This window comes from Uranotaenia lowii, chromosome 1, assembly GCF_029784155.1.
Source record: "Uranotaenia lowii strain MFRU-FL chromosome 1, ASM2978415v1, whole genome shotgun sequence".
Lineage (NCBI taxonomy): Eukaryota > Metazoa > Arthropoda > Insecta > Diptera > Culicidae > Uranotaenia > Uranotaenia lowii.
The window spans coordinates 191,734,162-191,878,340 of NC_073691.1; the positions used below are offsets into that span (position 1 = coordinate 191,734,162).

At 35.4% G+C, this 144,179-nt stretch overlaps 1 protein-coding gene across 1 annotated transcript; it reads right to left on the minus strand.

The window, feature by feature from the left end:
• Positions 1-28,500: 28,500 nt before the first annotated feature.
• Positions 28,501-117,785, minus strand: LOC129739486 (mushroom body large-type Kenyon cell-specific protein 1-like). The gene is made up of 2 exons (XM_055730958.1): positions 115,395-117,785; positions 28,501-30,091 (listed from the first exon to the last, which is right to left on the minus strand). The coding sequence occupies exon 1, from the start codon at positions 117,598-117,600 to the stop codon at positions 115,498-115,500; it is 2,103 nt and encodes a 700-aa protein (XP_055586933.1). The 5' UTR covers positions 117,601-117,785; the 3' UTR covers positions 28,501-30,091; positions 115,395-115,497.
• Positions 117,786-144,179: the final 26,394 nt, after the last annotated feature.

Genomic DNA, 144,179 nt, shown 5'->3' on the forward strand with positions numbered 1-144,179 from the left:
GGATGCCCTTTCGCCGCAAGCCACACGAATCGAAGAAAAAAAAAAAAAAAAAAAAAAAAATGAAATTGATGGTTCATGAACTCAACAAAACATTCATTCATTCAGGTTCGAGCGAAGTGTTCCGAACGAAAGCAAAAGTTTCCATTTCGCGATCAAATGTTATGCAGGCAGGCAGACGCTTGGGATGGTTTTGGCTTCCATCGCCATTCGAAAAAAGAAGGTTTGAACAACAAGTACAATGCACCCCCTTAACCATCGTCATCGCCATCATCATCAACGAAGCTAGATCATGATCGTGTAACAAGGATGGTTACATTTTGCTGCAGTGTGCTGCAATGGGTTTCTCAATGATTCATTTTCCCATCCAAGGGTTGTTGTGCTGCGTCAAATGTGCGGTAATTGAACCGTTTCTCAATCGACCGAGGGAATAAAAAAATAGAAAAATAAAAATACCAGCTCACAGTTCGTGATGCGTCTTTTTTAGCCTTCCGAACGTATGGTTATGTAGTCAAATTGTCTATCTTTCTCGAATAACGAGTGCATCTCACAGAAGGTGTCACAGCAGCTCTTCGAATCTGTTGTTCCCTATGGGTCTCTTCCGAGGGATCGATGCCATTTTGACTGAAAAGGGTACCAACGAAATGGCAAATATTGGCGGCCCAATCACGACCCGAAAGGATCGATCCCATTTCGATGGTGCGGGGGTGGCGCTACTCTTAGGCCAGCATGAATCCTCTACCTACATAATGTGGCACCGCAAGTCACGAACTTTACCGAAAGCAAGCCCTCTGAATGGTAACAACATCAACAACAATAGAGATTGTGTTGCGACAGTCGGTTTGAATGGATCGGTAATGGACCAAATGAGAAGCGTCGTCGCTGAATTGAAAGGTTCGAATCCCTTTCGGAATGTGATGGATCGCTGCCGCATTACGAGCGCAAAACAATTGGCGACGCTTGAAACAGGGTTGCATTGATGAATACCAGCAGAGGATTTGGGTTTCGGGGTAAAATGGTACAAACAGGATGTGGGTTCGAATCCCGCCAAGGGTCATAGATTTTTTTTGTTTCTAATATTTAAAAAATAATCCATTGAGCTTCGAATCGACCCTGTTATCGATCTGCGCCAGATCGCAGACGTGAGACTTTTTTTCTCATTTGCTACTAGTTGCAGCAATCGAACCTGAATGAATCCTTCAGCATTCTCTAGAGAGGCTTTTAAGCGATTCCGCCAACCGGAGAAGACAGCCAACGTACGACGGTGATCATCAATAACAAGTCCGCTGCTCTCGATCCGATGGAAAGGTCCGACTGGATCTGGACCGGTCGTCACCTTCATAGACTTACATAGCTCAATGGTTTCACTTTCGCTTTCTGGTATAGACTAAGACCGACGACCGATAAGAAAACTTCTACGGTACAGTTTTTTTTTCTGGATGTTCGAAGATCCGGCCGTCGTCGTCGGCTGAGTCATTGTATGGATGGATCGCGGTGGCGGACGTAACTCGTTTGCGTGAGCCCTGCCAATTTATTAGGTATCTTGCAGCTGGCGTAAAACTCGAACGGAGCTCCTTGCAAGTGGAATTCAGTCCATCTTGGGGGACTACCGGGGATTGATGGACGGCGAGATTCGCTTTGCTCCGTGTTTCATCTTCATGCTGCAGGGCCTCACCCATTACATCTCTAGTGTACTTTCACTCTCGTTTTTCCCGACTGCAGCCGGCTAGTTAGAAAATTTACACCCAGAATTTCCAATGACAAAAATTACAAAAATGACAAAAACGGTAAAAATAAAAAAAATGCCAGAAATGAAAAAAATTACAAAAATGACAAAAATGCCAGTAATGACAAAAATTACAAAAATGACAAAGTTAACGAAATTGAGAAAATTTCATTACTTTTTAATTATTGTAAATTTTTCAGTTATATTAATTTTGTAATATTGATCAATTTAGTTAATTTTGATAACTTTATCAATTCAGTAGTTTTGCAATTTTGTTACTTTTGTCAATTTGGTAAATTTCGAGCCTTCTATGGACTCGAAGATCCAAAAAGTTCCTCATATAGACTTTTTTTAGACATATCCGCCTTTCATGAATATGAAATGTAAACGAACATCACAAAAGGGCATATAATCTGAATCAAAACAATCGAAAGATTCCTTTTAATTCAACAACGGTAAATGAAAAGTTCATATACCAGTATTTCGATAGCAACTTACTACCTTCTTCAGTGAACGTTTTCGATTGATGAATGTGTATCGTTTCCCTCCCTTATATTGTCCGGGTTAGGTAAGCTACTACTAGGTAGCAAAAACCTCCGAATGCTCGGCAGTTGGTGCCGTTGTCTGTTTTTTGGGTCTACCTACCCTATTCTGGGTGTTTTCTGGTAGTGCTAAATTATTTTCTACCCGTTTTGTCAGGTAAATTATTGTATTTCTTTTAACCTAAGAATTTGAACAACCAAGTGTGCCCTGGTCCGGTGTCTCCGTTTAAGAGATGAACTGATTTTTCATTGAAGATTTCAATGCTTTCAGCAACATCCAATTTAAGCGAATTACTATTCAAAGACCGGATCAGCGAGACATTTCCTCGATCGATAGAGTGACCAGATTCACACATGTGTAAAGCTACTGCAGATCTAGGATTCTGTGAAGGAAGATTTTTCTTCTTTGAGTCAGATCTATCATATAATCAATAAATCATTTTTTCTGAGTTGAAGTTGTAATATAAATTAAACATTTCAACAATTTCCAAGCAACTTTCTTGAAATTTTACAAAGACCAATTCAAAATGATCTGTACTAGGCTGTAAATGATCAATTTACAGTCTGTACTAACCATTTTACTAAAATTAAACAATATTTTATTTTGCATGGGTTTCACGAATTTTTTTTTATGATTATTAAAGAACAATTCATTTATGATGCATGTGTCTAAGAAGCTCATAAGATTATCATCAAGAAATGAGTAGTAAGCAGCTTAACAAAAGAAGCGATTTTACAATTACTCCGAATGGTAGTAAAAAAATATTTTATCTATCTTGATATTCAATGGCACATTATTATTTCTGTAATATTCTTTTTTCTATTTTGAATTCTATAAATCTTCTAGAAGCGCTCGTAATAGAATAAGTGACTTTATTAAATAGGCTGGTATGAATCATATATTACTTTTTGGTGCAACGATCATGTTTTCTTCTTCAGAAATTTCCCACTGGAAATTTCAAACATCAAGCGAATCGAGATAACATTTGAAAAAGATTTGTTAGCCGGCGCAAATAAAAACGGCGCAATTTTTTTTTTCTTTCAAATGCATAAAAAATCATTAAAATGTCTTTTTTGAATGAAATAAAAAAGTTGGACCGCAAGGATAGAAGCTACAAACCCCCGCTTCCATTTGAAAGAACAAATTTTGGTATTACTTTATTACATTTTATTTGGTTGATAAATGCTTTTCACATGTGTTCGATTCCATCCGGTTGCATAAGCTGGGATGCCATGCGTTTTCATTGGAATGGTGTTTTCGTTGGTTTTAAACTTTATCTTTTATTTTATTTATTTAATGTCTTTGATATAAACCATACAGACATATCTTAAACTAAACATGAATTATGTTCTAAGACTACGAATATTATTTCTAAACACTTCTTTGGATTGATTAACATTAAAAACGTTAGACACTTCATTAAAAACACGACAACAATTATGCATAGGGTGATTTTGGGCAAAAACTGTGCGACTAGATGGAATCCATAAAAAGTTCTGTTGACGAAGACGTCTCGCTGGAGCATGAATGTGGATGCTTTGTAGCAGTAGAGGACAGTCAATATTGTTCATCAACAAATCAAATACAAACATTCTTTGGATGTTTATTCGTCTGTATCGCAGGGTCTCAAGACTTATTAGATTGCATCTTTCGGCATACGGTGGCAATCGAACGGCATCATTCCACGGCAGTCTACGGAGTGCAAATCGTAGGAACTTCTTTTGTACCCTTTCTAGTCTTTCAGTGTGTACTGTTTGATGCGGCGTCCAAACTACCACGGCGTATTCCAGAACGCTGCGCACCAAGGCGCAGTAAACCGCTTTAAGACAATATATGTACATCCTCAAACTCAACAGTGTTTCTACGTATAAAGCCAAGAATGGCAAAGGCTTTTGCGGTTGTGGCGGCTATGTGTTCTGAAAAACTTAGTTTCTGATCAAAAATAACTCCGAGATCTTTAATCGAGACTGCTCGTTCCATTTCTGCTGTGTCCATTTTGTAGGCAAAAAGAAGTGGAATTCTAGCTCTGCAGAAAGTTATACATCGGCATTTACTGGCATTAGCTTCCATCCCATGAGACTTGCACCAGTCCAAAAGTGTCGAGATGTCGGCTTGAAGTGCTGCACGGTCCACTGGTGATTCGATTTTCCGGTAAATCTTAAGGTCATCTGCGTACATCAATTTAGAGGATTGCAGTAAACAAGCAATATCGTTAACAAAAAGGATAAAGATTAGTGGTCCTATGTGGCTGCCCTGGGGAACACCGGAAGGGACGTCAAATGGCTGAGATCTGATTCCTCGTAGATTCACAAATGCTCGTCGGTTTGTCAAGTAGAAGTAGAGCCATTTTGTAGACCATGACGGAAAGCCGTAGCGTTCTATTTTCCTGATGGCGATTTCATGTGGAACTTTATCAAATGCTTTTGAGAAATCTATGTAAATGGCATCTACTTGTTGCTTTTTGCTGATAGCTGTATGAAGTGTGGCAGAGTAGCTCATCAGATTCGAGACCGTTGACCTTTTTTTCATGAAACCATGTTGGTGTTCGGTAATTATTGGTTTAGCAGCGTTGTAAAGCCTCTCGTAGATAATTGACTCAAACACCTTTGACAAGCAACAGAGAATCGAAATAGGTCTGTAGTTCTCCACGCTATGACTGTTTCCCGATTTGTGTATTGGTGTTATAGCGGCCGTCTTCCAAATGCTAGGGAAAATACCTTCGTTAAGTGACCGATTAAAGATGATTTGCAGTGGTTCGGCAAGTGATTCCGCAATGCCCAGTATAAGACACGGCGGAATGCCATCTGGGCCTGGTCCTTTCGACGGATCGATAGTTTTCAGAGCTGTCAAAACTTCATGCTGGGTTAGAAGCGGCTGAGGAAGGTTGATGTCAAATGCAGGCAATGTTTCGAAGTTTTCGTTGGTAGCAGGTGGTATTTGTGTTGAATAAACGCTCTTAAAAAAATCTGCCAAAAGGTTTGCAGACTCACAGGCAGTTTCGGAGGAGCGCCCGTCAAACGATACTCGCGATGGAAAGCTGCTGGTACGACGTCTAGACTTGATAAATTTTCAGAATTCAGAAGGATTGCTTTTCACTTCCCTCTCCATATCATTGACGTATCTCCGGAAAAAAGTGCTGCGTAACGCTGAGTAATCAGCTTCCGTTGATGCTAGATCGGCTTTGTTTGCTGCAGTTTTATTCAAGAAGTATCGTTTGCGTATCTTGCGTAGTCTGTTTCTTAAACGACGAAGGTCGGCGTTCCACCAAGGTTGCTTGTACGACTGATGTTGGAAAGGGCGTTTCTTTGGAGTGTAAAGCGCAACTATTCTTAGCAACTGTTCGTAGAATATCGAGACAGCTTCATCGGGATAAAGGCTGCCAATAAGCTGTGACCAATCTATGGATGCTAGTGCTTCTATTACGAGGCGAAAATTACATCTTCTGAAATCGAGGTCGAGATGATATTCGTGTTCGATTACAGCATTTTCTTCTAAGCAATCGAGTAAAACAACATGCGATTGGTGATGGCGGCCAGTTGGCAAGAATAAATGCAATAAATCTGTTTCCTAACTCAACCATTTGTTTGGAAGATTAAGAAATTATTTTTTTAATTTATATTAAAAATTTACATAGTTACCTAAGAATTTCAACTTCGTTTTTAAGGTTGCCGCTACAAGTAGAAGCATAGCTCGAATGCTATAAATAAAATCATGAATTTTTTTTCTACAAAATTGACAAAACACTTCGGGCTATTAGGCCCAGTAGATCCTGAAAATTACAATGCTGAATTTTGGTGTTTCCCAGCTTAGTTGTCTTTGCGGTACTAAATGTGTTAATATTTATAATGAAGAAATATGAAGCTATTCAGATTTTGATAATTTTGTTTCTAGTTTGTTGCGATGTCCAGGAAATTAGAAATGTTTGTTCTGGCAAGCACATTAAGTCATTGGGGGGTTTTTTTTTGAAGAATTTTTAACTTGGGCATTTTTAATGTTTGAAATGATGAAATTGCAAAAACTTTGCATCAACGTTTTTAACAGATTCAAAAGAACTTTACTGTAAGAAATACAATTTCATAAGTTGCATGTCTTTAATCGTCTGAATACGAGCGAGGCTTAGCACTCCAGAATAACATATTTCAGTACTAAGTGTGGTCATAAATACCTTTTGCTCATCCTGTAAAACTTTCATTAACCTAAGACAAAAATATGATAATCAAATTCTTACATAGTCATGATAATACATTCTTCAGAAAGATGTTTTAAAATGAAAACTTTTAATCACAATCAACGTTTACATTGTTTAACTGGTATTATTGAAAAAGGTTGTGGTAGGTTCAGTTTCTTCTGAACTGAAAAACTTGTTTTAGTTCTGACTATTATTTTCAGGAAATTGCGAATGTTATCTCTTAGTCCTCCATCAGAAGCATCCGTCTTTCATCGGAAATATCTGGCAACTCTGAATTCAAAAAAGTAGTTTTTTGCTTGTGACTATTAGGCTGTGGTAACGTCAACATTCAAGGCATTTATTTTTGTGATGCTTACCATGAGATTAATGAATATCACACTGAGATTCAAAAAGAAAAAATCTCACTCGATAAAATCTCAATCTCATGAGATTTTGCAACCTTGGTCCAGAGTAATTTAAAATCCCAAATTTTTTAACAGCCGATTGTGACCATCCACCAAGCTTATTTAGTTAACTCGTCCATTCATTTATTGTTTGATTTAAAATAGTTTCTTTTTCGTTCAGTAGTTCCGTTCTATTTCATCCGGAATTTGATTTTTTTATTATGCTTTTATATATATTCAAGGGATTCTGCAAGTATTCTGGAGAAAATCTTGACCTATCATCAATTGGAAACAAGAATATTTTCTTCAATAAATAGAAAAATATTAACATCGCTAGAACATGCTCAAACAACGCTTAACTGAACCCAATTGTTATTTTGATGCTTAGATAAGCATGGTCTTACCTGACTTGCCCGAATATCTGACACAAAATTTAGGAAAAAGCCTGAATTTTGCAAAGATTTATCCACCTTATTTCCAGAAATAAGCTAAAAAACTTTAATGGAGTAATTATAATTTTTTTTGCGTTTAAAAACGATTCTTTTTTTTAGCAAATTTAATCTAAATAATCATGAACAGTTTTTCGAAGCCTTAAATATGATTTAAAATCTGCTGATGTGTTTTGATATAAAAATATATTTTCAAGTGTATTCTTTTTCATTTTTATTGAATAAACGATTTAAAAATGATTTTTTCCAGTGTAAGTCAGTGTGATACCTATTTAATTTTTACAGCCTTATCGGTGAATGTCATGTTCTTTAAGTAAGAACATTTCTAGTATAGGAAATCATTAATGAATAAAAGAAGATAAGAAAAAAATGAAAGGAGTTGGAAATGATCGAGGAGAGATTTTATAAGAAGCGTTTTCTTTAAGCACGGACCAACTATTTTGAAGTGATAGAATCGGAGAAGGTTGAGTCTACCACAAAAGTTTTTTTAGGAAAAAGCGGTACATTTTGAGGAACAAGCTGAACGGCGGGACATTTTCTAAAAAAGCGAGACTAGTTCCACTTTTGCGGGACGGATGGCAACCCTAGAATAAGGTGTTTAATATTGTCCAATTTGTATAATTTTTATCGCTTAAGCCAAAAGTTAAAAATGTGTATGAATATTGCCTCCGCTTTGGTAGGTTAATGCTGTTTTTTTTTAAGTTTTATGCGATGATGTTATAATGTATATGAAACGTATAACAAAGTTTGTTGAGAAATATAGCTAAAAAAAATTTTGCTGGGTTCCTACGTAACCTTCCTCTTGTTTATGTACCCTATTAATGTTCGCTTCGTCTACTCAATAGAGCATCCCATCCGACGGGTTCGACAAACACATCTAGTGAAGGATGACCAGGAAGACGAAAACCTGAAGTAGCAACCGAAACCATCACCGAACCAGAAAAGCGATTCCAAAAGAGATTCCCCCTTCTACAAACATATAAAAATCAAGTGGATACACTCGTCAAAAAGAAATTTCTTAAGTAAAATGCCTTAACCCTTCATTTCATGATTTTTTATTTTCCCTTAAAAATCATCACACATCATACATCAAGAAAAAAATTAAAATAAAATACGATTTTTCACTTTATTCATACATTAACTGTTGCAAATTTGTTACTTTATGAAACGAAGGGTTAAACAAAATTATGATTATAAAAAAAAATCGACATCGTAGCGCTGCAGGAGGTATGTTGGAAGAGCTCCACGGTACGTGCGTTCCGAGATGGTTTTAAAATCTACCAGCGATGGAGAAGTATTCCTCTAGCTGTGGATAAATTTGTCTATCCTATACAATGTTTTCAATACAAAGTAATGATTTTCCGAAAAGATCACAACCATTTCCCACGCTCGCAAATTTCTCACGATTCCTAATCAGCTAGGAAAAAAAACGGCGGTCTAATCCTTGCCGAAATTCGCCCTTGCGCAATCGCAAAAAGGGCCCTGTTTTCAAGCGTTGTTGCCTTGTGGATGCGCAGACAACAGACCAAGGAAAAGGGAAAAAAGTGCATTCATTCGTTCATAGTTCGTCAAATTTTCGGCTCCCTAAAGGCGATGGGAAAGAATAACATACATTTTTTGGCAGTCAAAAATTGCATCCCCCGGCGCAGATTTGCGAACCGGGAAAAAGGTCCCTCCCTATCACGGAAGCAATTCTTCCGAACTGTTAAGGGTTAAGAAAACAATTAAACCGCTAATGGTGTTTTATTTTCGCCTTTTTATAAGGTTTGTTTTTTGTATAGGTCTTGTGAAGTAAAACTAAGCGAACAGTACACAAAATGTTACTTTGTAATGAAAAAAGAGCGTTCAGACCTGATGTAGAAAATTTATGAGAGCTAATAGAGACGGTTTACAATGGACGAAAAAGTGTTTAAACCACGAAGAAATACAATATCTTCCCACCAACACGAACAAAATCGATTAAAGCGTGTGGTGGCAGAAATGACAAAAATAACTCAAATTACAAAAAGACAAAAATGGCAAGAATGGCAAAAATGATAAAAATAACAAGAATGACGAAAAAAAATTAAAAAGACAAAAATGATAAAAATGGTAAAAATGACAGAAATGACAAAAATGGCAAAAATGATAAATAAAAAATAAAAAATGACAAAATGATAAAAATTACAAGGATAACAAAAAATCATAAAAAACAAAAATCTCAAAAATCACAAAATTGACAAAAAATTATAAAATTGACAAGGATGACAAAACTGACAAAATGATAAGAATGGTAAAAATGACAAAATGGCAAAAAATTATACAAATGACACAAATGACAAAAAAAATAAAACCTTTAAAAATGACAAGAATGACAAAAAAAATACAAAAATGATAAAAATGACAAAATGACAAAAATTACAAAAATAACAAAAAAAGGCAATAATGACAAGAATGACAAAAATGGTAAAAATGACAAAATGATAAAAATGACACAAACGACAAAAATGACAAAAAAATATAAAACTGATGAATGACAACAATCCCAAGAATTACAAAAAATAAAACAATGATCAAAAAGACTAAAAAAGACTAAAGAATGACAAAAATGATAAAAATGAAAAAAAATGAGAAAAATATCAACAATGACAAAAATGACAGAATAGACAAAAATGACAAAAATTCTTTGAAAATTACAAAAGTTTTAAAATGCTAATGTTTTCATTTTTTTTTATTTCTTTTCGATTCAAAACTCTGCAACCCCACTCTGTGTACAACACATGTTCTAACTTAAGTCAAAAATGTGACAAAAATTACGGGTGAAAAAAAGTCGCCGAATTTTGAGAGCCGTTTTTATTCTTTGTTTATTTTTTTTAAAAGTTCTAACCTTTCCACGTTTTGAATGAAAATGATTCGCGAATTTTTTTTCTTCTCATGTTTGGCTTACTCCATGCGGACACGACACTTTGACGACACGGAGTGCATGATTACATCTGGGCAAACAATTATCATAATCAGTGAGCCAGTGAGATTCGTCAGCCACTGCCACCAGTGCTGGAAAAGTCGTCGGAAGGGGCCGCCTTTTTCCAGTTCCCTGGGGTGTGATTATTAGCAACATAAGATGCTGCCTCGGTTGCTGTCGTTGAAGATCTTGATGAGCTTCTTCGACCCCCCCTCCTCTGGCCGGAGGATTATGTTTCCGGATTTAGAGTTTCTTTTTGTCTCTGCGTGGAAGGGTCTAAACTCGAGAAGCCATCGAAAAAAAATGAATGAATGAATGAATGAAAGAAGATACGAGTCGTTTCGTCAGAAAAATACATGACAAGCGTGGCGTGTCAGAGGTAAATCAGGTTTAGAGTCACATCAATTAAATTGCCAATTGTTCCGCTGGATGGTGATGGGTCTTCTTCTAGTGGTGCCTGGCAGTTAGAAGGTAGTGTGAATTTGTCCATTCAAATTTTGCTTTCATAGATCCATAGAAGGTGAAAATGGTTCTGGAAATCACGCTAACTTGTAAACTACTAGTTAATTTGCTAAGTAATGTAAAGGCAATCTGAACTTTAAATCTGCACTCTGACCTCAGAAAACTGATTTCTTAATAAGATATGTTTAGGACCATTTGATCACCGCTGGATGTTATTTTTCGGGGATTCATTTGTTGGTTTTGTTCTATGATGTTTTTAAAAAATTCGCTAGTTTTATGTTTCAGTTTATTTTCTATTCGAACATCCTCAGAAAAAAGCAATTTTATCGCCTGCTAGGGTCGTCTCTCTGTTCTAAAAAAAACCTAAAACTAGCGAATTTAATGAAAACATCGCTTAACAAAAATCAACAAAAGAAAAGAAATATGATATGTGTACGTACAGTACACATATTTAAATTGGAAATGTAGACTTGATTTTTAATCTGAACAGTCGTTGACTTATTGTATCTTACGCCCCTCTAGTGAAAGAGTTCGGATTTGTGTTTAACACTTGTCCGTCTCTGAAATTTTTACCCGTTACAGTCCCTGGAGTTAAAAATTTTACACTGCTGGCTAAAACCAATACATCTGTCTTGTTTCTCAACCCATGTTTAGAAAATCTATAGTTTTGGAAACCTCGTAATGTAACTGAAATATGATTTTCAGACATTATTTATCTACAACACTCCAGTTTTCTGTTATTCAAAGTTTAAGAAAAAATCCGAACAAAACATGCTTCGGAAAAAAACTGTAAATCAGCTATGGAATGTTCGTAAAAAAAATTCAATCATTGTATAAAAAAGCTTAAGTTAGAAGCTATCCCAAGTAACAATTTAAGCTATATTATGGTCAGCAAAATTTCGTTTGGACTATAGCATTAATCTTCATAAAAAGATAAAGCGCATTCTATAACATCACCTGGACTCTAATAAAGCCAAAATCAGGCTATTTGGCCCTATCCTAGAAACGTCATCATGACCAATCATTGTTGGTTATCAATGTTGGTCACCAAAGCTTTAAAAAAGCTATTATTAAACATGCTAGCAATTTTTGTTTTTTCGACTCTGTGAGCTCTCGGAGTTTTTTTTTTATTTTTTCCAGCAACCACAATGGTTGATGAATGATAATTGCATTATTGAGATATGATCTGGTAAAATTAATAGCCAAAACACCAATGTTTTAACCATATACTGCCAGTCAAGATTTTAGGTAAACTGTGTATGAAATAGTATCTTAAAATAAATGCGCCTCGTCAAATCTGATGGTCAGTCATGATGGAATCAATGGAAAATAGGCCTGAAAAAATATTTTCAAATGCTTGCATTGTGAATCCATCAACATGGCGTCATTTTGTGCCCTTCGGTTTTGCAACCAATGTGGCGTTAATCAATTCAATGCTTGATAGCTTTCCCGATCAGGAGAGCATATCAAAAAAAGAACTTAAACATATCTTAACGAGATATTGATATCTTATTCAGTTAGAATATTGTTCTCATAAATTTAGACTCTAAGTTTCTTAAATCTTGGTTATATCTTATTTTGATTGGCATTCTTGAATAGGATTGAACCCGATCAGAAGAGCATATCAAAATAATAACTCAAACATATTTCAACGAGATATTTATATCTTTTTCAGTAAGAATTTTATTTTCATAATTTTCGACTCTAAGTTTCTTGAATCTGGATAATATCTCATTTTGATTGACATTCTTGAATATATTTTTCCATGAAACACGGACATCAAAATCAACGGCCCAAACCGTACTTTAAAGAGTTTCGCTCAACAGATTCATAAAATTGAATCCAATACTCGGGAAACCAAAAATAGAGCATGGTTTGAGCAAATAATGTGGTTTATTGACATTCCACTAGAAATTTTTCTCGAAGCATTCATATCTTGATAAGTTATAATTTTGATAGGTTTTGATCTGCCCAATATCAAACTATGCTATCTGAACGAGATATAATCCTGATAGGAGCATATCAAAAACTGATATAATTTAGATATGATTGTATAGATTTTTTGATATAATTTGAGATATTTTAACATCCAACGAGTACTGAATTATAACTCATTTAGATAGAAAAAATTAGTATCAAAATATCTCATCTGGATATAAATTTGTTTTTCCCTTCTGATCGGGTTTCTATGGTCAGAAAATGGCTTATTAGCTTTATTATGGTTTAATGGTGACCCCAATAAAAGCTACGATTTGACGTTTCTCTCGCAAGCCAACCAATTACACGCTTAGGATCAGTTCCTCATTTCTGAGTTGTTAATCATTAGTACAGTAAATGAGGACAGACTTTTTGAATGAAAAGGGATTGGTTGTGAATGACCCGTGGAATAAATCATGAGTTGAAATCAAATTTCGTTGTCTGACGCCATCTTGAAATCCAAGATGGCGGCTTCCGCTGAACTTTGAAATGCTGTTAGTCACTGAAAATCGAATGAAAGGCCCACAATATTGGTATTGGGTGAAAGAGCTTAACAAGAAGAAGTTGAATTTTGCTATCGGACGTCAACTTGAAATCCAAGATAGCGGCTTGGAATGCTGTTAATCACTGAAAATCGCATGAAACTCCCACAATATGGGAATAAATTGAATAGGATCAACGAGTAGAATACAAATTTCGCTATCAGGCGTCATCATGAAATCCAATTTTGCGGCTTCCACTGAACATTAAAATGATTGAAATCACTGAAAGTCACTTGAAATTCCTACAATATGGTCATTGGGTAAAATGGCTTAATCAGTTTAATCTCCATGAAATCCAAGATTGCGACTTTCGGTGAACCTTAAAATGCTGTAAATAACTAAAAATCGAATGTAACCCCTACAATATGGGCTAACCTAGAAGAAGTAAAATTTCGCTATCAGGTGCATCTCGAAATCCAAGATGGCGGCTCTCACTGATCTTTTAAATGCTGTAAATCAGTGAAAATCGCATGGAACTCCCACAATATAGGCATTGGGTGAAAGATTGTTGTCAAAATCGAACGATTTTTTTCCCAACTTTGTTTTTACTTAGTACTACATTTTTTATCATGTTTTTGATGCATTTAGCACTTTTCGTGTTTCGTTGATAGTTTTTGTTTTATTGCCAGATGTGCTATTTACGTTATTATATTATGTCTATCATGCTATTATGTCTAAATTGTATTCGTCCTATTCTAGCGAAAACTTAAAGGTAATGTATTTTCTGTTACTTGTTCGATTTCGGCACATGTGCCAAAATCGGATGTTGCCAAAATCGAATGTTGCCAAAACGATCGGGGTCTGTAATGTGGTTGTTTTATGCGATTTTTAGTCACTTACAGCATTTCAGAGTAAAGCGAAAAGAGAAATTCGACTACTACTCGTTTAGCCCTTTCACCCGATACCATACGATTTTAAGTCATTTACAACATTTTAAAGTTCAGCGGAAACCGCCATCTTGAATTTGGATGGTGTCAAATAACGAAATCCGACATTTACTGGTTCATCACTTTCAACTTATACCCATATTGTAGGGGTTTGAGGCGATTCAGTCATTTGCAGTAATTTCAAGCTGAGTGGTAGCCGCCATCTTGGAATTTAAGATGGCGACGGACAAAGAAATTCGACTTCTACTCTTTTATTACTTTCACCTAATAAGAATATTAAGAATGTTTCATGATATTTTCAGTAATTTACAGCTTTGAAAATAAAAGCGGAAGCCGCCATCTTGTATTAATGATTGCGTCAAGCTAAAAATTTTGTTCCTCCTATTTGAACCCTTCCACTCAATACTCATATTGCAAAGTTATTCATTGCACTTCCGCTAATTCTAAGTTTTAATAGATTTTTATATTTTTTTTTAATTTTAACTCAAAATCAACACACAGGATTTATCAAAAATGTGTAAAACTATCTACACTGCTACATCTGCTATCTAATCTGAGCGTGTCCTGTTTTGACATCTTGATCGAGAACTGTCACTAAGTTTTATGGCGGTTTAAAAATCAGGCACTGAGTGCTATTATGGAACATGCAAAAGAAAGCTTGGAGCAAACTTCTAAGTTTGTGTTTTATTATAGTTTAAACATAGCATTTCTAACTATTTCTTAATAAAGAAAACAATACGTTTAATGAAAGATTTATGAGCGTTTTCAAAACTATCTGAAAACAGATGGTCGATTCAAGAATTTAAGCATTTTGCATGACCATAATATAATTAAACCGGCATAAAACGAGCTGCACAAAAAAGCCATAATAAAACCATAATAAAACATCCAAATGCTAGTTAGCTTGATCTGTGTTACTTGGGATACGTTGCACATAAGGATGTGTGTATATTTTTCAAATTGTTTATATTACATTTGAGTTTCCTAAACTACAAACTTTGTAAAAATCGTTGGAGAAGCAAGATAGATTTAGCGGTTTTAAGCGAGGAGTGTCAAATTGACCCTCAAAGTCTTATTAGAGAGTTTTTTCTTGGGCTTTCAGGGTTCGTCTATAAAAAAGGATTTCAAGAATTCATTAAGGATCCCCGAAGAAATTTCGTTATTTGGATGCACCTGAATAAAGTTACCAGCTTCCAAACTTCCAATAGTGTCATATTGACACTCAAGAGCGAATAAAGGTTAATAAAATCGAAGATGTCAGCAAATTGGTTAAGAACTCTGTTTTGTGGGTAGGCACTGAAAATACTCGACTTCTTCTCGCTTTTTCCCGAGGGGTTTCAAATCCTGACTTTTTCTCGCATATATCCTAGGTGGTCCATATGAGAAAATAAGAATCAGCGATTCCATGGTACAAGCAAATGTTTAGATTGCTTCTCGAATTTTTCACTTAATATTTATTTTCATTTTCGTTTAAGTCTTCTATTATTTCAACTGTCGGTTCTCATATCGACGAATTCGAGTGAGGAATAAAATGATGAAATGGAAAATGCACCGTCAATTATTGGCTGGACCCACAGCTCGAGTTGCCCTCGGGCAACGTGTAGAAGGTTTTAACAAACGAGTTTGGTTTGCAAATTTATGCATAGTTTCGTTTAGGTTCCACACGACTTCATAAGATAGCACTGGCAGCAGAACCTGATTTGAGCACCGACCGGCTTATGTATAGTTACGAATATGTTACCACCACCTGCTGTTTGTTCTGACTAGAGAATAGTATGTACATAGTCGGAATGTTGAATTTTCCCACACCCCCTCACACATACTGACTGTTGTTGGTGGTGCCACAACATATTGGTTGTCCTTCTCCGGTTCGTCAAGAACGCACTCGCGCTTTTTTTTTCTGTGGCTGATCAGCATAACTGAAATGCGAAACCATACGCGTCGCGTATTAATGCGGTCTCCCGCGTATGTACGCGTATGTAGCTATACGCATTTGAACAATTCGCGTAGGCCAATTGTCGATCGACGGGGCGCTGCTGCTGCGAAAACCGCATTGCAGAGCCCAGAGAGTTCATTGAATCGTACTCGGCGAGTTACCCGATTTGGACCTGAGCCCGTCACCTGATGCGTACCTGCTCCGATCGAGCTGGGCGCGAGACTCCAGCGCTAACGGCAACAGGTGTGACAGCATCGGCGGCCACTTTCACTCTTGTACTTTCTCGGGGAGTCGGGGTGTTCCAAACACGGAAATTGGCTGGCAATATTGGCTGACGTCCACAGACCGGATCCCGCGGATCGATCGCGTAAATCTCTCGCGCCAATCGGAGCACTCTCCGGGCTAACCGGAATGTTGAGTAAGCTTATGGACCGGGCAAACCGGTAAGCCAAGATCGTTGCAACCGGATCGCGGAGAAATATATAACCATGGCAATTTCGTTTTCCCTCCGGTTGCGGCGACGCGATCAGCATTGGTTGTTGTGTTACACGACAAATTAAACCCCTCTTAATTGGTTGTTTCTTACTTTTGAGACAGAAAACGGGCGCACGGCGGCGTCTCTCGGGAGCTTAAAAAGCTGCCCAGACGGTATACAATTGGCGGAGCTTCCAGACCCTCTCTAGTCTCCCGGGGTATCCGGAATGGTAATTGAGATGTGCAACGGTCTAATTATTTCATTTAGATAGCACACGACAATGGCATTTTATCGGATAAATAGTCGCATCAACTGACAGGATTTAAATTGGGACTGGAATCAGAACCTAACCAGTTAAAAAAAAATCCAGCTTTGAGGCTCAGTCGCGTCTTAGGGTCTTATTCGGCGACTCACTTGACGTGGCTCGTCAAATTTTACTTCGTTTTCTTCAATACTGTGAGTGTTTCAGGTCAGAAACTAGAAATTTCTTGCCTTGAATAAACGCTTACAAATGTCTGGGATAAGAGGAGGCTAGTTGATGAGTCAAATCGCGTGACTTTCAACACGAGAGCTATGTTTTCCGATTTTGAAGAATTTGAAGGGGGTCGTCGATACAAACGATAAACTGCTTTTGTGACAGTGTTGTCTCAGAAATACGGATTGATGTGAAAACTAACGCAGAGTTCTGACAATGACCGGTCGTCCTCACAAACATCCAATGTGTTCGCAATATTTCTGTTAACATAAAGAAATTTTTCGTTTTCTAAATTTAGGCCAGCCATGATCAGAAAATGAGGCCGTCCATAAAAAACGATTATTTTGTAGATACTTCTTTGATATTATCGTCAAAATGAAGGTGATCGATGTGAAATTTGTGAGTTTTATAACTCGAATTTTAAATTTTGTACTGGAAAAAATAACACTTTTTTGTATACAAACCGTTCACTGAAACTGTAATGAATCTATAAAGTATGGCCGCTTTGGATCCACAAAAATTCCACTACTGCTACCGATGGAAAGAAATTTGAAAGAAATGGGAAAGGGTTTAAGGACAGCCTCTCGAGTTAACGATCATTGATTCTAAGGGTGGCGGTTTCAAAGGAGCCGAAACATTGATTTTTTTGTTATATAAACAGCAACTTTTTCATATTTGAACATGTATTACTTCTTCCAAGTTGCAGAAATGGTGTTCATTTGGTACCATCTTTCTGAAATAAAATAAGTGAAACCCTTTCACGATAACCTTATTTCAAGACAGAATTTTTTAGATTCAAAACGTTAGCGTTATTAAGCGAATTTTAAAGTTGTGATCCCAAATTAAGCTCAGAATCGCCAAAAAACGCTTCTAAAAGTCAAAGAATGCATTTTAAAGTTGTGATCCTATATTAAGCTTAGAATCGCCAAAAAACACATTTTAAAGTGGTGATCCCAAATCAAGCTTAGAATCGCCAAAAAAAGCTTCTAAAGGCCAGAAAACGCATTTTAAAGTTCTGATCCAAAATTAAGCTCACAATCGCCAAAAAACGCTTCTGAAGACCAGAAAATGCATTTTAAGGTTGTGATCCCGAATTAAGCTCAGAATTGCCAAAACACGCTTCTAAAGGCCAGAAAACACATTTTAAAGTTGCGATTCTAAACTAAGCACAGTATCACTAAAACGCATCTTAAGGCCAGAGAACGCATTTTATGGTTGTGATCCTATATTAAGCTCCGAATCGCTTAAGAACGCATCTAAAGGCCAGAAAACGCATTTTAAAGTTTTGATCCCAAATAAAGCTCAGAACCGCTAAAAACGCTTCTAAAGGCCAGAAAACGCACTTAAAACATGTGATCCCAAATTAAGCTTAGAATCGCCAAAACAACGCTCCTAAAGGCCAGAAAACACATTTTAAAGTTGTAATCCAAAATTAAGCTCAAAATCGTCAAAAAAACGCTTCTAAAGGCCAGAAAACACATTTTAAAGTTGCGATCCCAAATTAAGCTCGAAATCGCCCGATATTTACAATAAATATTATCATAATATCAATGTCGTTTCAAACAGCTAATTTTTTTCTGATTTTGATCAGTTCACGTTGTCTTTTTTAAACGATTTCAACGCAAAAGATTTGGCATCTCTGAAAACTTGCCACATTAAAGATGAGAATCTCCCTTATCTTACGCACTTGCGCGGACAAGAAACACATTTTTCAATCAAATTTCTTTAAAAAAAATTTAAAAAAAATTAGAATTCGACAATTTAAAATTTAAATAAATGGGGTAAAAAAGATCATTACGATAAACAACGAAAATTGACTAGAAAAAACAGAAGATGCATTTTTTTTGTAAAAGCTACATTTTTAACAGTGATGTCAGATGCTTCGAGCAAATTTTAAATGTTTTTTTTATATTTCTTTTCAAAATTTGAACATTTTTGTCATAAATTAGGTTAAAAAAAGTTTCCGTCTACATTGTCTGAAAAAACATATATTTTCAAAAATGACATTTTTAAGAGTGTGGCCAAATACTTCTAGCTAATTTTTATAGCTAATTTTTTCCCAATTTGAAAATTTTTGTTATTAATCAGGTTAAAAATCATTTCCGTCAACTTTTCTTTAAACAACTTTTTGTAAAAGCTACATTTTTAACAGTGATGCCATTTTTTTCATAAATTTGGTTAAAAATCATGTCCGTCCACATTTTTTAAAAAAAAGTGTATGCATATGTAAAAATGACATTTATAACAGTGTAGCCAGATACTTCTAGCAAATTTTTATGGCTTATTTTGAAAATATTTCCCAATTTGAATATTTGTGTTATAAATCAGGTTAAAAAACATTTCCGTCAAATTTTCTTTAAACAATCTTTTTGTAAAAGCTACATATTTGACAGTGATGCCAGATGCTTCGAGTTAGTTTTTAATGTTTTTTTTTTAATTTCTTTCCAAAATTTGAAAATTTTTGTCATAAATTAGGTTAAAAAACATTTCCGTCCACATTTTCTTAAAAAATATATATTTGTAAAAATGACATTTTTAACAGTGTGGCCAGATAGAAGTATCAAATTTTTATAGCGTATTTTGAAATTAATTCCCAATTTGAACATTTTTGTAAAAAATCAGGTTAAAAATCATTTCCGTCAAATTTTCTTTGAAAAATCTTTTTGTAAAAGCTACATTTTTAACAGTGATGCCAGATGCTTCGTGCTAATTTTTATTGTTTTTTTTTATTTCTTTCCTAAATTTGAACATTTTTGTCATAAATTAGGTTAAAAAACATTTCCGTCAAAATTTTCTGAAAATAATATATGTTTGTAAAAATGACATTTTTAACCGTGTGGCCAGATACTTCTAGCAAATTTTCATAGCTTATATTGAATATTCTTTTCCCAATTTGAACATTTTTGTCATATATCAATTTAAAAATCATTTTCGTCAATTTTTTTTTAAAATATATATTTTTAAAATTAAGTTTTTGACTGTGATTCTATTCTGGATACATATAGCAACTTTTTATTGTTTATTTTGAAATTTCATTCAAAATTTGTACATTTTAGTCATATATTAGATTAAAACCATTTCCGTCAAAATTTTATAAAAAAAAAATTCAATTAGTTCATGACAAAAAAGACACAGTCAGTTACACGAATTTAGTTTTAAATGGTTTAGAGAAAAAAAACGAGACATGCATTTGTATTGAAAACAGAATGTAGTTATGAGTTCAGAGAAGGAAGTTACAGCTTCCTTCATTTTTAACAGTGTTGAGAAATTCTCCAAAGTTTTTATTGTTTATTTAGAATTTTTTTCCAAGTTTAAACATTTTTGTCATAAATCAGGTCAAAAATCATTTCGGTCAAATTTTCTTTAAACAATCTTTTTGTAAAAGCTACATTTTTAACAGTGATGCCAAATGCTTCGAGCAAATTTGTAATGTTTTTTTTTTTTTAATTTCTTTCCTAAATTTGAACATTTTTTTCATTAATTTGGTTAAAAATCATTTCCGTCCACATTTTCTGAAAAAATATATATTTGTAAAAATGACATTTTTAACAATGTGGCCAGATACTTCCAGCAAATTTCTATAGCTTATTTTGAATTTTTTTCCCAGTTTGAACATTTTTGTCATAAATCAGGTCAAAAATTATTTCCGTCAAGTTTTCTTTAAACAATCTATTTGTAAAAGCTACATTTTGCCAGTGATGAAAGAAGCTTCAAGCTAATTTTTAATGTTTTTTTTTAAATTTATTTTCAAAATTTGAACATTTTTATCATAAATTAGGTTTAAAATCATTTCCGACCACATTTTCTTAAAAAAAAATTATATTTGTAAAAATGGCATTATTAAATGTGTGGCCAGATACTTCTAGCAAATTTATATAGCTTAATTTGAATTTTTTCCCCAATTCGAATATTTTTGTCATAAATCAGGTTAAAAATCATTTCCGTTAAATCTTCTTCAAAAAATCTTTTTATAAAAGCTACAATTTTAACAGTGATGCCAGATGCTTCGAGCACATTTTTATTGTTTTTTGAAATTTCTTTCCAAAATTTGAACATTTTTGTCATAAATTAAGTTAAAAATCATTTCCGTCCACATTTTCTGAAAAAATATATATTTTTGAAAATGGCATTTTTAACAGTGTTGCGAGATACTTCAAGCAAATGTTTATTGTTTATTTTGATTTTTTTCCCAATTTGAACATTTTTTGTCATAAATCAGGTAAACAATTATTTTCGTCAAAATTTTCAAAAAAATATATATTTGTAAAAATAAATTTTTAACAGTGATGCCGGATACCTGTATATAGCAACTTTTAATTGTTTATTTTAATTTTTCATTCCAAATTTGTACATTTTTTTCATACATCAGGTTAAAAACTTTTCTGTCAAAATTTTATTTAAAAAAAAATCAATATGTTCATGACAAAAAAGACATTATCAGTTACATGGATTTTATTTTAAATGGGTCAGCAAAAAAAAAAGAAAACGAAAAAACTTGTGATCTTTCTAATCTATCTTAAAACACTCCTTATGAATAATTAACAACAAAAGCACAACAAAACTATTCCAAGTAGAATACGAAGGCACATTTGACTGAGTAAGAATTTCTTCCCCATGCATGAAAAAATGGATTTTTTTGAATAATTGTGTAACAAAACTAAGACAGATTAAAAAGTTGTGTAAAATTACTATGGAAGCTAATAAAAAAAGCTTACTTGCAAAAAAATTGTGACTCTGCAAGTGACCTTCCGGCAGTTAAACGGAACATTCAAAATGGCAGACAAAAACCTGCGTGTAAAAATGCGCAATGATTTTGACATAGCTCTTTTCTACCCTTAATAACTTTCTTGGCGTCACTTAAAAAAAGACATTAATACACCGTCATAGTCGATTTAGGCTTCACAGACTGAATAAATGACGTGGACAACTTAAGATTAACATTTAACACCCAGTACCGAGATGGGAATCGAACCCATGCTTACAGTCTTCATTGGAAATGTGTTAAATTACGTCTAGATTAAGAGTTAAAACTTAAAGCCAAAAAAAAGGGGATTTTGCAGTTTAGTTAAATGATCAAGGTTCGTTGAGCCCGTTTGTTGCCGATACGTTTGTTGCTTATGCATTTCAACTTTCCTACTTTCTCAAATTCAAACGCTGAAATCTAGATAAAATTAGAAACACATCGAGTTGGAATACTACACCTTACCATTTCGGACCTTAAGATTGGGTTTTTATGAAAATGTTACCTGAAAGAAGGAGAAAAAACTTACAGATTAACAATTTGCTTACCGTTTTGGGAAATACATGAGATTGATTACGCAGGAGTATGAAATTCAGCATTCGGTTGTGATCGTTTTTCGAGGTAGAAATTTAAATCCTGAATTCGAGATTATTTATCTCAACGTAATAACTCCACCGCCTCAAACAATCTTCAATCATAATAAAATTTGTTCCCCACGTAATTCAGACAACTTTGTTATCTCGCCGTTGGTGTCTTCATTTTTTTTCTCATAAAGTTCCACCCCGTAAATTGAGCACAAAATAGTTGTTGCCAGCTTGTGGTTCCAACAAATCATGGGGTCATTGTCATCGTTCGAATCGTTTTTTTTTCTCACTCTACTGAGCAGAAAAAAATGGCAAATAAATCCGACCGCAGATAAGAGCTGACCACCACCCCTCAACGGATTAGCATTGAATTGCGTTTCATTAGGACCGGACGGCTTCTGTCACCTGGTCGTTTGTATTATCTCTTTTTCTTCTGTTAATAGTAGATAAGTTTTTTTTATCAGCAAATTCCAATGGGGCGCGTGCGAAATTTCAGACCTCCTTTTCCTCGCCTCGCCCGTTTCACCGTCTAAATCAATCTACTCCAAGGTTGGTGAATCCGATACCACAAAACTGCAACCGCGAAGAGAGTGAAAGACCCCAGACACCGGATGATGATCGCAAATTGAAATAGTGTATGTTTTTTTTTGTTAATTCACTGTTGGGCAACCCAAGGTTCAACAAACCAACTGGATAAGATCAACAACGAAAAAACAGAGAAAAAAAATATGTGTGAGAAATTAATTATGTTCCCTTTTCATCACACGCATTCATTCGCGCGCGCTTTTTTTTTCTCCCATCTCAGCCAGATGGTGTAAAGATGGCGGCGGCATCGGCCTCTGAGTATCAAATTAACATAGAATTCAATTATCACCTTTGGAGTGTAAATATGGTGGCTGGCTACTACTGTATAGTAGAAAAAGATTGCCCGATGATGCTGCGCTGGTCGAATCATGAAAACGAAACAAAAGAAGAAAAATGCTCCCTCCCCCCTCTTTTGATTGAATGAAATAGAAAGTGGTGTTAAGGTTGGAGTGTTTTTTGGTGTTGTTTTTCAGATGAAATAGAAATGCGAATTGAAAATGGAATTGAGAACATTCTTGTTGTTTTACCCTCCAATGAGGTTTGGAATTTTTTTTCTATTATTCTTTAAATCCTCCCACTTTTCAATCCATTATTCTCTCAATCTCTTATTTGCTTGATAACTTTATTCTCTAACCTCTGAATCTTTTATTCTCTTTCTCTCTCAATCTGTTATTCTCTATATTTGAAACTCTATCAATTTCTTCTTCTCTCAATCTCAGACTCTCTCCATCTCTTATTCGTTGACTCTCTCAATTTGTTATTCTATAAATCTCTTAATCCTACAATTTTTCACTGTCTAAATCTCAACTCGCATTCTCTGACTATCTCACGCTTTTAATTATTAATCTCTCAATCTATAACCCTTTCTCAATTTTAACTACCGCAATCTCTTACTTTTTAATCTCTTTTTTAAATAATCTCTTACTCTCTCAACTCACTACTCTCACAATTTTTTTACTTTCTCACACCCAGTGATGTCAACCTTCTGGATCTTTTAGATTTTTTGACTTCAGCCAGACATTTTTTAAGATTTCCAGACTTTAGGAGGACTTTGGTCTTAAATTATTTTACAAATGTATGAAAATTTTGGTGAAATATGGCAGGAAATATTAGAATTTAAAAATTGAGAATTCAGAAGTGTTTGAAAGCTATTAATAATGGGAATGGTTCGAAAATTATATGTAAAATTGTAAAATTGAGAATTAGGCAGAGCAAGTATTTATAGTCCCAGGCACTGATAGTGACAGAAACATATTTAGTAATCCTATGTTTCTGTCACCATCGGTTAGAAACGTTTAGAAACAAATAATGAAATCTGGCGACCAATAAAAAAAGGTCACCACCTTTAAAAGTTCACTATCCAGACTTTTCCAGACATTTTTTTCAAAATCTTTCAAACTTTTTAGAAAAAAAAGTTGACAACCCAATTCCTTCTATTATTCTTCTTATTTCTCAGTTTCTTAATTTTTCACATTCTCAATCTCTTACTCTCTCAATCGTTCAATCTTTTAATCGGGGTTGCCAAATCGCTGAAAAACTCTTCTAAAGGCCAGAAAACGTATAGAATGCCTGATTCCAAATTAAGCTTAGAATCGCCAAAAAAAAACGATTCTAAAGGCCAGAAAACGCATTCTAAAGTTGTGATTCCAAATAAAGCTCAGAATCGCTAAAAAACGCTCCTAAAGGCTAGAAAATGCATTTTGAAGTTGTGATCCCAAATTAAGCTCAGACATTTTTTCAAAATCTTCCAAATTTTTAAGAAAAAAAAGTTGACAACCCAATTTCTTTTATCAATCTTCTTATCTGTCAGTTTCTTACTTTTTCACTTTCTCAATCTCTTACTCTCTCAATGTTTTAATCTTTCAATCAGGGTTGCCAAATTTTTTTTTTCAAAAATCAAGGACTGGGCAAATAAAATCAGGCTACATTATAGTAACGGTAATTTCGCTCAAAGATATGACCTTTTCTGTTCGCCGCCGCTCCACATTTTCACTTCATCAATGGAACCTAATCCAGTTCCTTACTACCAATTTTTCATCACATTCGCAAAAATCAGCCATATTTTCAAAAATCCAGGGCTTATCAGGTTGAGCCTCGAAAAATCAGGCAAATCTTGAAAAATCAGGCACATTGGCATCTCGGCTTTCAATATCTAACTCTTTTAAGAGTAATACAAACCTCTCTTAATCGTTTGCTCTCTCATCCTCTAACTTTCTCAATCTACTGCTCTCTAAACTCTTACATTCTCAGTATCACATTCTATCAATAAGGTAGCCTTTCTTAATCTAAGGTTACCAGATTTTTTTCCGGCACGTATTCAAACCGGGCTAATCCGGGCTATTTTGAAAAAAATAAATCTGGCAAAATTCCAAAATTTTCTACCCAAAAACCGGGGGATATCCGGGCAAATTTGAGCGAACCCAAAAATTATCCAATAAAAATCAAGAAGAAAACACTTGAAACATTTTTTTTAATGATCAAAACACCTCAGCAGATTTTGAACCGTACTTTAGGCATTTTGATAAAACTTGCTCAAAAACTTTGCTTTTTTGGAAGCAAAAATCAAAAGAATTAAAATTAATTAATAAATTAATTGTTTCATTTTGCAAAAAAAGTGAAAGAATGCGAAAAAAATATGGGTTTTTTTAGAAAATCTGGACAAGCCGGAATGGACCTTTCGAAAATTTTGTATTAAATATCAGGGGAAGTCCGGGTAAAGCCGGGAAATTTAGCAAGCTTTTCTGAGCCTCTTATTCTCGCAATCTCCTACTCTCTAAACATTCTACTCTCTCAAACTCTTACTAGATAGATAACTTATTATCTTAATCATTTTCATGCTCAATCTCCAACTCTCTCAATCTATTATTCTCTCAATTTTAGACTCTATCATTCTCTTATTCAATGAATCTCTTCCTCCTTGACACTCTCAATAACTTATTTCATGTATCTCTCTGAATCTATCTATATTTTATTGTCTCATTCTTTTACTTTTGTTCTCTCGGTCTCTTACTCTCTTTAACTTAACCTCTGACCAGGGTTGCCAATATTTTTTTCTTCAAAATTCAGAGACATGAGAAAAAAAAATCAGGACGTTAAACCATAACGGAAATTTCGGTCGAAGTGGGACCTTTTTTTTTTGTTTGGTCGTCTCTCGACATTTTGACCTCCACCAATGTCTTTAATGCAGTTCCGTACTACTCATTTTCTCATATTCATAAAAATCAGGGAAAATCTGGCTTATTTTCAAAAATTTGGGAAATCGAACGCTTATTAGGTTGGGCTTCAAAAAATCAGGCAAATCCTGAAAAATCACGCACATTGACAACCTTGCCTTTGACTATCTCTAACTAAGCTGTCAATTTCTTACTCACTCCTTCATTCCTTTCTCAATTTCAAACTCTTTCAATTTCATATTATCCTTTTTTTTATTTTTTCGGGATTTTCATCCCTTAGGATGATTTATCCCTGAGTGGTTATATACTCTTAATCTTTGACTCTCTCAATCCCTTACTCATTGACTCAATTTTTAAATCCACAAATTTCTTGATCTCTCAATATTTTACTGTCGCAATCTCATATCAATTTCTTCATCTCTCACTGCCTTAACTCCTTGCTCTCTTAGCATCTAACTTTTTCACACTCTTAACACGCTCATTTTGGAAGTTCTACTAGCCGGGCCCAAAGAAACTCTCTGAGCGAAAAAATAAAAGGGGAGAACTCCAAGATTTGCAACGTGTGATTAAACTGAGCAGCTAACTTGAGTACACCCGTCGCCCGAATCTGGGTCCCATGGCGATGAAAGTGTCAATCCTGACAATCTAACGCTGTCAATTTCTTAGTCACTCAATCTCCTGATCTCACAACATTCTACTCGCTCAATTTCTTACTTTATTAATCTCTTGCCTTCTCAATTTCTTACTTTTCCAATTGCACATATTTCGAATATCTTACTCTTTTGATTCTTTACTCTCTCACACATCAAATCTCTTACTAACGCATTCTGTTTATTGCTCTTTTAAATTTTTACCCTCTTTTTTTTGAATTTCCAAAAAAATTTTTGTCGCAATCTGTTAGAAGAGCTAGAGAAAGCAGGGTTACAGAAAAAAGTGTTAAATATGAAAAGAGAATTAAACATAATCTTTCTTGTTGCTAAGAATCCTTTTTACTCCCAAACTGTACGTTTACTCTCACACTTTTTACTCTCTTACTCTCTTGCGTACTTGTTTTTTTTTTGCATCCCTGACTTTCTTACTGTTTGGAATCTTCTTCTTTAGGATAAACTTCTACTTGACCATAAACCCTGCAAGTTGTTTGCACTGTTACTCATACGATAGAATAATGAAACGTTTCGTGGCTTACAAACCTATGACGAAGCACCTTTGAAGATCGCCATAAATAATTTCAGACACAATCGTACATTCTATTCTCGCTACTTTGTCGCAAACAATCTATCCGGGGAACCATACGTATGTTAAAAATTAGTTCCTTCCTAAAAGGAAATTTATTAATGTCAAACGTCTGACTCATAGTAAAACTACAAACAAAACAATGTCCATAAACAGAGTGAGACGCGCCGCATCTCACACTGAAGACGTTTTTGGACTGTCCCAATACCCCACACTCACTTAATCTTCTTCCGAATGTATGCAAATTCGGAAGACTTCGGAAGGCCGGATTGCCTCACACATTCGATTATGGAGCTTTTAGGTGTTTTTTTTTCTGTTAAAAATTGTGAGGGTTTTTTTTTTTGTTCGGAAGCATCAAAAGCCCATTTTACTTCCCCCGAGCTCTCATATGTGGGTGAATGCGGTCACCAATTTTAAATGGATTACCTACTGAAGACGACAAAAAAAACGCAAAACCGAAAACAGCTGAACTTGATAAACCGGTTGAGCGACGACGACGGCGACAACTGAGTGCGAATTTCATTGCCAACTTGGTCGTTTGCATACATTTTCGGGGGGCCACCGAAAACTGATCGAATAAATGTGGCTTCAAGCCCAAAAAAAAAATTGTGGTTGGCCGGCCCGATTTACCTGATTTGAAACTTGATTTCATTAACTTTTTGATCATAATTTTAAAAACTAACAACCAATACAACTCATCTCTCATTTCTTTTCTTATCTCTCATGACTTATCTCTTTTCTCTAAAATCAATTTTGTCATTTCCTTTTTAAATTGCATCTCTCATCTTTCGTTTTCCATCCCTCTTCTCTCAATTTTCATTTCTACCTCCTATGTTTATCCTTCCTTCTTTTTCTCTCTTCTCTCTTCTCTCTAATAATGTCTAATCTTTCTTTTCTCTTCTCTTTTCGCACTTTTATCTTCTCTCTTCTTTCTTCTCTCCTCTCTCTTCTCTCTCATCTCCTCTCTTGTCCTCTCTTTTCTTCTTTCTCTCTTCTCTCTTTCCTCTTGTCCCACTTTATTCATCTCTCATCTCTCATCTCCTGTATCTAATTTAGAGAAGTAGGTATGAAATACAATTACAAACGGGAGAAAAAAAACACTCGTTGGAAATCTTCCGGACTCTTTCTAGAACCGAACGGCATTCTTTCAAATTCCTAATTTAGAAAAAAAATGGAAACAAGATTTTTTATTAACATCTCTCCATCAGATTTTCCGTGTGTATTTCTTTTTGCAACAAGTTTACAACTTCGTTTGTTCGATACATGGGTAGGTAATATTTCAAAGGTGCACCCCACCCACCCCTGCTCTGCTTTGCAAATGCCACTTAAAAGGGAGTAAGTAGTTAAAAAAAAATCGGTAGCAGGAGGGGCGTAACAATATTGGTGGTAGTGTTGGTGCTTAAATAGGTGCCGGGGATTTGTTGAATAAAATATCTCTGTTGGCCTTTGAAAACAGGGAATCGACCCCGATTAAGGCATAATTCATACAAAATACGATACAAGAAACAGAGGGAAAAAACAAAAACTAAACGTCTATATATAAACTATATATGATTATTTATGACAGGTGTACGGTTTGCTTCTTGGTAGTGTTTTGCGCGTATTTTGTTTACGGTAAGTGTTTTTTTTTTCTAATCGGATCTTATTCTAGAACAAACGGTTTCGTTTGTTTTGATAACGTAATCGGAACAGTTCGTGTAGTAGCTATAAGTGAAGAATATAAAAAGACATATATGCTCGTATATATAGAAAGAAAAAAAAACTTGGAAACATAAGATTGAACATTACATACAACAAGGCAAAAATATTGAGAAAAATGAACGACGCATGATTAAAACAATGATGATACCCTAGCTTAATAGTTTGTGATAAATATAATTGAATGAGAGAAGGAAAAAAGAAATGGGATAACTTGTTTCTCACTAGTCGGTTTGTTTGTTTATCTCTACGGAAAACTCTACAGATCTCGACGACCGTCCCTAAACCATTTTCGGTATTTAAAACAATACTTGAATCTTCGTTTGCAATATCTAAAGTCTAAGCTACTGAAGGGCTCTGATTAGACGGCAGGTGTTCGGAGGAAAGAATCGCGACCAGAACTGGCTTCTGTTGGCATCCTAACGGTTCCATTTTGTCTGAGGGTATGGAAGGGAACAACTTTTAATTTAAATTAATTTAAAAAAAAATCACAGAAACAGATTATCTCTTATATGGCAGGATAGATGAGATGGGCAGAACATTAAAACCACATTTAGCAGGAACCTGATAAGACGCGATTTCATCACGCAGTGCCGGATTCTTCCCTCCGAAATGTACGAGGCGTTTCCCTATCTCGTTGTTGGTCCCTTTATAGAACGGTTCTGTGCTATCGTGTGTATAAAACTAGCCGGTCCGTCGTTAATAATTATTAAAAAAAAAACATTACAACTAAAGCTAGAAAAGATCGAGCGCCTGCGTTTATTACTTTTGCTTCTTTTTTTCTGCTCATTCTATACAACGTTTTTCATCATTCTTCATTTATAATTACAATTCCCAGGCTGCCCCGAGACGGAAGCTAACCGGACATTTTATCATACAAAATTAATGAACAAAATGAAAAATCAAGTAACAACAACACACGCACGCATCATCCTGCTGTTGATGGTGCCGGTGATGATGTTCGAATTTCGTTGACGACTACGACGAAGACGATTCCTCGATTTTGGCGCCGGGCAGGATCGGAGATGAACTTCAAACGGAATCGCAGCGTTGTTGTTTTCCTCTCAGCTGATTCGGCTGATTTTGTCTTCGATCCTGGTTGAGGAAAAGAATGAGGAGAAAGGGCAATGTAAGACAACGAACGCCGCCCTGAGGGGTTTGTTTCCCCTCCGCTCGATAACATGAAAACCGCGGGTGACACTTTTAAGTTATTTTGACAGCGGCTTACCAGCAGATAACGATTTGTAGTTGTGTGTGTAGAAACTTAAAACATATTTTTGTTTTCGTAACATTTTTTTCTAAACATAGAGTTGTTCAGAGATAATCAATAATCAAATGGGTTACATAAGTATGTGACTATTAAAAAGACAACCTGTCAGCCAGAATAGCTGTCAGACTGACTAGAAGACTGCCAAAATGACACAATCACCGACAGACAGACTAAAAATTTTACAAACTGACTGACAACCTGACAGACAAACTAACTGACAGACTGACTGACAGACTGACTGACAGACTGACTGTCAGACTGACTGACAGACTGACTGACAGGCTGACTGATAGACTGACTGACAGACTGATTGACAGACTGATTGACAGACTGACTGACAGACTGACTGACAGACTGACAGACAGACTGACAGACAGACTGACTGACAGACTGACTGACAGACTGACTGACAGACTGACTGACAGACTGACTGACAGACTGACTGACAGACTGACTGACAGACTGACTGACAGACTGACTGACAGACTGACTGACAGACTGACTGACAGACTGACTGACAGACTGACTGACAGACTGACTGACAGACTGACTGACAGACTGACTGACAGACTGACTGACAGACTGACTGACAGACTGACTGACAGACTGACTGACAGACTGACTGACAGACTGACTGACAGACTGACTGACAGACTGACTGACAGACTGACTGACAGACTGACTGACAGACTGACTGACAGACTGACTGACAGACTGACTGACAGACTGACTGACAGACTGACTGACAGACTGACTGACAGACTGACTGACAGACTGACTGACAGACTGACTGACAGACTGACTGACAGACTGACTGACGGACTGACAGTCTGACTGATAGACTGACTGACAGACTGACTGACAGACTGACTGACAGACTGACTGACAGACTGACTGACAGACTGACTGACAGACAGACTGACAGACTGACTGACAGACTGACTGACAGACTGACTGACAGACTGACTGACAGACTGACTGACAGACTGACTGACAGACTGACGGACAGACTGACTGACAGACTGACTGACAGACTGACTGACAGACTGACTGACAGACTGACTGACAGACTGACTGACAGACTGACTGACAGACTGACTGACAGACTGACTGACAGACTGACTGACAGACTGACTGACAGACTGACTGACAGACTGACTGACAGACTGACTGACAGACTGACTGACAGACTGACTGACAGACTGACTGACAGACTGACTGACAGACTGACTGACAGACTGACTGACAGACTGACTGACAGACTGACTGACAGACTGACTGACAGACTGACTGACAGACTGACTGACAGACTGACTGACAGACTGACTGACAGACTGACTGACAGACTGACTGACAGACTGACTGACAGACTGACTGACAGACTGACTGACAGACTGACTGACAGACTGACTGACAGACTGACTGACAGACTGACTGACAGACTGACTGACAGACTGACTGACAGACTGACTGACAGACTGACTGACAGACTGACTGACAGACTGACTGACAGACTGACTGACAGACTGACTGACAGACTGACTGACAGACTGACTGACAGACTGACTGACAGACTGACTGACAGACGTACTGACAGACTGACTGACAGACTGACTGACAGACTGACTGACAGACTGACTGACAGACTGACTGACAGACTGACTGACAGACTGACTGACAGACTGACTGACAGACTGACTGACAGACTGACTGACAGACTAACTGACAGACTGACTGACAGACTGACTGACAGACTGACTGACAGACTGACTGACAGACTGACTGACAGACTGACAGACTGACTGACAGACTGACTGACAGACTGACTGACAGACTGACTGACTGACAGACTGACTGACAGACTGACTGACAGACTGACTGACAGACTGACTGACAGACTGACTGACAGATTAACTGTCAGACTTACAAACTGACTGAAAAACTTAAAAACTGACTGACTGATTGGCAGACTGACTACCAGATTGACAGACTGACTGACAGAGTGGCTGACTGACTGATTGACTGACTGACTGATAAACTGACTGACAGACTGACTGACAAATTGACGGACAGATTTGCTGCCAGACTGAATGACTGACAGACTGATTGGCGAATCGGCAGACAAACTGGCTGAAATATTGAACGACAAACTGACTGACAGTGTGACTAATTGACTGATATTGTGAAATGGAAGAAAAAATAACTGTAAATCTTTTTTTTCAGAATTACTGAAAGTCGTTATAGATACACGCTTCAGAATTTTTTTTAATCAATCAAGCATTTTAGATAATGAACTCTTTTCTCGACAAAAAAATGGACTGAACCATAAAATGATTTCTTCAATTCCCTTGGACCACCCACATCGATCTCATAAACCACGTGAATTGCAAGAAGATGTAATCTGGCTTCTGAATTGCCTAGAAGTTTGACGAGCACGTTTCTTGATCCTCAAGATTTAACCTGCTGAAACCAGCAGGTGAATGCGAACTTACCACAACCATGATCATCATCATCATAATAACATCAAGGATGCGTCGGATATTTTTCTATCTTTTTACAACGTTTCGAACCCAAACAACTTAACTCCATCATCAGAGAATACTAAGGAAGAAGCTCGAGGGGGCGCCGAACAGATCTGTGTCACAAGATTTGGCACTGTTTGGTTGTTTTGGCTTGATTATAAGTTTTTGCTGCCCTCAACTGCTTCTCGCTCAGTCCGAGGAAGCGAAGTTCGTTGGAGGCGAAACGTTTTTTTTTGCCGCTTCAATGAGTTTGTTCGTTAATGTTTGCGCTAAGTCATCGATTTCTTGTTGTTTTTTATTTTATTTTTGCCGAAGATATTTCTCACATGTCAGCCAGCGCGTGAGGGCTTCTGCGGATTGATGAGTAAATTTTGAAAGCGCTCGGCTGGAAAGTGGGACATTCCAATTTAGGATTTGAAATCGATATTTTTGGCTATTTTTTTGGCATGAAGAAGGGACGAACAACGGTTTCAAACAAACATGTAAAATTTGATTCATTTTTTTTGTGGTTTTTTAAAACTCAAGTTTGGGCACAGCATTCAAATTCACTAAAACAATTTTTTATTTCGTCATCCGTGGAGAAACGTCATAATTCACCTCTAGCTTTAATACGGAAGCCTTCGAACGTCTCCCAAGCTGGTGCGGCAATTAAGAGCAGCAATCGCTTAATTTACTGCCGCACGGCATCACACATGCCCAGAAGAAGTATGGCAAGGAAAGCAAAATCACGAACTGAAGCAGCCTAAAAAATATTAGTTATGGTCCCGTAGATAACAACGATCAGGAACCGCCGCCCAGGGAAAGCAATGGAATTTTTCTTAAAATGTATAGTTTTTTCTGTTGTTTTCCCTGCTTAGGCGATCGAAGCGGCGCGAAATGGAAACCGTATCATCAGCAGTAGCAGCCCCAGCTCTCGACTCTTTTTCGTGCTCTGATGAGCATCAACACCTTAGAAATGGTAAACAATGTTTCTGTTTTTAATTTTTTCCCCTTTAGTTTCTTCATGCTTTCCTACTATAAATTGAGCCAATGATGAGCTTACAGAGGATCATAGTAGATCACTCGTTAAAGGAGGTACACTGTTGGTTGCAAAAAAATGTTACGAATAAATGTTTACCAATGTTTACACTTTTTTTAAAGATTGCCTCGTGATATTTCTCTATTAATGACAACTGACTGACAGTCTAACTGAAAAACTGACAGCCAAACTGATTGACAGATTGATTAACAAACTGCTTGACAAACTTGCTGAGAAACTAGCTGTCAAATTGACAAACAGACTGCCTGCCAGTCTGACTAACTGGCTGACAGTCTGATTGACTGACAGACTGATAGTCTGTCTGACTGACTGACAATGTGACTGACTGACAGACTCACAAATTGACAAACAGACTGTCTCACAGACTGACAGACTGACTGACAGACAGACTGACAGACAGACTGACAGACAGACTGACAGACAGACTGACAGACAGACTGACAGACAGACTGACAGACTGACTGACAGACAGACTGACAGACAGACTGACAGACAGACTGACAGACAGACTGACAGACAGACTGACAGACAGACTGACAGACAGACAGACTGACAGACAGACTGACAGACAGACTGACAGACAGACTGACAGACAGACTGACAGACAGACTGACAGACAGACTGACAGACAGACTGACAGACAGACTGACAGACAGACTGACAGACAGACTGACAGACAGACTGACAGACAGACTGACAGACAGACTGACAGACAGACTGACAGACAGACTGACAGACAGACTGACAGACAGACTGACAGACAGACTGACAGACAGACTGACAGACAGACTGACAGACAGACTGACAGACAGACTGACAGACAGACTGACAGACAGACTGACAGACAGACTGACAGACAGACTGACAGACAGACTGACAGACAGACTGACAGACAGACTGACAGACAGACTGACAGACAGACTGACAGACAGACTGACAGACAGACTGACAGACAGATTGACAGACAGACTGACAGACAGACTGACAGACAGACTGACAGACAGACTGACAGACAGACTGACAGACAGACTGACAGACAGACTGACAGACAGACTGACAGACAGACTGACAGACAGACTGACAGACAGACTGACAGACAGACTGACAGACAGACTGACAGACAGACTGACAGACAGACTGACAGACAGACTGACAGACAGACTGACAGACAGACTGACAGACAGACTGACAGACAGACTGACAGACAGACTGACAGACAGACTGACAGACAGACTGACAGACAGACTGACAGACAGACTGACAGACAGACTGACAGACAGACTGACAGACAGACTGACAGACAGACTGACAGACAGACTGACAGACAGACTGACAGACAGACTGACAGACAGACTGACAGACAGACTGACAGACAGACTGACAGACAGATTGACAGACAGACTGACAGACAGACTGACAGACAGACTGACAGACAGACTGACAGACAGACTGACAGACTGACTGACAGACTGACAGACAGACTGACAGACAGACTGATAGACAGACTGATAGACAGACTGACAGACTGACTGACAGACAGACTGACAGACTGACTGACAGACTGACTGACAGACAAACTGACAGACAGACTGACAGACAGACTGACAGACAGACTGACAGACAGACTGACAGACAGACTGACAGACAGACTGACAGACAGACTGACAGACAGATTGACAGACAGACTGACAGACAGACTGACAGACTGACAGACTGACTGACTGACAGACAGACTGACAGACAGACTGACAGACAGACTGACAGACAGACTGACAGACAGACTGACAGACAGACTGACAGACAGACTGACAGACAGACTGACAGAGAGACTGACAGAGAGACTGACAGAAAGACTGACTGACAGACTGACTAACAGACTGACTGACAGACTGACTGACAGACTGACTGACAGACTGACTGACAGACTGACTGACAGACTGACTGACAGACTGACTGACAGACTGACTGACAGACTGACTGACAGACTGACTGACAGACTTACTGACAGACTGACTGACAGACTGACTGACAGACTGACAGACTGACTGACAGACTGACTGACAGACTGACTGACAGACTGACTGACAGACTGACTGACAGACTGACTGACAGACTGACTGACAGACTGACTGACAGACTGACTGACAGACTGACTGACTGACAGACTGACTGACAGACTGACTGATAGGCTGGCTGACAAACTGACTGACTGATAGACTGACTGGTTGACTGACTGACTGTCTGTCTGTCAGTTAGTTTGTCAATCTGCCTGTCAGTTAGTTTGTCAATCTGTCTGTCAGTCAGGCTATCAGCCATTTTTCAGTCGGTCAGTCTGTCAATAAGTCAGTCAGTCAGTCTGTCAATCAGGCAGGCAGTCTGTCTGTCAGTCTGTCTTACTGACAGACTGATTGACTAACAAATGACAGACAGACTTATTAACAAACTAACTGACAGACTGTTTTACAGGCAGACTGACTGATAAATTGACTGACTGACTGACTGACTGACAGACAGACGGACTGACTAACGGACCCAGTTGAACTGAAACTTGACAGAATCATAGACAGACAGTTTTACAAACTAACCGACACATTGACTAATAGAATGAGTGACAGACTAAATGACTGACTGACAGATGGAGTGAAAGACTGACTGACAGCCTTGCAGATAGACTGATTGACAGACTAACCGATAGCCTGTCTAAAAGAATTACTGAAAAAAATAGCAGATTGAGCTATGGTAGCGTTCGAAATTGATGGGGTTACACAATTTATTTTATTTTTTTATGGTCAAATCTTATGAAGGTGTCGTTCTTTCAATTTCACGCATCATTGAAATTTTGCTAGTGAGTATGACGTCCACAAAATTACTGTACGGATTGTGTAACAGAATTCGAAGCCGTCCAAAGCAAGTCATTTGTTGCGTAAACAAGTGCGTAATAGTTTAGATTCAAGTAGCAGTCCCCCCGAAAAAAAGACAGGCGTATTTTGTTAAATTTCCCAACAATCGAATCGATTTCGTCTCAAATTATAGCAACGGACAGACAGTCGTACAACAATAATTACAACGACCGATCATCAATCGGACACGATCAATCGATCGATTGATCAATGGTTCGTTCGGTGGTCCGGTCCGTTTCGATCAATAGAGAGAAAGGTGAGTTAATGATCGGCTTACAATGTTGCGTCGCTCCTAGACTACGGGATGATGTCTCCAGCATTACGTGCCAACTACCGTGTTGAGAAATATTATGATGATGAAGTGGAGATCGCGTCCAGCATCCTCTCGGTTGGAGGAAATCGCGATCGATGGCGAACGCAATTATCGGGAGTCTCTCACTCTGAGGTTTTTTTTCGCGACATTCGCGACTGCTTTTCATATTTTTTTTCTTTGATTCGCCATGAGTTACGTTCGATTGAATATCGTGTCGAATCGTGTCTTTCGTGCACGGTGGAAGAAAATGATCGCGAAAAGAAGCTCCGAAGAACGAGGTTATGTAACATCCTCACTTGAGATTTTTCTTTCAACATCTTTTCGGTGATGCCAGTGTGGGATGTGATGTCGAGTTTTTACGACTTCTTGTTTCTTTCTCGAGTAACAGAAACCGGAGGTGTATGTGAAAAGTGATTGTCTGTCTGGTTCGGTGAGAGGCTTCGTCGTGACCTCCCAGAATTCTGAGCTGTGGGCTCTTTTTGGCCAAGTTAATTGACGAGTAGCTGAACCCTAATGAGAGGTATGATCATCGAGTAATGATCGATGTATGCTGCTTTTAGCGGAGACGCTTTTGCGCTTTTCAACTTTTAATGAAGGTATTGAACACGCAACTAATTATGCCCTCTGTGCGATCAACCGTCCGCATTTTTTGAGCCTACATTTAGCACATTGTAATCGAAATTGAACTACATAGGTTGTACTCTAATACGAATGCATTTCGTAACCGTCAATCGATGGAATGGTTTCAAAAAATCATAATTGTGTAAAGTTTCTGAGTAACAGGGTTAAATCTATCAATCACTTTACGATCCAGCATCGTTCATCAATAGCCTCCGGGGCCAACAGTTTCGATTTTATCGATGCATAAGCCGTTCGCTGGTAGACTTTAGCCGAACTCTCTAGCTCCAGTTTAAATCACTTTGCCGAATTTGCCGACTTTCGCCACCAGCATCGAAGCCAATTAGTTATACCACTCTGTACTATGGCTTGTTGCATTCATTGCGTGTGCGCGCAACGAGATTTAAGATCATTATTTAGGAAATTGAAAGTTTAAATCTTTAACCCCATTGCTGCCGAGCCCTCGAAAAAGCAGTTTTATTTCTGTTGATTTTTCTCCGGAGGTTCTTTTTTTACCAATCCAACTGGGCATTAACCACAAATAATCAACTTTTACTTGCTTTTCTTTTCGAATAAAAAACGGTAACGATTAGCTTCTCGTTTTTATTATTCGTTTCCAGCGACTTTTCGGTCCAGGGCGGGGCCCGATCTATAAAAATTTATAGTGTTTCAAGACCTACAAATCGGTGGCAGGCAGGCAGCGGCCCGTCGTCGTTTAGATTTGTTTGTGGAAATGCAAACAGTTGGGATCCGATTTGTGTATAGTAGGTAATCATCATCTGATCGGCCACTTTGTGGCTGCGGCAAACTTTGGTGGTTTGGTGAATAGTGGATCGAATCGATTAAGATTTCTTCGAATCTTTTCGTTGGTACGAAATTGTTTCGTGTTTTATGGAATCTCACCGATTGAAAAGTGCAGAATTGCGTGTTTGTTTTGCTCCTTTTCGATTTCGAAACGGCCAAACTTTCGATCAACTAGGTTGATTTGCTCGTCTATCATCTAAATAATTTTCACTTTTATTGTTTCATTAGCGACCAGGACTTTTATTTTCGTTTAGCCTTTGTGGTCTTGAACGTTGATGGTGATCAGAAGAAGTTGAAGTCAACCTGGAGAACCATCGGCCTTAGGACTTATTGCCTGGGACTTTGAAGACTGGGAAAAAGATAACCTTGGCCTTAAAATTTGACCTAAGGATCATTGAATGATCCTCGTCGCTAACTCTCGACCATCCATCTTAAAACGCTTAGCCTTGCACAAAGAGCTTATTGGAGGTATATGTGTCGACTTTGTAGGTTAAAGAATTCATTGATCTATCTTTTATTCCTTTCACGTTTCTTTACCTTGAGCCCTTGGACCTCCAAACACCTAACCTTTGCCTAATATTTTTCATGGTTAAGGCCATCGACCTGAAGAAATTCGGCCACGTAACCCTCGATTTAAAGACTCTATACCAGCAGAATTTCATCCTGAAGAACCTTGACCTGAAGGTTTTCGGCAGAAAGACCGCTGAACTCTCGGCTGAAGGACCTTCCATCGGTCGAAAGACTCGGCCTAGATTCTTGTCCAGAAGACACTCAAAAGAGCCTCGCCCTATAACCTCGGCCTTGAGTGGTCGACCCAAAGATCCTCGATCGAAAGACCCTCAACATAAAAGACATCGGCCTGGAGACACTTAATCTAAAAAAAAACCCTCAATCTTAGGGCGTTTGAGTTGAAGACTCTCGAATCAAGAACCTTGAGCCTGAAGATGCTCGATCATTTTAGGGATCCATTGATTTGAATATCTGTTATATATTTCACACTCCGTTGTCTGCAGACCCATTGTAACGAGTATATATACACAAGATAATCTTTAGATCAAACAACAGAATAATAAAATAGATTAAACAAACATTCGTAAACATTGAAAGAACGAATCTAGACAACCGGAATAAAATTGACTTAAAATAAGTCTAAAATTAATAAATTATAGCGAAATCCAATTATTGTTCTACAAAGTGCCACCCTAACTCCATATCCATCAGTAACTTTGATGATTATAAAGATACTCGCGCGCATTTGAATGTATTCGATCAACCGACACATTTCCTGAGTAGAAAGCATGGCTTAAGAGGCATCTTCCAGAAGACCACCAGCTGCAAAATTGCTGTGTGCCAGGTGAATGACCTCTTTCGGGAGTCCTTTATATACTTAGGTTTGGGAGAGAAAAGGGTTGGTCTTCGAATTAGGGTTTGGAAGGGGAAGACGAGGTCCCTTCGTAAATACATGGAAAAGGGAAACATTTGTTAAACGGCCCGATCAGACTTTCGGATCGGGTAGTTCCGGTACGAAGTGGAACTAGCTTCAAGTGAGCTGATAACTGATGCGACCACCCAATTGACTTACTTCTGAAGATCAGTTGGGATAAGATCGCTTACGATAAGGCTAGGAAAGTGAAGAAGATTAGCGCGTAACAACTTGAGTTGCGTACTCCAAGATTTAAGACGCCCACGCAAGCCTTCACAAAGAGCCTTCGGCATCGACTGCACCCTGCACGACTGCACCACGGTCGGAACATCGTACCCGGGTTGTCTACGCTTCCGGGCCGAATCCGGCAACGCTGGCCAGCGAAACTTACTACCATTCGACCAAATTAATCCGCCGGCTCGTAAGCTCTGCCGGCGTGCTATCCTATAGTCGGGGAATCCGGAGGGAGGTATTGGCCGAGCGACGAAGTGATTTCATCGTCGAGCAGCGACAGAGCCACCTGCATGTTGCAGTAACACCATCGTGAACCATCGACCAGCGCATCGCTAGGAAGTCTCGACAGCAGTTGTCGCAGGTAGAATCAAAAATGGGGGAGTAGATATTCCCAAAACCCCCATCTGAAATTAGCGACAAACGTGAGTACTCGAATATGGCCAACTTTCTATACTAGTGATTGTTCATGTACATGACATTTGGTACGGCACGCAACTATAGCCGCTTATGTTGCATTGATGAACATTTATCCGTTACATTAATCGGGCGGACAATTTATTATTTCTTGGACTGGCGAGCCGCAAAGTAGCCGATTCCATCCCCCACATGGGGAATCCAGTGAATGTGGGAAACCCGATAAAACCGATCTATCCGGATATTGACAAACGACCAAGCTGCCCATCGCATGCGCTAGCGGTTAGAATTTAAAACACGCATGGAAATGTACACCAACAGCAGTGGAGCACAATAAAACTATGTTATCGTTGTAAGCAATCCCGTCATTATGAATGCTAATCGAGCTGATAGATAGTACCGGGTTGATGACATAATTGGGGCATCTGGGAAAGGGGTTGCAGGTAATCGTTGTGTATTTTGGTTCCGATTTACTGTGGAGGTCGGCCGCGAATCCAACCACGATCTTTTCCCATTCCTGAGCAAGGTAAGTGGATGGGAATTCGTTCGTTAGTTTTAGGCTGCTCTAGTTCCGCTTTTTGTCGAACAACGATTAGCTCCCCTTTCCGCGTATTTGCGGGCCATTCTCGTCTTCGGGGCGGATTCGGAATCGAAGCCGAAGTACGGACCCCTGTTCGGAGACCCTTCTGCTTCTTTCCCAAAATAGGGATTCAAAAAGGAACTCGCGACCGAGTCTCATCTAGCTGGGCAAATCAAAACTAGGTGGGTGGTCTTCCGAAAGGAAGTGGCGCTTAAGTCATCCACTAACAAAAGGGAAGTGTGTCGGGTCCCGCGTTATACCATGGTCTAAGAACTTTCAGCCGTTGCCCTATATTTTTATGCTTAAGAGCATCAGCCTAAATACCCTTGACTTAATCACTAAATACCTACAGACTCTAAGCCTACAGAACCTTGGATTGAAGGTCCTCGGCATAAAGACCCTTGACCTATCCACTTGAAGACTTGTGGTTCTAAGTCTTAAGACACTTGTCCTGAAGACTCACGAATAACCCTCGTCCTAAAACCCTCGGCCTAAACTCATCGACTCAAAGATCCTCAATCGAAAGACTCTCAACCTAAAAATCATCGGCCTAGAGACACTTGATAAAAAAAAACTCAATCTAAAGACGTTTGAGGACGTTTCGAATCAAGAACCTTGGGCCTGCAGATTCTCGACCACTTTAGGGATCCATAAATCTAAATATCTTTTACATCTTTCATACTCCTTCATCTGAAGATCCTTGGTTTATGAACCTTCAACCGTTCGCGTTGCCTTATATTTGTGTGCTTAAGAGCATCAGGCTAAAGACCCTTGAACTAAAGACTCTATACCTGCAGACTCTTAGCTTAAAGAATCTTGGCCTGAAAGTCCTCGGCCTAAAGACTTGAAAGTTTAAAGACACTTGTCCTGAAGACACCAACAAGACCTTCGTCCTATAACCCTCGGCCTAAAATCATCGACCCAAGGATCGAAAGACCTTCAACCTGAAAACTTTCGGCCTAGAGACATTTGATCTAAAAAGACCCTCAATCTAAGGACGTTTGAGTAGAAGACTCTCGAATCAAGAACCTTGGACCTGAAGATCCTCGATCACTTTAAGGATCCAGTATTAAAGATTAATCAATGTGAATTTTGTTTTGAAATTAATTTTTACGGCTTTATCGGTGAATGTTATGTTCTCATAGTGAGAACATTTCAACAGTTGAAAATTATAGATGGATAGAAGAAGATTAGATGAAAATTACAGGTCTTGAAAATGAGCGGGTAGAAATTTTTAAGAAGCATTTTCACTACATACTTAACTTTTGTTCAAGTACGGATCAACATTTTGAAATGTTAGAATCGGGCAGGGTTGAGTCTAACACAACACAATAGTTGGTCTAGCGTGGTTCGCAAAACTAGCAGTGCGAACGTGTTCGTTGGCCTGATATTTTCGTGCTTAAGAGCATCGCCCTAGAGACTCTGACAAAACGGCTTAAAGACTCAAGATCTGCAGACTCGTAGTCCACAGAACCTTTACCTGAAGGTCCTCGGCCTGATGTTCCTTGGCCTGAAGGTCTTTGGCCTGAAGGTCTTCGGCCTGAAGGTTCTCGGCCTTAAAAATCTTTGGCCTGAAAATCATCGATTTAAAGACCCTCAATCTAAAAATGCTTTATCTTAATATACATGGCTAAGAGATTATTGACCAAAACTCTCTTGACTTAAGGGTCCTTGCCCTGAAAACCTTCAGTAGAAAAAAAAAATCTACCTAAAGACTCTCGGCCCAAAAAAAACCTTACCCTTAATTCTCTTGGCCTTAAGAACCTGGATCTAAAGAACCTCGACCTAGAAACCAAACCTTCGGCCTAGAGGACATTTGACTCGAAGATTCTCGCACCAAGGACCTTGTGCCTAATAACCCTCGACCAAATCCAAATATCTTTTATTCCTCTCAAACTAATTTATCTGAAGACTTTTGACCTTTAAACCCTCAACCTATGCCTAATATTTTTCATGCTTCAGAGCATCGGCCTAAAGATCCTTGACAAACGGCCTGACCCAGAAAACATAAAATCGCATTAGAAATGATAACTCAAGTCATTAAAACGTTACTGCAAATCGTAATTCTAACTAACGCAAGTAGAAGATCGTAAAAATCGTTACTCGAAGTCGGATTAAATGCTTTAAATCGGATATGATAAAAAGTCCGCCATGTTTGCAGATTGTGAAGAAGATTTCGTTCCTTTTTTTCTCCCGTGTGCTCTCTTGCATTGTTTGAATATGTATGCATATGATATCGAATATCGTCCAAATCGTATACTGTTATCGCTTTGGCCAGAAGTTGAAAATATGTATGTATATTGCCTCCACTTTGGTAGGTAAATGCTGTTTTTTCGAGTTTCATAGGACCATTCTATAATGTATATGAAACGTATAACAAATCTGTTGAGAAATATACCTACAAAAATGTTTGCTGGGGAAGACTCTAGACCTGCAGACTCGTAGTCTAAAGAACCTTTGCCTGAAGGTCCTCGGCTTGAAATTCCTTGTCCTGAAGGTCTTCGGCCTGAAGGTCCTCGGCCTTAAAAATCTTTGGCCTGAAGATCATCGATTTAAAGATCCTCAATATAAAAATGCTTTGTCTAAATATACTTGGCTAAGAGATTGTTGATCAAAACTCTCTAGACTTTAAGGTCCTTGCCCTGGAGATTCTCGGCAGAAAAAAAATCTGCCTAAATTTTCTCGGCCTTAAGAAACTTGATCTAAAGACTCTCAACTTAGAAATCTTCGGCCTAGAGGACGTTTGACTCGAAGACTCTCGAGCCAAGGACCTTGGACCTAATAGCCCTCGACCAGTATAAGGATCCGTCAAAATTATCTTAAATTCCCTTCATACTCCTTAAACGATCCATTGATCTAAATATCTTTTATTCCTTTCAAATTCCTTTATCTAAAGACTCTTGACCTTTAAACCCTCAAACAATGCCTAATACTTTCCATACTTCAGAGCATCGGCCTAAAAAGCCTTGACGAACGGCCTAAAGACTCTAGACTTGTAGACTCGTAGTCTAAAGAATCTTTGCTTGAAGTTCCCCGGCCTGAAGTTTCTTGTCCTGAAGGTCTTCGGCCTTCAGGCCTCAAGGCCTTCAGGCCTTCTAGGCTTCAAGGTCGAATCGTCGATTTAAAACCCCCAATCAAAAAATGCTGTGCCTAAATATACTAGACTAAGAGATTCTTGACAAAAACTCTTTCGAGTTTTAAGATTCTTGCCCTGAAGACCCTCGGCAGAAAAAAAAATCTGACTCAAGACTTTCGGCTAAAAAAAACCCTTAGCCTAAATTCTTTGCATTTAGAACCGCTATCTAAAGACTTTCCGACCTGACGTGTTTCGACATAAATATCCTGGATCTTAAAGCCCTCTTCCTGAGGATTTTTGTCCTAAAGTCCGTCAACCTAAAGACCCTTGGTTTAGAGACCTTAAAAACTCTTGGCCTGAAGACCAAGACCTGAAGATTCGGGTCAAAGGATCTTTGCCTAAATTGTCTCGACGTTGTCTTGAAGACTGTCGTCTTTCGGTAGCAATAGTCAGTCCTATCACTCTGGTAAAAACTTCCTAAATCGTTACCAAACCTACACAATCGCTTGCCTACTGGCACCTGGCCAATTCAATCAGTAAGTCAATCAGTCAATCGATCAGCTGGTTAAGAACGGCTAAACGCCTGGAACTTGGAAAACTTGCCAATATTTCCCCCCGTTTCGTTTTTACTGTTCTGAGCGGCAACAAAGCCAAAACTAGATCAGAGCCTTGTGCTCGATGCACGAACCTCGTTACACGTTGTTGTTGCCGAATGCCGGCAGGGTTGTTGCTGCTATTGCCACTCCATCAATCAGTTGCTTGGTGTTGCAATCGATGTTGGGTTCTCGAGGCGCTTACCCAGGTGGTAGTTTAGTTATCTTTTCTTAATTGTGAGGCACGGGTGTTCAAGAAGTTTTTTTTTGTTTTTTTAAACATCCGAAGTCTTAAAAAAAAGACAAAATTTCAAAAAAAAATTTTTTTTAATTTTGGCTTTAAAAAACATCAGCATACGGACATTATTCAAAACAAAGGTCAAAGACCCCAAATAAAAATCAGCACCTGCAAATGTACCGAGAGGCAAGATCCAGATAAAATTTCAACAACCCACTCGTAAAACTGAGTGAACCCGTTCTCAGATTTCGTTCTCCAGAACGCAGCTTCACTTTCGTTATCTTGCTGGGCCAATCGGAAGCCAACGCGGGGCCTGAATTATGACATGTCTTAACACTGCCATAAAGCCGTCAAGCCTTGTCCGAGTCTTCTGGCCGGGGAATGCGTGCGGATTATGACGAAATGTGTCAATAAATCGTATGATTATCGTTAATTAACTTAACATTAATTGAATGATTAAATTAGACAACCAGATATGAAAAATGGCTCGGCTCCCTCCCCTGTAGGAATAGAAATGATGTTATTTCACTTGTTCAAAAGGAAGATGGAAGATCACGAAGAGTGTGCTTTAATAGCCTCAGCAGGGACCAGCAGGCAGAGGCAGGCCATTAATATTAATGCAAAATAACAACCTCGAACTGACAGTTGCTGCAGTAGAAATAAAAACAACAACAACAACAGAGAAAGAGCTGCAGAAACTAGGCTTGGCTCAGGCTTGGGGATTTAGTAGCATTACTCGTTTGTATAGAGTAGGGTGAACGTAAAGTTCGGAAACAGGTTGATACGATAGCAATAAATGCGAAAAACGCGGTAGCATGCTCGATGACTGGTTTTGATCGGCAGATTCTTTTTCCTCCGAAGGCGATCGAGGAGTGGTCGATCATAAATATTGATTCGGAAGGCTTTTTGGGCTAAGTTGATTCATACCACAAATGTACTAAAATTGAGATCAATGTTTATGACTTGTTATGAAAACTGTTTTCAACTAGTTTGATCATGGGATAAAGGGTTTGGCCAAGTTCAGTTTCCAAAATGATCTAAAACCAGATATTTTTACACATCCTATGTCTCGACATTTTATATCTCAATTATCAAGAAATCTGTAGAGATTTGGGGTACTATCACTGATTTAGCATTGGTTAACTCTGCTTAAGCCCCCTAATGGTTTCAGTATAAGGATCTTCAGTTTAAAGACCTTACATTTGAAGAATCTCAATCTAGCTAGCCTATGTCGAGGAGTCTTGGCATGAAGACTCGCGGTCTAAAATCCCTTGACCCTAATGCTTGACTTTGCACTAAACATTCTTAATCATAAGACACTTGACCTAAACAGCCTTGACGTAAAGACTCTCGCTATAAAGACCACAGTTCTAAAGATCCTTGACCTAGAGAGCGTATGCCAAAAGCTTTTGACCTAAAAAATCAGCTTAAAACCCTTGATTTGATTACTCGTTGGCCTGTAGGCTTATCGTACTAAAGATTTATTGGTCTAAATAACTTTGACTGAAATCGCCATGACGGACTCAGATTACATCTGAGTTTTTACCCGAAGACCTAAATACGTGGCTTTGATCTACACGACCTTAACCATAAGCCACTTGACCTAAAAAACCCCGACGTAAAGACTCTCGGTATAGAGACCCCAGTTCTAAGGAACCTTGGACTTAGGGAGCGTATGCCAAAAACCCCCCGGCCGTAAAACTCAGCCTAAAACTCTTGACTTTAATACTCGTAGGCCTATAGACTTATCGTTCTAAGGATTCTTTGGCTTAAATAACTTTGACCGAAAACGCCTTATAACATAGCGGCCTCAGACTCAATGGGTAATCCTCGATCCTCGACCTAATGACTCTCGATTCAAGGACGTTTGACTGAATTTAAGCCACGAAGCTAGTTGGTCTGAAGATCTTCGGTTTATAGACCCCCGTTCTAAGAAACATTGACCTAGAAAGCCTATGCTAAAGACTCTCGATCTACTGACTCGGCCTGGAAACCCTCGACCGAACTATTTGGTCTCAGGTTTGATCTAAATATCCTTAACCTGAAGCCTTTTGACCTGAAAATCCTTGATCTTAAGTCTTTTGGTGTATTTTTGCCCTAAGGATCCTCGATCTGAAGACTTGGTCTGGATACCTTTTCTCGGACTTAGTAAATTCGACCCATTGTCCGTAACCTAAAACCTTGAATGCCTAGAGATCCCTTGGTCTATAAAGCCTCGACCTAAAACTTTTTTAGGCTTTTCGGCTTGAAGATCCATTGATCTGAAAAGTCTCGACTCCTTCCATTATTTTGCTCATAATATTTTTATTTTTTTCGACAGTTTCCAAAATTTTAACACATTAGATATTTAAGCATTTCAGACCTGTATGCAGTGGTGTTAAAAGTCAGTGGCAAGTCCTGAACCGATGTCTATGAGTTCGAGCCCAAGAGCAAATATCGAACTCAGTTGTACCGCATAAATTTTTCAATAACTGTCTGCCAACTGCAACGTTGATATGAAGTCGCGAATGCCATATAGATGGTAAAACGACTCTAATCGATACAACAACAAAAATGGTATAATTATTCTGAGTGGTGGACACTCTGTAGATCCCTTGAAAATGAAGAAACGAAATGTCGAAACATCGGAAGTGCCTTTTTGTTTTTATGAAGTGCACGAGCAAGACAAAATATGAGGGCGCCAAGCTCAAATTTATGAAATGCTTTTGCTGACAGATTTCTTCGATTCATTTTCATTCATTTTTAATCACATAGGCTAAAATTACACACACTTTAGAGGTGAACCAGCCTGTGGCTGAAAAACCTCTTAAATAAAGACAAAAAAATCACATACAAGTTATGCCTCCATGAGCTTTTTTTTTAAAATTATTGATGCAGTAAAATTATGTCATACAGTACTGTCCCTATTTTTGGATTTTCTACAAAGGTAGCGTTCTAAAACAAGATGTCAATCCTCGAATTAAATTTATGAAAAGTCAATAATCATTATTAGATTCAATCAAAAACCAGATTCAGATTTAAACATCCGATTCCAGATTAAGGTTTCAATCCTCAGAATTAAATTCCAGATATAGTTTCATATTCAGATATCAGAATCAGATTTGAGATGTTAGACAACAAATTCTAAAAAACCTTCACTTACCACAAATGCTTTTGGGTCATAACGATTCAAAGGTTCAATCGATTGCACAACCCATCATGGCGCAAACAACGCCAACGGTGCAATAATAATTGAAAAAAAAAATAGAAATAGAAAACAAACAAACATTCCAAGACCTGTTTCGCAAGGAGCGCACACACCTTGCTAAATAGCTAGAATTCTGAGCTCGAGTGGCGCACGCCGATAGTTGATGACGACGGTCATAAAAAGTGTTTATTTGCAATAAATGACGATTGAGTGGCGCAAATTATTACCCTAGTCGGCAGTCCGGTGGACTTACACGGGTTAGTTGTATGTCGTTGTGGGTTTGTTGAGATTTGTAACCGCAAATCTTTCCGATTATGCGCGCTTTATGGGCGGCTGGACAAGATTTCCTTTCGATAAATAGAGGAGTGTTTCATATTCATCCCGATTCAAATCGAAACACTCGATCGCGAATGATTTCCGTTGCACCTCGATCAATCAACAAGCAAATAAAATTCTCGATTCCTGGGAACTCTCCTTCAAAACCTAACCTTACTCATTAGAAGCCTATAGAAATTTCTCAAAGCAGACCTAATAACACCTTACACTTCCTTTGACGCACCGGTATCGTTAAAGTTTGGTCCCCCCCAATTCCCTACCTTCAAATTGCTTCCATCAAATAAATATGTGTGACTGGACAATAGTTTTTATCCATCAAAAAAGCTCAACTCATTCTGAGCAGAAGAAAAAAAAACCATCTCACCAAATCAGCTGATTCACGAAGAACGCTGCTCAAAGTGAATCCGCGAGCCCATTCATCATCACACGCACAAGCTGGAGGCAGATCGACTTCGAATTAAGATTGCACCAAACGAGTGGAGAAGAAGAAAAAAATAAAAACGAAATCCCATTTACAACCGATTTTCAACATAATTATAAAATGACCAGCAAGCCATCCAACCCTCAGAGAGATGGTTTGGTCACGAAGACTTGGCGCGCATCAACACCGGCAAGTAGTTAGTTAGTTAGTTAGTTGAGCCATATCTGCTGCTAGACAAGTTTTAGCATGCCGCCGGTTCAGGTTCAACAAATCTCAACGAATTCGCGTGACTGGCTAGCCTTGAATTTTCTGAAAAGCAGCGTTCTCCACGAATCTGACGCCCACTTTCGGCGCACGCGAGGCGGACTTTTTTTTTCAAATTTTCCTTCCATCTAATCCTCTGGTTAAATTAATCTCTTCCACCTGAGCCACAACTTGTTGAGGACTGCGGTTGTTAGGTGTAGATTAATAATTTCCAAATCACGAGGTGACGAAGCGACTTGGTCAACCCTTCGCAAGGTCCCCGAAAGGATCCCACCAATCAACGAAAACCTACAGACACAGGAGGAGATCAACGCAAATAGTGAGGGAAAAAAAATGAAAGTAACGACATCGGTTTTTCCCAGCCGTTGGAAATCTTCATCATCAATCACTGAGCACTGTGATACGATTTGTTGAAGTAGGGAAGCTCCAACCTCGGTCTTTGCTGCCTTAGGGCTACGATGATGATGCTGGCATTTTATCGTGACGACGCCGCACCGCTGTTATGATCATCGTTAGGCACAAGATTAATTGAAGCGAGTTTTGTAATCGTACAAATATCGTTGATGGATCACTTGTTCGCCGAACAAACTCACTTAGAAGAACGATTCATTCTCGAAATGTGTTCCAAATCTTTTCTAACGAAGTGTCCGGTTTGGGTGTTCCCTAGGGTTCGTGTCTGGGTCCACTTCGGTACAACAGCTTCATATATAGTCGACTATTTTCTGCTACAGGAAATCGTTCCCTAAGGCGAACATCTGAATCTACTTTAGAGCAAAGGTGTCCAGAAGTGTCGAACTTCTTACAATGAGATGTTACTTAACCCTGATTTTTGAATTCACTTCAGTACAATATCTACGTGAGGAACATTGAGTCGATAAATTACTGCATGAAGGCATTCTATAGGGTTCCTGTAGTCCTGTAGGTTGAACTGTAGGTTCAACTTGTAGATAGACGAAAGATTTCTTCATAAGACACACTCACGAAGTGTCCCATCTAGTAGATGTTCTGTAGGGTTCGTGTGTGAGTATCACACAACAATTTCTTATTCTGTCGGATATTTGCTGATACATGAAAACGTTCCCTAAGATGAGCACCTGAATCCACTTCAGTACAAAGGTGTCCAGAAGTGTCAAACTTCTCAAAAGGAGACGTTCCTTAACGCTGGTTTTAAAGTCCACTATAGTAAAAGAACTACGTAAGCCATCGAGTCGATTACTTACTACATGGAGGCATCCTCTAGGGTTTCTGTAGTTCTGTAGATTGAGCTGGATAAAATTTATAGATGGAGATAGACAAAGTGGACTTCTTTATGAGACATCTTTACGAAGTGTCCGTTCTTGTTGTTCTCTAGGGTTCGTGTATGAGTCTACAATGGTATAACAGCTTCATATTTAGTCGAATATTTGCTGATATGTGGAAACGTTCCCTAAGGTGAGCACCTGAGACCACTGTTGTACGAAGGTGTGTCGGAAGTGTCGATCTGCTCTCAATAAGAAGAACAACGGCTTTGTATGCAGTTGATTATTTGCTGCTACAGAGAGACGTTCCCTAAGGCAAACATCTGAATCCACTTCAGTACAAAGGTGTCCAGAAGCGTCAAACTTCTCACAATGTGATGTTCTTTAACCCTGGTTTTTGAGTTCACTTAAGTAGGTTATTAAGCCATCGAGTCGATTACATACATGGAGGCATTTTCTATAATTTCTGTAGTCCCGTAGTTTGAGCTGGATGCCACTTGTAAATGGAAATAGGCAAAGTTTATCCTTCTTCATGAGACATCCTCACGAAGTGTCCGATCTAGGTGTTCCCTAGGGTCCCCCACACACGGGTCCACTTCGGTACAACAGCTTGATATGCAGTCGATTATTTGCTGCTACAGGGAGACGTTCCCTAAGATGAGCATCTGAATTCACTTCAGTACAAAGGTGTCCAGAAGTGTCGAACTTCTCACAATGAGACGTTACTTAACGGGGGGAGGGGGGAAGGGGGGGGGGGGGGGTCCACTTTGGTACAACAGCTTCATATGTAGTCGATTATTTTTTGCTACAGGGAGACGTTCCCTGAGGCGAGCATCTGAATCCACTTCATTACAAAGGTGTCCAGAAGTGTCGAGCGTCCCACAATGAGCGTTCCTTAACCCTGGTTTTTGGGTCCACTTCAGCACAATACCTACGTAAGGAAGATCGAGACGATTATTTACTACATAAAGGCATTTTTTAGGGTTCCCGTAGTCCTGTAGGTTGAGCTGGGTTCAACTTGTAGATGGAGATAGACTAAGAAGACTTCTTCATGAGACATCCTCAAGAAGGGTCCCGTATAGATGTTCTGCAGGGTTCGTGTGTGAGTAGCACACAACAGCTCCTTATTCAGTCAAATATTTGCTGCTAGATCGAAGGCGAACATCTAAATCCACTTCAGTACAAAGGTGTCCGGAAGTGTCGAACGTCTCACAATGAGAAGTTCCTTAACCCTGGTTTTTGAGTCTACTTCAGTACAATACCTACGTAAGGAAGATCGAGTCTATTACTTACTAAATAGAGGCATTCTTTAGAGTTCCTGTAGTCCTGTAGCTTGGGCTGTATTCATCTTTTAGATGGAGATAGACAAAGTGGACTTCTTCAAGAGACATCCCCACGAAGTGTCCGGTTTAGGTGTTCCCTAGGGTACGTGTGTGAGTCCAGTATGGTACAACAGCTGCATGTTAAGTCGAATATTTGCTGATTCATGGAAACGTTCCCTGGAGTGAGCGCATAAGTCCACTTTAGTGCAAAGGTGTCGAACTTTTCGCAATGAGACGTTCCCTGGTTATTAAGTTCTCTTCAGTGCAAACCAAAATACATAAGCGACATCGAGTCGATAGCTTTCTACATTAGACAACTTTCTAGGGTTAATTTTTAGGTAACTAAACCCACTATAGGCCGAAAAAAGATCCTCGCAAATCTGTGTGATGCACGACAGGTGTCAGACGTAGATACCAGCGCAACGGTGTCAGAAGTGCGATGGTCCGACACACGTTCCGGGGGTCCAGACCCCGATTCATGTATGAGATCGGAGGAAGTGCGATCGACAACTTGATCTGCGCTGCGGGACCTCCTTAACTCGATTTGCAAAACGAGTAGGGAAGATGTCAGGTACAAGATATGTCAGAGGTGTCTGGAACAAGCGTCTCGAGGGGTATCTAACCCTGCTGGTGTATGCAACCAGGAGAAGTGCGGTCGGCGATCTCAAGTCAACGCGAGGAGAGGTCGATTCCTCAGTCCTTTGAGGAAAGGTTAGGCCTTGGTTCGTGAAGAATTGAGGTTGTTGCTGACCTCGATCATCTGAGTTCCCGTTAGTATAAAAAAAGACCTTCTTCTTCTTCTTCTTCTTTCTTTCTTGGAGCGACTGCTCCAAATTGTTGGACCAGTGACAATGACTATATGCCCAATAAAAAAGACCAGATTTCCCGAACTTCTCATGTTTCGTTCCTTCGAGTTGGTGTTTCAAAGTCCACTCTGTAGTGCAAAATCTACAAAAAACGAGAGATTGACCTCAAAAGCGTATCTCATCTCTTACAAGCCAATTTTCGTGGGATGCAGCCTCCCGTCGTTAATCGTTCCTTAGGGTACAAGTTTTAGCCCCCTTTGGTAGGGCAGTAGTTGAGAGTTGACTGTAATTGAGCTATCAACTATCTTGTGTCAAATCACGACACAGATCTTTTAGGTAGATCGTTATCACTTGAGAAAGCTTAATCTGTCTTCAGCTGCAGCTGTTGGGTTGCGACTCAAAAAAACTACCTCGATACGCTGACCCATGTCGTAAGAGACTAGACCTTTTGGATATGCCGGCAGGACACACCACTACTGTCTTAGTAAGAAAAGTTTTTTTTTTTAAACGTGGTTATTACGAAGTGGATGTGTTGAGACCCGGAAACTATCTGGTGAGTTTCTAAGGAAGCTTTGTTGATTGATACTAGTCTATTTGACACTCTAGTGGATCTAGTCTAGTCAAACTAGACTAACTCGGTGCCAGACATCCAAAAGGGATAGTCGCAGGGAGAGTCATAAAAGGCCATCTTATTTTTATATTTACAGCTTCTAAATACTAACTTCAGTTCGAGTCAATCGTTACTGTGGCTTGACCTTCTAAAACATCTGATGGATCATTGTGAGTATGATGCCTGATACTTCAGAGAAAAACCATTTACCAATGTGAATTCGTTGAACTATAGAAGTCATATAGCAGTCAACTTTTCTTAAATTTCAACTGGGAACTTTAACATATCTGCATGAAGATAGCAATACTGACTACTGAAGTTAAAGCAGAACTCCTTAGATCTTATCAAGCAAAGTCGTAATAAAGGAAAACTTTATTGGTTCCCAGTAGGTATTTAGAACAGGCCGAAAGTGTTGAAAGTAAAAAGAAGAAAGTGTTGTATCCAACCTACGTATTCTTCCGTAAATCTACGGATTTTGACCTCTACGAAGTCTACGAGTTTTCTTTTTTTCGTACGGAATTTCAACGTAATTTTGGAACTTGAAGGACCAAAGGCATCAAACAGACAATTTCAGCTGATGACAAAAACCAAAACAAGCCACACCCCAAAAAAGTGGGAATGGACCCATCGTTGAAGATCCACCAAATTTGGTAGACAGGAAGCCTATGCAATCTGAGAAATATTCGATTTTTTTCCAAATTTGAATTGGGGCAAAAAGGAGAATATGTCTCCGTGCAGAAAGTCGTACGGACTCTAAAACCTCGTCTAAACGATTAAAAACGTTTTCAAAACAGAAAATCATTTTTTCACAAATAAAGTAAAACTAATAAACATTTTGAATATTTTTTGGAATATTTTTTTTGTCCATTTACGACCAAAATCACAAAAAAACTATAAATTCACAGAATTTTAAGTTAATTTGCGTCACAGAATCTATGTTACAAAATATAGAATTTTGAAATTTTAAACAGATTTAACAAATTTTTACTTTTTCAAACTCATAAATTATTACTATTTTTATAAATTATTCTGTCCTTATTGACTATGGATTTATGACTAAAATTCATGAAAATGTTATGAAATTGGTACTGTTTATTGATTTTTAACCAATTTTATTGTATAAATTGTATTGTATTTTATTGTATTGACATGTTTTCTCAGTGAAAATCATAAAAAAACATCACTGAATTTCGTCACAGAATTTTGGGGTGAAATTACAGAGTTTCAGATTTTTTTTTGTCGAAAATACAGAATTTTTTGCGGCAAATTTGATCCTAACTGTGTGAAAAAGTTTTCCATCAGCAGAATGCTCGAGCTGCTTCAAATTTCCTAATAATCAGAAGTCCCAACCAACGGTGAAATTATCTTAAACCGCCGCATTTTTAAACAACACTTTTTGGTACACTAGTATATTTGTTTTAAATAACATTTTTTTATAAGTAGTACTTCCAAATCGCAATAGAAATTTCGAAAACCTTTTTTATCAGAAGACGTCTCAATTCACGAAAGTAGTCTTTATTTGCTACTTCATAACAGTAGAATTTTAAATCCACATAGCCGAGATCTCAACGAAATCCTTAATTCAATAGCATATTCGAATATTTTTATAAATATTTTCAATGTCAAATATCATCATTTTTTTTTGAGTCCAAATCAGTAAACTTATGAGAAAAAAATCTGCAATGATTTGATATTTGAAATGGTTGTTAAACAAAAATGTTTTTTTTTAAGAAAATTGTAGAACTATCAATTTTTGCAGCAGGTACGTTTTTTTTTCAATTTTCAAATCAGTGTTATCAGAAATGTCCACTATAATAAATCATAATAAGATTTTATTTTAGTCCGTTTAAACCGTCCGTTTTTAATAGTAAAATTTCCTTTTACGATCAATAGATGTCACCACGGATGGCAATACTTCTCAGATTGGCTTGTCCTGTGAAAGAGATCGCAAATCGTCTGCTCCCCCCAAGCTGTGCGGGAAGAGATAAATTGCACTGCAAACTAAGAGTGAGATTGTCAACACATAAGAGTGAGCGAGATCATTCACATCCGGTGATGAAGAGAATTCCCTTCTCCGAAAAAATTTTTTGCTCATTGTGTTGAGGAGAAATGTGAGAGCTAGCACAGGTTTTTTCCTGGTACGTATACGAGAAAAGACGCTGGTCTCCAAACCAGAGGTGGCTGAGGTGTCCTGTTTTTTAGGTTTTGTCTTGATTTTCGAGAGACCGTCCTGATTTGTTTTAAAACTCTCGAATTGTCCTGATTTTTGAAAATTGGGCTTTAAAATGTCCTGAATTTTCCTGATTTTCAAAAAAAAAAAAAGATAAGTTATGTATTCACAATAAATATTTTTGAGATAGAAAGAAATTAGCTCATGGTATTTTTATCACGATATTCTAATGTATGAGAGATATCGAAGAAAGTATGCAGAAAAATTGCAAAGATGTAATTCTAAAAAATGATAATTCTAGCAAATGTTTTAATCTCAATCAATCACAAACATCTTTCTGCACCTAATGAAAAATGTTTGGAAGAAATCGTATCTAAATAAATCAACAATTTCTAAAATTATTTTTAATGGGCCATAACTCTCATAAGACTAAAAATAATTGCTTCAAACCTATTAAGTGGTGTTATATGAATTGAAATGTTATTATTTCACTGATTCAATATTTTCTGTTCTCATTTAAAATGGTCATGCATTAAAAGGTTAAACGGTGTTTTTCGATATAAACAAAAAGACAGCCAAGAAGTTGATCACTTGGCGCTATTGGGAAAAACACAGCTTCCTGTTAAATTCTTAAAAAAAATCATGAATCATCCAAAAGATGAAAATCCCAGAAAAAAATGTTTATAAGTTGCATAAATTAAGGCGTCTACAGCACCGTTATTTCGCCTTCATTCATGCAATCTAAGAAGATCTGTGCATATTTCCAACAATCTAGTGGTGTGCTGATTTTTTCTCATGGTGTCCCTGACCATCTGGTACCTCTGCTCTAAACGCCACCTCTGACAGTTTTTTTCAAGAAAAAAAATCCCAAAACTACAGTGGGCATGGTTGCCACCAGTACAGATTTATTTAAAAAAGTCAGATTTTTCGTTGATTTTTGGTACAGATTCTGTTTGTCCAGAGGACAGATTTTAAGGATTGGGTTAGGATTAGTACAGATTTCACCATTTGAAAAAATAGGAAAAAAATGGTATTAAAAAAATTTAAAAAAAATTTCTGATACTTTCCACTGAAGATCTTTTTTGTTGCACATTTCGGTGCTGATTTTTTGTCTGTGAATTTTTTTCTTCAATGAGAGCAAAGATTTGTGGCGTCGATGACAGCGGGGAAGAAATTGTTTAATTTCTGTACGTTGTGTGGTGGGAGTCAAACAAATTTGGCCTCCATTTACAGAAGTGTATTGTACAGAGGTGTATGAGACTCACATGCGAGAGCTCTCACACTCATGGTTGCCACATGTACAGCTTTATCTAGAACAGTACAGATTTTTGAAAATCGCAGGGACAAAAAGTTGATCTCTTATGTTGCATAATTTAATCCGTAGACGCCTTAAGGGGGGGGGGGGGGGTAGGGTCTAACGGGTATAAAAAAACACCATTTTCACGATTTTTTTTTGGAGTTATCGTTCAAACAAATGTATTCAAATTTTTTGCATTATACAAAGCATTGTTAAAAGAACATTTAGTAATTTTTTCGTAGAAAAATATTGAAAAATGAGCCGGTGACGAAGCATTTTCGAAGATGCCTTTTAGAAAACAGGATTTGCGGTGGACACTGTATCTCAGCACAGAATCATCTGAAGTCAAAAAATCTTATTAATAGATGTTTTTCTCGACCCCAACGTTTTTATTTAACTTAAAAATATTTTTATGAAATTTTTGTGGCTGTTTGAAGTAAAAACTACGATTTTTCACTTAAAAATTCGCCATTTTTCACCTGTAAAATCTTCCCAAAATGAAAAAATAAAAAAATAAAAACGTTGGGGTCTGGTATTTTATATATAGAAACTATGTTCCAAATTTGAAAAGAATCGGATAAGTAGTTTTCAAATGACGATGTCCACGGACTTTTAAAATGTGCTTTCGAGAAAAACGCGTTTGAAGTTTCTGCTCTTGCTTTCTTGCAGTATTAGATAGGAGGAGATAAAGGCCTATAACTTCTACAGTTTTGCTTCAATTGACTTGAAAATTTGACACAACATTCTTGAAATGTTTTACAATAAGAAAATAAAAAAATAAAAAAATCGATTTTTTGAAAATGTTAGACCCTACCCCCCCCTTAACTTATGCACCGTCATTTTGCATTGGATTATACAATTCAACAAGGGGTGCATATTATTTCTACCAACCTAATGGTGTCCTTTATCATTTTTTTCACGGTGTCCTGATTTTTCGACGAAACGTCCTAGTTAATACCTCTTCTCCGAAGGACACCACAGCTAGTCATTTTTTCCAAAACCCAAAACAGCAGTGGGTATGGTTGCCACAAGTATTGCTACATTTATCTTAAAAAGTTCTGATATTATCATTGTTTTTGGTACAAGTTTTGTACGCATAGATTGTAAGGATTTGGTACAGATTAGTACAGGTTTCGCCATATGAAAAAATATACGGCAAAAGCGATTTGAAACAAGAAACAGAAACCGTATTGATTAGACATTTCATTAAGAAAAAGACAGAATTCAGATTCACGTGAAAGTTGTCAATTATGAGAAATTATACCTTAGTTGAAAGTAATTTCCGTTTTTTAACACACCTTTTAGGTAATTTTTTATTTTTGATTTATGAAAAAATGAGAGAACAGAAAAGGTATCAACAGTCAAACAAAATTTGAAAAAAAACTACAGATTTTTTAAATGAAATTATTTTATCGGCTATATCGGTGAAATTTTATATTCTTTGAGAAAGAATATTTAAGAATTGAAAGAATATAGACGGATAGAAGATTAGAATAAGGTGAAAGATGTTTGAAAATGAGCGGGAGGGTATTTTTAATTTGAAAACTTTTCATCACATTTCATCGTTTTGTTCCTCACGGGCCTACTACCTTCCTTGAAAAGATTTTTTGGTGTTGGTGCACGTTTTGGTGTAGATTTTTGTCGGTGAAAAAATATTTTTTTTCAATGAGAGTAAAGATTTGAATATGGCAACACTGACAGCGAGGAAGAAATTGTTTATTTGTTTCACGTTGTGTGGTGAGAGTCAAATAAATTTTTCCTCCCTTTATAGAGCTGTATTGTACAAAGGTGTATGACACTCAGATGCAAAAGCTTTCACACTCATGGTTGCCACATGAACAGATTAATCTAGAAAAGTGCAGACTTTTGAGCTCGTTTTCGGTACAGAATCTGTACGTATAGATGAAAGATTTTGAAATTTGGTACAGATTTGTATAGATTTTTTTAAAATTCGGTGCAACATTTAGCACTGCAGCTTTAAATATACCATTTGCACGATTCTGACTTGATGAAATATTTGAAGTTTTGATTAAAGTCCCAACAAATGGTATAAATATTGGAAATTTCGAACAATAGCAATCCAGTGAATTGTAAAAAGAACTGAATCCCTGCGATAATTGTACTGAATTTCCATATATTTTCGGAGCAAATTTTGGAACAAATTTTTATCAAAAAAAAAAAAAAAATACAGATGAAAAAGATTTTTTTGGTTGAAATTACAGATGTGCATCCCGATCAAAAGAGCATATCAAAATAATAACTCAAACACATCTCACCAAGTTATTTACATCTGATTCAGTTATAATAAAGTACTCCAAATTTCCGATTTTAAGTTACTCCAATCCGAATTATATCTTATTCTGATTGACCGACTTGAATGGGTCTGAGCTCATTTTCAATTATGAATATTTTTTCTCGGATTGTCCTAAAATAAAATGATTATATCTTATTTTGATATACGTACAACTTTTTCTGAAACACGGACATCAAAGTCAACGGCCCAACCGTACATTAATGAGATTCGCTCAACAGATCCATGAAATTGAATCCAATTTTATGGAATCCAAAAATGGGGCATGGTTTTAGCAAATAATGTGGTTTATTGACATCCAGCTAGAAAATTTTCTCGTAGCACTCATATCTTGATAAGTTATAATTTTGATAGGATTTGTTCGGCCCAATATCAAACTATGCTATCTGAACGAGATATAATCTTGAAAGGAGCATATCTAAAATTGATATAATTTAGTTATAACCGCATAGATTTTTTGATATAATTTGAGATATTTTAACATCCTACGAGTACTGAAAAATAACTCATTTAGATAGGAAAAAATTAGTATCAAAATATCTCATCTTGATATAATTTAGTTTTTCCCTCCTGATCGGGATGTGATAACATATGTTTCATGGATGTCTGTAACATTTGTGATAGGTTTTTATCTACATAAGTTTCATTGTTTTGAGTCTCTTTTTTACCATCGATATTTTTTCTTGATTCTATCTTCAAATTTGTCTCTATTTTTATTGTTTCAGTTTGGTCAGTATTTTTGTTCTCATATTTAACTTTTTTTTGCTAATTCAATCTTTGTGTTGAAGTCATTTTTATTTTCATTTTTTCTCATTTTTGTTATTTTAATTGATGTTGTTTAACTTTTGTTATGGTTCTGTCTATTTTTGTCTTGATTTGGTCTTAGTTTAATATCATTTTTGTATCATCGCTTTTTTGCATCATGTGCATCATATTTTGGCAAACTTTGATGTTATGAATTTATTATATTGGTTTAATAATGTTCATAATTTTTTTTCTTCTTTTTTTTTGTAAAATTTTGTGTGTTAGGTTTTTTCTCTAATTTTTGGTATTCTCGCATCTATGTCACAATTCTTTTTTGTTTTGTGTTCTCTCTTTTCGTACTGTTTTCTTTTCACTTTGGACGTATTTTTTTCTATCTTCTGCTCCTAATATTGGTCCCACTTCTTAAATTCTGTTTGATTTCAGATTAATTTTCGTTAAATGTTTCTCTATTTTTTTTCATTTTTGGGCAGAATCAAAGAGCATTATGATAGAACATTTTTCAGAAATTCAATTAGGTACCTCAACATGTTATAAGTATAATATTCAATAAATAAAACTAAAAGATTACATAATTTACTAGGGGATTTTTTCAAGCTGATTCGCTTCTATCTATACCAAGAATAAATTTAGATTTTTCAACACCTCTCCTTACAATTATCGAAGCTAAAGTTGCGATGCGGAATGCTGAATGAATTGTGGAGTAAGTGATTCATGACCGGGTCGGTCGGTCGTCGTTTAGCACAAATCGTGGAAATCTCAGCCCATTCAGCCGGGCTTTCAAACGATCGATAATGTCTTCGTGATCGCCATTTTAATTACAGGACTGCCCAAGAATCGCACGACCTGACTGTGTTGTTGTTAGTCAGTCATAGAACTATTTAGAGGAGTTCCATAGCGTTCCGAGGCAAAAAGGGGGTTCGTCGCTTGAAAATTTGTTCTAGGAACAGTCGTTAAAGTCTTTTGTATCATCAAGCTTCGAGTCAATGGAGGTGGGAGGGTGAGAATTGCTTCCGATAGGGTAGCTAATTGAATCTCTATCTGGAATTACCTTTGATGGATTTTTATGGGCGGTTTCCTGCCTCGCTCAAAGGTTTCGAGATTCCTTCTAATCTCATCGTGTAGATTGAAAGATTTCGGAGATTCTGACATTTTACAACAACAACCAAAATCATCGCCAGAAATAGACTGTATTTCCTAGAACTACGATTGAAAAAAAATGGTTAAACATTCTCCAGGAATCCCACAAAAACAATGCGACATGATGAACGCATTTCCTAAGAAAAACAAAAATCATCAACAGCATGAAACCATTTTCTGGTTCAGTGAATGCTCAAGGTCACAGTCTCCGTGATTCATGTGTGTGCGCTCTGCTAAATAGTTTATGAATGCGCTGCCTTGACTCGAACGCGTCGCTCCGTACGGGTGTAGATTATTAAAATTCTTCTTCTGAAAATTAACATAAAACGTTCAACTTTGATATTTCACAGCCCTCGCCTGACGACAACACAGGCAAGCGGCAGACGGGTTTCTGTCAAAGTAACAACAACGAAACAACGAACTCACTCAACATAGTGAGGCAGGATGATTCCATTATGCGGGAGGCTCCAGCTTGAGCAAACACAAACATTGCGAATGGCTCTCTATAGCTGAAGCATAAAACTACTCACTGGCAACAACTCAGTCCGATACAAGACAAAGTTGTAAAAGTCACATTAGGAAGCGTTTGAATTTTGACTTGAATTAACGATTCACAAAATTAAAAAAAAGCACAAAAATTCAACCACCGGAGTTTACGTTTCTGAGTTGGATTGACTAACCTGTATGCTTCGCGGAAGAATGTGGCCACTATAAAGTTCCATTTGAGTGGTGCTTAAGGTGATAAATATTTATGCATTTTAATAAATCCATCGAATCAGTTATGCAAAGCTCTATAGAAACCATGGTAGTTTGGACAATCTATCATGGAAATCATGAAAGTAGCTCGGAATTTTGCAAAAGTGCAATTTTAGTTTTTCAAAGAATATTCTGATAGTTTTTATATTTGTTTGTTGAGGGATAAAAAAAATTACAATAGTTTTAATTATCATATAAATTGAGGAAGTAACTGCCTAATGTCAGGCCGGAAAAATCCGAGCTTTTTCATATAAATATTTGGCAAAATTATGGCATTTGATTTAAACTTATGATCAAAAATCTGAGCAATATCCGGACAGATTCGATTAAAACCCAGAAACTTCTCAACTAAAATCCAGAAATAAAATTTAAAAAAATATGTTTTCATCAAAACTTAAAAAAAATCATGATTCTTTGTATAAAACTTACTTACAGTAATTTAAAAAAATTACAACAAAATTTGTTTTTTTAGTATGATTTTGGCGAATAAAGTGAATAACTCCGGGCAAAATTCGAGCTTTTTTTTAAAATGAAATCCAGGCAACCGGGCTGTGCTGGATTTCCCCAAACTTTTGTATTAAATATGCGGAAAATCTGTCAAGCTTCTATTACTGAAATTAAACAATAGTTAACCAAAATTTAATGTTTTCTTTTATCAATCAAAACTAATGTATCGGAAATAGCTTAGCTTAGCTTGATTAACTACTCACATCCACCTTGAATCGTAAAACCCGAAATGCATGGTTGAAGAAAATGTATGCATGACTTATCAAAAAATCAAATTACGATAACTATCACTTCGAGTTCCACGATCGCTGGCGTGGCTCAGTAGAACAAGTTCCACATTGCCAATGGTTGCTACTCCGTGATTGACCGAGGCCATCAATTTTATTCAGAGGTCAAATGAATGATGCTTGGGATTAGCAGCTCATTCACACTGCACAAAACTGATGCTCTCTCTTTTAACGTCAATAACGGCGCCGGCCACGTCCTAGTAGTCAATGATTAGATTAGGATAGATTGGAAAAAAGAAAAAGGATGAAAGATCTATTTTGTGCTATAGGACCGAGGTCACCTCTGCATCCCAGCAAAATAATTTTGGTTGGGAGAGGGGTTAAAGGAATTGATTGGGAGACACTTTTGACTAGTGTTACGGTGAATAATAAATATTATTTTCCTGACTCATAAAGTTTCTATAGCAGCAGGCATGAGTATGTTAGGTTAAATGGTGTTAAAAAAAATTAACGACTGTTATCAAGTGTAAACATAAATTTGTAAAAATATTTCTTTTATATAGTCGCGTGGCTTTTAATTTTTGTATCTTGAGATAAAAATTGAAGAGGTTTGGGTTATACATTTCGGATCATGTTGGGCAGCAAATAATAATTTTGAAAAAGGAACCATAATTTGAAAAATTCAAGTTGTTGAGACATTTAAACAAGTTAGGTTCTTTACAATTGAAATTATCTGAGGGAGCGAACATGCTTTTGTCAATAATGTTCCTAGGTGAATAAAAAGCTAGTTAAAAATGAAAACTTATTTGAGAAAACTCAACATAATTTCGAAGCAACTTCTAAACATAATCCGAACTACCATAAGCGTGTAAAAAAAAAAGTTTATAATTCACTCCTATCCCAAAAAACACAAACCAATTACAGAATTATTTCCATGTACATATTTTCTGATAAACAACCTACTACTTTGGATGAGTGCCTAACCAAACTTCTGAAGCACACGTTAAAATACCATTAAAATTACCATTGAATTGGATTGTGTATGTTCATATGCTTCAACATAAAATTCCATACTAAAACTATTTGGTCAACTCACTTTGGGGCAGAAAAATCAGTTCGAACGCAACCGTATGTTTCCATCTTGAACTTCTGTGAAACGTAAGGTTCACACCTTCCTGACCACGATAATTTTTATATCAATTAAATATTTTTCACTCCAATAATTTATACATATGATTTATGATTCAAACTTAGTACCTACTGTTTTTACTATCCGCTAACTCAAGAGCTCCGCTGGGAAAAATGGAATTATGTTCTCCGAAGATGTTATCTCCAACTGACTTCAGAAAAAACCGCAAAAAGGCTTTCCCTTGACCCGTAACTTGCGTTTACACAAAAAATAACCGTGCAATTTATCCAATGAAATATTTTCTGCTCGACTTCATGCTGTTTATCAAAATATTCAAAATTTCCTTCTTTGCCTATCTGTAAAAAAATTAAACAAACTACTTATCTGAGAAATAATGTTGATCCGTCCGGCAGTCGGATTCAATGCTCCATCAGCTTTACAACACCACAAGGCTGATCCGGAAGACTTAGCGCTATCATTCCGTTTTCAGGTAAATTTTCACATCTTTTCACAACTTTAAAACTCAGAAAAATCCTTAATCTCCATTTCAGAACTCTTGAAAGTTTTCTTCAAACAAAAAAATCACTCCGTCATCGACGGTCACAGCCTACCGAGTCAATCAAAACTAATGTATCGGAAATAAAAAAAAAATCAATAAAAATGATCTTATGAACATGAAAAAAATAAAAATGAAATTTAAAAATCATAACCTTTGAAGATCAACATGAATTCGACAAAGTTACTCAAATAAAACATAAAAAATAGTTATTTATACATCAAGTTATACTTTCTGCAACTTAGCACGAGTCGTAAATTTATCTAACGTGGCTTGCCGAATTGGATAATTAAGTCAAGAGCTGGGAAATCTAATTAAGCATAAAGTGGTATAATTTTTTTTATAAAAATCCGAAAAAATTCCTTGAAATCCCATTGATTAACCACCTACAATGCCGTCAATTTAATTTTTTTTTTTAATTTAAGAGCACTGAATATTTTGAATGTTATGAAAAATGGCTGTTTAAAAAAAAATCAGCGGGCCTGCGGAGTCTGAAACCATCATTTATCAATTTCGATACTGAGAATTCTAACAATCATAAATTGAAGAACTTGACAGACCAAAAGTATAACTCACACAACATAAGTAATTCATTTCGATATTCTAAGATTCAAAGATCGATGGATCACTAAGAAAAGTCAGAGATTTATTTCAAAATTCTTGAATCGCTTCCTTCGTGAAAAAGTGATTAAAAGACATAAATTGGCCTTAACAGTGAAAAGAACAGTGGCAAATTTTTGATAAAAACAAAAATATAACAAAACACATTCCAAATCAGCTGTAATATCAAAACTATACTTTTCGACATTGAAACTCAAACATTCAAACTGAAGCTTTCATTTTGAAGTTTTTTTTCAAAACCCTTATAATTTTGAAAGTTTCAACAGTTTGAACAGTTTTTGAATGCAGGATGGCCATTCAATTCCAATTTTGGATATCCCGCATTTTCGCGACTTTTTCCCGCATGGACTTGAAATCAATCACACAAGTTTAAATTTTTCTTGATAATTATCAGTCCAAAATTCAAAGCCTAAGAACTCTTAAATATGCTCTGATCCCTAGGTTTAGTGGAGAAATTTTATGATTTCATATTTTAAAAGCCTCACTGTGACCGGCTCCAATTCTGAGCATATTCATATCTTCAGCAGAAAACCAGTTTCGAAATCATTTAAAAAAAAAGCCAAACCAAAAGGAGAAAATGCACAAATTTTGGAATCAATAAGAATTGGGGTAGTTTTGAATAGTTTACAGATATTTCTCAAAGCAGTGATAATATTAGAAAAAAGCTCAGGAATAACTCAACACAAATCACGAAAAAAAAATTGAAAAAAAATTTGTTTTCATCAATACTCATGAGCAGTTTCAAATCCTATTTTAGGCTTTCAAAAAAACTCTCATGATCATTTCTATAAAAATTGCTCAAACAATTTCGTTTTGGATGCATAAATGAAAAGATTAAAACACATCTTTTTGTTGGTTTCGGCAAATAAAGTGAATAAATCCGAGCAAAATTCGGGCTTTATTAATCTGGGCAACCGGACCGAACCTTTGTCGAATTTTGTATAAAATATCAGTCAAACCCTAATAAAAACGTCATCATCTGGAAGATCTCTTAAAAGGCAACCTTCAGAGATATAACTATCGATGTCGTTTACGTATAAGCTATACAAAAGTGGACTCAAATATAAACCCTGTGGGAGGCTCATTTCATACATTTTTTTTATTTTACAATATTTTTTAATATATGATATCCTAGGCTTGCCAGATACTTTCCGAAAAAAGCGAGACAATTCACGAAAAAAAGCGGGACACAGCCGAAGAAAGAGGGACATTTAGGAAGGTTTTAAAAAAAGCTTAATTGTAGTGCTAAAATTATACGTATACCATCTGTCAAAGTGATCTGTAGGAATATCTATGAAAAGTACAATAAGGATTTTCTGTACTCGGATTTTGCTCAGTTTTTCTTACATGACTTCTATTTACACGGTTTTTTGCAATAACCACGGTTATTTTCCACGGTTCTCGCAAATTTACATGTTATTCAAGAGAAAATATATCGAGTCCTCCATTTAAACGGCTAATTCGATATCGTGGAAAAACCAAATTTCAAAACATTCATCATTTTATACTTTGGTCAATTGAGTCAAAAATAATGATCTAAGATTAAAAAGCAATTTAACTAAAATTCCGACGAAAAATTAAAATCTATAATCATTTGCAACCATCTGAAACATTTTTTTTATTTCAAAGTTATTTACATTGCATTGGTTGAACGTGCTCCAAGAACGCTTAACTGAATCAGAACCTTATTGTTACTTTAGATTTATTCAGAATTGTCTTATATAAACTACGAAAAATGCTGCTTTAAAAAAATAATAAGACGTGTTTGAAAGGTTTTCTGTGTTGAACCAATGAATTGAAATAGAGGCTAAAGTTAGTTTTTTCCAGTGTTCTTCAGTAATTTTGTAACAGTTTTCCAAGAAAAAACCGGGACATTTTGGGGAAAAGCGGGACGGCGGGACATTCAACAAAAAAGCTAGACATGTCCCACATTTGTGGGACGGATGGCAACCGTATCATATCCTTAAAAACATCTATATTTAACCGTTGTCTTTAGTAAGTAATTTTATTTTTAAGTTCAAGTTTTTCACATCAACATTTTTTTTATTTTCCTATGTAGGACAGAGAATAGATATGTAGGATATATTTTTGTTAATTTTTTTTAAATTTTTATATTTCTTCTTTTGCGTAGTTTTTTATTTCATTTTTTATTGTTTGGAAAAAAAATCTTTATATTTTATTTACTTGTTAATTTTTTTTTTTGCTTTTTATTTCTGGTTGTTTTTAGTTTAGGAATATTTTTTTTTACTGTTCAATTGTTTTATTTTTTGAACATATTTAAATTTTTTGAATTATTTAATTTTTTTCAAATGTTACAGTTTTTTCTACTTTTTCTTTTTTTTCTTTTATTCAATTTTTTAATGTATGAAATAAATGTTTGATTTTCAAATAGAAAAAAAATATATCGTTTCTTATTTTTCAATCATTCATGATATTTTTGAAATTTTAGTTTTTTCCCTATAATTTTTTTATTTTTGAATTTTCCAATTTTATTTTATTTTAATTTTCACATTTTTCACTTTTTTATATTTTTTGTAAGTATTTTTTTTTTCAAATTTTATTTTATTATTTTTATTATTTTCCTATCGTTTTTATTTTTTTCCTCAATTGTTAATTGTTAGTTTTTCTCGTTTTTTATCCATTACAGGAGGAAATCGATTATCCGAGCATCTCCATTATTTTAGCCAGAATGATCGAGTCAAAAATAATATTCAAAAAAATTTGTTTAATTTTTTTTGTAAACAGGAAAGAATGCTGAATATGAATTTTTAAAAGAGGATATTGGAAACGCCAACAATTTAATTGAGATTTATTTAAAAAAAGAAAGAAAATGGAAATACTGCTTTACAGAATTGACATTCTTTTATTCTTGAATGCACGGAAAATCGAGTCTAAAAACTGGAAATTTGAATTATAAGTTTTCTTAATTTTATGTAGTAATATTTTTTTTAATTGAAAGTTATTATTTTTTAAATGTGGTGTGATTATTTTTTAAAATTTATTTTTCTTTATTTTTAAAATTTCATTTAAAAAAAAAACTATTTAAAGATTTTTTTGTTTACATGTTTTTAGAGTATCTTAATTTCAAATTTAAGATTTTTTTCACTAGTTTTTTTTTAATTTTTTATTTTTAACTTTTTTTTTCAAAAGAAATCTGAGTTTTAGTTGTACACTAGTTACGCTAGTTTTAAAGATCGATAAAGCCATCATGACTCGAAGAACATAGATTGTCAAAAAATGTGTAAACATAAGAATTAAATTCCAACATTTTATTCTTTTTTTTTTGGTTTTTCTTCAATCTTGTAGGAAAACTATATATTTAATAACTATGTCAACTAAAGATGTTTGCTAAATGTACTAATAAAGAACTGGAAGGGAGATGATCTCTTCGAAAGATCATCAAAATTCACTGAGATCCTATACTTGGGTTTACTTTTAACTTTATTCATTTATTGACACTCATATGTATAGTAAACGAACTACGCTGCTTATGCTAGATGCAAGGTTGCCATTTTTTTTTTAATTCAAGGACATGAGAAATACAATCAGGATACATGGGTTTAACGAAAAATTCGATTGAAGTGAGGACCTTTTTTAAGGTTATCAAGTCACATTTTGACCTCCACTTATGTCTTTTAAACAGTTCCGTACTACTCATTTTCCATTATATTTACAAACTTACTTACTTACTTAATGATCCCGCGCCGATCCTCCGGTGCATAGGGCCGTGGTAAAAGACCTCCACTGTTGACGATCCGGAGCCAGCGTCTTCACCTGGTGCCAGTCAAGATTCTCGTCGACAGTTCGGATTTCAGCGGCTAGGCTTCGCCGCCACGAATTTCTGGGTCTGCCTCTTCTTCGATGACCTTCTGGATTCCAATCTAGCGCCTCTCTGCAAATCTCGTTTTCATCTCTTCGCAGCGTGTGCCCAATCCATCTCCACTTACGTTCCCGAATCTCGATTTCTAGCGCCTTTTGATGACACCGGCGATGTAGTTCCTTATTCGAGATCCAGTTGCCAGGCCACCAAGCACGGATGATATTCCGCAGGCAGCGGTTTACAAATACTTGCAGTTTTCGCGTCGTTACCGCATATGTGCACCAAGTTTCGCACCCGTACAGCAATACGGATTTGACGTTTGAGTTGAAGATTCGGATTTTTGTTCGTAGAGAGATCTGGCGTGACCGCCAGATGTTTCGGAGACTCGCAAACGCAAATCGGGCCTTTCTGATCCGTGTTTCGATGTCTTTTCTGGTACCACCATCAGGCGTAATCTGGCTACCAAGATACTGGAAGCACTCCACTTTCTCAACTTGTTGCCCAGCTACCATGAAACTGGAGGGATTTCCTGTGTTGATCTCCATCGACTTGGTCTTTCCGACATTGACTTTGAGACCTGCTGCCTTGGAACTTTCGGTGAGGTCGTCGAGTTTGCTCTGCATATCTGCATATTTACAAAAATTAGGAAAAATCAGGCTTATTTCCAAAAATCAGAGAAAAACGGAGGCTTATCAGGTTATAAGGTTGGGCCTCCAAAAATCAGGCTCAATAGCATCCCTGGCTAAATGTCACCTGTTTTTTAAAGCGATTGGACAATATTCGAGTATCATCAGGTTTTTATACACAACTCTAAGGAAAGACGACGTTGTACTTTCCGTTCGTATAAGAAATATTAAATCGAGGAAATCGGTAGGTAAATACATAGTTTCCCAAAAAGTGATTGTAAGCTACCTGTTGAATGATTCCGCTATGTCCGAAACAAGAGACTTCAACGTAAAGCGACGAACCGGGTGTAATTTGACTTAAATTCGCACAAAAAAAAGAAGTATGACCGCTGCCAGTCACAGGCGCTTCAAATTAGAATAACAAACAAACTCTAAAAGGAATGTTCATCGGAACAAAGCTTCTCAAAGGGGGAAACCATACTAGCGTTTAAACTAATTGTCTTGGGTTTTAAACGTTAAAAGAATAGCAAAAACTACTAAAAAAGAACCAGATCTCTTCGGTCAGCGTGCGGACTATTGAACGTCGCCGTCGTCGTATATTATTGTGTCGGCACGATGCTATCTCGTCGTCGTCTCCCGGCATCGTTAAACGCCTCCGCCCGTTTAAACGTTTAAACCGTGCTAGCTTAAATAGTCGAGAACAAAACAGCCGAACAGAGGGAAGGCGGAAAAATTGACTCCAATGCTCGAAACAATCTAAACTCGGTCGAAAAAAGGGAAAGTGAAGCCCCAATAACGTGCTCACCGTGAGGTGCTCTTTTGTAGAGGGCTCGTTTCGAGTGGCTTGATACTCTGCTGTTGCAGTTGTTGTTATTGTGGATGGTCCCGGGGCAAACGAACCGAAACCAAAAGCATCACTTTCATTTTTTGTTCCACCATTCGCCGAAGCCGAAGCCGAAGTGTGCTAGTCCAGGCCCGGGCCTGATTCGCTATTATTTGCAACGATTCTCGACAACGTGCCGCTCTCCTCCCAATGTCGGGTTTATCCAAGCGTCTAGCTTCATGCCTCGCCTCGATCGCATTGTGTAGCTTCAACTCGATAAATTACGTGAATGAGAAAATTGGTGAAAGAAGAGCGCTCTCTGGCGTAACCATCCGGTGAGCTGGGGGGCGGCGCCCTCCCTCGGTTGGTCCCTGTTTCGGAATTAACCGGTAACCGATCTCGGCTCCGCTGTCTGTCTGTCTGTCTATTCATTGGAGGGTTTCCCCTGGTCCATGGACATCGTCATCGTCGTCTCCGTTTGTCGTTGGCGTATGTAGAGCGAGCTGCAAACATTGACAAACAGCCACCGCCCAGTTCCAGTTCCAACCGCCCACCTGGCTTTTCCGACACGGTTCGTTCGCCTTGCTTGGTACCTCCGTGCACCCGAAGAAAACCGACCGGGGGAAAGCAAAGCAATGATTCATCCTAGGCAAGCGACTGGCTCGGAGGGTCCACAACAACCCGAAACCGAGACCAAGTGCTGCTCAATGTCAATTAGGGACGGTAGTTAGCGAGCGCGAATCAGAGCCGAGGAGTTTTGAAGAAAGGTGGGAGGCAGGGCGTAGGGCTAACCCAACCTATCCACCCTCCGGGGGCGTAGCGAAAGCCAAAATAGTAGCACCGGTGCTGCTGCCCTTTTTGGTTAACGATATTGATAGATACAGGAGAATTGAGAGATTTTTTGTTTGGTGCCTATCTATCGGTTAATTCGGGCTGCTGTTGTTGGCACCCGGATCATGTAATCGTGAACAATTTGCGACCACTTGGGCGGTTGCGCTGGATCGATTCCGTTCCGAGCTGGATTGGGCTCACCCACAGGTCTATTCTTTTCTACCTCAATTGGTTTTGTGTGGTGGAATTTTAAAGATTTTTTTTGCCTTAAACTCTATCACTGGTTTTACACACCAGCACTGGAGTGGCAATAGATGTTTGGGAAAAAAATCAGGATCGAATTTTGAAAACCAACCATATACATTTTATAGATTGGCCCTTCAATCGGACTTGATTTAGGGGTGCTCCAAAGCGCTCAAATTTTCGGTATTTTAACCCTTAAAAACGTGTCCAACTCCAGGGTTCCCGGTGATAAAAAAATCGAGCATTCCCGAACCCAATGAAAGAGCTAAATTTTCCAAAAATTACACAATCTAAACCGAAAAAATTGGTCAAATTCAGCCGCGCAAATGATTACTATATGGCAAGGCCGTAGGAAAAACCTCATGCGGGGGGGTGGAGGGTGGTGTGTTTCAGTGACTGATTATTTTTCTATGGTATTTTTGTTCAAACAAAGTATGAATTAAAAAAAAAATTAAAAAAGTACTGTTGGATTATACAGTACCGTTCATCACTGTATAGAAATTGGAAGCACGCGCCCTGTCACTTCGACTTAGAACTTCCATAACTTTTTACTCTGATGATATTTTTTTAAAAAACTTTCTGCGTAAGATAGATCAACTATCACACTATTAGATATATCACAAAATTGGAAATTTCTAAAGTTTGTGTGGCCTGGGATACAGTAGTTCTACGAAAATCGGACGTTTCCGACTTTTACCATTCAAATTGCAATATCTCAGAAACTATGCTACGTATTTTACTGAAATTTTGCAGAGTGATTGTTAAAATATTAAGATAGCATGTCTGACGTTTTTGAAAAGTTCTATCTATGGGATCAAAAGTTACGCGAGGTACAATATTTCAGGCATGAACCAAAAAATGCGATTTCCATAGAATTTTGGACGAATGTTTCCATAGGAAAATCATATCTTATGTTCTACAGCCAGTAAACCTAATTCTATCAAAAATTCAGAACCATATCTTGAGATTTTGATTTCAAAACATAAATGAATCATTTTTTCCATTTTTCTTTTCTTTATTGCTTTTGGCAGACATTTTTGACTGATTTGTGGATGGGAAAGATATTGTTCTCATGAATCGTCTAAAATTCTATAGAAATCGCATTTTAAGGTTCATGCCTGAAATTTTCAGACATGCTTCAGACAGACATGCTAACTTAAAAAGTTAGCAAATGAAAGTGTCCCATTTCAAAAAGAACTAAGCTTTATCTTACGCAGAAAGTTTGATCAAAAAATATCATCAGAGTAAAAGGTAATCGATGTTCAAAGTCGAATTGACAGTTCGCGTGGTTCCAATTTCTATACAATGATGAACGGTACTGTACATTTGTAAGTTTGTTAAATAGTAAGTAATAATTATAGTAATAGTAATAATTTAGTAACTTTTGAAAATATGTCCATAAATCTTTAAAATTGTAAGCTAAATTTGTCTAATGAAGCCTTCAGTAACAAAAAAGAAGGAATTTTCACCGATGATAAAATCTTTGAACTTGCTCAAGAGTCTTTGAGAGAGATTTGAATTATTTGATTTAAGCATAGAATAAGTTTACATTTTTTAAGAATGCCTTGAATTAAAAAAAAAATCATGCTCAAATGAAATAAGATCAGCCAACAAAATTGTTGAGGAAATTTAAAAGATTTAAATTATCTACAGAAATAAATTAAATTTTCAAAAGTAAAAGAAAGCGAATTAAATTTTGCGTCAAAAATCTGTTCCTCACCATCTTAGACCAAATTTAAGATTATAATTTGCCTAAACTAATTTTTTTTTTGCTGAAAAATTTACAGAAGTTTTATTTTGTGATTACAAAAAACTTAATTTTAGACAACTTTTTTAAATCATTTTCTTGAACCAAGTTGGAGTAATTTATTTTCAAAAAAATCAATCCAGCATCTTTGTTACACTCAAGGCTAAATATTTGTATTTTCACTAGAGGGTTAATAATGTGAAACAATACACTAAAAAAATGAAACTTTGTGTGCCATTTTTTTTTTTTGATTTTTTTTATCCGAAAAAATGTTGCATTAAAATTCACTTCAATAATTGAAATCCTGTTAATGATTAAAAGAAATCTTTTTTTTTCGTTCTTCTAACAAAATTTTTGAAATGAACTTAAAATTCTACTTTATTTTTGTTATTTTCAACTTAATTTCGTATAAAAACTGACTTTGAACAAAATATTTAAATTGAATTTACAATATATGTTCTAAGTCTGCCATCTCTTGCGATTTGAATTCATTATTTTGTTTGACAACCCATTTACGAGCTGAACGTGAATTTGGAATATTAATTCTGTTTCTTCTGTTCAAAATTTGAATTCCGAATCTGTTTCCGATTTCATCAATTCAATACGATTTCTAAATTTTAAAAAAATCTGAATCTTAATTCGAAATATTATTCAAAATTTGATGTTTTGGGTTCCACAATCTGAATTAATTTTTCCGACTTGTGAATCTCAATAAATATATGGGTTTCGTTCAATAAATCTGATTCTGAATTTTCAATTCTGTATCGCCGTTTTATAGGTTCGGTATGTTAGAATTCTGTATGAGAATTATGTTTGAAAACTTCGAATCTGAATGCGCAAAAACTCAGGATGGTTTCTATGTTTTACGGAAATTTTTTTCTTAATATTGAAAATTCGAATTTGAAAATCATGAATCAAATTTTAAATTCAATGCAAAACAAAATATTTTACCATGATTTCAAAACAGTTTTTTATTTCTGATTTCTATTGATGTTTCGAAATGAAAATCAAGAATCCTAAACTGAATTTAGATTTAAAATTTGAAAACAGTAATATCTGGTATTTAAAAATGATCAACTTATGAGCTCTTTCACTTATCTATTTGACAAATGATTACACATAACACATGTTTTTTATAAGGAGAAAAATAAAACAAAAATATGACAGTTTTCACTTCTTAGGAGCTTCTTCATCAGCCAAAGATAAGCACTATTTTCTTATCGTCTTGTAGGATATTTGTTAGAAATATTGTACATTTCAGATTAGTATTGATAACCCACGAGAACAGCTTTTTGGTGACATGTATAAAAATGAATCTTTTAATTTTTTCCATCATCTCTTGTTTTGATGATAAGGCGTTGGAGTGTTTTCAAATTCATCAGTTTTTAATAAAATCAATCTAATCTTTCATGACTGATGTACCAGCGAATCTCCATGCAAAACACAAACTGATTTTGAATCTTTTATCGAAGGATTCAAACTTTGTCTAAATATTTAGTTTCAGAGATACTGACTTTGGAATATTTTTTTAAATTAAAAAAAAACTACAATAGAAAAATTGTAACTACAATAAGGGGGGACCTGACATGAATCACATGATATGACATTGACATGAAATGACACGATAATGACATTGAAACCTAAGATATGAGACCTGAAACATGAGACATGAGACATGAAACCTAAGACAAGGTCTCAGGTCTCATGTCTCTTCTCTTTTGTCTCTTGTCTCATGTCTGATGTTTCAAGTCTCAGGTCTAAGGTCTCAATAAGAATCTAAGTGTTTTCCTTTGAAAATGACTTAGAATGTGTTTTCTCAAATGCCGCGTAAACTCCGAAAAATGCGTAAAAAACCACGCAAAAATTGCTAAAGAAAGTTTTTGAAATTTTTAAACTAAAGATTTTAATCAATTTCACAACTTTTTAAAAAAATGTTGCTTATGCTCTAAGATTCCTCGTGGTGTAAAAATGAGCATGGATTAAAAATTTCAATGTTGATATATTTTTAGATTTTCCAGCATGGCAGAATGGGCACAACAATTTAAAACGAGAGCTGAAAAATCCATATTTGAATTCAGCACCTCTAAATTAGTCAAAATCAGCTCTAAAATTTTATGCTTTTCGAAAAAATGTGAATTTTTTGCCCTGCGTAGTAATTTCTTTAAAATATTTTAAACTAATGGTAAAAACGTCTATTACTGCATTAGTATTAGTATAGTTTTTCTCATTCTGGAAAAAATTTGTGAAACAGTAATCCTTTTTATGAATCTTTATGAACATCAGTGAAAATAATGATAATAATAATAAAGATTCATGATTTTTTTTAAACTTTCTTGCCAAACTTGTCTCTTGAATCATTTTAAAATATTTGCTAAAGTTTTGAAAAAAAAGTGTTCAAGATAACAGCAAATTAAAAAAAAAAAACAAACAAAACAGAAAGTATTTCGATATGTTTTTATTTACACATTTCTCTGCAAATTGATTTTTTTGCTTTGACTCTCTGAACAAATACTACATAAACCAAAATTCAAGTTATTATTTGGCGCAAAAAAAAACCAAACAATTTTAAGTGACGATCCAGGGTCTAGATTCTAGGCTTAAGCAAACAATAGTAAACATACTAAACGAGTTTGGCTCCTTAAAGCCTCAAGTTACGAGCCGTTTTAAATAAAGAAATTCCAAATAAAAAAAAATTTAAATTTAAAAAACAAACTGCGAATTATGTTGGATGGTAGCTTAAAAGTACAATCTTCAAAAAATAATCACGTTTTGAAAAAAGTACAAACGTAGTAAAGAAAAGTACACGAAAAGTACATACGTAATACATCTGAATTTCATTCTAGTTGAGATGTTTTTACAATCAGTTGTTAGAAAGTAAGGGCTTTTCATTGATTTTTTCTAATTCAACCTGTTTTCACATTCAATGAGCAGTATAACGAAAATCGATTATATTATCGGTGTGTATCTTAAAATCAGGAATTTATTTTTGTTTTAATTAATTTCTGAGGATTTTTGAAATTTGGAAGAAAATCTTTAAATCTTAACACCAAATTTGTAATAAGAATCTTTGATTTCTTTTGAAACGAAAAAATATAATTAGGATCCAAATATATCGAATTCTAAAATTGCAATCATAATTTTTGAATTGATAGCTTCATTACTAATTTTGAAACGTTGTAAAATATAATTCAGATTGAAAAATTCGTTTTTAAATTTTTATTTTGAAATTTGATTATGAATTCAAAATATAAGTTTTGATACTGAATTACAAATTCTTATATGATTTTAATTTTTTTTTTTCGATATTAGCTTGCTATTCAAACTTAAATTAAAGTTTTATCACAGGTTTTTGATATTCTATATTTACGATTCTTCGATTTTGAATCGACTTCATACTATAAAAATTCCTAATAAATTTCTATTTTCTGATTTCTTTCCCTTTTTCATAGTTGATTGCCAAACAAAAAAAATTTCAAACCAAAATAAGAGGAAAAAATATTTTTATTTTTTTTAAGAAAACTTACTTGCGCTTACCCCGGGTTTGCACTTGCCACTTTAGATAAAAAATGAGATTTTGAAAGTCATAATGGAACAAACTGAATTATTTTTTTTTGTTACCCTCGGACAGAGTTTTTTTTTTTAAAAAAAGCTCAATATTTTAAATTGATGTTCGAAAATTTTGAGATACTCTTAAAATTGAAACCGTCTAGTTAGTATCATATAGCTAATCTCAGATAAAAAAAATATTGTTTTGGAAGCATTCTGTCGGAATCGGACTTTGCAGTAAAAGTTATACCAAGAAGTTTAGAATTGAAGAACATTCAAAAGCTATTACAAGAAATAAAAAAATTGAAGTCCCACATTTGAAAGTTTCAGTTGTATTATTTAAATAATTTTAAAAGGCAATGGTATCTAAAAAATTTTATGTTATATCAGTTGTTATTTTTTTTGCATTATGAAACAAAATAAAAACTGAATTTTAAAAATATTGATGGCAACAATATTAATAAGAAATATTAGAAAATTAGATTGGCAATGAAAGTTCTACACTCCGATAGTGCCCAATGAAACTACTGTTGAATTGAAGGGTTCAAGGACTCGGGCAAATTCAAGATTTGTATAGATATTCGCGCTTTTTAAGTATTTCGTGATAACTCCGATAAAAAAAAATTGTTTTTGTATGGTTTGCTTTTCTTCCCTTATCTTTTTTGTGACTTTCTCGTTATATTGTGTAAAATGTGTCGATTAGATCGCTGCAAAAAATGACTTTTTGTTCCCATATGTTTTTTCGATGCCTTTTGGGTCACCAACCATCAGTCAGAAATTTGAGATGATTTGGTTGATTCCTGAGTAAGCGCAACGCGTTTTAATTTTGTATGTAAATTGGTATGAACGAAGAAATTTTTGCACATTAAACCATCTAGAAAATTCAAATAAGCTTGAAATGAAGTTGGTCTTCGATTTTTGGTTTTGACTATTCTCAAGCTTCATTTTTTGCTAACATGACAAGCAGCTAAGCATCTCATGAAAAAAATTAAACCATTTCAAAATATTAAATCTGAATCCATTGAAAAGTTTTATTTTCGTTTATTTAAAGACCCTTTGTTTTACATTCGGGTCTGGGGGGAAAAGTATTTAAAAATGGCAGAATTTTTTTTTAGAGCTTTTAATAATTTCATGAATGTTTTTACAAAGTTTATATAAATAAACTAGCTGATCCCATACGAACTCCGTTTCGCTTTCAACTTGGAATATGTCATGAACAGTTTGTATGAAAGTCAATTGCCAAGCATTGTCCAGATTCATTGTTAAGTAATAATTGCAAAAATATTGGATGATCACTTCGTCGGTCGTCTGCTACTAAATATGAAATCAGGAATCAAAAACCACGTGTATAAATTTCGACTAAATCATTGCATAACAACGCAATTATTGCCAAAAAGCTAAACCCCTTTCGGGGGCTCTTATAAAAACTTTGATATCTGAAATCGATTGCCCTTCCCTCAAAACTCCCGTGTGCAAATTTTCAAAGCAATCCATTGTATAGTAACGTCAGTATTGCTAAAAATAGTGAAAAATTAATATATATGGACGACCCCTTTCGTCGACCCCTGGCAAAATATTTGACATCTGAGATCGATTGTCCGTCCCTGAAAACTACCGTGTGGAAATTTTCATCCCAATCCGATGTATAATAACGTCGATATTGCAAAAATATTGAAAGGCTTATATGGACGACCCCCTTTACCGGCCCCTTAAACTGAATTGTATACCTGAAATCCATTGCTCATCTCTCAAAACCCTCGTGTACCAATTTTCATCTGAATCCGATGTATAATAAAGACAATATTGCATTAACAGTGAACAGTTAACATGGACGACCCCTTTGGCCGACCCCTGATTTTAGTTTGGATAAGTGAAATCAGTTATTTGTCCCTAATAACTCCTATGTGCAAATTTTCATCCCAATCCGATGCATAGAAACGACGATATCACTAAGATACTGAAAATTTAATATGGACGACCCCTTTTGCCGGCCCCTCACACTAAATTAGATACCTCAAATCGATTGCACGTCACTCAAAACTATCGTGTACCAATTTTCATCTGAATACGATGTATAATAACGTCAATATCGCAAAAACAGCGAACAGTTAAAATGGACGACCCCTTTGGCTGACCCCTTACAAAAAATTTGACACCTGGAATCGATTGCTCGTCTTTCAAAACACTCATGTGCAAATTTTCAACACAATCCGACGAAAAATAACGTCAATATCGTGAAAACAATATTTGTCTTGTATGGACGACCCCCTCCAGAAGGGGTCATCCAAAAATCTGAAAACATTTTTCATCCTACCTGGTCCTAATGAGAATCCATGCCAAATTTCAGCTTTCTAGCTCTTAAGACGGCTGAGTCTATAGAGGACAAACAAACAAACAAACAAACAAACAAACATACAGAAATTGCTTTTTATATATATAGATAAATTCCCTGGCTATGCAAAGCAGTATTTTGAGATTTTTATTCTTATCCTACGGTTACACAGCTTTCAAAAAAACAGTCAAAACACTAGAATAAAAAAGAATTTTCTGGGGTACAAGTTATGTTTGTGCTTAGTTCGCATGAATTTTACTGCAAGAATCAAGGAACATTTTTCACCCAAAGTTGTATTTTTTGGAAGTTTTAGTACAACCCTGGCGATTTTTGAATGAAAAATTTTATTTTCCCATAAAAAATGCCATACAAAATTAAAATTCGTTGCGCTAATTCAGGACTGGATGGATCGCTAACCAAAATTTGTGCTCTTTCTGGCAGCAAAACCCACGAAAAAAGTTAAGGGAGGTGTAAAAGTTTAAGGATTTGAAATTGCTATACAAAGCTTGCAGTGTGCATACAACTCAGCAGAAATAACGTTAAGTGTTGCCAAAAATATCCTATTTTAAATGGATTTTCAATCTTGGAGCTTTTTTCCATTAAGAACCTAACACCTGGACCTCTAAAAGTTTCGCTTATTTTATGATTGGATTCAGCGTCCACTTATTATTAGCCAACAATAGTTTCAAAATGTTTGACATCATTAAACCAAGACTATTTTGTAGACCTGACAACACAGGTGCGGTTTTCAAAAAGAAATCAGCATCAATCCTAACTGTGCATCATAAATTGTCCGTTTCTTCTACAACCATTAAACTTATAAAGGTTCTGTTTTCGGTTACTCAAAACTGGATTTTTTACGTTTATTTTTCAATGAGCAAAGGGCCATTTTCGGCTATGACCCAACCGAAAGGAAAAAATCAAGCCACGGTGGGAGTGATTCCAAAACGGGACAAAAATAACCAACACTCAAACAACGAAACAAGTACCAAAGGACCAGAGCCAGTCCAACAACAAATGGGCAATAAATTTTAATTTCCAAATCAGACGGTGCAGCCGCCTTGTTTTATTCTCTGGGTTTGTCTTTTTTTTGGGTTCCTGAAGCATTATCTCGAAGAAAGCATCCCCATCCGTGGAAGGATGTAATAACACGAGGTATGTTTTGACCCGAAACGCGAACATAAATGTATGTTTGGGGAGTAACGAAAAGTTATGTTACCGTGGAAGAGATGATTGTTGGAATGTTTTGAAACATTTCTAAAGGATAAGTTCAAAGTGAGTATTGGTGCGGTAATTTACATGGCGACCGTTGGAAAGTGAACACACAAAAAAACAAGTTCTAGGGGTATCAAAAACTGGTTTTCTCGAAAAAGCTGAACCGGGATCGAGGTCAAAAAACATGCGCTTTTGCAGTGCACACTGCAACCCAGATAATAAATACAGAAAGACATAGGTCACCTCCACAAACTTTTAGGTTGTGGCAGCAATATCAACTGTAGCGCGAAGATGGTTTAGCTAATACCCCTCTAGAGAGCCACACCTGTCAGTCGCCTAAATATCTCAACTATGCTCATCCAACCGCGCTCAACCACCTTGATGTTGTTATCCTAAGTGGCTTTGCCCGATGTTTTTTAACATGTTTATCGACTTTCACTCAACCGATCGTGTCGGCGTCTTCGAACGTCGCCGCCTAGTCTCTCACTTTTTTCCCTGATCAAGATGATGATGATGGTGATTTCCGCCACACCAGCTTAAATAAGTCTCGGCTGGAAGTCAGCGAAGCGCGTAAGAAATAACTTACACCTTGCGCACCGAACATTGGCCGTGCCAAAAACTAAATCTACAATCGTGTTGTTGCATGAAGGAAGAAGCAACAGCGACACATTTGACAACTGGAGAGCGAAAATTAGATTCCGATAGTGCCCAACTCTCGCCTTGACATTGAGGGCAAACCCAAACGGAACCATTTCGCACGTGACATCTAAGTATCGGGGCGGTTCGAGTAACAGCTACACCTGTTGATAGGAACCCCCTCAGTGGCGCACCAATTAAAGCTCATTACCGACGAAAGGACGGACGGACGTCGTCGTGAACCCTCCTCCCCCGCACACCTTTGGACTTGCGTATCTACTTAAATAGTTGCGTACGGACGGTAACGCAAGCAAGAATACATGCGGCGGCGACGGACGCCGACGGCAATTACGGCGATTTCTTGCCAATTCCAAACACGTTTGAAGCAGCAACTACTACTACTACTAGTTAACAGCCGCACCACCGCGATCAGGACCCAACTTAATATGTAGGTGCGTACTAGACGTGAAGCATGCTCTAATTGCCTTAGCGGCCTTAGCATCGCTTTTATGTTAGGGACAGCTAAATGGTGGAGAACACAAACTAACTGCAAAACCTTCTAAACATATAAGATAAATTGCACGTTTAAATTACGAGCAAGGTTAACTATTCAATTCGAATAATTATACGCTGGGTTCCACAATTATTCGTGAATTTTTCATTACTTCGATTTTTCGGCTGAGGCGTTTAATTTTGTACCTACATATTTCTCTCAGAGGAAATAGATACTATTATAAGTAGCCAAAAGACGACAAATAACGACTTTAAATATTTGAATGAATTTTGTTTTTTTTTAATTTTTAAATTGAACAATTCTATTGATAAAACTAACTGAAACAAACGTTCACCTTTTTGCAAGGTGAATATGAAAACGGTACAATTTACCATTTTGCTAGATTTCTTATTCACATAGATTCTACCTTTTTTCAGAGTGAGAATGAAAAAGGTTTTAACTTCGCTATGTGAATGAAAAAAGGTAAAATTTACCGAGAACGAAAGGTGGAAAAAAATCACCTCTGCTTCTTGGTAAATTTTACTTTTTTTTATTTTCCGTGTACTTATATAGCCAAGTTTTAGGGTGTCCCATTATGTATAAGCACGATTTTGATACAACACTGCTTATTCCGGATTACGTTTAAACAGCTGATTCCTGCTGTATGTTGTTGCTAAGAGTTTAACTTTAAAATCTGTGTATCGTGAGCTCCAGTTTTCATAATTTTTGTGAAAGTGAGAAGCACTTTCCCGGAAAACCTTAAAAATATCGTGCACAAATGGTGTACTATCCCCAACATTTCGCTGAGTCAGTTGGTGAAAATGTAAGAAGGAAGCATTGGAGTGGTCTAAAATTAGATGCGGAAGCATGGAGAGGAAAGCAGCTTCATGGACAAAAAAAATCTGGGGTCCGGTGGACAAAACTTTGGACCGAAAAGTCATGCGTGCTAAATTGTATGATCAACTGCTGTGTGGTAATTCGCTGAGCGTTATCATCAACGACGAAACCTGTTGCAAGTTTGGTTACAAAACGCTTTTGAGTGACCAGTATTACACTGTTCGGGATGACTAAAGTATTGACGAGACAGAGACATAAATTTTAACCGAAAAATTCGGTGAAAAGGCAATGCACTGTGGTCCAAAAGGGATAAAAGTGGAACTTTTTTCGTATCGCCTCTGTCTTTTATCTTATCTCTTAAGTGTCTTCAGAACATTTGCTTTTTCAAACATGTGTCATAACTTGAAAGCATCAAAAGTTAGTCAAAGTCCACTATAAAAAAATTGAAAATTCTAACTTTTTTATTTCAATTGATAGAGCTTTATTATATACTACAAAGTTGTAGAATACGTGCAAATATGAAACTTTATTGAATACATCAAAACTCTATCTCTTTTCAGAGCAGAGTTATAAAGTTGAAAGTTATTTAAAAGTAAATGTTGAGTAAAAATAAAACTTAAAGTTGCAAGTTGGCTAGGAAACATCGTAGAATGTTGTAATCTTGTGCAAAACGTGTGATTTGAATTCTCCAAAAAATGTTCAGAACATTTTATCCATGTAAATCCTCATCTAACTATAGTTAAGTTTAAAAAACTAACTTTTAAATAACTTTCAAAATAAAACCTTTATAACTCTGCTCTGAAAAGAGATAGAGTTTTGATGTATCGAACAAAGTTTCATATTTTCACGTATTCTACAACTTTGTACTATAAAATAAAACTCTATCTATTGAAATAAAAAAGTTAGAATTTTCAATTTTTTTATAGTGAACTTTGACTAACTTTTGATGCTTTCAAGTTATGAAACATGTTTGAAAAAGCAAATGTTCTGAAGACACTTAAGAGATAAGATAAAAGACAGAGGCGCTACGAAAAAAGTTCCACTTTTAGCCCTTTTGGACCACTGTGCAATGCACAGTGGCGGGAAATTTAGTGAGACAAAATTAATGACGCAGAAACTATAAGATTTAGACAAAAGGTGTCTTCAGCAAAGAAGCTCAACAAATAGTGCGCTTCAGTTATACAGTTTCAGAGATTAGGACGTGTCACTTTAGACACGCTCTAACATTTTATAATTAAAAACAATTATAGTGAGCTTACTAACCGTCATATGAATTGAATGTCTTCGACAAAGTTGGTTCAAAAGGTATTGGTTGCATCTTTAAAGACAACATCCGTCGAATTCTCCTCAAGCGATACTGATTGAAATTTTTGAAGCCCTTACCAAATTGTATTTGAGAAGACATGTGAAACCTACAGATTCTGTTCAAAACTTTGCAAAAGACTGAAAAAAGAGACTAAAATCATCGAAAATCAGTCTATGCTGAAGCTTATGAGCATACATAGAACATAAAAGTGAAAAAAAATGGTTTATACCAAAAATTATTATGCGTGATCTGGGAATCAAAAATTCGTTACCCTTCGTTAGAATTTGACGGGAAAAACACCCGTGAGGGAGATATTCATCCACCAGTTAGTACACTATACTCATACTCATCATGAAAAATTTGGTCTCGATTTGTTTTGCATTCCGATTCAAACTTATCGGTATTTTTTTTTCAAGAGAAATTGATCCTTTTTTTGAATTCAGATTTCAATTGTTTAAAATTGTAATTCAATGTATGCTCGTTTAATTTAGCTTCGCTTGTAACTTGCGACCCGTCTATTGGAAGGGTTTTACTTGAAGGTGATGAAAATTAGTGTCGCGAGTTCCCTAGTACAAGCTACAAGTATCAGTTCTACTAGATATAAGTTTAGCTCCGATTTCAACTTACAATCCGCCTAATGCAAGGTTGGCTAGGACAAGCTGCTATTGTTAGTATCAGTGGAAATTAGTTTTGCTCCGATTTTATTTTTTGAACCGTCTAGTGTGGAAGGATTTTACTATTAGGTTACGAAAATTAGTGTCATGAGTTCGCTAGTACAAGCTGCAAGTGTTAGTACCGGTAGAAATTAGTTTAGCACCGAGTTTAACTTGTGACCTGTCAAGTGAAAGGGTTTGACTTGAAGGTGATGAAAATTAGTGTCGCGAGTTTGCTAGTAAAAGCTGCAAGTGTAAGTACCGGTAGAAATTTGTTCAGCTCCGATTTTTCTTGTGGTCCGTCTAGTGAAAGGGTTTGACTTGAAGGTGGTGAAAATAAGTGTCGCGAGTTCGCTAGTACAAGCTACTAGTGCTAGAACCGGTAGAAATTAGTTAAGCTTCGATTTAAATTTGCGAGCAGTCAAGTGAAAGAGTTTGACTTGAAGGTGACAAAAATTAGTGTTGCTAGTTCGCTAATACAAGCTACTAGTATTAGTACCGCTAAATATTCGTTTAACATCGATTCCAACTTGCGACCTGTCAAGTGGAAGGGTTTAACTGGCATGAGTGGTGAAAAAGTTTGAAACACTGTCAAGAATTTCCACAAAGTTCAAAATAAGCGTAGGACTGTAACACATGATCGGCAAGTGAGAAAAAAGTCAATGCTCATATTAGCATTTTAATTTATGAATAAGCGAAAAACTTAGTGTAGATCTCTGAAATGTCCAGCAAATTTGTCTTCGAGAAGCTTGAACTGTTGAATAGCTATCAGTCAATTAAACCGAGTCCAAAAAAAGAATTTTTGCTATTTCCAGAGCTCTTAAGCTGTATAGTCTGTTTCGCGACAATGCGACATATGAGTTATGATGGACAAAAAAGCTTATGAAAATAAAAACAATTTCAAACAAATTCTAGCGGTTGAATCCTATAACAATCCTGCTTGTGACAAGTTCCCTAGCAGATTAAAATACGAATTTGCTAATTGTTTTGTAAAAAATATCATGATTTGCCAAGATTCTGATCATGTGGCGAAAAAAAACAACAATGTTCGTTTCAAAAACTTTGGTTTTCGCTGTTTCAAAAAGCCTAAAAAGAGTATTCTTGATTGAATACTTTGCAACTTACGATTCCAACTAACCGATGTTACATTAAATGGAATGTCATGATCTAGGTCAGCTGATATTCTACGAAAATAATCAGTTTTTGTTAATTTCGATACAGGTAAATCCACCAAGCTGTCCTCAGTTGCTCTTAAAAACAAGAAGTTTTTGGGAAAAATATAGCGGAAATTAAAGAGGAAGGATGCCGTCATCTAAAATATAGATTACAGATTAGACTCAGATTGCCCGGTTTTATCCGGACTTGCCCGGATATTTGATACAAAATTTAAGAAAGATTCGGTCCGGCCAAATTTTATCAAAATAATTATGAACGGTTTTTTAGAGGTATGAATTAAAATAAACTAATGCGTTAGGATGAAAAAAAAAAATGTTTCAAGTGTATTTTATTTCTTGATTTTTGTTAAAATTTTGATCGGATTTTGGGTTGAAAATTTTGAAATCAAATGAGCGGATATAGTCAAGTTTTTTTTTAAATCAGATTGAGTGCGAGAAAAATTCTGGCAAAACATAAAGTTTTTTTTTCATCAAATTTGCATCTAGGTAACATAAAATGTATTTTTCACACTGTATTTTTGCAATTTTCGTTTTTTTAATTGGAATAAACAGCGTCAGCTGGAGATCGACGACGCAAATTTATTTTGAACAAAATTCGGAAGAATCCTCAACTTTTTATCGGCACGTTGCAAACAACTTGAAACCGTACAGTTAATAGCGAGCTGGGTTATAAAACGTTACTTGAAACTCTGAGTATTGAAATGAAGAATAAATCAAAAACAAAATAGATTCGTTCACAATCTATAGGGAACGATGGAGTAATTCTATACAAAATGGAGATCAACTTTTTTCCAGACTTTTTAAATTTTGAATAATTTTATGATAAAATGAAACTTAAGTATGGTTTTTTTAGCTTGTCCTATACTACGTATTCTAGATTGCCCGCTTTAATCCGCAAAAAAATCGAAACAAGTCCTTCCAGATGCCCGGATTTTCTGATAAATTGACCGTTTGTTTCCGAAGGAAAAATTTCAAACTGGGCTTTAATAAGTTTTTCAAATTTTTCTGAAATATTATCATCAAAATTTGCTTTAATTTTTTTTGGAGGAGTGAATATTTAATAATGCCTAAATTTTGTTCAGATTTGCCCGGTTTTTTAATTGGGAAATTTAAATTATATGCCCGGTTTTTGCCAGGTTTTTCAAAAATCACACGGATTTGCCCAGTCCAAATATGTGAGGGGAAAATCGGAAATACTTATGCTCAACGAATAAAGGTAATTACTTGACTGGTATTGATTTTTTTAAATATATTTTGTTGTATACGAACAAATTTGATGAATTCTAAAAAAATTAAAATAAGGCAAAAACTAAGTTTTCTTTTTATTTTTAGTTTTCCATTTATCTTCCATATAAAATATTTGAGAAAATTTAAACAAAAAGAATCAATCAAGGTTGGATTTTTTTATTATTTAAAAAAATAATTACGATTTTTTTCGTTTTTTTTTAAATATCTGGCGTATGACGGTAATCTTACCGTAATCCAATTTAGGTGAATTTTGTACAGTTTCCTGTTTATATAAATGGATTTATTCAAGGGGTTGGAAGCTGTTAAATTTTAACTTTGTTATTCCCTCCTTTCAATACTATAAAATAAGAAAACCCAGCTTTCAAAATGGGCTGTTGTTAATAAAAAGTTTTCGGTGATGAAAAATTCACTTCTCTATTTAACTAGGAAAACTTCCATTGAAAATATTTTTTGTTCAAATCTACGATGTTATTCAACTTAACATTCAATTCAGTATTTGAATGCTGAATCCGATTTTTTTACAGATTTTTTTTAAAATTTTCTTCAATAAACGTTTGCTATTTAAAATTCTAACTAACGACATCTAGGCCAAAAATTCTAAAATGCATCAGGAGAGTGATAAAACCAGTTTATTACTGTAAAGTATTTTTATAATTTTCACATTCCATTTCACAATGATATTATGGTAGAAATGTTGTTTCTTGAATCCGTTTTGAAATATTCCATTGTTTTAGAATCCCGTAATTTAAGATTGAAAACTTCACTGAAAGTTCTTGTAAATTTGGTGCAAACGTCAATTTGAAACATAAATTAACTTTTTAACTGAGTTATCTGTTAACGCTTATTTAGCTCAGAGTGACAATTTGACCCTATTAAAGTTGAGTTTTAAGACATGTTAGTTTTTTTTCAGACACATTCACCTCTTTATTGGTTGGGATTCCTAATGAAATCATGAAATCATTAATTTTGCATGTTTACCATTTTTATAGACGCTTCCTGAAATCTCACAAAAATAAATCGAACTCAAAATCTTCACAGACAAACAGTATGACATTTTATTCTTTCAAAATGAAGTCATCAGTCATCATTATTTTTGAAGAAGGCTTTGTTTAAGCTTGAGTTCTGGGTGCTGGATTCTGAAATTGGCAAATAATCTAAATTCTAAGTCTGAGCTTTCAAACTGACCCTCAAAATGTATATCTCGATTCGGACTTAAAATTTTAAATAAAAATTCAAATGCAATATTTTCAAAATAATTTCTTTATGTATTAAGGTTTGTGATTACGAAATTTTCGAAAGTCACTCTGTAAACGCACATAATGTATAAAAAAAATCACACACAAACTTGCATTTTTTTTCAACCTTCTGTGCATTCATCAGTGAATCAAATAACATTGTGGGCCCTCAATTTAATTTTTTTGTTTTTCTCTGCATGTAGAAGGGTTATGATGATAACGTGTACTGAATATTGTGATTTTGATAAATGTAACCTTTGTTGAAGGAAACCCAATTCAAACCAGCCGAAAATTAGCTGGTTCATTAGACTGAGTCGATTTGGGGTAATTTTTTTTATTTCTTAAACCCTGGGGTCTTATCAATGATTTTCTGCAGAATTTTTAAGTAACGTTTAAATGAGTAAATTTTAAACCTACGAATTTTTATTTTATTGAATTTATAAATTCTCTAAAGGAAATTTTTCGCTTAACAACTTCGTATCTTATAATGCAAAAAAAGACATCAGCTGTTGAATAGGAATATGTCCTTGGGCTATGAACAACAATCAATTCATTTTACATCACTGCTGATGCCTAGAGAGGTATTGCATGACTACTTTTCATTAAGTAATACTTCGCTAGACACCAGCAGTGATGTCAAATGAATTGATTGTTTTGCAATATAAAAAACATACCCATATTCAACAGCTAATATTTTTTTTGCCGAATATAATATGAAGTTACGGTCTGGAACAAAGTTGTTCAGCAGAAAATTTCCATTAAAGTATTTATAAATTGGCACAAAATCTATTAGCAGGCTCGGCTTTACATAAGAATAAAAAATAACCATATAAACCTAAAAGTTAAAATTTATTCATGAAAACGGTACTAAAAATTCGGAAAAATAATGGATGAGTTTTGAACCAAAACGAAGCATTTAAGACCCCAGGGTTAGAGAAATCCAAAAAATGACCCCAAATGGAAACAGTCTACTGGTTTATGGATCATGAGACTTTAGTAAAACTATGCTCTCCATGAAAATTAGTTAACCTACAGCTGAATTAGAACTGAGTGAACGATTTACTGAATTATAAAAACTTTATGACGTTCTATTCACATTTCATATTCGTTTATTCGTCAAACTCATTTGAGTCATACTAAACTTCGAAATTGTTCCCCGTACTATTATCATTAATCATCATCACTAATCCTAAATAATTGTAGAAACAAATATGATGTTATGCGTCAGTTTTGGTTTTCTAGATGTGAATTCGATAAAAAAAAACTACTCAATTTCAACGTTTGAATTCACAACCCATCTCAAAAATAGTTCATCATACATTTATTCATTTCAAAGTTTTTTTTCACTATTCACTGCAAAATGTCCGTAAGCTAAGGAATAATTTATGCTTTAGATTTTTTTTACAATGTTTCGTTATTTTAAAATACATGTGAAAAATTTGGGAACTAAAACTGTAACACTTCCCGATTTTGAAATCTAAAGTTTATGCGCTTCTTAGAAAAAAATTTATTCCTGTTGAAAAAAACTAACTTTAAAATTTTAATGGTTTATACTGCCGTTGGAAGCATAATTGTCACATGTTATATTTTGAAATTTTCTACTTTTCGGTGTCTAGAGGACTTATTTCAAAATTTTGGATTGTCATCATTTGATAGAAACTTCAAGTTAACTCTAAAATACATGTTGTTATTAAATAAAACCAAAATATTCATCGCAACCTCACATATCAAAATGTAACATGTGACAGTTATGCTTCCAGCGACGGTATATATGTATGGAAAAAAACTATCCATAAAGAAATTTTTCCGGTTTTTCTAGTTCCATTTGCAATTCCCGGATTTTCTCGGGTTTTCCGGTTCGCTGGCCACCCTGATTTTCCGTATTTATTCAACTAAAAGTGATTTTTTGGCCTTTCCTGAATTGTCATGCCCACACAAACCGAAACGTATCTTCTTGGTTGTGAAATGAAGCCTAATGTGATTGTAAAATGTGGAGTGTAATATGCGAGAACATTTATTCAAATAATTCATTCAAAAAAATTGTTTTTAATAGCCGTTCAAGGGTTTTGAGCATATTTCTTCTCTTGATCGGCCGTGGTGAAAAAAATAAAAATGTATAGATAATCGAACCCGATCTGCAATCAGATCTACACCGGAATGTCGAGTTGTGTGCATTAATAAAAAAAAGGCACTAAAATTTTCACACATTTAACGAAATTGAAGTAACGTTATCATGTTAAAATTTACAATAATCGGTTGAAGAATAGAGAATTTGTAGCTTTTCAAAAATTAAGTCTGCGTAGTTATGATTTATGGATTAATTTTGTTTGCAAGATTTTTTTATGTTCGTATCAAAGTCATAAAAGCATAGGAGTCTTTCGCGTGCATTCGTGGCGAGCGGTTCGGTCATACTTTTTCTCCCGGCGCGTATGTATTTTGCTTACAGAAGAAAGAGATCAGTTTAGATAACATAATTATTTTGTCTAGCTAGAGCTTCATGCGTGGTTTTAGTTGTCGCCGGTGGAAATTTATAAAATTGTTCCGAAAATGCCTTGTTAAATAGTGTGTTGTTGAAAAAGTTGGACTTCAAATGAAACATTGGGAAGTGTGAAGCAATCATTTCTAATCGCGTGGGTGTCAAAAGAGAATCTAATCGAATCGAAAAGTCGCCGTGGCGGGAGTTACATTTGTTGGTATTTATTGTGATTGTTGTGTTTGAGAAGGAAAAGTGATTAGTGACAACGCATTGGAACTTGTTCCAACATGTCCATTGCAATCGCAGCAGGCGAAGGATGATAATGGCGAGAGAGGGATTCCCGGTGAGAATGTTCCATCTTCTTTTTTCATGTTTTCTTCATTCAACGAAAAACATAGCTCTCATATGATTTGGCTGCCATAGCTTCAGCAGTGGCGAGTAGCACAAGCTCTTAGAGCGAAACTTTTGTTGATATTTTTTTACACTAGGTGTCGCTGATATAAGTCATGTGAAAACCTTTAAATGTTGATCTTGATGAATGGCATTATTTCTTTTGAATATTTTACTTTATATACAGTTTATCATTTCTAAAAATTTGTTCATCAATTCCTCATATATTATAAGATGATTTCTGAGCTCATTCATCCAGCCGAACAAACATTTGTAGCAAGTACTTTCACAGCACTCATCGTATCCCATCATAGAATCTAGATGGTACCTTATATAATAATTCATTTTATTAATCTAGTGAAACTAAAAAAGGTGAACTAAAAAAAGCATTTCATGTATCAAAATAAGCAATATTTAGAATCTTTTTTATTTTCAAAATTTTAGGTCAAATTAGTTTAAAAAAATTTCAGAAGTTCAGGTTAACATTCAAGCTGCTTTTTGTGAATTCGGTCGTTTTCAAATTTGTTATCATTGGGTTTTACAACTTACATACAAAATATTTTTTAAATTTTATTCAAATATTTGTTGCAGATAATCCAATCATTATATTTATTCTGTAAGAAATGAAAAGTCAACTAAGTTATTTTAAATATTTGTAACATAGCATACATATTTACTCTGTTTAAATGCCTTAATCATAATTTTACCTTTCAGATTCGTATCCTTTTTAATAATAAAGAATATATTTTTATCCGTAATTTTATATAACTACTAGCTGATCCCGTACGAACTTCGTTTCGCTTTAAATCATTGGTACGTCAAAATGAGTTTAGAAAATGAACTCGAAACATTCTTTCGACAATTTTGGGGAAAAAATTCAACAGTGTTTAAAGTCGCTACTATTACTATTACTTGAAATTCAAATAAAAATTTATGTGAGAGTGTTTTCTTCTCGATCGGTTGCAAAATCTAGACATTATGGCAGAAACATGTACTATTTGTTTGTGTGCACGACTCTTTTGCTTAAATTGGTATCAATTAACTGCCTCCAACAAAATTATTGCATAAAACACTGAACTTTCAATGAAACCCTCTTTTTCTGTCCCATGGCCCGAATTTCGATAATTGAAACCAATTTTACCAATTTATAACCCTCATCTGAACATTTTCATCTCAATCCGATGCATGATCACGACAATATCGCGAAAACAGTGAGCAACTAACATGGACGGCCTTTTTTTGACCACGATTCAAAACTTGACACCTGGAATCAATTATCTTTTCTGTTAAACTCCCATGTGCCAATTTTCATTAAAATTCTATACTCAATCAAGAGAATATCGTAAAAACAGTGAACAGATTATAACCCCTTTTGCCGACCCCTGAGTCAAGATTTGAAACCTGAAAGCAAAAGAGCGTCCCTCAAAACTCCTATGCGGAAATTTTCATCTCAATCCAATGTAGAATAACGTCAAAATCGCAAAAAACACTAAAGTTGGGTATGGACGACTCCTTCAGCCGACTTTTGATCCGCAATTCGAAACTTGAAATCGATTGCTCGTCTTTCAAAACACTCGTGTGCAAATTTTCATCACAATCCGGTGTATAATAACACCAATATCGCAAAAACATTAATCAGTGAATATGGACGACCCCTTTGGCCGACCCCTGACCCTACATTTGATAACTGTAATCGATTGCTCGACTCTCAAAACACTCATGTGCAAATTTTCATCACAATCCAATGTAAAATAAAGCCAATATCGCAAAAACATTAATCAGTGGATATGGACGACCCCTTTTGCCGACCTCAAACCCTAAATTTGATAACTGTAACCGATTGTTCGTCTCTCAAAACACTCATGTGCAAATTTTCATCACAATCCGATGTATAATAACGCCAATATCGCAAAAACATAAATCAGTGGATATGGACGACCCCTTTGGCCGACCTCTGACCCTAAATTTGATAACTGTAATCGATTGCTCGTCTCTCAAAACACTCATGTGCAAATTTTCATCACAATCCGACGGAAAATAACGTCAATAACGTGAAAACAATATTTGTCTTGTATGGACGACCCCCTTCAGAAGGGGTCGTCCGGAAATCTAAAAACATTTTTCATCATTCCTGGTCCTAATAAGCATCCATGCCAAATTTCAGATCTCTAGCTCTTAAGACGGCTGAGTCTATAGAGGACAAACAAACAAACAAACAAACAAACAAACAAACATACAGATAATTGCTTTTTATATATATAGATACATATGTATTATTATAATATTTTGAATAATTTTCCTTACCGCCATATATTATTCTTCTACAATTGTATATTTTCAGAGGGAATGCATCTGGGGTTAATCCTAAGGAATTATTGCAAGCGGCACGGGTAGCCGGCCATTGTAGGTTTCTGAGGGTTGGATGCCTTCCTTCGACGAACCATCGGACCGTGGAAGCCCTAGAAGAAATTCGAAGGCCAAGCCACACAGCCATAGGCAGGACCTTGCTACCGATGGGGGAACCATACATACATACATACATACATATCAAAGTCATAAAAGCATAGAATGACGTTAAATAGTGACACCATTACGCGCCCCCCAAAAGTGCACTAGTTTGCGGTTTTTCGCTTGTTTCTGTTTCTCTCTTTCTGCAAGCGAGAACGAGAAAGAGAAAACAATGATTTATGATTCCATTCACACATGGCAGCAGGAGCCCGATATGTTCGCTGTGGTTTTCCACTCGATGCACTTATGTAAAATATGCTGGTGGTCTCCTAACCCAGGGGTGGGTGGTAATATTTACGCATTTTTCGTTCAAAGTGCACAACACCGGTATCACAATCGACCGCAGCAAACAGCAATAATAATGGCCTTTGGTGTTTTGTTGTGCTGTAGGGGTATCTTTTATTGTTGTTCGCGCAGGGGTCTGCTGCGGGTCACGAAATCGCGAGCTGCCCTCGCGCTGGAGCATTCATTCGATTGCAAAACCACCAACCCATTATCATCATCAATGAGTCGTCGTCGTCGTCGTCGTCGTCGGACAATGAGCTGGCTGGCTGCTGCTACCACTCTTGAATGAAGATAGTGTGTAGTCGGTTTGGCCAATTGGGCTATTCGGCTACCGTTTTTTTGTTGTTTCATCTATCTATCTATCTTGACGACGACGATGATGATGGTGGGAAGGCGTTTTGGGGCACACCGTTTAACCGGATACACTGACACAATGCAATGCAACCCACGTAACGCAATCGTCGTCGTCTAGTCAGAAGTGCAACAATCAGCTGTAAATTCCCAGCTGGTATCTAAGACCCCAAAGGTGGGAGGTTGAAAAAGACGAGGGGTAATGCACAGTGGGAAATTTGATACCTTGGGTGGCCCCCAACGCCTTGTGGCTGTGTCGATGGTTAGGAAATCTGTGTAATGTGAAGCCCCTCCCCTCCTAAGAAAGGTGGTAGTTGCATGGCAATACTCTGGAACCACTTTTGCTTGTGATGCAGATTTTTTCTTGCCACTGCTGAGGTTGTCACATTGTCAGACTGTCGGATTGGCAGGTGTTATTGTGCAAAACTTAAACTTGTGAACCGAATACAAAACCAAACTTTACGGTAAAACTGATAACACCAGTCACACAGTGATATCGAAGACTGCTACTCCTACCATGGCGACCGTCAAAAATTAGATTGACTAATTTTAACCCTCATCATTTGACACTCCTGACTAAAACCCCTATAACTCTCTTGTTTCTCAACCGATTTTTATTTGTCTAAAGTATTGCAGCGCTAATGTAATTACGCCACTAGAATCGGTATGAAATAGGATTTCTGGTGAATATAAATTTATTGGAAAACAGGCCTGTGCGAAGGATCTGTCCATGACAGGGAGGGAGGGTGGTTTGCGGTTTCAAAATTCAAATTGTACATCTCGATGGTTGAGTGGTTGGCGTGGTAAGATGGTGATCGCTGATCCACTGATGGCATGGGTTCGATTCCCATCTCGGTACTGGGTGTTAGATGTTAATCTTAAGTTGTCCACGTCATTTATTCAGTCTATAAAGCCTAAATCGGCTAAGACGATGTATGTCTTTAAAACAAAAAAAAATTGAGCTAGAAATAATAACAATACCAAAAATGCACAATAAATTAGGTAAGCCATCAAAAAAATATTCCATAATAAATTTTAAGTTCCTTCTTCTGGACTAGTAATTCGGTTGAATTTAAAGCTACGGGAATAAGGATCAGTGCAAAGAAATAGAATTAAAAAATGTAACACCATTTTCAAAATAAATGAAATCCGAATCCTAAAATGAATTTTCGATCAGACCAGAAATTTATCATGATTCAAATTTATATTATTTTTTAATAGAAATGATGATTGAAAAATTTCACACTAATATCTTAAATTTAAAAAAAATCGTGTTTTGAAATGTGAATTCTCGAGGGGAAATCCATTTTGTACTTAAGAGAATTTATTCAAAGTACATAGTTGGTGATTTAAAATAATTTTGAGTGCCAGTGATGAAAGTCAGAGATAAAATCATATTTTAAATTAAAATTCTTCCTATGAAAGTTGATTTATGAAATTAACAATTATAACTAAATATATAAATAATACAACATGTTTAATTCATCATTAATATCCTATAGTGACAATGTTCAGGTTTAGAAATGAGTGATTTCATGAATGATCAATAAGAAACTGATAGAAATAGAAAAAAGGAATTCCATGTTTTGTTGTAAATTTAGCAGAAGCGTTGAACTTTAGGTTAAAAGTTGCTACTTGTAATCATTTTTCGAACTTTTCAGGAATTAACTAAAAAATCATGACCGATTAAAAAAAAAGATGATTTAAAATAACAAAAATAAGTGAAACTTTTATAAACTTTCAAGTACATCTATATATATATAAAAATTTATGTCTGTCTGTCTGTTCCCTATAGACTCGGAAACTACTGAACCGATTTGCGTGAAACTTGGCAGATGAGGTATTGGAGGCAGGGGAAGGTTCTTTTTATGGTTTAAGACCCCTCCCTCTCTCATGAAGGGGGTGGGGGAAGGGCCTCCCAAACAAAAGACAATTGTTTGCATAACTCGAGAACCAATCAAGGAAATGGTATCAAATTTAGCATGGGGTGGTATTTGAGTACGAGGAATGTTTTTACGGATATTAGGTACCCCTACTTCCTTTCAGTGGGGTGACAGGAAGGGGGGAGGGGGGTTACCTTACAATTTTTTACATAACTCGAGAACTAATCAAATCATTGGAACCAAATTTGGCATGGGAAGGTATTGGCACACAAGAAATGTTTTTATTGTCAGTTTAGACCCCCTCCCCTAGTGGGGATATAGCAGGGAAGGGAGGGGGGGGGGTGCTTATATACATTTTGTTTGCATAACTTGAGAACTATTCGAGCAAATCGAACCAAATTTGGCTTGGAGGAGTATTTGGGTACGAGAAACGTTTCTATGAATGTTTGATACCTTTCTCTCAATTTTGTGGATATTTAGAAAGAGGGGAGGGGGCTCCATTACATTTTCCAGCATCATTGGAAAACTTTTAAATCATATGGATTTAATTTTGTCATGGGAAGGTATTTGAATACGGGAAATGTTTTTATGATATTTTGAGAACTCTGTTCTTCCTGTGGGGAAGTTTTAAGGTGGGAGAGTGCAATCATACAATTTTTTACATCAATCGAGAACTTCTCCAGCAAATAGAAACAATTTTCAAATTTAGTAGTTACGAGAAATGTTTCTATGAATATTTGATACTACATACTGCCTCCTTCCAGTGGATGTTAGGAAGGAGAGAAGGGGCTCCGTTACAATTATTCGCATAGCTCGAGAACTAACCGAGCAAGTGGAAACAAATTTGACATGGAAGGGCATTTGGATACGATAAATGGATATATGCTTATTCGAGACTCCTTTTTTCTTCAATTTTGGATAAAGTTAGGGAAGAGGGGAGCTCACATCAGAATGCTCTGCATAAACCAAAAACTTATCAAATAAATCAATCATCAAAATGACAATAAAAAATGATCAATCAAAAATGACATGGGAAATCATTTGGGTACGAGAAATGGTTCTATGATTATTTGAAACATCTTTTTTCCAGTGAGTATATGAGAAATGGGGAGGGCGTTCAATACAATTTTCCTGGTACAGAAATAATCAAGCGAAAAAAAAAATCAAATTTGACCTGGAAAGGTATTTGAGTACAAGATATGTTTCTATGGAATTTTACAGACCCTTCTGCCTTGCAGTGTAGAGAGAGGGGTTCCATATAAATATTGATGTGTCGCTTGAAACTTATCAACCACTATACTGCCCCTACTCGCATAACAGTCCCATATGAATTTTCGTCATTTTTCATCTAGCCTGACAGTTCGTCATTTTGAACATAAGACTTCAATATAAAACAATAAAAAAAGAGACTTTGTTCTAGAAATTTCGAAAAAAATATCAACTCCTGACTGTCCCATATGAAATATACCCGCATAACAGTCCCATATGTGAAATACCACGGATATAGCTACTTTACAATGTTTCTTTCGGTAAAATAATCATTGATTTATCGCTCTAAGTAGTTTCGAAAAGTTTTAACACACTTGATGCCAATTATGCACAATAATTTTCGAAGGCAGGCTTAAAAGAAGGAAGAAATTTCTTCCTTCGTAAAACTATAAGTCACAACTAAAAATCATGATAGTCCACTTACAACGAAATTTTCCCAAAAGTTTGTTTCTATTTTTGATTCTGCATTTAGAAGATAAAAAAAGATCGAATTGAAGTCTAAGAAAGTAGCTTGGTGAGCAAAACATATTCTGTATGGGACTGTTATGCGAGTAGATTTGAAAAAAGTCTCGAATATACCCGCATAACAGTCCCATAACAAATAAAAATTAGGCTCCCGACCTTACCAATGGCCCAATTTCAAAAATTTCTGGTCTTACGATTTATTATGACAACCTAGAGCACATACCATTAAACGAATTTCATTTATGTTGAAAGTTGTGGTCACAATTCAAAGATGTATTCCAAAACAAAAAAAGCTGATTTTCTCGCTTGCTCGTTTTTGCATATGGGACTGTTATGAAAGTAGGGGCAGTATAGCCAAATTTGATATGAGGGTTTTTTATTACGAAAAAATTAGATCCCTACCTCCTTACAGCTTTTGCGGATGGGAAGGGGGCTTCATATAAGGTTTTTGACATAAAACCTACAAAAAAAAAAACAATATTTCAATAATCTCTTAAAATTTCATTTATTTTTTGAAGGTGTTGTTACGCACACCGGGTCAGCTAGTATTATATATTTAAAAATCTCAAGCTTTGAATATCCTTTCGCCGTTAATTAAAATAATGAGCCCTGCCAAAGACAAAAAGTAGAGAATGCGTTTTTCTTATTAAAAAAATTCAGAATTAAAAACAAACTTTTTTAAAAAATTTAATAAAAAATTAAAATAATTTGACTATAATATGCGGTTATTTTATTTGAAAATTAAAAAAAAAATTAACAATTTAATTTCAATGAATTTATTTATTAAAAAATACAAACAAAAAAAATTTTTTTAAAAAGTTTTTTATTATTTTTGAAAAAAAAAATAATTTTTTTTTCCATTTCAAAAACTTATTTGTAGAATGTAACAGCTTTTTGTGCCTCAGAATCAATCATCAATAACTGTAAACTGTAAACTAATGAAGTATATGAAAGAAAAAAATACTGATTCTGAATTTGTTTACTATACTCAATTAAATAAGAAACAAATATTTTGATAATGATGATGAAAAATGATCTTAAAAGTAAAATTTTACAGGTTTCTTTTTTCAAATTAAAAAGATATCACAACAAGTGTGTTATGTCTGAACTGAAGAAAGTTTCAAAAAGGATTTATTTCATTTATGTAAGCTATCTTTTTTAAAAATTAAATATGGGTTGAACATTCTTTAAAAAATCGTTGAAATTCCTCTAATTTACAGAATGGGAAAAAGTAAACAAATATAAAACTTCTTGTTTTTTCGTAGCAGTCATAATAACTTGCGGCCTTAGGAAAAGTTGATAATTGAAAACCTTTATTTTAATCTTTTTTTTGTATATTTTCAAAATGTAGTCCAAAAAAGTGTCGAGTTTTCTAAAATTCTCTTGTAACGGTGTTTGTAGTACTACTCCTCCGAAATGACCCAAACGATTCTAATGAAATTATTTTTAGAATATTCTGTAGCTTTGCGAATCGGTTTATATCGAATAAAAACAACACAAAGTCGCATCAGTTGTCCGTAATAATTAAATTTGTAGTTTTTTGAATGAAATAAAAGTCATGGCATCCATTTTTTTGAGATTTTTTTTCCTTTGGGCGGTTTGTTTTTCGTCTCCAAGGTCGAGGCGTCGCAAGCAGACGTCGTTAGAAGATAGTAACCATGGCATAGCATACTGATCAGTGAGAATATTTTGGCGCGTATTTCTCAACCAAGCATATTTTCAATGCAAGTGGTGGCGATATGAAGCCTTCATGTGATTTTTTTTGTTCTTGATTCCTAGCTCATTTCTACAGCACATGGTTATGAATGACGCCTAGATGTGACTCAGGTTGACATTTTGCTGATCGAATAAAACATATAATATTTGTTTTGCCAAAATCTGAAATTGAAAAGTCAGGCATCCATTTTTAGAGATTTTCATTTCTTCGAGGGGTTTATTTTTCGTCTCCATGGGCGAAGCGTCGCTAGCAAACGTCGTTGAAGATAATAGTAACCAAAGCATACTGTTCATTGATCGCTGGAAAAATTTAAGAATTAGGCGCCTATTTCTCAACCAAGTAGATACCTATATTTCTTATGCACGTGGGGGCGATATGCAACCTAGATGTGTTTTTTTTTCTTGCTTATTTGTACACAGCACATAGTAATAAATGACGCCTAGATGTGACATGGATTGATATTTTATCGATCGAATCAAAACCATTTAAACGATTTCAAATATTAAAACCAGTTTTAATTCGTGTTAATTTAAGTAGTAAATGTTGCCCGAAAAATATGAATTTGGTAAAGATAAATAAGAAATAATGTTATGAAAATTTGCGGACGTTTGAAAATAAGAAATTGGGAAGATTTACATTCAATTTCGTATAATCCAATACGCCTAGAACGCTAGACAAATTAACTGGACAAGAGTCTATTCTATTCTATTTTGTTTATTTATAGAGGATTTTAACCAACTTGGCATTCGTCCTCTCAACAAAAGTCTGTTCTTTGAAATAGATTAGATAGGATTGAAGTTTTAAAAGGCCGAATGAACTATTTGATTTTTTGCAAACGTAAATTGAAGTTATCAATAAAATAATCTACTTTTTATTAACAAAAAGTGAGTTCCGGAAGAATTTTCAATTAAGAAAGTAGACTAGAGCAAGTGCAAACTATCAACTTTTACAAAAAGTGTATACATTGTTGCTTCATCTCAAAATTGTTGGGCCCAAAAAAAATTGATTAAATAAACTTAACTCTTTTTTTGAAATCATTCACCAAAAACTGTTTACACGTTTACTGTTTGTTCACACCCAATTCAAGTACAAACTTAACATGAAAAGTGTGTTTTTGTTTTACATATTTTTTATTTCTTTTCGATCTATTAAAATTAAAAAAAAATCTGCTTTCAAAGGAATTTGCAATACCCAAAATCGTCAGATTTAATGCCATGACAAGTGCTGTTTGGGAACACTTTAAGTTGAAATGTGTAAAGTCTATAACTTAAGTATCTGGCGAATCTTTTTGGAAATGATTTTGGTGAAAATATGGATTTTAATTCAAACTGCTTCGAAGGATGAGGATGGTGAATAAAAAGCTGTTTGAAAATGGTTAGTAAAAAATCTTTTTTTATATTTTTTATTTCTTCAGCTCTAAAAAATACACCATCCAATGCTAATTGGGAGCTGAAAACGGTATAAACGTTAATGTGAACTTGAACAAAACGGAATCAATCTACTGAATGGAATACAGCAAATGAAACATACATATTATCAACATACAGTTATTTATTGAACAAGTTACAAAAATTGGACTTAAAAAGAGCCGTTGAGTTTAAAATCTTTGGTTTAATTTTGATAGAATTGAGCGGGACGATTCGAGTAAAGGGAAAGAAGGGAAATGTAAAGAAAACTAGGAAAAATAGAAAATAGAAGCCAAGTTGAACATGGTAAGACGAAGTGTACCGGGTATATATATATATATATATATATATATATATATATATATATATATATATATATATATATATATATATATATATATATATATATATATATATATATATATATATATATATATATATATATATATATATATATATATATATATATATATATATATATATATATATATATATATATATATATATATATATATATATATATATATATATATATATATATATATATATATATATATATATATATATATATATATATATATATATATATATATATATATATATATATATATATATATATATATATATATATATATATATATATATATATATATATATATATATATATATATATATATACATATATATATATATATATATATATATATATATATATATATATATATATATATACATATATATATATATATATATATATATATATACATATATATATATATATATATATATATACATATATATATATATATATATATATATATATACATATATATATATATATATATACATATATATATATATATATATATATATATATACATATATATATATATATATATATATATACATATATATATATATATATATACATATATATATATATATATATATATATATATACATATATATATATATACATATATATATATATATATATATATATATATTTTTTTTTTATTTAAAAAAACAAAATCTGTTATAAAAAACTCTCCATGCATATTTGGATTTCAGGGCACCAAATTTTATGAAAATTAGCTCTAAAGTTCTTTGCATCTCGGAAAATGTGAATTATGTGGCCTTGTGTCAAATCAAATCAAAGGTTATCAAAACCTTTTTAAATATGGAGTTAAGCATTGAGAAGAACAAAAAACATAAAAAAATGGGTTGGAATTTGTAATGAAAATTTGAAATTTTGGAATAATTTTTGGCTTCAAGTTCTGCACTTGTTTGGTTACACTTCTTAATAAAAACCAATCCTAAAGTCTAGGTGTCAAGATATAAGTTTCAATACAAAAGGTTTATTTAATTGCAATTCAAAATTTACAACTACAAATTATTATCAGTGTGGAATCGTCATATAGTGTCTTCAAATGAAATGGCTTAGGCCTTGAGTGATTCAGGATAAAATTCCAACCGGGAGGCGACATAATTCCTGACATGGTTCAGAACACTTATTGTTAAACACGTTTTGAGATAAAGTAATTTCCCATCACTTCTAGAATTCATTTCTTGAACTGAAAATTTTACTTGGAAAAAATCTCCATGGGGCGGGAGTGGGTAAAACCCCTAAAACCCTCCCCATTCGCACGGCCTTGTTGTGAAAATCTTGTGAATCGTGAATATACTCAAAATCCAGTGCATAGTTGAATTTAAGTGCAAAAAAATCTGAGAAATTTCAAATTGACAAAAAGTTTGAAAAATCAGCTACCTCTGGAAATTCGTCGAAAATTCTGTGTTACGTATTTTGAAAATCTAAAGATGCAAAAATGTGCCAAATTACGTCAACTTTTCAATCCTTTCTTCAAAATTTATCTGGTGTTACTGAAACAATTTTGACGGTTTATTTATTGAAAAGTAAGGTTTTCACACCATTTTTTTTATATTTTTGGTGGTTATGATCTTAAAAAAATTAAAAAATAGCTTCTTATTCCAGCTTTCTTGGAAGCTAAGTGATTTTTTTTATTTTTGAGCATTCCGTAGCTGATCTACAGTCTTTTTCTGAAGCATGTTTTTGCAGATTTTTTTTTTTTTTTGATTAACGGAAAGCTGAAGTGTTGTAGCTGAATATTGTCTGAGAAACATATTTGAGTTACATACAAGGTTTCCAAAATTAAAAATTTTGTAAAAATTGGTTCAGAAACAAGAGAATAGCGGTTTTAAGCGAGGAGTGTCAAATTGACACTCAAGGTCTGGTCTGATGAGGGAGTTTTTTCCCAGGGCTTTCAGGGTGCGTCCATGAAAAAAGCAAGAGCGGATTAGGGTTCACCGAGTCGTATACCAGTGGATAACGTGGAAAATAGCGATATTGAAGACACCTAACATGGCGACCGTTAAAAATTAAATGAACTTATTCTAACAGGTTCCCACATTGGTGGATAATCTGAAAAAAAAAAACTAAAAGATCTCGTACCAGCAGAGATGCCAATGTGCCTGATTTCTCAGGATTTGTCTGATTTTTGAAGGTCTATCCTGATAACCTGATAAGCCACGTTTTTTGGAAATAAGTCTGATTTTGCCTGGTTTTTTAGTTTTCACGGAAAATTTGTGCAAATCCGTTCAAAACCCAATAGAAATTCAGTGCTGGCTCATCGTCATTTCAATCTTGAACTCAATAACTTCACACTCTTTTGGATTCAAATCTTCTATCAATATAAAACAACCGGTTTTGGAAGGTTTTGGAGTCCTAAACTCGAATTTTTGGTCTGATTTTGTCTATCGCATCCAGTTTTACTGATAAGGCGTGTCAAAATAAAACATATCACATTTTCGCCCAACAATCAGCCAATTTCATACTCTTCAAAGTAATGAGTATGGTAGCGGATAAAATTATTGATTTACTAGCAGACCCGGTAAACTTCGTCTTACCATGTTCAACTTGGCTTCTATTTTCTATTTTTCCTAGTTTTCTTTACATTTCCCTTCTTTCCCTTTACTCGAATCGTCCCGCTCAATTCTATCAAAATTAAACCAAAGATTTTAAACTCAACGGGTCTTTTTAAGTCCAATTTTTGTAACTTGTTCAATAAATAACTGTATGTTGATAATATGTATGTTTCATTTGCTGTATTCCATTCAGTAGATTGATTCCGTTTTGTTCAAGTTCACATTAAGGTTTATACCGTTTTCAGCTCCCAATTAGCATTGGATGGTGTATTTTTTAGAGCTGAAGAAATAAAAAATATAAAAAAAGATTTTTTACTAACCATTTTCAAACAGCTTTTTATTCACCATCCTCATCCTTCGAAGCAGTTTGAATTAAAATCCATATTTTCACCAAAATCATTTCCAAAAAGATTCGCCAGATACTTAAGTTATAGACTTTACACATTTCAACTTAAAGTGTTCCCAAACAGCACTTGTCATGGCATTAAATCTGACGATTTTGGGTATTGCAAATTCCTTTGAAAGCAGATTTTTTTTTAATTTTAATAGATCGAAAAGAAATAAAAAAATATGTAAAACAAAAACACACTTTTCATGTTAAGTTTGTACTTGAATTGGGTGTGAACAAACAGTAAACGTGTAAACAGTTTTTGGTGAATGATTTCAAAAAAAGAGTTAAGTTTATTTAATCAATTTTTTTTGGGCCCAACAATTTTGAGATGAAGCAACAATGTATACACTTTTTGTAAAAGTTGATAGTTTGCACTTGCTCTAGTCTACTTTCTTAATTGAAAATTCTTCCGGAACTCACTTTTTGTTAATAAAAAGTAGATTATTTTATTGATAACTTCAATTTACGTTTGCAAAAAATCAAATAGTTCATTCGGCCTTTTAAAACTTCAATCCTATCTAATCTATTTCAAAGAACAGACTTTTGTTGAGAGGACGAATGCCAAGTTGGTTAAAATCCTCTATAAATAAACAAAATAGAATAGAATAGACTCTTGTCCAGTTAATTTGTCTAGCGTTCTAGGCGTATTGGATTATACGAAATTGAATGTAAATCTTCCCAATTTCTTATTTTCAAACGTCCGCAAATTTTCATAACATTATTTCTTATTTATCTTTACCAAATTCATATTTTTCGGGCAACATTTACTACTTAAATTAACACGAATTAAAACTGGTTTTAATATTTGAAATCGTTTAAATGGTTTTGATTCGATCGATAAAATATCAATCCATGTCACATCTAGGCGTCATTTATTACTATGTGCTGTGTACAAATAAGCAAGAAAAAAAAACACATCTAGGTTGCATATCGCCCCCACGTGCATAAGAAATATAGGTATCTACTTGGTTGAGAAATAGGCGCCTAATTCTTAAATTTTTCCAGCGATCAATGAACAGTATGCTTTGGTTACTATTATCTTCAACGACGTTTGCTAGCGACGCTTCGCCCATGGAGACGAAAAATAAACCCCTCGAAGAAATGAAAATCTCTAAAAATGGATGCCTGACTTTTCAATTTCAGATTTTGGCAAAACAAATATTATATGTTTTATTCGATCAGCAAAATGTCAACCTGAGTCACATCTAGGCGTCATTCATAACCATGTGCTGTAGAAATGAGCTAGGAATCAAGAACAAAAAAAATCACATGAAGGCTTCATATCGCCACCACTTGCATTGAAAATATGCTTGGTTGAGAAATACGCGCCAAAATATTCTCACTGATCAGTATGCTATGCCATGGTTACTATCTTCTAACGACGTCTGCTTGCGACGCCTCGACCTTGGAGACGAAAAACAAACCGCCCAAAGGAAAAAAAATCTCAAAAAAATGGATGCCATGACTTTTATTTCATTCAAAAAACTACAAATTTAATTATTACGGACAACTGATGCGACTTTGTGTTGTTTTTATTCGATATAAACCGATTCGCAAAGCTACAGAATATTCTAAAAATAATTTCATTAGAATCGTTTGGGTCATTTCGGAGGAGTAGTACTACAAACACCGTTACAAGAGAATTTTATATAATAGATGTTTCAAAGTCAGCAACTTAGACAAATGTACTTTTTATCAAAATCAATTGACTAAAGTATTAACACGAATGAACATTTCTATAGAAATCGAAATTTTTGTTTAAAGTTATTAAAACTGTTCTTGCGTATCTTTTGCTACAAAAAGTTTGAAATCTGCCTCATTTAAACTTCGCGGGAATTACAATGAAAAATTTTGCAAAAGGCTAACCAAAAATTACAAAAAATGTGCAACTTTTCGGACTCTTCATTCTAAAAGGTTGGTCCATTTTTCTCACCAATTGGGGGATCAAAAGATTGATTACGTACCAATAACTTTTCTCAGCTGAGGTCCCAAAAGAAAAAAAAACTTGACCCCGTCTCAAAGCTGAGTATGTCCACTCTAAGAGGAAAAAAAATACCTGTTAAAAACGACACCATCCAGGCTAATTTGAATTTGGGCGGACCGCGGCACGGTTCGGTTTGTTTTTTTTTTTTTTTTTTTTGAAAAATTGATCACATTAAAACAAAACAGTCTTGATAATGGGTTTTTCTTTCCTGATCGTTGAACGCCCAGCTAGGGCCTTAATTTATGGCCAAAAACCGTGCTCGCGGTCTGATTCAGGGAAACCTGAAACTGTGATGTGTTTGTTGCATGTCGCATCTCTTTGGTTTTTTTTTCAAAATTTTTCGATAACACTCGATCGTTTAGGAGTTGGGTGGCAGAATTCATGATGTGTGAATGTGTTTTATGATTGTTTTCGATCCTTTTCACACAAAAATTTGGAGTACAAGTTTACATTTTTTAAACTGATCTTGAGACTGATTTCCTGTTTTCTTTCCTGTTTGGAATTAAAGCTCATTTAGATAAGTTTTTTTTTTCTAAAATCGATTACCCAGCTTGTTCATTTTTTTTTTTCAATTTTCAACAATTTTTCCAAACATGATTTTCCTCAACTAATTCCAATTACTCATAATAACATTTTTTTCACAAAATTAATTTCCCAAAAGTGCATCCTGACCCAAGTGAAGATACCTTCTTAAGGAGGAACTCCGTCCCCCTAAGAAAATCAATTTCATCCTCAGTGAGTGATCATTCGAGTGGGTCAGCTCAACTGATTTTTCTTTCTGCATCTGCGCTCTCTTATGACTTTTTCGAAAGGTTAGCACCCTGCTCCTAATGGCGGTAAATTATGGCTCGTTTTATCATCGCGTTTGGGTTCAGTTTCGTTCAGCTTCGAAACGAGGAAAGTCTTTAATGCATTTCCTGCCATGTAGCCGTTCAGATAATGCCCGGGACTTTTGGCTGCTTTTTTGGTATGATAAATTTAAACTACATTACGTAATTATTGCTTGCACTGCACTGGATCTCCAGAGCGTACAGAGGAAGAGGCTCATAAATTATCCCGCACAAAATTGAGGAGTACATATCTTCAGGGACCCCTTAATTTCGAGGTTCCATATTCCGTTGGTTATCCAAAGGGGTCTTTTTCTCCGCCTTCAACTGTCAAAAACGCGCGCACGCCCAAAACAGAAAACATATTTTTGCTTTATGACCACGACGCACGTAGACGCCATGCGCATAGTAATTGGGAAGGTACGCCCGCCTAGCTCTAATGCCCTCTGGCTTCAAACCTTTCTTTCGGTGAATTTCGGTAGTAAATATGGGAGTTGTTGATGCTTCTCCCGGATGGGAGAAATCGTCACGTAAGAGTAGGTTAAAACTTTTTTTACCGGGAATTTACGATCCCAAACAAAGCTCAATGTTTGAAAGGTTGAACCCCATTGAGCACCACTCCAAAAAAAAAAAAACTCCTCAACCAAACACGTGCCTTTGAGGGGTAATTTTGGAGCTGCGCGCAAGTCTTGCTGGTTCAATTTCTGTTTTGAAACTTAATAACCATTGATATGCGCGCCACATCAGTCGAGGAGCCATCTTCCCCTATTTTTTTATTAAATTTATAACAAAAAGGTGTTTGGAGACCACAATTTACATTTCCGATGGGTCTAAGTGGGATCATAACGTAGAGGAATAAATTTGAATCCAAAACAATAACAAGCTGCCTGGAGCTTTTGATGAATGAGAAACGAAGAAAAAAAAATTGTACAGAAATTTTAAATCCAAACTCGAGTATCGACTGGACGAAAAAAACAAATTAAGTGAAAATTTAAAAAAGGTTTCATTTTAAGCATTTAGTTCAAAAACAAAAAAACTCAACTTCAAACTTCAACCACAAAGATATCAATATTCGAGATCAAATTGCAGATTCAGAACTCGTTAGAAAATTTTGAAATTGAAAACAGCTAGGATTAGGATTCGAAATTCTAGGTTATCAAAAATTTATTTTGTATGCCTTGTGACAAAGGTAGCCGAAAAACATTTTTGTGTTTTTGAGAAAAACAATTCTGACTTTCTGTGATTTTACCCAAAAGTTCTGTGATGGATTTCTGTGATGCTATTTCCTTGAATTTCATTGAAAATTCATGATAAATTAAGTTTTTTTCACAACTTAATTGGGCAAAATCAATTACCATTACCAATCTTATCATACTTTTCATACTAATTCAAAGTAAGAAATCTAAATTTGATACTGTTCGAAAAAATTATAATTTAGGAAATCCATTCTGAATTAAAAAATTCAGAGAAATCTGTGAAAATTTCAAAATTCCGTGTTTTGTAACACAGTTTCTGTGATGAAAAATTGCTAAAAATTCTGTGAAATTACAGATTTTTCTGTGATTTCGGCAACCTTGCTTGTGACGTCGTCGTATCGTATCAGAAATTTATAAATTCACTTAATTATTTCCGATATTTCCACCGAAATGGTTCTCAAAACATAAGCACGGATTCAATGAACAAATGATACTCACCCTATTTTTTTTTTTGACTTATCTTCACGATCCTAGCTTGTGGTCAGTACTTATAGGCAAATGGAAAAGTCACGAGTCTGACTCGTGGTAAGGAATTTTTATTAACAAGACGTTGCCTTAGGTGAAATTTTGAAAATTTGAAAAAAGACACTTTATTGAACCTTTGGAACATAACAACAAGTCTGAATCGTCAGAAAGTGAAGGTTTCATAAGCGATAACTAGGATTCGAACTTGGGTAGGATTCTTACAATCAATTTTTCGTGTTGATAATTCATCTAGCGAATTCTCTGAAAAATGCTTGTGGTTGGAACAATCATTCTGTAAGTAAGGAGTTTTATCGTAAAAAGAAAATGCAACACTTTGTTTTGTTAGTAACTTTTGAATGCATAGATGGAAATTGATAAAATTTTCAGTGAAGCTACCTAGTGTAAATAATTTGGTGACAATCTGTCATGTGGATGAACTCTTTAGCGAGCACCTGGCAGGTTTTCAGACGAAAACTTTTCGATGACAAATTTTGACTGGGTGTTCCGGATACAACCAAGAAGAAACAAATTGAAAAATTTTATGTCTAGTGCTTGAGGAGGCTGATGATCTGTTGAAGCTGCAACTCAGTTGGTGTTTCAAAACGATTGACGCAATGAATGGCTAAATTTACAAAGAAGACTGGCTCCAAACGCGACCTTTTTTCCTGCATAGCACTTTAATGGGTCCCAATAAGTTCATTCTCTATTTCAGTTGGATCTTGAAATGCGGCATTACGCAAAAACTGTGGTAAAAAAAGGCTTGATTTGGAAAAAGAGTGGAAAATGAATGGAAAATGAAAGTCAAAACACTATTTCGGAAACACTTGGCAGAACGTTGCAAAAATGTAAACATTAGAACCGCTCAAAAATTTCATCAATTTCCATCCATGAATTCAAAGGTGTTTCACAATTGTTTTGTGTTGAATTTTTCGATAAAATGCACTTCTTATTTTTCATATCACTAATGCCTAGCGTACACATATTGGGATTAAGTTAAAATTTACAGATACTTTGAGAGAATTTATATACCTACTGAAGCCCAACAACTCGGGGAATACACAATACCTATTTAATATCGAAATTGTTCACAAATGAAGCTGAACTCGTGTTGAGAAATTTTCGATATCAAACACTAAGATCCAGACAATTTTCGGAATTGAAAACATGACCGTCCATTTAATCACCTTAAACCTTAACTCTTGATAAGAAGATTCTGTTTCATAATAGAGAACCTCTAGCCTAATTCGTGGTTAGGGTTATTCAAGAAGCAACGTGTCAAAGTAGATGTCTTAAATTCTACGGTCATGATTTTGCAACCTTATAGGGAATATTTTGGGAATGTTTAAAAGAGTAGCTGGCAAGGTTAAAAGTTTGTAGCAGTGACCCAAAAAAATAAAAATATATTTCCGGTAATAAAACTATAAACTTTTTCAACGGTTAACTTTTATCCGTTGTTTTTTTTCCTAGAATGATGCTGAGTTTCTTAAAAAAAAAAACATTCGCAAAAATAGAATGTTTCGTGAAAAAAAACTGGCTTCGATTTCGGGGAATGCACAGTGGTCAAAAATGTAAAAAAAACTAATCGTTGTTTATAACTTTTTTTTGTTTTACATTTTATCTTCTAGGTGCCTTCGAAGGAATTTTACAGAAAAATCAACCTCTATAAGAAAATTTTATGTTTGTTTTGATTAATCCTTCTACAAGTGAAATAAAAAAAAACTGACTTCTAAATAAATCGTTGGTCAAATCTCTTTGCAGTCTTCAACAAACTTGTTCAGCGCCGAGTTTCTAAAACATCGATCTTCCGAGTCACAGTGTAAAATATGAGAATATTCTAAAAGCAGTTTTTATCATAACTTTGTCAGATGATTTTAAAATTTTCTAAATATTCTACAAAGCTGTTAAAATGAACAAAAACATATTTTTGTTGAACATTATAAGAATTTAAAATGTAAGCTTAAAGAGTTACACTGAGAAAATGCATACAGATAGTGCTATTTCAGCCTAAGTTTTACGAACTATCGGCTCGCACTGTATGCAAATTAATCATCAAAGTTTCATCTATGGAACACTGTAAAAAAGTCTGTACTAGCACTGTATATTTGACGGAAGTCCACATCAAAAAAAGTGTGTATTTATCTGACTTATAAATCTCTACAGCATGGACTATCAGTTCGACAACGGAAATAAATTTATTTACCCCTTTCAAAGTAATTTATACCAAAAAAATTATTTTCAACAGTTTTTAATTCTTTAAATTGTGTCATATGAGATTTTTTAAAATTTATTTAAGTTTTATAATTGATGATTGAATTTTGAATGCATTAAAATTGCTTAAATTCTTTTGTGCTCGCTACTAAAACTCTTAAAAGGGTTTTCTTCACCAACACCTAAATTTTGACACCTTTGCCACTTCACTTTTACCGATTGCTCAAGAAGAGTTTGCAGTAGCATTCAACAGCAAAAAAAAAATCTCAAAAAATATTTCGATTTTTTTATGGAAAATACTGAACACGTGTCCCTGAAAGAACCCCTGTGGGGTTTTTTTTTTTCTAGTGTAACTTCAAGACAAATGCTTCTAACGACTCAATACTGGTCAATCCGTGATTTACTGAAGCGTAACATTCAGATGAATTCACAGCTTCAGCAGGCTTAGAGCTAGACGAATTCTGCAAAAGCGACCATTGTCGTCTTCAAAAAGAAGTTTTATTTCGCTTTTGGGACATTAACGCTAGCTATCAATTTTCCGTTTTGAAATTCCTAAGTTTTTCCTGTTTTTCCCCCGGTTCAAAGATGGCTTATCCCGAATTTTATTAATTATTATAAAAACATGGTGAAACATGGTTTTCTGTAAAGCTCGAGGAAGTAAAAGCCAAGAAAAATAAAAAAAGTAAAGCTTTTATACTTCTAAAAAATTGTGGCCCAAAACTTTTTAACCGAAATGAAATCACTATAAATATTTCAACGCCTTAACCCTTCGTTTCATAAAGTAACAAATTTGCAACAATCAATGTATGACAAAATTGAAAAATCGTATTTTATTTTAATTTTTTTTTTTTGATTTACTCATCATTTCCAACTGTGAAAAATGATTTTTAAGGAAAAATAAAAAAAAATCATGAAATGAAGGGTTAAATAACTAATCTTTTTACATAGATTAAATCGACAAGTTTCCAAAATATTTTGAGAAGAATCCAATGAAAATTCACAGATTATTGTTTCACTCCCTAATTTTGTAAAAATGAGTTCGGCTATCTTCAAATTTTAACGGGATCTTTCAGGCGGCTGTAGAAATTTTTATTTTTCTAGAATTTGTACTGAAGTGTTGCAAAAATATGTAAAAATACATCGAGATATTGATCTTAAAAAATTTAAAATTCTTAGATTGCAGAAAATATCTAGTAATTTAATAAGTACAGTTATAGATATCTAAAACATATTTTTGCAAAATTTGTTTTATTTTACATTACAAAAAAAATAGTAGCTTAAAATTTTAGCAGGATAATTTTTTTCCATTTTTTTTTAAATTATGATAAAAAAATTTCTCATCTAATAACACTGAGTAATAAAAAAAGATTTTTTGAAAATAGTCCAGGGTTTTCCAACTGAATTAGACTAATATTGACGCCCTGAGTCCGAAAATGACCATGGTTTTGTTCAATCAGGTCAAAACCCCTATCTATCTATCTATCTTAAAAAGTTGACCTGATACATCAAAATCAATGTGATATTCTAACTCAGGACATAAAAATTAGTCTAAATCAGCTGAGAAACCCCAGACTATTTTTTGGCTGTCACCTAGTGTAATCATTGGTTTGATGATGAACTTTTGAGGCGAAGTGACGCCGATTTTTTTCGTCTCAACTAATTCACACGTTTGCGAACTGAACTTTAGTAAACTTAAACAAATTCAGATATTCATTCTATGCTTTCAAAGGAGTTCCTCGCATCTTGAAGAACATATTTGTAATCTTGAAACCTTTCTAGGAAATTGTTTGTCAGTTTAGTTAAACTTCACCTTATCATCGCCTCCACATTTTCTCCCTGCTTTAAAGTCTTTCTAAATGCCCTAGTCATTGGAGTTAATGTGAAAAATATATAAAACCGTGAATGAGATAAGGCTGAACCTTTACTGTTTGACCGTTTAATCGATTAAAAAGACGATTGAAACTTCATTGTTGACTAATGAACGCAAGGAAGGTTGAAAATGTAGAAAATTTACCAATTCATAAGGAAAAAGTCCGCATAACCTTTAGAATCAGTTTAAAAAATAATAGTTATATAGGTTTATGCAGTAAAGCTGTACAGAGACTTGAAAAAACTACTCTATCATGAAGCAATTAATTTCTTATTTTATTAAATGTTTGCTTAGTAGTATTTATATCAAAAAGTGGATCTCTTTAAAGGAAATCTGTTTTCCATTGAGATCCATGTAGTATTTAATTCAGTATTATCATTACATTTCCTCGCACTAAATTTAAACATTTCAGTTCTCAGCATGAGTAAAATTTTGCTCGCGATTTTTTATTATTTTTTGTTGCTGCCAGACGTGCTGAGAACAGTAGCGTCCATTACCAGGGGGCTCTTATGAGCTTTTTGGTGTGGGAGAGTGTGGTGAGCCACTACAAAAAAAATATATGGAATTTTTTTTTAATTCCGTAGGAAAATTTCGAACATTTCAATTTTTTGTTGTATCCTGGTTGTATCCTGAAATTCCCTGATTTTCCCGTTTTCCCGGTGAAAGCATAAAACAAAGAATAAAACAACGGAATAATACAATACAGTTCTTTGAGACAAAATAAATTATATAAAAAATGGAGGCTTTTTCTTTGTAACACCATTCAGATAAGAGATGGTTTGTATAATAGTTTCAAAAATCTCATTTTTTATGGAAGGGAGCCCCCATACAAAATCAACTTTAAATGGCATACAACTCGAACAATTATACGTCGATTTTTATTAAAATTCATTCACGAGCACGGAGATGTTAAGGACGTGTACATGGAGTAAACCTTTAAAACTTTCTATCAGGTTGAAGTTAAATCGAAGGTTACCGAGTCAGCTAATTGTGTTATAATTAATCATTACACACTTAAACAGGATTGCTAACACTTTTTTTTTTCAAAATTCAGGGAGATGGAAATAGAAATCAGGATTCATGGTTTAACGGAAATTTCGGTCGAAGTGAGGACCTTTTTTTGGTCACCAATCTACATTTTGACTCCACTCATGTCTTTAATACAGTTCAGTACTACTCATGTTCCATCATATTCACAAAAAATCAGGGATAATCAGTCTTTTTTTTTTAAAAAAAGCAAGGAAAAACGGAGGTTTCCATTAATCAGGCAAATCCTGAAAAATCAGGCACATTGGCAACCCTGCACTTGAATGTGTGAATTATGGCAAATCCATAATAGAAACAGCAAGGGTCAATTCCTTTTATTATATGACTCAAACATATCCACGCAGATAATCTGATAATCTAATTTTAGTTAGATTTGATTTAAAACAGTGGTTTTAAAACTTATTTCAATCACCGCCTTCTGTTGCCAAATTTTCAAGTTCAACGCCTCCTTGAGCAAATAAAAAAAATTAAATGCTGATTGGGATCGTTCCAAAACCATATTTTATGACATTTTATTGAAGTAAGACGAAACCAAAAATTCATCGACATTTCATTTTATATTTTTTTTTCTTTTCAACATTTGAAATGGTGGTATAACGAAAAATTAAAAATATTTCAATTTTTTTTTATAAATTAAATGTTGCCAATTTGTTACTTAATGAAACAACGGGTTAAAAATTTCTTTGGCTTCAAACTCTTAGTAAGAACTCAGTAAAATAAAATATTTCCAGAACAAACAGTTAAGCTTGAAAACTATCAGTTTATCTCAAAGCCGAATTGCCCTTCCTAATTTTAAGGAACTTAATTCTTGAACAAAAAAAAATTCCATTATAGTAAACAAAATAGCAAGGTACTGTTAATTAGCATAAAATACATAAAATAGCATATAAAGTATAACAGTAAAAATTCTTAATATAATAAATATCAAACTTTTATTTACGAAACCTAAAAAACTCAATTTAACTCTTAATTTGAAATCCTATTCGAAGTTCAGAAACATTCACCTTTATTAAACTTCAACATTAACTCCGAAAATATAAGTGATGACAAAAGTCAAAGTTTTTGCAGAATTCTATCATAAAAAATTCTATGATCAAATCTGTGAAGTGTGAAAGCAAGCTTGTTGACGATTACTGTTCGGGGTTTTATATCCTTCGAAAATTTTTATTTTATGAACGGAAACTAATGTATGTAAGAACAGACTCAGTAAGTTCTATGGGGTTAGACTTTGGAAACCACAGGAGAGATATTTAACTTAGTAAGGAATTCATAAGCTTCTGGTTGGGGTGGTCCAAATGACAGAATCAGAACTATAACTGCTTCAAACCGGCATATTTTTCATTTTACATGATTTATTTGTATAACAAGCACATCAATCGATTTGGATATTTGTTTTTCATTGTTGGTTTAAAATTTGACGAAAAGTTTTTCAGCTAGTTGTAATTGCCAATCGAACTTCAAACATATTACGATGAAGTAGATTTGCGGCTACACATTTTAAATTTTTTGTTTGCCAAGTTTCAGTAAAAAAAAATATTCAAAAAAATGTCAAATTATCTGCAAACCTTAGCTCTAATTTAAAAAAATGTCTTTTTCATGCCCATTAAAAACATTAATCAGCTTATCTAGCCCAAAACAATCTCAAAGATAAAATAACGAAACCGTTTCTCCCGGTAGCAAACATTCTTCACACGTTCAACCCGAGAACGGAACAAACGGACCACATCCTTGCCTTGCTGGTTTCAGAAAATTGGCTCCATCTCCTTTTGAAGTAACGTTCCCAGTTCGGAGGGAAACCTTATACAGAAGGTACATAGGTGTGTGGTCTCTAAATTCGCCCGAAACGGTCAGAACGGAAAATTAAAAAGGCTAAAATCATCCCGAACAAGGTTAAAAAAAAAAGAAACAAAAAACGGCGAACCAAGTGAGAGATAATCTGAACAGCCTGACCCGATTATTAGTTCTGCTTTGGTGATTTTTTTTTTTTGTTACTTTTGGGTCCCCGCGAAACGAAATTGACTCATTAGGAAGGAAATTTGAGAACGTTAAAAATTACCACCTATGAAAGGTTTTTTTTAGATTTTCTACACACACACAATTGCTGGATTTTTTTTCTTTAGTTTCTGCTGGTAAGCGCTCTGTGTCATTTCCGCGCTTTCGTAGTTATCTAATTACTTATCTCGGGAGAGGTTTTCAAAGAGTGATACCTTGGTTTTTGGTGGTCTGCTCAAACATTCGAGATGAAAACAACAGATGTGAACCCGACGAAATCCGGGGTAGGGCACATCCTCTCTCTGGTGGTTCCAGTGGTCATTTTTCCACCGGAAGTGGTTTACGATTGGCGTTGTTGTTACTCCAAACGATATCCGAATGTGGTTGTTGCTGCTGTTGTTGGGACACGAACGGCAACACGAACGGTTGATGATCAGCGCCGAATAATAGACTGCTGGTGCCGGTGGACGCCGCCGATTGGTGGCTCTTGTTCCGGATGTAATTCACACCGTTCCCGTTATTGCCCAGAACAACAACATTATCATTAGTATTATTGATGGGATTATTGGTGCTATTCTTCTGGCAAACGCCACCGCCACTATTATTTATCACTAGGCCCGGAGCCATTAGGCTGTCGTCGAACAGAAGATTGCTCAATTTGCTGATGTTATTGACACTGAACAGGTTATTGCGGGAGATAGCATCGAAATTCACAAATAAATTTGGGGGCACACTGGCGTCAGCATTAACAGCCGAAACAACACTTTCGGCCGCATCACTGCAGCTACTGCTGCCACCGAGATCCAGGCCTTCGTTCAACTTCTTGGAAAGCTCACTCATCAGCAGCAATTCGGCACTGTTATCACTATCTTCGCCGGAGTTGGCACTTCCGGGACTTCCACAGCTGCCGCTAATACTGTTGTTGCCCAACCCAACACCAACACCACTACTGGTCGGAAATTGAAATTCCTTGCCGCCATCGACCGGAGTCAGGAACAGCTCTCGATTGACGCTGCCCAGAATATCCTCGGAGCAGAACGTCAACCCACTCAGCAGATCACAGCCGGAGTCGCCGGAATCGCTGAAGCTGCCCTTCCGGCTCGAACCGGCCCCGAACTCCTGCGACTGTTGCTGTTGCGCTTGATGCTGCTGCGGTTGTTGATCCAAGCAATGGGGAGCGCTACGCCACTCGCTGCGGAACGAATTGCTCCGATTGCTCCCGATGACCCCGACATCTTTGACCCGGTTCAGTTCGATTTCGGCACTGTTATCGGAACAGGAACGCCGCAACGGGAACGCCCAAATCTTCCCGAAAGGATCACACAGCCGACAGGAGCAGGCCAAGTTGTTGATACCGGAATCGCTGGAATCACTGTTGCTGCTACTGAAATGCTGCTGACCTAAGACCGTTGCCGGTTGTTGTTGCTGCTGATGCAGTTGCTGTTGTTGATGCTGCAGATTATGTAACTGTTGTTGATCCCGGATCAATGGAAAGCCTGGGAAATCAAATGTACCACCGGCATTCGCGATCAAAGCGATTTCGTGCAGGAAATCCCGTGTACTGTCGTCCAGCAACACCTGTTGCTGACCGTTGCTGTTTTGCGGCAGAACCGGTGCCATCGGCTCCATGGAACCATAGGGTCCTCCGTTTGGTCCTGCAGTGGTCTGCCCTGCAACGGCAGCAGTAGCGTTCGGTTTACGATCCTTCTTTCTTCGCTTCCGCGGTTTGATGATACGCGGCAAACACGTGTCCGACGAAGAGGAACACGAGGACGAATTGGTTATGCCGGAACTGAGACCGGAATCGTCTCCGACGACACTTTCTTGCGGATGCTGTTGCTGCAACACACTGCCGCCGTTGGTCTGATTTTTTTGGTAGTAATCATCCCGCGTAGCAGCTACATGATGATTGATGGGACCGGGTTTGTTCTGTTTACTGTTTCCGGTTTTGTTATTGGATCGATAGCGATTGCTAGCCAAGATCAGTGGGGCTCCGTGAGCATGCAGGGCCAACCGGGACATGGCATTTTCATCGAAATCCACCTTCGACGTCGCCGCAGCCGTTGATTGATAGGCACCGATCGGTATATTTTGATTCACGGTTTGAAACTTTCTCGGTCTCCGGGATGCCGTCGATATGAGCGGGACACCGGTCCATCCGTTGGCATTGTTGTAGCATCCCACCATAAAATTGTGCAACGGCTGTTGATGCTGCGGCTGCTGGACCACTTGCGGCTGTTGTTGTTGCTGCTGCTGCTGAGGCTGCTGTTGCAAAAGTTGATGCGCATAGAATCCACTTTGACCGGATTGCTGTTGCTGGCTAAGCAGTTGCTGATGGTGATGCTGAATCTGATGCGGAGGCACTATATATCGATTGATGTACCGATCCATGCATGTCGTCGGAATTGCACTGTTCATCATTAAACGAACGCATTGGCATTGTCTGAAGCCTTGCGTGCGCACTTCTCTACCGGGAAAATGATCCTGTCCAGTCCAGTCAAAAAATGTTTTTTTTTCAATTCCGACCCCCTAGGAAGACACCGTAAAAAACAAACTCCACACAAAACCGAACACGAACGCGAACGGAGACCAGCGCTCTATCCACAACGAAACCCGGCGAGCAACTAAAGAGACCCCACAATCCGGCAGCACAAGATCCACGTTCCACTCCACGAAATCCACAAACAACAAAACCGAAATCACTCACCACAAAGTCCGCGTCCGCGGACGGAACTCAGAGAGAGAGGCGAGAGCAAAACAAGAGCAAGCAACAGGCCACTCAGCAAAATGTAAACAAAACCTCCCAGCCAGCAGTCAGCCGGCATTTCGTTCGCAACCGCACACGATGTTGTCGAGTCACTCAAAGAAAGCGAAAAACAACTCACCCCACATCACCCCTTCAGCAGCGCAGCAGTAAAGTTGCCGTGCCATGGTTTTGGGTTACATAAGCAGCAGCAGCAGTTTGGATTACGTTGGCACTGCACAACCGGTCTTCTTTCTCTTCCATTCGTTCCGTTGCGGATGGAAGAAACGTAACTTTTCCCGGCACACTGGCAGCCAGGCAGACAGCCGGACGGAAGATCCGACATTTTCCTCTCGTTTTAACTATAGCAACTTGATCTGACATTTGTCATGGGTTGTGGGTTTGTTTTTTTTTTTCAACTTTAGAAAGTGAGTGTACTCCCATGATCATGTCGTCGTTTTCGTACACCCCCTTTGATTGTTTGTTTGATTTTGCAACCGAACAACCAAAAAAACCATGTGTGGGGGTGGCTGACATATGAAGTAATCCATATACGAATGTAGGGCTCACTTTGTAGTGACACATTGGGAATCGTTTTTGTTGAAGCTAAAATTGTTGCACAGTCCATATTGTTTTCTTATGAAATTGATGAGAAAAAATGTATCCTTCGTTCCAAATTATTAATTTGCAAATGGAAGAACCCTCGAAGTTCCATTTGTATTCTACGTCTTTACAGAATAAAAGCGAAGCCACAACCGCAATTGTGATAAGGCGGTAGTTTCAATTTCTCAAACCCCTGGGGTCTGAAAGCTTCGTTTTGGATCAATGGTTTTTTGGCAGAATTTTTAAGTAACATTTACATGAGTGAATTCAAACTTTTAGGTTTTATGGGAAAATTGAATATTTTGTACCTACTGAAAAATCAACATCATTTTTGTTTCTTCAGTGGAATCGAGTCTACTAATGGTTTTTGTGCCACTTTATAAATCCTCTCAAGAAAATTTCCCGCTGAACAACTTTGTCGAACTTCGTATCTTATTAGGCCAAAAAGTAATAAGCTGTTTAACAATGGTATGTCTTTTGGCATTGAAAAACAATAAATTCAATTGACATCACTGCTGATGCCTCGCGAAGTATTGCATGAAAATTAGTCATGCAATACCTCGCTAAGCACCCAGCAGTGATGTCAATTAAATTTGTTGTTTTTCAATGCCAAAAGACATGCCCCCATTCAACAACTAATAAGTTTTTTGTCTTTTATTTAAGATACTAAGTTACGGTCTTCGACAAAGTTGTTCAGCGAAAATTTCCTTGAGATAATTACTAAATTGGCTCAAAATTATTAGCAGACTCGGTTCTACAGAAGAAACATAAAGAATATTGTTTTTTTTTTTTTCAATACAAAATATTCAATTTTCCCATACAAACCGAAAAGTTCAAATTTACTCATACTTAAAAATTTGCAAAAAAAAATCATCGATGTGTTTTGAACCAAAACGAAGCTTTTAAGGGGGGGGTAGGGTCTAACGGGTAAAAAAAGACACCATTTTCACGATTTTTTTCTAGAGCTATCGTTCAAACAAATGTATTCAAATTTTTTGCATTATACAAAGCATTGTTAAAACAACATTTAGTAATTTTTTCGTAGAAAAATATTGAAAAATGAGCCGGTGACGGAGCACTTTCGAGGATGCCTTTAAGAAAACAGGATTTGCGGTGGACACTGTATCTCAGCACAGAATCATCTGAAGTCAAAAAATCAGGGCAATATATTTTTAATAGATGTTTTTCTAGACCCCAACGTTTTTATTTAACTTAAAAAAATTTTTATGAAATTTTTGTGGCTGTTTGAAGTAAAAACTACGATTTTTCACGAAAAAATCCGCCATTTTTCACCTGTAAAATCTCCCCAAAGTAAAAAAAACAAAAAAGGAAAACGTTGGGGTCTGGTATTTTATATGTAGAAAACATGTTCCAAATTTGAAAAGAATCGGATAAGTAATTTTCAAATGACGATGTCCACGGACTTTGAAAATGTGCTTTCGAGAAAAACGCGTTTGAAGTTTCTGCTCTTGCTTTCTTGCTGTATTAGATAGGAGGAGATAAAGGCCTATAACTTCTACAGTTTTGCTTCAATTGACTTGAAAATTTGACACAACATTCTTGAAATGTTTTACAATAAGAAAATAAAAAAATAAAAAAATCGATTTTTTGAAAGTGTTAGACCCTACCCCCCCCCTTAAGACCCCAAAATTTGAGAAGTTCAAAAATGACCCCAAATAGACTCAGTCTAATACAGGGCCGTAGGAAGAACCGACTCATGGGGGGGGTTTTGGTGACTTATTTTTATCTATGATTTATTGCCCAATACTGCACGAAAACAAAAAAAAACAAATTAGGTGTGTGACTATATGATTATTTATTTTTAAGTACTCTGATATTAAAAATTTTTGTATTAAAAAAAAAAAAGTAGGAAATAATTATCATTAGATTTTCGGATCAAATTTGCTTGATGAAAAACCTGATCCTAACGGTGTGTTCGTAAATTGATTTTATCTATTGAAGTGTTTTTTCGTATCGATGCTGGCGTTCGTAAATTTAATAATGAAACCTCATTCTACTAAATTTAACACAACACTGACCCTTACTCAAATATATGAAATTAGCAAAATTTTGACTATTGGTTTCTGAAACATAAAATGTCGAATTTTGGGCGTCCTTAATATGTTAATAAGGTAAGAATGTTTTTTTAACAGCAAATATTTTTCATAAAGAAGAATCAATTCCATAATGAAAATCGTGTGGATGATTTTTAAAATGAAATTAGGGGTTTTCGGATAAAACAAATAACTTAAAATGAACCTTTTATTTGTGATTTTCAGCTGAACTGTGCTTAGAAAATAATTTTGATTGAAAATTTGAAATCTCGAAATTGAATTGACTAGCAATCTTAACACATTAAGTACCGCGAAGAAATCTATGACGAGAAACACCGAAATTCAGCATTCTATATCTCAAAAACCGTTGGATTAAATTTTACAAATTTAGCATTTTTAAGTTACGGTAAATCTTGTTTTCAGTTTTTTCAAAAAAAAAAAATTGCAATTAAATTCAGTCCATTTGAGCTTTACTTCAAAGTGTAAAAAGCACACTTTTGCAAGTGAAAAAACGAGATATCTCGTATTTAGTCCGCCATGTGATAAATTCATGATCTATGGAATTCCTCAATAATTTATGTTGAATGTAAAATTTATTTACCAACTGGTTTTTTTCTGAATTTTTAACCTGCATTCCGAATCTTAATTCTGAACCTGAATTCAAAAATTGCAAAATTTGAATCTGTATCCGAATTTCCATACGATTTCTGAAATGTACAAAAAATTCGATTTTCCAAATCTAATTCCAGATCAGAATTTTATGAGCCTAGTTTTTGAGCTCTCATTCAAGAATCTATAATTTATATTCTGTAGTTTAGGTTTAATCTATATTTTTGTGAATCAGCATTAAAATATTAATTTGCAATGATCTGAATCTGATTTTTTAATTTTGGATTGCCATTTTGAAGCTTTAAATGTTTGAATTTTATGTATGAATCAAGTTTAAGAACTTCGAATTTAAATATTTCTCTTTTTTTCATATTCGGAAAACTATTATCAAAATAGTGAAAATGCATATAATCTCGAAAAGCGTGATTCAAATTTGATGTGAAATGCAAAACCAAATTTGAACCAGAATTTCAAAGCAGCTTTTATTTCTAACTTCTTATGATTATCAAACTGAAAATCCATAATTCTAAACTGGATACAGAATCCGAAATACGAAAATAGGAATACAATTTTGGTTATGGGAATTATGGAATCAGAACCTACGAAATGGGTTTAATTTAATTTAAAATTTAATATTCAGACCTGAATTTATATGAACAAGTAAGAAAATTTTGAAAAAGTGGGATGGATTTTTGAGGTCTCGGCATTAGTTTTTATTCGAGATTGATAATCTTGATTCACCTTACTCTATTATTATAATTTGGTTCTGAATTTAAAATTTGGTGTGAAGAGTAGAATACCTCGCATGCTTTTTTGGATCCTCATGGGGGGGGTTTAACCCCCAAAACCCCCCCCGTTCCTACGGCCATGGTCTAATATACAGGGTGATAATAAAGACCCCGTACTTTGTAAAAAAAATTCCTCCTATGACCTCAATACATTACTTCAGTCAGTTGCCTTCGACGATGCTCGTTTGCGCTTCTTCCGTAGGTGGAAGTCGTCTACTACCGGACACTTAAGGTTTTTAAGCAATAACTTCAAAATTAGATTTTTGTAAATATTGGTTCCTCTACTGATTTGAAGAGTATCAATATTATGATCACTTAACTATATTAGAAAAAAAAAATTACAACATATTCATGTGGTAAGAGAAATCATTTCATGTTAGTTTTCACTCATTTACAAAAGTGTTGTCTATGGCCGGACACTTCGAATTACTTCACCAAAGTTGTCACCAATGGCACAAAAACGTAGCAAAATGACTGAAATCACTTGCACAGGTCTTGTGAGTATGTGTTTTCCAATACTGAACATTCTATGAAGCCAGTCATAAAAGTTTTTTTGACAAACCAGAATGATATATTTGTTTCGAAAAACTAGAGAAAAATTGTCTATGACTGGACAGCAAAATCTTAAGTTTCTCAGAGGACCAAAATAGTTTCGTTATTGAATCCTTATCTTCTGCTAACCATTTGAGGGTGCTATAGAGATGAAAAAATGAAAGTTTCAAGTTGAAATTATCTATAATTTTTTATATTTCTTGTCCGGTCATAGACAAATCGCATTTTTTTCAATTTTCCTAATATTTCGTTTGAACTTCCGTTTTATTATCTTATATCTACTGTAGTCGAAAGATAATCAATCAACGATGTCGTTCATGTGCAGTTCAAATTTTACAAGCCGAAAAAACTTACAACCAAAATACAAATGCTAAGTTTAGGCGATCCTCTCCATACTACTAGACAAAAGCTTTAGATGCCTATCATTGGTTTACTTTTTCAGATTGGATTACCATATTTCTAACACCATATCAGGCTACTATTTACTTTATTTTCATGGCGTTTAAACATTATTAGGATATTGTGTTTTCGAAAAATCTATGTTGTCCGGCCATAGACGACTTCCCCCTAATAATCGTTCTAGACTAGTGGTTTTCAAAGTAGGCCCTACCGCCCCCAGGGGCGATGAGGGGATTTTTGAATTTTGGGAGGCGTTGGAAGGACTCAGATGGGCGTTGTGGTTATATTGATGTCTGCTTAGCTAAAATTTGGAAACAACTTAAAATTCAAATGATAGTTCAAAGTTTATAAAGTGGTTAATCGAGAACAAACTAAACGTTTCAATTAGGCTGAAGACAAAATACCAAAACTGATCGTTGTATAAATCTTCAGTAAGATTTTAAAAATAAATAAAAATTTTTTTTCGTTTAACACCCAAAATTGTAAAAATCAAAGAAAATCTGAAATTCGAGTTTATTAAGTATTTTTCTTTCTTCACCAAATAAAGGTTTTAGTTGATTTTTGTTTCATATTTGAATTTTATTTTATCTTCAATTCATTGTCGCTTTAAAAATAATGTTGATATTATATTAATTGCGTGGAATTTCAGCTGAGCTTTGTAGAAATATTTGTGTTACCCTGTATTGTTCGTTTTTAACTAAGGCGTTTGAAGCCAAAGGGGTATAAGCGTAAAAATCGTCAAATAGTTATGTGATGTATTTTTGAGATTTTTAGAATTTTATTTCTATACTTTTTTGATCTTACGAAAACTACAAAATTCCGAAAACTTTAGAGCGTTTTTTCCGGAAAACAGCTTTAAATTAAAGCAATGCAATTATACCCTTTTGTCTCTGAGAGCCTTATATTATAATTTTCGGAAAACTACAGGTGGTCACAGTTTTTATTCCATCAAAAAATATGAAGAAAACATTTTAGAAAAAAATCTAAATTTTATACTGATTAAAGATCAGATACGAAGAATCGTTTGGCGTAAGTCACTCGAAATTAATGATTTTTTCACTTGTTCACCTCTACATCATGTGATTATCAATAAAATAACTAGAATCAATACTTATTCATTACAATAACAAAATTGTGAATACTTGAACAAGATATAATTGCTCAGTTTTACAAGAATTTTAAACCGTTTTCTGTAATTTAATTTAAATTTAGTGTAACCAGTTGGTTTTAGGTCTTTTTACAAATATGGGGTCCCAGAGCCAAAGTGAAAAAATAGTCGATTTTTAGTTAATAATTCAAAAAGATTCTTTATATTTCAAACTACATTTGGTGAATATTTCAGATTTTAAGAATTTTATTTATGTACATATTTTAACGTTCTAAAGAAAAATATAAACTTTAAAAAATGTATGAAAAATGACCAAACGCAACAACTTTAAAGCATGCTTTCTTGAAATTAGCTTTTATGCACTTACACACCTTTGGCTCCAGGGGCCTCATATGTATTGAAACTTGTAAAAATGTTTGAATTAAATAAAGATTGACTTTATAAGATGCACTGTTTGGTTTTTAACTTAACAAATTTCTTTATTTTTTAATTCTCTTGAAATCGAATCGATGATTCATAAAATTTGAGTGAATTTTTAGCCTTATTCCACACACACAGTGTCATAAAATCTTCAGATGTTTACTTGTTTTCCGAAAATTTCAATGGATGATGGCTAAATATTCACAAAATTTACTTAGGGGGGCGAGGAGCTCCGAAATTCAGCGAAAGGGGGCGCTGAGTGGAGAAACTTGGAAAACCACTGTTCTAGACTTTATCAGCACCGATTTTAAGTCTGAGCGTTTTTCCTACAAGATGGGTTACATGAGATGTTCCTTTAGGTATAGACCTGGAGTTTGGCAGGCTGGCATTCTTGACCGTAAAGCTCCAAATGCGAAAAAAAAATAGATTTTTACAATGACAATGGTTGATTTTGTGAAATTCCCTCTGATTTTTAAGCGGTAAGGGTGTGATATATCGGATTGTAATGAAAATTTGCACATGAGTGGTTTGAGGAATGAGCAATCTATTCCAGGTATAAAAGGTAGAAGTTTTAAGGGACACTTTATTTCTTTCAGGTGTTAAATTTTGGGTCAGGAGTTTTTCGCTGTTTTTGCGATCTTGTCTTGGTTATGCATCGGATTGTAATGAAAATTTTCAATGGCAGGTTGACAGCACAGATGATTTCAGGTGTCAAATATTGACAAGGTGACTATAAAAGAGGTCGTCAATAATAATTTTTCAACATTTTTGCAATAATTACGTTATTAGGCATAACATCGCGGCAAAAATTCAAACACGAGACTTTCACAGGACGAGAAATCGATTCCTGATTTTAAACTTATTTTTTAGACGACAGAAACAGAGATCGTCCATATTAACAGTTTATTGTATTTGCAATATTTTTTTTGTACTAGCTGAAATTTGAAAAAAATATTTAAATTTGTTTGTAGGTATCAAATTGATCAATTTCAGCATTCATCAGAAACAATTATTTTAAAATGAGAAGTGAAGCTAGGGATAATTTCATCTTTTTTGTGAAACTTAATTTTTAAATTTGTTTTCCAAGTTCTGAAAGTTTTATTGGTTTTACTGCGTTTTTGTAAGTTTCATGAGTTCTTCAATCATGCCAAAATTTATGTTTTGTTAGTATGGATTTTCCACCCACTCCCTCTTTCACAGTAGGGACCGGCACACGAACTTCCATAGAATTATTTTTATTATCTAAATAACGTCACATGCCGCATTTAGCACTATTTGTTTGATATGTTTTCGAGTTATACCAAATAAAATATCAAAAAAAAAAATGATTCCTTTGTTACCCCTCCATGAAAAAGGAGGTTCTCAAATTATTCGTACGCAAACAATCTTTTTTATAAATGCTGGCCCATTTTTTGAAAAGTGCTAGATTTATGCTAAAAAAGCTGTATAGCCCCACCTCTTTTCTCCTTCCCATTCTCCACTTCTTGAAGGAGGTAGGCGTTTCTAATATCCATACCCATTTTTTCGTTCCCAAAAACCTTTTCATATCAAAGTTGGTTCTATTGGTTGATAAGTTCTTAAGCGAGACAAAAAAAATGATAGGAAACCCATCCTTACCCTCCCTCAGGGTTTATAACAATCACAGAAACATATCTGGTGCCCAAATACCTTCCAATGCCCAATTTTATTTCATTTGCTTGAGTAATTTTCAAGTTATGTCAACAAAATTGTATTTGGGTTGCTCCCACTTTCCCATGTACTCAAGGGTGGTCTCATATAATAATAGAATAATTTTTCGTGCCCTTATCCTTTTCCAATTCTCCATTTCTTAGAAATGTTTTCGAGTTGCGCTAAATTTTTTTAAAGAAGCCTCCCTTCCTATCTTCTCAAGGAAGAATAGAAGGATCTCGAATTATCATAAAAATATTCCTCGAGTTCCACCTGCCTAAATAGTTTTCGAGTAATGTAAAAAACTGTACAGGAGCACCTGCTACCACTTTCTATCTCTCCACTGGAAGGGTAAAAGAGATACCAAAAAATTAGGGAATCATTTATCATACCCTAATAAAATCCCATACAAAATTTGGTTCCATTTTCTGGATTAGTTTTTGAGTTATGTAAGAAATTGTAAAGTGGCCCCCTTTTTTCTTCCTATAACCTCGGAGGAATGGTCTCCAATAATCATAAAAATGTTTTTCGTACCCATATACCCTCCCACGCCAAATTCGGTAGCATTTGCTTGATCGGTTCTTGAGTTATGCAAACACCTGTCTTTTGTTTGAGAACCCCATTTTCGATTTCCTGTGAGAGGGAGGGGTCTCAAACCATAATAGGAACCTTCCCCGGCCCCAGTGCAATTTATTAGCGCCCAAAAAGCCAATCCGATCTGCAATGACTTGTAAGCAACTAAGTTATGATCAAAACAAATTTGCATGTTTTTATAACGGTCGGACTATTTGGTGAAATTTATCACAAATGATCAAACTTTAACTTAAGATTTATGAAGTTATTCTACAAAAATATTTAAACTAAACATCCATAAAGCAAGTTCAACTCATTAGCTTCCAAATGAGCTTACCAGATAGACAATATGTTGTTTGATAACGCGTAACGCGTGAAATAAAAAGCATGTTTTAGAAGACTGATCCCAAACTTTTGGTCGTTACACCTGCGGGGTGATACCAAATTTTTGGACGGTAACTGAAATAAATTTTTTTTTGCACAAAATTAAACAAATGTGTTTTGATAAGTATAAAAAAAAGGATTCGGTTGAAATTAGAATTTTGAAAATGTGTCTACTCCACGCTGAGATGATCGGGTTTGAATTTTAAGTGCAGTTTTTGGAAAATGTCGCAACTTTAAGCTTAGTTTAAGTAATGTAAACTTAACATACACTTTTTGTCAATAACATACAAAGATGATTTAGTTCACGATCTCTCGAATGAGATCTAAAGAATTGCGATATGTCATAAGATATGGCCGATTAAAATTTTCATGTGTTTGAAGGGGTGATCCCAAACTTTTGGCCGACAGTGTATATATGAGTTCCGGACGAAAACTCATTCATGGGTGTTTTACAAAACGGACAATTGATTCCTGGATTCAAATTTTGAATCCGACGACAGATAGAGGACTCATTCATATCAACTTTTTAATGTTTCTAAAATAATAATTCATTGGATCGAGATTCGAGACGGAAATCCATACGTTTTTTCGATGGTCAATCAATTTCATATTTCGAATTTTAGTCCGGTAAACTGAATTTCAGTTTGGTGAACTGTGCTCAGAGAAGGGTTTTGGCTCAAACATTCAGTCAGCGAAACTTTTTTGAGGAGATTTGAATCTAACTGTGTAAGTTTAAATTGCAGGGAATAGAGAAGATGATAATTTATGTTGAAAACATGCGAGAAAAATTCTACTACAGGAGACTAACTGGCGTATGAAAGTTATATTGGTCGAGTGTCGAAGTCTATGGGCTAGTTGAAAGTGATCAAATCGGATTGAGACTTCTGTATCAAGAAAGTAAAAAACACAAGCTCAATAAAAAGAAAACAGCTGGAGACTTCTGTATGATGAAAATGATGAATACCAAAGAAGTTTTTCACTGTTAGTGAAAAATTGGAACAAAATTCGAAATTTCTGCTTTTGAATTGGAAAATAATGAAGTTAGGAGGTGTGACTCCTGTAGGTTGAAAAAAAAACTTCTTTTCGTAAAAAGTTATAATAGCGGATTGAGACTTCTGTTAGTACAAAAAATGTCGAGCAGCGAATTAAGACATTCCTAAAGGGTGTCCACGATGAAATTGCCACACTATGAAATTGCTCTATTTTTTAACCATTGGGTAGAATTTAATGGAAATTTGGGTGCATTTAGTTCATAGTGCATTGTTTACATCCTGCAAGATTTAAAGTCCTGTGATCAAAACAAACGTAAAATTAATAAAAAACGAATTGAGACTTCCGCTCGTGATAAATAAGTTGGTAATTTCTGTTCGAAAGTTTAAGAAATGAATTTTATTTACGGGTCAGATAAAAATGTATTTGGAATAATGAACATTGGGTTATGATTTTGGCACAAACTTTCTCATGAGCGGGGAACCCTCATATTTTCGAACGTCTTACAACAACTTCAAAGCTATTCACAATCTTTTACCCTTAAAGTATTTTACCACCCCAGGATTTTTTTCATCTGACCACGTGCCTGCAGCTGTTATTTTCTGCGCAAAGCAGCTTAATCGGGGTAGACTTATTGGGTGTCTGCCTTTCCCAAAAAAAAAGCACGAAGATAATTTTTCGCTCCGCTAACAAGTATCACTTTCACTGATGATGATTCGTTGATGGATTCCGTCTGCCTGTCCATCCATTCAAGCCAAATGGAACCGGCGACATCCGAGATGGGTTTCTACTGTTTTTTTTTACTTTACGTTGTCTATTTTTTTCAATTAAAGTTTATTCGCGAAGTTGTTCACCATCCACTTGAGGGAGGGCTTTCAACCGATGGAAGATTCATCCTTTTATAGCCCTCTGCACCTCTACAAAGTGCAAAAATGTACACTTAATATGACTGTGCAGATTGAACATCTCCTCTTGGCCGAACGACCGCCAAAAGCAGATGGTTTGCCAATTTCCAATGAGGCTCGTGTATGTTTTACCGATTACGATGATTGCGTCGAGTGAGGAGAAAAGTTGGCCAGTAATTTTAGTAATCGGAAAGTTTGAAATGCCTTTTAAATCGAATATCTTGCATCGCTTATTTGCAAAGCATTCCCGCTTCGTTTAGAGCGAAGTTTGAGAAAATAGAAAAAAAAATAATGCAGAGAACTTTCGATTTCCTCAAAAATTCGCACATGAATTAACGGTCTCAGCGGGCATCCAAATTCACATCGCCGAAGACGACACGCGAAAGGAGAATCGCGATGACAAATTGCGAAACATTCTCTTTCTCGGCGGCCGGAAAAAGGCTGGACTTTTTGGGAGGTTTTCATGATTACATTTTTTTCCCAGTTTTTGTTCAAATTGTTAACTTGGAATCTCTCAACAACACGCCCACAACGACGCTGGACAAATTGCAAATTTTTCGCATCGCTTCATTGTTGCACTTTTGAAAAGTTTGATCTTCCATTTTTTGCGCGAACTGTTGGCTATCGCCAAGTAATAGGTTTGTTCACCTGCTGCAACAATGTTCGAACAAGAGATTCAGCCATTGTCAAAGCTATAGCCCATAACGAGGAAACTTGAACTATGAAAGCAAGAAAAAAACGATCAGCAATTTGAAGCTATTTATGAACGACTAATTAGTGCAGTCGTGTTAATTTGCGATCTGACAACTTATTTTCTAAAAGTGATCTAACTGCACTCATGAAGGGTAGTTCACTTTTTGAAAGGTTCAACTTATATCTTTAAAATTAATCTTTGGAAAAAAAAACTATCCGCAACAGAATCAATACCGTGTACAAAATTGAGTGATTATGTCAATCAATCATGCTCAATGACCGAGAGGTCCATACGGTCCAATGATTGAAGTGAAGTCGTTTCTTGGATTGGAAAAACCACATAGTATTTTCATTTTTTTATGCAACTTTGGTAGAATTCAAACTCTCAACTATTGTTTTTGTGCTGCTATTTGAAGTAACTGAATTCAAAGTATCCTTACCTCAACGATCACAAAACCTTGCTGGATGATTCGTAAACCTTAAACGGGAACATACCTGCAAAAGACGAAAAATAAACATGTTATTTGAATATTGAAAAAAAAACACTGATAAATTGAAAAGATTAATCATGAAAGCATAGGATTTTTTAAACATTTTTTAATTTAACATAACTTTAATTTGAATTTTCATAACTTGAATGAAGATTTTTTTTCAGTACACCCAAAAAGTACTACCGACTCACTTTAAGTTATGTCAGTATGTACTATTTATGGTCTTTTGTTGAATTTTTCCATATGAACCCTTTTTTTTGTTTTTTGTTTGTTGAGTTTCCAATCACTTTTATCAAAGAATTTTGTCTTCTTCAAGTAAATTTTCCAATATATTTTATTTAAAATATCTAATGTTTTTTATTCGCCCTTGATTTAAATTCTTTAAAATCAATTTTTTAAAACACAAAAAAAAACTTATAGAATTTACTTTTTCCCGCTTTCTATATCATTTACTTTTATTTTCAAAGAAATAATATTTCAAATATTTTTTATTTTTTTTTCATTCATATAATTTTTTGTAGAAATATTAGAATTTAAAAAGGAATTTTAATGTTTTCCAGGACAAATTGATAAATTTTAAGATTACTCAATATTAAAAACTTTTTTTAAATTTTTTCTTCATGCTAAAAAATGTTTCTTTTGACATTCTCAACCCATTTTTATTTACAGGTCGAAATCGATTATCCATGATCCGGTTGGCCGTATTTTTAGACTCGCTGTGCAAAAACAATTTGTTTTTTTTATCAACTTTCATATTTTTGTCTAATTCTGTTAAGTTTCTATTTATATTTTCTATTCTTTTTTAATTCATCCAAAAGTGATGTTTCTCATAACTTCGTAGCTAAGTTTCCCAAACTATTCAATTTTTAATTAATTAAAATATGTAATTAAATTCAAAATTAAAAAGTTGAATTTAGTATGCGAGAATATTACAAATAACTACAATGATAAATTATTTTTCAATGGTTTTTACTATAAAAAATCTTTATGTGTCGACAATATCAACAAAATAACACAGTTGATTTTAAAATGGTGTTAAATTTATTTTCGGCATATCGGCGAAATATATATTCTTGGAGAAAGAATGTCAGAATTGAAAATTGATAAAGATGGATGCAAAAGTGAGAAGGAAATTTAAAGATGTTGAAGAAATCTTCTTTTTATTGTTTAAAAAAAAAAATAAAACTATTTGATATTTGGTCATGTTTTTGAATAATATTTCATGTTTTCAATTATTTTTCCTATGTTTTGTTTTAATTTTTATATTTTCAAGTTCATTAATTTTTGTATGTTTTGAAGGTTTGCAGGTTTTTCAAAAAAAAACTTTCATGTTAAAAATTTATTGTTTTCAATGTTTTGTTCAATTTATTGTTTTCATTAGTACTGGTTCAAGTTTTTTAGGTTTTTATTAATGTTTGTCTTTTTTTTAACTTTTTCATATTGATTTTTTTTCTTAATTCTTTTCGATTTTTATTTATTTTTTTTTGTTTTTGCGTATTTTTATATTTTTTATTTATTATAAATATTTAAATTTTTGTAATTTGTCCGTATCTGAATCTTTTATCTTTGATTTTTTTCATTTTTTTCTTTTTGATTTTTGTTTTTTTTTTCATTTAATTTTTCTTTTTTGTATATTTTTTTGTTTTTTTTTTTTGTTTTTAAATTTTAATAAAAATAAATAATTAAACATAAACAATAGATTTAAAAAAACCATAAAATTGAAAAAAAAGAAAATAAAAAAAAACAAAAAGATTTAAATTTTGTTTTTTTTATTTTTCTTTTTTTTTCAATTCTATGGTTTTTTTAAATTTTTTGTTTTTATTTAATTTTTTATTTAATTTTTATTCTTTTAGCTATATCTGATTCTTTATTTGTCATTTTCCAATATTTTTTTTTGTTTTTAATTTCTTTTGGTATTTTCCTTGTTTTTGATTTTTAGATTTTTTTAATTTTTTGTATTTAAGTATTTTACTGTTATTTTATTTTTGATTATTTATATTTTTAAAATTTTTAAAATCTTTTATTCTCATGTTTGTTTTTTTTTATTATTTTTAATATTTTTTTTTTATTTTTATTCTTTTGTCTTTTTTTTCAATTTTGTGTTTTTAAATTATAAATGTTTTTTGGTTTTAATTTTTTGAATATTATGTTTATAATGTGTTTATGCCTTTTAATTTTTTTAAATTTTTATGTTTTTTTTAATAATTGTTTTTCAGTTTTTTAAATTTTTTTATTTATTAATTTTTTTAATATTATTATTGTGTATTTTTTTATTTTTTTATAACTTTTTTTTATTTTCATATATTTTTCATATTTTTTTTTATTTTTCTTTGTTTTTTTTTTTATTTTCATGTTATTTTATTTTATTTAAATTCAATAATCGTTCATTTTTCTCTACTTTAATGCTTTTCTTGTTTTCGAAATGTTTCTAATTTGTTTTTTTTATATGTTTATTTTTCTATTTTTTTTAATTTTAAGTTTTTTTAAGATATTTTTTCTGTACTTGAATAGTTATGGTGTTTTTTCATTTAATTTTTTTTTGTTAGTTTTTTTTCGTTATTTTTATATGAATTTTTTAAATTTTAAATTTGTTTTTCTTTTCTTTTTTTGTTTTCATTTTTTATTTATTTTTTTTTATTTTTTTCATTATTTGTCTTTGTTTAAATTTTTTTATAATTATTATTATTTTTTTTATATATAACTTTTTAATCTTTTTTTTCCTTTATTTTTTTATCTTTTTTTATGTTAATTTTTATCTTTATCTTTTTTTTTAATATCTGTGTGTTTTAAAATAATTTTTTAATCTTTGTTAATTTGTTATCATGTTTTTTTTATTTATTTTTTTCTTATTTTACTTATGTATTTAATAATCTATTTTATTGAATGTTAATTTTAATTTTGTTTAGTTTTTACATTTTAGTTGATTTTATGTCTATTTTTTAGTATTTTTGATATGTTTCGATTTTTTGTTTTGTTAGATTTTTAACTTTGATTTATTTTTAAATTTTTTGTTTAATTTTTATTATTCATTTTCGTTTTTTTTTATTTAATTTTCTTTTTAACGTTTTTTGCTTTATTCTATTTATTTTTTTAAATTTATTTTTTTAATATTTTGTTTTTATGATTAATTTTTTGTTTTTGTTTTTAATTCAGTTTTGTTTTTTTTTATTTTTAGTTTTTGTTTTTTTTTTTAATTTTTGTTTTCGTTTCCTTTTTTTTATTTTTTTTATTTTTTCTATTTTATTTTTTTTTCTTTTCTATTTTTTTTCTTTTTACTTTCTTTTTTTCTTTTTTTTTGTATTTTGTAAATTTTAGTTTTTTTTATTTATTTTATGTTTTTTTAAATTTTTTATTGCTTTTTTTTTTTAATTTTTTTGTTTTTTTTTTCAAATTGTGTTTTTTTTTATTTTTGTTTTTTTTCAGATTTATTTTTTTTAATTTGTTTCTTTTTTTCTGTTCATGTTTTTTCTATGGTTGTTTTTTTTTTTATTTTTCACTCGTGTTTTTTTCTATGTTTTCTATTTTTTATTGTTTTTAATTTTAATATTTTTTCAAATTATATATACATTTTAAATTAACTTTTTTGTTTTATTAATCTTTTACTTTTTTATGATTTTTTTTTTTTTCATTTTTCATTTCAAATTGCTAAAATTTTAATTGGTTTTATTTATGATTCACTTAAAAAAACATATATTTCTCTCAATATTTTTTTAGTTTTTAATTTTTAGAATTAGTTTAAGTTTTTATCCATTGTTCTTTTTTCTCTTGAAAATTTTCTTTGATCTTCAACTGTTCTGCTTTCAAATATTTAGGTATATCTTGTATGATTAAATTTTCAAAATCATTTTATCGTTCTTGCGTTCATCAACCTTCTCTATTAAAAGTTGATTTTTGTTTCAAATTTTTTCAATGTTTTCACTTAGAAACATGCCAACTGTCAATTTGTCTGATTTATTTATTCGAGATATTTAAAACGACAGGATAATTGCTAAAATTTCGAGTTTATGTTATTATTCAACGGCATTTCGACTGGAGGTAATTCAATTTTGAACGAAGCTATCGATACCAATCGTACATTTTTCTGCAGTTCGCATTGAGCCCAGAAGGAATGGAACCCTACAATCATTCTGAATAAAAAAAAAACACATTAAAATGAAACGAAACCCTTAGAGACAGACTCGTGAATTTGCCAACTTTGGAAACTACACAGAGCCGACGAATAAGGACTATAATTTTCAGATTTTAAGCAGACTCGAAATCGATAAAAAACAAAACACAACTGGGTTTGGGGCAATTGGTTTTGGTTTGCAACAGGATGCACCCGTTGATGTCTCAAGGATGATTTTATCGATCGATCGAGTTTACCAAAGCTTCAAATTGACCTGTTCCGGTCGGTCGAAAATTGATCAATGGGACGGCTTTAGTTCCTTCCTAGAGTTTTTTTTGGTTGGGCACTAATGGTGCTGTCTTTAGAACATCGGTTTGAATGTCTCCATTCAGCTGAAGTTTCAAGCTTGAATGATTTCAATAAAAGTTAGGTTAAAACTCAAATATCAATTTGATGACAAAATTGTAAGTTTTTTTTCCTGAATTTTGTCAAACGTAGGAACATTTATGCGAAATCACCTATCCGATTATCCGAACAAAAAATATTCATGGATGGACGCGTCGAATATATGGCGTGAAGTAAAGTGTTCTCGAAATGGCTTGTTTCCTTCTAAGGGAAGTACCCTTCTGGGGGAACGGATTTGCATAGTTTGAATAAAAGATTTATAGCTGATCGAGGAGAGCAGGAGCACCGATCATTTTGCACTGTTGTGTAGTACCGATTTTATTCCGGCAGCGTCCAGTCAGATGTCGCCATCAACTAGGTAGTCATTGACAAAGATTGGAGCCTAAAGATCTGTGATCGAGGAAATCGTTGAGTTTAAATCCGATGCGACTCGATTTGAATTGAGCGATGGTATTGATTTTAGATAAGCTGTGATAGATAGGGTAGAAGAGAATAATAACTTGAATGAGAAGAAAAAAAGAAGCGATGTATAAATTCAGAATTTAAATTTCCTTAGGGTATTTGACGGCAGAGCATGTTGAAAACAAGAAATTTCCGACCACATCCTATTACGAAGAGTTCCGTCAAAGAGCACCAACAGAAATGAGACAACCACTTAGGCTTGGGTGGTTCGGATTACAACATCGATCGTTGGTGAAGCCTACGAGGACCACGAAAAAACTTTCACTTTCACTTTCGAATAACGATGATGACGACGACGACGGTGCTCTGATGGTGAAACGATGACGATAAAGACGACGACAACAACGACGTCGATGAAGGCCCCGGTCTGGACGAGTTGCTGATTAAGGTCGAACCACTTCCGAAATGAGGATCACTAGCTGCATCATGTTGAGACGTGTCGATCCAATAATGATGTAATACTTCCAATTTCTTAAGATCCCGTAGGATTTTAAGCAACTACAATGAGATTTTTGAGCTAAAATTTGTTGCTCGACGATTAAGATTAATTTAAAAATTGTGCATGCCATATGTTTTTTGATTCGCGATTTTGTGATAGTTTTCCCCAACCAACGAAAGCCACGCGAGATAAATTCATAGAAAAAAAGCCAATTGAAACGTGTGGCGCTGAAAAGTGGTGACCATTGGGTCTACTCTTGGTGCCGGATTCGTGATCCGAAGCTTGGCCCCTCCGCGATAGAGTTACACCGAATTGTATGACCAAACACCAATCACTCACCACTATCCACCGTAGGACAGGAAGGAAGCAATGAATTATCTAATAATGAGGGTTTAGCGAATTAATGGATCCCTCTTTTTCTGTCTCTTGTTAGGCGTCGGGCATGCGCCTTCATTATGTGATGAGGGTGCTGTTATGCAATGTTGAGTGTCTAAAAGGTCTCAATCAAGGTGTTAGAGGTATCGTTTGGATCACAGAACTGAATACCATGACCATTTCTTTTCGAAACAAAATTGATCCACGGTAAAAACATGAAGTTGAATCAATCAAAACTCTTTGCAATAATAAGCACTGACAGCCTAACTAATAGCTGGTGGTCTCACTGACAGCAGATTTAAAGTATCATGGAAAATCAAACTGGAAATCATACTGATAATCTAATTGTCACTGTCTGTCTAACTGTCTGTCTGACTGTCTGTCTGACTGTCTGTCTGACTGTCTGTCAAACTGTCTGTCTGATTGTCTGACAGCCTGCCTGACTGTCTGTCTGACTGTCTGACTGTCTGTCTGACTGTCTGTCTGACTGTCTGTCTGACTGTCTGTCTGTCTGACTGTCTGTCTGACTGTCTGTCTGACTGTCTGTCTGACTGTCTGTCTGACTGTCTGTCTGACTGTCTGTCTGACTGTCTGTATGACTGTCTGTCTGACTGTCTGTCTGACTGTCTGTCTGACTGTCTGTCTGACTGTCTGTCTGACTGTCTGTCTGACTGTCTGTCTGACTGTCTGTCTGACTGTCTGTCTGACTGTCTGTCTGACTGTCTGTCTGACTGTCTGTCTGACTGTCTGTCTGACTGTCTGTCTGACTGTCTGTCTGACTGTCTGTCTGACTGTCTGTCTGACTGTCTGTCTGACTGTCTGTCTGACTGTCTGTCTGACTGTCTGTCTGACTGTCTGTCTGACTGTCTGTCTGACTGTCTGTCTGACTGTCTGTCTGACTGTCTGTCTGACTGTCTGTCTGACTGTCTGTCTGACTGTCTATCTGACTGTCTGTCTGACTGTCTGTCTGACTGTCTGTCTGACTGTCTGTCTGACTGTCTGTCTGACTGTCTGTCTGACTGTCTGACTGTCTGTCTGACTGTCTGTCTGACTGTCTGTCTGACTGTATGTCTGACTGTCTGTCTGACTGTCTGTCTGACTGTCTGTCTGTCTGACTGTCTGTCTGACTGTCTGTCTGACTGTCTGTCTGACTGTCTGTCTGACTGTCTGTCTGACTGTCTGTCTGACTGTCTGTCTGACTGTCTGTCTGACTGTCTGTCTGACTGTCTGTCTGACTGTCTGTCTGACTGTCTGTCTGACTGTCTGTCTGACTGTCTGTCTGACTGTCTGTCTGACTGTCTGTCTGACTGTCTGTCTGACTGTCTGTCTGACTGTCTGTCTGACTGTCTGTCTGACTGTCTGTCTGACTGTCTGTCTGACTGTCTGTCTGACTGTCTGTCTGACTGTCTGTCTGACTGTCTGTCTGTCTGACTGTCTGTCTGGCTGTCTGTCTAACTGTCTGTCTGACTGTCTGTCTGACTGTCTGTCTGACTGTCTGTCTGACTGTCTGTCTGACTGTCTGTCTGACTGTCTGACTGTCTGTCTGACTGTCTGTCTGACTGTCTGTTTGACTGTTTGTCCGACTGTTTGTCCAACTGTTTGTCTGACTGTCTGTCTGACTGTCTGTCTGACTGTCTGTCTGACTGTCTGTCTGACTGTCTGTCTGACTGTCTGTCTGACTGTCTGTCTGACTGTCTGTCTGACTGTCTGTCTGACTGTCTGTCTGACTGTCTGTCTGACTGTCTGTCTGACTGTCTGTCTGACTGTCTGTCTAACTGTCTGTCTGACTGTCTGTCTGACTGTCTGTCTGACTGTCTGTCTGACTGTCTGTCTGACTGTCTGTCTGACTGTCTGTCTGACTGTCTGTCTGACTGTCTGTCTGACTGTCTGACTGTCTGTCTGACTGTTTGTCCGACTGTTTGTCCAACTGTTTGTCTGACTGTCTGTCTGACTGTATGTCTGACAGTCTGACTGTCTGACTGTCTGTCTGACTGTCTGTCTGACTGTCTGTCTGACTGCCTGTCTGACTGTCTGTCTGACTGTCTGTCTGACTGTCTGTCTGACTGTCTGTCTGACTGTCTGTCTGACTGTCTGTCTGACTGTTTGTCCGACTGTCTGTCTGACTGTCTGTCTGACTGTCTGTCTGACTGTCTGTCTGACTGTCTGTCTGACTGTCTGTCTGACTGTCTGTCTGACTGTCTGTCTGACTGTCTGTCTGACCGTCTGTCTGACTGTCTGTCTGACTGTCTGTCTGACTGTCTGTCTGACTGTCTGTCTGACTGTCTGTTTGACTGTCTGTTTGACTGTCTCTCTGAAAGTCTGTCTGACTGTCTCTATGACTGTCTGACTGTCTGTCTGACTGTCAGTCGGACTGTCTGTCTGACTGCCTGACTGACTCTCTGTCTAACTGTCTGTCTGACTGTCTGCCTGACTTTCTGTCTGACTGTCTGTCTGACTGTCATTCTGGCTGTCTGTCTGACTGTCTGTTTGACTGTTTCTCTGACTGTCTGACTGTCTGTCTAACTGTCTGTCTGACTGTTTGTCTGACTGTCTGTTTGACTGTCTGTCCGACTGTCTGTCTAACTGTCTGTCTGACTGTCTGTCTGACTGTTTGTCTGACTGTCTGTTTGACTGTCTGTCTGACTGTCTGTCTGACTGTCTGTCTGACTGTCTGTCTGACAGTCTGTCTGACTGTCTGTCTAACTGTCTGTCTGACTGTCTGTCTGACTGTCTGTCTGACTGTCTGTCTGACTGTCTGTCTGACTATCTGTCTGACTGTCTGTCTGACTGTATGTCTGACAGTCTGTCTGACAGTCTGTCTGACTATCTGTCTGACTGTCTGTCTGACTGTCTGTCTGACTGTCTGTCTGACTGTCTGTCTGACTGTCTGTCTGACTGTCTGTCTGACTGTCTGTCTGACTGTCTGTCTGACTGTCTGTCTGACTGTCTGTCTGCCTGTCTGTCTAACTGTCTGTCTGACTGTCTGTCTGACTGTTTGTCTGACTGTCTGTCTGACTGTCTGTCTGACTGTCTGTCTGACTGTCTGTCTGACTGTCTGTCTGACCGTCTGTCTGACTTTCTGTCTGACTGTCTGTCTGACTGTCTGTCTGACTGTCTGTCTGACTGTCTGTCTGACTGTCTGTCTGACTGTCTGTCTGACTGTCTGTCTGACTGTCTGTCTGACTGTCTGTCTGACTGCCTGTTTGACTGTCTGTCTGACTGCATGTCTGACTATTTGTCTGACTGTCTGTTTGACTGTCTGTCTGACTGTCTGTCTGACTGTCTGTCTGACTGCCTGTCTAACAGTCTGTATGACAGTCTGTCTCACTGTTTGTCTGTCTGACTGTCTGTCTGGCTGTCTCTCTGAATGTTTGTGTGACAGTCTGTCTGATTGTCTGTATTAAAGTCTGTCTGATTGTCTGTATTAAAGTCTGTCTGACAGCCTGTCTTATTATCTAACCGACTGTCCTGTCTGACTATCTGACTGACAATCTGTCTGATTTTCCGCCTGATTGTCAAATTGACTGTCTGTCTAATTCTATGTCTGACTGGCTGTCTGCCTGACAGTCTGTCTGATTGTCAGTATTCAAGTCTATCTGACAGGCTGTCTTACTGTCTAACCGACTACCTGCCTGACAGTCTGTATGATTTTCGACCTGATTGTCAAATTGACGGTCTGTCTTTCTGTCTGACTGTCTGTCTGGCTATCTGTTTGACCGTCTATTCTACTATTTTTTTGGTTTTTAGTAACAGTGTAGGTCTCTAAAACTGTTGAATATATTGGAGCGAAATAAGGAAAAAAGTTTATTTTGTAAATAGAAATACTAATAAAGAGAAATTCCATAATATGAACTACTATTTGGAAAATGATTTTCCCTAAAAAATTGGAAAAATGAAAGGAAGTTATATCCCCAGGCCGAAAAGATTTGAATTGTTGATGGATAGATCATAAGGCTTTCGCACTTTATCAGGCTCTTTATAAAAAAATAGTTTTGCGTAACGCTGCGGTTCGGTCATAAAAAGTCCCCCATCAATTGCACCTTTCCTCGGAGCCATCCGGGGGCACAGATGCACCGAAAGGGATTGTGTCGCCTAATCTGCTGCCACTAATAGTTAGAGGTGGTTGTGGTATTACGTATTAATCAAGGTGCCCAAATATAGCGATGAGAAAATCTATTCAAATAAACACTCATCACTTTCACTGCGATATAACAACGAACAGCAAAGTGAGAGAAAAAACCGACAACAATAAACATTGCATAGCCATCTACCATACAGCATCATCATCATTATTCAGAGATAGGTACCTTAGTAAAAAAAAGATGAAATAAAAATAAAACCTCGAATGATAGACCATCATGGGGCCAAAGGTGTTGCTGTGTGCCCTCTGCCGGTGGGCGGGTGTCTTCTTTTGTGGAAAAATTGAAACAAACCACCTCGTCTCGTAATACCATCTTGACTATTCTCTTGCTCTTGTGATAATCATCATCGCCAATACCAGTCAGTAACAACAACATCAACAACATTTGCCTGTTGCCATCATTATTTCCATCAGTGAAAGTACCTATAGACAGCTTTTCCAGCAACTCTTTTAGATCCGAAGCAACTGAACATCTGATGATACTCCCACCAGCTTCGACTGGCAAGAGCTCACCTAAAAGCGAAGTGCCTACAAAGCTTGACGATGATGGTGGGTACACACAGTGAGTCCTATACAAGGAGATTGAACTTTTTCTTTCTTTCTGGTCTTCTGAACCAAGAAAAATGAGTGAAAATGAGTGAAGAGGTGATTGGGTTGTTTACTTCAACCCGATTCGTACCAAGTAGGTAATTTCACTTTCTACAAACGTATGTTTTGGCCACAAGGCGTCGTTGCACTTTGGGTGCTCCGATCACTTACTTGGCAGCCAGGTTAGAGCATTTTGGTAACGTAACCGCAGTTGGTTGTTGCTACTGGAGGTTGGGTGCTTCAATCGAGATCCACCAAAGTGTAGATATGACACCTGACTAAGGATGATGTGATCGCCATCCATTTCTATTAAGGTCCATTTTCTCCATATGGTTTCGATTGAATTTTGCTAGAAAACACAAGCGCATTCAGTGGTTTCCAAGTTAGCTAATGTACCCATATTCACAGATCAGGATCTACTCCAATCATGCAAGTGGATATTCGCACATAATTGGCACAGGATTCGCACATTATTGGCGTAAACAAGCTGTGCAACCGTTGGATTATACCTTTCAGCGCAATCACACTTTTAAATCTCGTAGTAAGTCTCTAGCGTGGTAAGACGATAAACGCTGGTGCAATGGTGGCATTGGTTCTACTCCCATCTTGGTACTGGGTGTTAAATGTTCATTCTAAGTCGAAGTTCTCCGTATCCCATCACAAGACAAAGAAGAATGCTTTCTCTTGAATATTTGTATGTAGCGGTAATTTATGTGAAAATCAAGTGATCCGCCAAGAATAGACGGATTTGGTGAATTCTATGAGATGTTCAGGAATTTTCTAGTAAAGTCTATGTAAAAAATATAGTACTCAATGTGGCTTCCGTCCAAGCTAGAAAAATTCTGGATGATCGGAGAAAAGAGTTGTGTGGATGTTATTTATATTTTTCTTTTTATTTCTTTTATTTTTACAAAATTTGAAATTGAGCTGGGCTAGAACGGATAAGCAACAGCTACACAGGCATACCAAATGGAATTTGTTTTTAAAAAGTGTTAATTCAAAAAGCGAAATAAAGTGCAGTGTGATTTTTAAAGTGCACGTCTCGAGTTATGTGCAGATACTGGTCCAGATACGTCTATTTCATATTTCTGTCGTTCAGAATCGTTTTAAGTTTAAAATATCGGAAGCAAATGTTTTGAGTCTCAATCGGTTTTGAATTCTTGCTTGTATTTCATTGTAAGCTCAAATCTCCTAAATCTTGCAGTTGTGAATAATATTCGGAAGATTCTTCCCGTCATAAAGGGTGATACGGTCAAAATTTGGTCAAGGGAAAACGCGTGTAAATCGGTGAAATCGTTTATTTAAAAAATCAAATTAAATTTCTTTTTCAAGTTTAATTAGTATAAAATTCAGGAAAAATATTCAGTTAGGCTTCCGCTTTTCCAAACCCCTGCCATCAGATTTTGTACAGCCACCTTGTCCACCTTCTTTGCCACAGAAAGCCAGTTTGCCTTGAACTGCTGCTCGTCCTTAATAGTTTTTTGGTCTTCTTTAGGTTCCGCTTGACAATAGCCCAATATGTCTCAATCGGGCGGAGCTCTGGCGTGTTGGGAGGGTTTTTGTCCTTGGGAACCACCTGCACGTTGTTGGCGGCGTACCACTCCATGGCAAGATGCTAAATCCGGCCAAAACAGTACGGAACAACCGTGTTTTTTCAGGAAAGGCAGCAGACGTTTATTCAAACACTCTTTCATTTAAATTTCTTGGTTGACAATCCCGGAAGCTAAGAAAATGCTGCTTTTCAAGCCACAGGTACAGATGGCTTGCCAAACCAGATATTTCTTCGCGAACTTTGACAGTTTCATGTGCTTGAAAATATCTGCTACCTTTTCCCTTCCTTTTGCCGTATAAAACTCCTATCCCGGAAGCTGCTTGTAGTCGGCTTTGACGTAGGTTTCGTCGTCCATTACCACGCAGTCAAACTTCGTGAGCATTGTCGTGTACAGCCTCCGGAATCGCGCTTTGGCCGTCGTATTTTGTTTATCATCTCGATTTGGAGTCACTACCTTCTTGCAAGTCGATAGTCCGGCTCGTTTTTTGGCTCGATGCACGGTTGTAGACGATACACCCAGCTTATTTGCGGCATCTCGGAGAGAGAGGTTAGGGTTTCGCTTGAAACTACCGGCAACTCTCTTTGTCGTCTCAGCGGCTTCCGGTTTTCGATTTCCCCCGATCCAGACTTCCTGTTTGTCGACAAACGTTCCCCAAACACTTTTATTACATTTGTAACGGTTGATTTGGGAACTTTTAGCGATTTTGCCAGCTTTGCGTGCGAGTAGCTCAGATTTTCGCGATGCGCGTGCAAAATTTTGCACCTTCAAAATGAGGGGTGTTCAGGTTTTTTAAATGCAAAATTGAAAGAAATATGTCAAGTTGATATTGACCAAATTTTGACCGTATCACCCTTTACATGAATCTGTTTTCTGTTTGCTGGACAACGTTTCTGTACTCTCCCTTCCCTTACATATAATGAGAAGTGTATTAAATTCTATGAATTTAAACTAAAATGCCATTCAATCATCCTTTACCTAATGTAGAAGTGAGCTTCAACGGTTCAAAATTCCAACGTGTTGTCTATGCCATATGTAATATAATGAATCAGAATCATTTTTTTTATGTTTTTTGAAGGTTTTAAAGATTTCTCAGGTTTATGATGATGAAACCTGTGGAAAAAGACTAGGCACAATTTTCCCGTTTGTGTTGATAACGTTCCCTATTAGGCCTACCCCTTTTAGGATAGTTGATTCCTGAAGTAAAGTGCAGTGTGATTTTTAAAGTGCTCGCGTCGTGATTTTTGTAAATGACAAAATACCACTGCAGGATCAAAATGTGAAATGCATGATGCACTCTACTCGATCTAAGTTTGTCTTACATACACTGATGGCAAGGCCGTGCGAACGGGGAAGAGGGTTTCGGGGTTTAATCCACCTTCCTGAGGATTTTTTCCAAGAAAGATTTTCAGATCAAGAAATGAATTTATCATAGTAACCAGATTTTTTTTGATTCCAAAAGGTTTTCAAAAATATTTGTTAACAAACATGTCAGAAAATTGACTCGCTTCAGTGATTTAGGACTAAACTCCTCCCGAGACAAAGACATTCCATTCTACGACACTAAGCACATGACCTTTACGAACTAAAACTTATTTTTTATTGTAAGTTTAGAGTTGAAATTCAATAAATCTTTTGTATCGAAACTCAAATTTTACCACACGAAAACCCTACCTCAAGAATGGGTATGTAGTAAAAAGTGTAACTGAATAAGTTCAGAATTTTTTAAATTATTTTTAATTATTTAAAAAAAATCGTGTATGTGTATAATTTTATGCTAATATCTTCAAGAAACCAATTTTAGCATTAATCAATTTTTTGGCTTTTTCTTCTCAATGCTCAACTATACATTCAAAAGGGTTTTGATAAATTATACAAGGCCACAAAATTAACATTTTAACAAGATGCAAAGAATTTAATAACTTATTATGATTGATTTTGAGTCCCTAGTT

Bases quoted from the DNA above. Each gene is read 5' to 3' on its own strand.
- LOC129739486 (XM_055730958.1), bottom strand. From the start codon at position 117,600: ATGATGAACAGTGCAATTCCGACGACATGCATGGATCGGTACATCAAT.